Here is a 144179-nt window from a genome sequence, read left to right as displayed (position 1 = left end):
AAGTTCAATGCCATTTGGTTCTTCATCATCCAATAAAGGAGCAGAATCTGATAACCGGTGATGTTGACTTGCAGTAGTCAGCGGAACTTCATCAGCAAAATATAGGGTTACAAGTGTGCATAATGTTAAAAACACCTGCCAATATTGAACCATGAGAGTATAGCTATCAAACAAATTATATGCACATTTAATGCAGTATTTTAGCAGCGTATGATTGAAAAACTTGACAGATCTGCTAGCTAATAACCATGGGAAACTATGGCACTGCCTTACTTTAGTAGTGCTTCTCACTTTGTATCACAGACGTACTAAGGTGTACTAAAATCACGAGAGATGTGGTATTGTATGTCATCAAATTTTCACCTTTACATTAATGAATTTGTCTCTTTCTAAACCAAGACATAAAGCACGTGTTTCCAAAGCTTGTATCCATATCTCTAAATATTCATTTATTTCTTCTCTTGACCCCCCAATAAAAACTAAATCATCTACAAAAAATGTATCATGACTCCATCTTTTTGATAAGTTTATCAAGCATGTCTAGAACCAAGATAGGAAGATAAAGGCTCAAGTCAACAAGACAATCAGATGACAAAAAAGTCACGCATTCTTAAATCAGTTATGTTATGATCTCTGAACTTATAGTAATAGAAAGACAATATGAAGGTCCGGTCAAAAGGATTTTCAGTAGCAACCTACCACAGCAACAAGAAATGCAGCCTTAAGATTGCCACAGGCCTCACAGCAAGCTCTATTTGTCAAGAAAGGGAACCATCTGATAAGGTAAGAAACAAAATATTAATCAGTCATGAAATACTATTTCTATTTCTGCATATCATGAAATACTCGCTTAACGGGTTTCATGACGTAGCAACCAATGTTAACGAGATCGGAAGTTAACTCGCAAGATCGCACTATTTCAGCAAGCTCTTTTTGTCATCGGCTTTTTTTTTGTCCCTCTTTTTCGTTTTTAGCATCTAAGTTTCTTGTATCTATTTTTCGTTTTGGGACAGATCCTAGTTGGGATATTGCTAACCCTTCCCGATCTTAATCATCTCAATCTTGACAAAATAGATAGCAGCAATTACAAGAGAAACCCAAGTACATATCATTGATTTACATAAATCCAATCATCAAAACCACTTCTGAAATATTTTACATGACTGGTTCGGCTTTGACAAATGGAGGCCACGACATGGATACAGCTCCGCACACCTAGCCAACACTGTCATTAGCTTTTCTGGTAGTAGATGGATGGATTGAAGGTGAAAGACAATAAGACATAGTTCAATGCTTCATCATATCATTTTAGAACCTTTTTTTTTTGTAACTAAACAAAGTGTTGAAATTACATAATGATGCTCTAATATTTTTAAGACTTATTAATATAAGGTAAATTTAATACCTAAACAAGTTCATTGGGGGTAATGGTGAATAAATTTAGGTCTTTACTAAATAATGCTCAGTCTCATTTTATTTTAAGTCAATGGAGACTTACTCCTGGAGTCAACGGATCCCTCCTCTAATAATAATATTGTTGTGCTCTATATTTTGGACATTATTGGTCTGTCTGCCATTACTGTTGTCCATACTTGTGGTTTATACCATTATTCCTTTCTAAAGATACATTCTCCCATAATACTACAATATATTTGTAGAACCAATTACTCTCCCTTGTCTTGTTTCTAATTATTGATTTTATACAAAAGCAAATTTCCAAAAATGTTTGTAATAATAATAAAATATTCAAATAAAAAACAATGCCATAGATTTTACATAATTAAAAATGTGCAGAAATATGGAATAAGACCAAAATATTAGCAAATTCTCACTTGTTCCACATTCCACTAGCACCGGAAGAATATCCAAGGATGTTTCCCACTGCCATCCATGAGCAAAAGACAGCATTTGATACATTGCGTTGATCCGGACCTAGGTATGAGCAAAAGTGTTATATCATGATGTCTCCGAACTACCAAACAAGTATTATAATGCAATATGGAAATCAATCACTCCCATTGTGGTCTTTGAGAACTTGAATGATAAACATGTACAGTGAGAAATCTTTACCTGCCAGATCTGCCAAAAGTGCTCTAGCTGGCCCCTATAATTTAAATTTAAAGAAATAAAAGGTTTAGTTTACCATCATTCAACTGTTTCATTAGTATAAAGTTAATATAACAAAAGCACATTTTGGTTCATTTAACAAACTTACCTGCACTGTGTTGTTGGCAAGGTCCAGCATCCAGAACCCAAGAATAAATATAACAGCAGCCCTTGTTCGGGTCCCTTTAAATGTTCTACAATTGTTTTATACAGATGAATTCCATTAATATTTGAGTTCATATAGGTGAAATTCAAAAAGAAGAAGAAATAAAATGAGTAAGAAAAGTACAAAATTATTGAAACAGAAACCTGCAATGCTCATTTGTATCCCCTAATATATATCCAATGTCTGCAGAAAACCCGATCAATATCACCTAAATTACAAGACTTAATTTAGCTTATATATAATCCGATGTCAAAACGTATGTTGGAAAACAATCAGTGTCATAAATGCTTACCGCAAACGAGATCATAAGAGATCCTGCAAGAATGAATGGACGTCTTCTGCCAAACCTTGAAGTACATTTATCACTCCAAATACCAACACAAGGTTGAACCTATAATAACTTACCAATTTAAAACCAACAATAATAAAACCTAAATTTGTTCGAAGCACATTATCAACATTCCAATAAAGTTCTTTGCGATGCAAATATCAGCATTACTAAATAATTATTTGACTTGGATGAAGCAACAACAGGCAGATGCAAACTTACATATAATTAGTCAAACGCACACATGACCATTTTGAACATATTTTAATGAAACACGAGAAAGCAAATTGGTTGCTAGGGAACGCCGAAAGAGTTTTAAGCAAGAGGTCTCGGATTCAATCCCGAAAACTAACATAACCATTAATTACTAATATTTGTCTATCCAAAACAATAGAAAGCAAAGATGCCATGCCATAATAGTAAGGAAAAGTATGAAATAAACATCAAATTTCAAATGTATTGAGAATTGAAATCAAAGATGAAAAGAAAACTTACCACAAGGCCTGTAATGGGGCCACAAAGCCAAATAAATGAAGAAAAAGCATGTCCTATTCCCAACGTCTGCATCAAAAGCAAATGAATAGCATAACTATATAGTAAATTGCAAATCCAAATCCAAACATAATCTAATGGAATTCAATAATAATAAACATAGAAACTTTTTAACTAAATATCAAATGCATCATCATCGCTGAAATGAAGAAATCACAATTTCAACAAAAATTCGGATCTAGTAATACTTTAGAATATAAGTCGGTTAAAAGCATTTGAACCTGAATGTAAGGTGTGAGAAGAGAAAGCTGCAAAGCCCAACCAAACTGAACACCAGCGGCGACGGTGCAACTGAGAACGAGGTGAGTTAACGAGACTTTATTCTTCGTCGGTAATTGATCGGAACGCGGCGAATTAAGGTCGATCCGGTGACGAGGTTCATTGACGCCGACGAGTTCAACCTCAGGGGCGGAAGAATCGTTTCTTAGATTCTTGTAAGGGACATGGATCGATACTGAGCCAGACTTCCCCGTCATTGCGACGGTGTTCTGAACATTCACGGCGATCGAGTTTTCAGAATGATGAAATGGTCAACGATTTCTAGGGTTTGAAGGTTTTGTTTTGAGAGGAAAATGGGAATGGAATCGTGGAAAAGAGGGAAAGTATGAGATGGTCAAAGAATTTGGGCGGGTGATGAAGAAGAAGGAGAAAAGAAAAGCTATGCTACCATGGTTGCAAGCGAGATCTGCTACGTTGCAGCAGCGTCAAGGATGGTACTTTATTTACTACTTTTAATGCCACGTGGTGCCAATTCAACTTTGTGGGTCCATATCTTACTTTCAAAAATCCCTATTTTCTCTTGGTATATGTGCTTCCTTCCTCTTAATATTTAGATGGGTAAATAGTGTCATACCCCCTGTAAAATAAAATAGGCGAGTTTTGCGTTATCCCCCTGCAAAATATTTTTTTGAGATTACCCCCCTGCAATGTCAAGATTCCTTGCGTTACCCCCCTGGCTCAACAAGTGGGCATATGACATGGACGAATCTTGACGTGGCATGACACGTGGAAATTAATTTATTTTTTTTTTATTTTTAATTGCCAACTCATTAATTATTTATTTTTTAATTAAAAAAAAATTTAAAAAACTTATTTTTTTAAAGAAACTTTTTTTTTACGGTAACTTTTTTTTTAAAGAAACTTTTTTTTTAAAAAAAAAACTTTTTTTTAAAGAAACTTTTTTTTAAAGAAACTTTTTTTTTTAAAGAAATTTGTTTATTTAAAGAAACTTTTTTTTTCGTTCCGTTCATATGCAGCGATTGTTCTTCGTTTTCAATTTCAATTTGGGGTTAGGGCAAAGCGATTGTTCTTGCGTTACTATGTGATTGCAGTTTTTTTTTTGTTACTCTATTATTATTAGTTATTATTATTATTATTATTAATATTATTATTAGTTTTTTGGTTACTATTATTATTATTAGTTTTTTTTTCATCTTCGTTTTTTTTTGTTACTCTATTATTAGTTATTATATATATATAAGAATTTTTTTATATATATATAATAACAACTTTTAGTAAAAAAAAAAAACTTTCTTTTAAGTAAGTTCATAAAAATATAACAACTTTTAAGTTTTTTTTTTCATTTTTTTAATTAAAAACCCACATTAATTAATGAGTTGGCAATTAAAAATAAATAAAAAATAAATTAATTTCTATGTGTCATGCCACGTCAAGATTCTTCCATGTCATATGCCCACTTGTTGAGCCAGGGGGGTAACGCAAAGAATCTTAACATTGCAGGGGATAATCTCAAAAAAATATTTTGCAGGGGGGGTAACACAAAACTCGCCTATTTTGCAGGGGGGGTATAACACTATTTACCCTATTTAGATTAACTTTTTTTTTTTTGAACTTATGTAATTTTTATTTATTATTATAAGTTTTTCAAGATAAGTTATTATTAAATAGTTTATAAAAATATAATTTTTAATATTATAAATTTATAAAATAGCATAAAACCTAATTTATATTGCATAAGCTATTTGCATAAGTTCAAAAATAAACTAATCCAAACGGGACCTTAATATGTCATTTTTTTAAATACATTGGATAACTAATGTATTTAGTTAATTCATTTGGATTTATCTGATGGTATTGGCTTGGGACGTGGGAGTGTGCTCCTCTCTTTAAGGTTTCAGGTTCAATTTTCTCTGGTGCCAATTTGAATTATTCACTTTAGCTTCTTCAAAAAAAAAAAACTAATGTATTTAGTCCATTTTTTAGACTAAATACATTAGTTATTCAATGTATTTAAAAAGTGACATTTACTTATAATTAAGGTCTGAGTGGTACTATATTAAGGGAGGAATTTAGTATCTTCTTCATTTTTAATTATTTTCATTTTCTTCATTATTATATAAGTTTTAGAAAAATAAATGTAAAAGTGTATATTAAATGAGGTCTAATTAATTTTTTATATATATTTCAAAATATTTAAAAACTTTGGTAATGAAAAAAATAGAAATATAAATAATTAAAAATAGAGAGAATCTCAACTCTAGGCGGAGGAGGAGCACACACCATGTTTAGAGATTTAAGTCGTCGGACAAAAATGATTAAACCGAAAATTCAAACCAAATCAAATTGGAAAGAAATTGATATTTTTTTTAGTTATGTTCAAAAACTAATTTGAACAAATGAAAATTGAGGTGATTTGGGTTGGTTTTCATTTATAAAATTGTAAAACTGGGATAGCTCAACTGGTTGAATTAGTTCAGCTAAGAGCTAAAGGAGTTGGAAGCAATGTTTTAAGAACCGGACCGGACCGGCCGGTTCAACCGGTTCAACCGGGAACCGGACACAGCAACTGTCCGGGCTAGTGCTGAGAACCGGTAGTCTGCAGAACCGGTAAAAAACCACTTGAAACCGGTACGAACCGTCCGGAACCGTTCGAACTGGTGAACCGGGGGCGGTTTGAAAAAACCAGCCGGTTCGGAATCTTTTGAAAATTAAAAAAAAAAAAAAATCAATTTTTTTTTTCGTTTTCTTTAATTAATATTTTTCTGAAGGAAACAAAGGAGTAGTAAGGATTAATCCATAGCCTATATTGGAAAACCTATATTAAATACAATTTAATGCCTAGCCTATAATTTGAGTTTATTGGAAAACCTATTAAATACAATTGATACAATTTAATATAATTGATATACTTTTCTGATATGCATTGACCAGCATTGTTTACATGTTTACTTTATTGATATGCATTAATATGCATTCATTGATATCTTGATATTTGCCTTAATTGTATAATATATTCTTAATTCTTAATAAACAATTTTAAGTTTATATGATTATGTAAAGTTTATATGATTTTGTCCAATTTAAAGTTTAACAATTTATATGAATTATGAATTTCGAATTTATGTATAATTATTTGGTATAAATTATGCATTTTGGATTTATGATTTCTTTATTTTAAGTTTCTAAATTTTCTATTTTGTTAATGTTACTTTATTAATTTGTTTATTAGTTGTGAAATAAGAAAGTTATATGAACGGTTCAATATAAACGGTTTAATAATGATTGAACCGGTCCTAGGGATGGCAAAAAAACCCAAACCCGAGAGACCCACCCGAACTCAAACCTAAGTCAACGGGCGAAACCCGATTTGACTGGGTTTGGGTTTGGGTTTGGGTTCGGGTGACACCCGATAATATGAGTGTGGGTTTGGTATCAGTCAAACCCACACCCGAAACCCATACACCCACCCGAAATATTTTATAATTACCTAATTACCCCCATAGTCTCCCTCAATTTTCTTGGAAGACCTTAAATTTTAGTTGTAATTTAATTTCTTGAAAGTCTATGTTGTAATTTCTTGAAAGTCTATGTTTGAGTTTCCTTGGAATACCTTAATTTTAGTTGTAATTTAATTCAAAGTCTATGTTGTAATTTAATTTCTTAAATTTGCAAATTATTTTCAAATGTGCTGCGGGTTTGGGTGGAAAAACCCGAACCCAATGGGTGTGGGCGTGGGTGTTGTTTTGCCACCCGAATAGCCTTTGGGTTTGGGTTTGGGTTTGGGTGATGATTTCGGGTGTGGGTTTGGTAAGTGTCAAACCTGCTCCAATGGGCGCCCGTTGCCATCTCTAACCGGTCCGACCGGTTGACCCTTGAACCAGTAGCCACACCGGTTCGACCTCCGGTCCGGTTCTTAAAACATTGGTTGGAAGTTCGGAATTCAAGTCGCAAGGTGTAAAAATAAACTAACATAACAATTAGCATACTAATAATTTGTCATTAAAAAAAAATCAAAAGAAAGGAAGAAAGAAAGAACTAGCGATCAACTAAATTGATGCATATCATTAACCCTCTGTAGCGCAATATTTAACTAGTTGTACACAACATTTTACTTATTACTCCATTGGAGTAAATGTATCAATTGTTTGGAAAATGTATGGACCCGCATGTGTTGTTATTCATTGGAGTATGGTATTCATTGCTTGCAAGTCATTATTCCCTTATTACTCCATCTAATGATTATATGTCCGTAATAAGGGTAAAAGCAACTCTACATATAATTAAAAATAGAAGAAGATGAATTTCCTCTATGTTGAATGCTTTTGATGTGTTGTTGTTGGAAGTGTTTTCATATATGATGAGAGGTATGAATGAAAATAGTGACAAAGCCTATGAATTTGAAAGAGTAGAAGACTCTCTAGAGGAAGAAAATGAAAACTATGAATTGAAAAAAATTGAGATTCTATAAAGTTTGAGAAAATTGCATAGGAAGAAGATGAAAACTATGAATTGGAAAGAGTTGAAGATCAATGGCCTTGATATATGAAGAAGATGAAATAAACTATGACGGAAAAAGTAGAACATTCTCTTGATTTTGAGAGAGTTGAAGATGGAGAAGATGAAGACTAAATGGTGGAACAGGATTTAGAGGCAGTTGCAGACAAAGAAAGTGGAGGAAATGAGTTGCAACCTGATTTTGAAGAAGTTGCAGATGAAGGAAATGAGTTGGAACCAGATTTTGAGAGAGTTGTAGAAGAAGATGAAGGTTTAGAAGGGAAAAAAAAAAGAGAAGTAGTGAAAGAATTTATCTTCCAGAATTTTATTAGTAAAATATTAGTAATCATGAACCTTGTTGAGTTTGATTTACTATTATCATGAACTTAAATTTATCTTTCAGAATTTTAGTTAAATCTTTTACTATTTTAATTAATCTTCCATAATTTTGATTTATTATTATGATGAACGTTGGTTTTTCACAATGAATGTAATGTGCAGGTTTCTTATTTCGTTGTTTGTTACTTGCCCCGTATGCATAAAAGCAAGATGTTTTCTGTTCCGACCCCGCCTTTCTTTTATATCCCAAAAATCTCATTTTGCTCCTTGCGGTTTGAAAAAAATTGGCCAACTTATTTTGGTTTATACAAACCGAAATTTTAAAACATGGAAAAAAAATTTGGTTTATATAAACCGAAATAACATAAATGTTAAGAAAAGAAGAAAGATTTATGTGAAAATTCTTGTAGAACTACCTGTGGTAAATTTAGCATATCTCATTGAATATAAGTCGTATGCTAATGATTTTTAATCTAGTGTAAAGAAGACAAAATTTACTACATGATTGACACTGGAATTGTTAAATTTCATTAAGATAGTATGAGAAAATCTACCTACAAGTTTTCGAAAAGTTTTTGCTTTGTTTCTGTACCAGTACTCATTAGTTGGTCAAACTGAACCAATTGAATAGTTAACCCTCAAAACAAAAATTATATTTGTAATATTGACACCCTAAGCTTTCCAACGAGTGATCGTTTACTCAAATCGGACATCGTTTAGTATTTCAAATAAATTGTGGAAGTTGAGAGTCTGATGCTGAATTTATGCAGGAAATCTGGAAAAAAAATTGGAACACAAAATTTCGGTTTTTATTAACCGAATTTTTTGAGCATGACAAAAAAATTCGGTTCATAAAAACCGAAGTACCCCCAAGGGCAAAAACGAAAATTCAGGGGTAGAGAAGAAAGGCGGGGGGTCAGGAGAGAAAACATCTAAAAACAATCTCACTATGAAGATGACATACAAAGATACGAGGAAGTCTTAGCTAGGCACAAGCATTTAGGCATTTTAATTTAGGTGCACACACAAAAATCAAAATAATTAAAAGAAAAATAATATAGTCACATCAATTAATATTATTTTAATTTTTTTCATTAATTTTTTTTATGTGATGAGTTGGTGTGCTTGTGCCTATATTAGACTTTCTCCAAAGATACAACTAGAACAATCCATAACTGTGAAACCTCGAGACTCCAAAAATGGCAAAGTATCGTGTCCGATACGTACTTGATACCGATACTCGTCCGATACTTTCCGATACACGTATCGGAGAAGTATCAGCAATTAATATTATTTTTTAAAATAAAATATAACCAATACTTGTCGGATACTTCTCTGATACGCGTATCGATCGAAAAAGTATCGGATAATTAATGCCCTTTGACGATTGAGACGTATGAGAGGAGACTGATACAATTTGTATTTTCTCTTAAGTATTGAATGTTAGAGTATGATGTTACCAACTATGTCTTTATTAGTTTTTCTCCTTGTCATGACTTGAACTCTCGACCACCAACTCCTTAACCCTTAGCACAAATAGCTTAACCAGTTAAGTTACTCATCCCACCCTTTTTTGGGTAGTACTTAACTTAATATATGTAATTGTCACTTGTTTTCTTATTTTGAGTAATTTGAATGTTAATTTTTATCATTATCGATTTTAGTTATGTTTGTATATTTTTTGCATTTATATATTTAATTTTAAATTTAATTTTTAAATAACGTATCTCGGGCGTATCGTATCGGGAATTTTGAAAATTTTCTCGTATCTCTGTATCGGTATTGTATCGGTATCGTGTCACGTATGAGGGCTTCATAGATCCATAACATTCAATTGACAAAACTTTAGGGTGGCATTTAGTATCGGGAAGTAATAAACTTTTTACTTCCCCACCATGGTCAATTTAGATTTTAACCATTGGATCAAATGAGGAACACAAATTTATCATAGTATGTCAACACTATATTTGTTTTCTCCTTCTTCTTCTCTCTTCCACCACCTTCCTCCCCACCCCACCGCCATCAACCCACTATCATAAAAAATATTTGCACAATGACTTCCAATACAAACACAAATCAAAATTTCAAGCTTTAATGGGTGTACGTAGTTCCAGTCTAAGAAAAATCATTTTATATTTTTTGATATTTCTTTTTTACATAACATAATCAACTCAAACTGAGTGAAAATCTAATTTTATTTTTCAAAAAAAAAAAAAAAAACTCCCGCATAGATTAACTATCGCCGGAGCTAGAGTTTCGCACCATGGCTTTTAGTATATATGTTTTTCGGTTTCAGATTAGGACTACTATTGAGGTTGTTATGGAACCTAATTTGGTTTTAGTGGTTGCTTAAGATGCCATCAAATGATGTTGTTGTTGGGTCATGGGAAGAATGTACAGTTGAGTTCTTGTCAATATTTCATCTAATCTCCAACAAGATTCTAAGAAGCAAGTCTTGAAACTGATTCTCTTTTAAAGGATGAACAGTTTTGGAAATATTGTATGAGAAAAGACATAGAAGTGGAGGAATTGGTGTTGGTGGTGGAAGAGAGTGTGGGGAAAAAATCAGGTGTTGAGAACCTATGATAAAATTAAGATCTAATGGTCAAAAATCAACTTGGCCATGGTGGGGAAATTTATTACTTCCCTTTTCTAGTTATACACCAACAACAACACCGTAACCAAAACATTTGTTGCATGATCACTAACAAAATCAAGCCTGATGCTAGTATAGGCAAGAACGGTGGCGGATTCAGGACCCTGAGTCGGGTAGTGCAAAAAAAATTGTCTCTAAATAAATAGATAAAAATTGCATGAATCCACACATACATGAAGTCCTTATTAGAAATGCTCAACATCATAATATCGTCATTGCAAATTGACGCTTAGATGTTCTATATAGTACGATACTATTATAAAGGATATACGGACCTTGAGGACGATCGAGCTCAATAATACATATCTATTGATAGCGAATTTTTATTTTAGTTCATAAAAGTAAAAAAATGAATATTTTCATCCTATAATTTTTGTTATTTCAATTTTAGTCTGTAATGGATATTATACATGATCATAATTTAGATAAATCTTTAACATAAGTTGAATGTAACGTTGACATATTGATTATAATTTGACTATTGGGACGAAAAATTATATGAAGATAAAAAATATCTCATTTGTACTAAATTTCAACTCCTAAAACCCATAACAAAACCATAAACCCCTACATAACCTTAATCCAGACTAAACCATTATCCCTTCCCTTGCCTAAACCTTAATCTCCATCGACATCAAGCTTCAAAAATGCATCATTGAAATAAGACAAGTACTATAGTCTTTAACAAAGATATTGAAGATATATATATATATACCAAGCAATGAGACTTGTTATTCAAGCAATCATGTGAAATTTCTTAACCCTCTCTCTTGTGCTTTTTCATTTCCAAACATTGAAGATAATGATCAATTTAAGCATGGGTGGGTTCAAATAAGAAAATTTCTCCTTACTTGAAAATTAACTATTGTGCATGTTGTGGAAAAAAAATAAAGACTTAGAAATCACTATGAAAACCAATTATTATGTCTAAAATTTAATTGACATACCTTATGAACATATCTTATCATAAATCTAACTTCTAATTACTATAAGATTTAGGCCATTATAAAAGGGCACTGTTTGCATAAATCATATATATATATATATATATATATATATATATGATGAATTTTTACTTCAATCATTGAATTTATTTCGTTAGAACTAGCCTTTTAACCATTTTGAAACAAATTTCTACTCGTGATGATTGCTATGATAAAAACTTAGCTAGAACTATATAGGATCTTTCGTGCTGGACTTTTGACTTGTTAATTTTCCAATAGTTTTTCATCATTGAGCCTAAAATTGAAATTTATCTTCTTTGGTCCCATAATGTTTGTATCGTTGTATGAAATCAATCAATTTTTCGTGTCCATCAATTTAAAAAAAAAAATAAATAATTTAACCCTCATCTAAATTCTAAACCAAGAAAAAATGAATTAAAAATCAAAATAATTAAATGACAAGGAAGTAATAAGATAACATGGGCTTGTATGTTGAGACTGACACAAAGAGGTCCCAAGGCAGTTGGGGGAGATACAAGCACACATTTCCCTTGACCCTATGGGGACAGACATATGCATAAAGGACAGTATGGCATATCTCTCCCATTCTTATTTCATTTAATTGTCTCCCTCACACAAATATCCCCTATTTAAGAACTTACCTATAGCCCTATACTATACCTTTCTCAAACACTTTTCCTCTTCAACTTCCAACACCAAACAACTGACACATTCTCTCAACAAACCTAATCTCTCTTTCATGGCTACCCTTTTTTCTATGTCCTCCATCACTTGTCTCAGCTGAGAAAGTAAAAAATAATAATATTTATTTTTTTCATTATTTTAATTGCATTATTTTTTTTTATCCTATAGTATCATTCACTTTATATAAGAGTTTCCTACCTAGCTAGCTAGTTACATTCTAGATATTGTTTGTTTCTTAGCCACACTCTCTATACTAGACTGAGACTCTCTAGCTTTCATTTACATTGAAGAAATTACTAAAACCTAAACAACAAAATATATTTCTGACACACCTACAACTACCTCAAAAACCTTAACAATGTCTAGTAGAAGATCTCGTTCGAGACAATCCGGTGTTTCCACTGAAATTTCTGATGCTCAAATTAATGATTTGGTTACCAAGTTACAACAACTTATCCCTGAACTTGCAAGGCGTTCCAACAAGGTGTAATATTTAATTTTCTTTTCTTCTTAATATTTTCTTTCTCACACATAAATGTGAAACACATAACAGTGTATGTTTGATTTTTGATATGTTTGAATGATATAAATTGAAGTTGGAATTATTTTTGACTTCAAATGTACCGTAATTTTTACATTTAAATATTTTGTTCAATTATTTAGTTTTATGTGAATATATTCACCGGTTGTCCTGGTTTAATAATACATCTTAAATCTATGTTGATAATATATATTAATTATGTTATATCCAACTATTCTAGAATTATTTTCACAAGAAATAATATATCTTAAATTTATGCTAATATAAATATGTATTGAATTTTACGATAGTACGACAACACTTGTTACACTGAGACGTGTGTTCAAACCTACATTATCACTTTTTTTTCTATATTTAGTGTGTGTGAATTGCGCTGCTAGATTTACACTATTTGACAAGAACTAATGTAAATTGGAGTATCTTAAATTTGTTGTGTTCCTAATCCTAAAAAAGATGTTTATGCAAGATTTAATTAAGGGAGTCACATGTATGCACAGGACACACACTTCACACATATTTTATGTGGCTTTGGTTGGCTTTGTTAGATAAGTCATCACACTTGTACCCTTAACTCTTTTACCCACAAACTTATAAGGTTGTGGGACTCGGACATTCCCACTTGCATGCATATATCATTGTCTTATAATATCCATATCCATATAAATATAACAACTGAAAATATATATGTGGAAAACGGAATTAATTAATTAAGTCCAATAACAATAATATATGTTTTTTGCAATGTAGGTTTCAGCTGCTAAAGTGTTACAAGAGACTTGCAATTACATCAAAAACTTGCATAGAGAGGTTGATGATCTAAGCGACCGATTGTCACAACTTTTGGACACCATAGACCCTAACAGTGCTCAAGCAGCTATCATTAGAAGCTTACTTATGTGATAATTAATTAATATATCAAATAAATTAAGTGGTGCACATGCCTTTTAATATGTCTCACTAGCTAGTAGTAGTATTTTATAATTTGTCAACTACTAGCGTAACGTTTTCCATTTTTCTTTAATTAATTTTTATAAGAAACTCCATAGTGAGATTGTGAGTCTTAGCACAACGGTAAGGTTGTTGGTTGTTAGTGTGATATGTAGGTCACGTTTAACTTACAAGGAGAACAAAGCCATATGAGCTATATGTATCATGCATTATTAACCGTCCTTTCCATATTTTGTAGCAACTATCATTATAATTAATTAATTCGTCATTATTATTATGAGTTTTATATGTGAGAATCTATGATCACATGAATGTGTCAAAGTATTTATGATTTGGGAGCTGCAACATGGTAGTATCGATTGATCTTTGCAATTTATAGAAACTCAGTGGTTTTGCGTGGACCCATTAAAGGGTCAAATATGAACCTGGCGTATTACATGTGATATTGCCCCCACACCATTTTGGGTTAATTGTTCTTGCCAAGTGCCAACCCGTGATATACAAGTGTTGGACCACTGTTTACAATTAATAATAACTAATTTTGAACCCTTGTATATTTATTTATTTTTTTTTTTATGTTTTTTTTTGGTTACTTGTATATTTATTTTCCATCTATAGTTTTTTATATATAAAATTCATAAATACCAGACCAAATGTTAGTTGGTTTAGTGGTGATTGGTGCTGAACTTGGTAGGGAGGACCACAGTTCGATCCACGCAATTGCATTTGGGAGGGGACTGAAACCACTTGATGCCAGAACTCCCCCCAAACTCTGGACTACTAGGGCCCCCTTCTCCTATGAACCAGAGGGTGAAAACCAAAAAAAAAATTCATAAATACCATGGTCGTCAAAACTTTGTCTATAGGAAGTGATCATTTTCGGATATGAGATATGCATGATAAGGTTGTTTCGGGTTGTTGAAATTATAGAGTTGATCAAATAACTTTTTTGAGGAATGGATCATACAAGCATATATTCTGAAGATCGAGTGTCAATAAACATCGTATGTGAGAGGTATTAGGATTTAGATATTATAAATCTGGCTTATACCATAAGTTAAGCTTTTATAGAGAGAGAATTAGAGCTTTAGGGACCTAGAATCTTCTTCTGGACACCTGTCATTGGAAAAGGTTTAGGCGGATAGCCTAAAGATATGGCAGTCTGCATGTTCAAATCATATAGTTTAGAATGTCAACGCCTTCACATCTCGGTCCTTCTGTTTGATGATCTAAGATTTATGTTGTATGGCTTCTTAGTTACTACTCCCTCCGCCTCAAAATTATTGTTACAATTTGACTGTGTGCACTATTCATACAAGCTACATTGACCATATTTTTTTACTAATGTATAAAGATAAATATTTGTTGGGTTTTTGTATATTGGCTACATTTTGCAAAAACATATTTTAGCCAAGTGTTGAGACAAGTGTGCTGACCCCAAGTGTTGTGACAAATGTTGTGACACTTTGGAACAACACCTGACTCTGTTCTGCGCGCGCCAGCTGGATGTTATTATTTTCTACTCAACCTTTTGAAGATCTGGTTGAAGAATTATGTCAAGGTTTCTTACAGAGGAAGGCGCACGTGTTTAATGTGTTTCATGAGGCAGCTAAACCCTAGTTTTATTTTCCAAAAGAATTATATTTTTGGAAAATATATTTTTGCGGTTTCAAAAATATAACTATTGTTTTCAAAAATATATCACTGCTGCCGCAATTCTAGAAGCCCTAATTTTTCTTGAAGCCCAAGTCGTTCAACTACTATAAATACGAAGGCAAGCATATGGTTTCAAGCATCTAAAATCGAGTCTTACAAAGCGTGTGTTTTAGGATTTTAGAGTGTTAATTGTGAGCCTATCTTGTGTCTCATTGATGCAAGCTTAGGACCTGAGTGTTATTGAGTTGTAAGTGTGAACTTCTCCTAAGCTTTGAAGTACGGAGATTGTTCTATTGTGTTGTGTGGTTTACTCGCAAGCTTTTAAGCAAGAGTGAATCCTAGTTTGTAGGAGTGTGTCTCCAATCGTTGTAATCGTCTGAGTTGAATAGCAGCGCTGTCTGTGTTGCTAAGGTGGGAATTGGGACGGGGTCTCATATCTAGGAGTTCCTAGGTAGAAGGGTCATTGGGTAGTGATTAAGTGAGAAGTTGTAAACGGGTGAGTTTAGCTTCGAAGTAATACTGCTGATAGTGGACTTCATTCCTGGATTGGTATCCCCCAGAGTAGGCTTTAGGCTGAACTGGGTTAACAACTCTCGTGTGTTATTTACTTTGCTGTTTGTATTGTTTTATGTTATTTGCTCTGTTTATAGACAAGTGTTGGCGCACTAGTAACAACATCTGTCTACAACAGACAAGTGTTGCTACACCTTGAGCAACACCTGTCCACTGTGTGCCAGGAATTTCAATTGGCATCAGAGCAGGCACCCTGTTCTGAATTTTTAGGGTGAGCTCCAGGGAAACTTTTTCTGGCAAGGATGGACAAAGAAGGAGGTTTTGTTACCAGACCACCTCTTCTGGTTGGTGCTTCAAACTATGACTATTGGAAGTCCCGCATGATGGCCTTTCTAAAACAAATTGATAGCAAGACTTGGAAGGCAGTTCTGAGAGGGTGGACTCCACCTGTGAAGATGGACAAAGATGGCAAACCAACTCTTGAGTTGAAATCTGCTGAAGAATGGTCCAAAGAAGAGGATGAGCTTGCTCTTGCAAACTCAAAAGCATTATATGCACTATATAATGGTGTTGACAAACACATATTCAGACTCATCAAAAAGTGTGTTTGTGCTAAGGAAGCTTGGACAATTCTTGAGACTGTTCATGAAGGTACCTCTAAAGTGAAGTTGTCTAAGCTACAACTCCTAACAACTAAGTTTGAGAATCTTAGAATGAATGATGATGAAACCATTCAGGATTTTCACATGACCATACTTGACTTTGACAATCAATTTGATGCCTTGGGTGAAAAGATACCTGAAGAAAAGCTGGTAAGAAAAATGCTCAGGTCTCTACCTAAGAAGTTTGACATGAAAGTCACAGCTATAGAAGAAGCAAAGGATATCACAGATATGAAGCTAGATGAACTGGTTGGTTCACTACAAACCTATGAGGTAGCTGCAAATGAAAAGATGGATAAGAAAAACAAAAGTATTGCCTTTGTTTCAAATGCTGAGGAAGAAGATCAACTGAGTGACACAGAGTCTGAACAAAGCATCTCTGATGCAATGGTTCTTTTGGGAAAACAATTTAATAAAGTACTGAAGAGAATGGACAAACGCCCTAAGACAGGTGCAGCTGACATTGGGCGCAACACTTACAGGAACTTCAGAAAACCTGTAACAGATGAAAAATCAGCTCCAAATAAGGGTGTTCAATGCCATGAATGTGAGGGGTTTGGTCACATTAGAAGTGAATGTGGTACCTTTCTGAAGAAACAAAAGAAGGGGTTAACTGTAACTTGGTCAGATGAAGATTCTGAAGGAGAAACTGATACTGCAAAGGCTATACATGCATTGACAAGTGTTTGCACATCTGACACTGAATCATGTGAAGAAGAACTGACCTTTGATGAACTGGCTGAATCATATAAAAAGCTGTGTCTAAAGAGTGCAGAAGTCTGCAGAGTCTCTGAAGAACAAAAAGAAACAATCACTAAGTTGCAAACTGAGAGAGCTGCTAATATGTCAAGAATCTCTGAATTTAGTACTAAATGGGAAGATAGTTTAAAGATCATTGAGGAACAGAAGGCTACCATCATCAACTTAGAAGCTGACAAGATCAAACAACTGACTGAAATAGCCCATCTAAATGAAGAGGTAACTGAATTAAACTCTCATCTTGAGAATTTAAAGAAACATGTTCTTAGGCTATTCAAAGGAAGTGATCTAGATGAAATCCTGGAAACTCTGCCAGTTCCTAGCAAATCCAAAACTGGTATTGGGTATGAATACAAAAATGTTAATAGGATTATGGATTACAACAAAGAGGGGAAATATATGCCTGAGATAAGGAAACAACCACCTCCAAAAATGCATGACAGGATGTCGCCACACCTGTCTCCTAGACAGCAGAGACAAGTGTTGCCACATGTGGCACCACATCAGCAAAGATGGCAGAGACCTAGGTTTATACCTAGACCAAGAAGCAGGTACCATTCATGGAGATGTCATCACTGTGGAAAAAAGGGGCACATAAGGCCTTATTGCTACAAACTGTATGGTTATCCAAGTGAAACTCCACAAGAACCTGATCAGTCCATCACTAAAACAAAGATGGAATGGAAGCAAAAAGATGATGCAACCAATACCAAGGAGTATACAGCTGAAAGCAGTGGGAAAAGTCTGATTGCCCATACATCTCTCAGAGCATCATCAAAAGAAGATTGGTACTTTGATAGTGGCTGTTCCAGACACATGACTGGTGTTGAAAAATATTTAAAGGAAGTAAAATCTTATGCCACAAGTTTTGTGACATTTGGAGATGGAGCAAAGGGGGAAATCAAAGGTATTGGAAGACTTATTGACCATGGTCTACCAAAACTTGAAAATGTTCTCCTTGTAAAAGGACTAACTGCCAATCTAATCAGTATAAGCCAACTATGTGATCAAGGCATGCAAGTCAACTTTACAAAAAATGAATGTCTTGTTACCAATAATGAAGGTGACATCCTGATGAAGGGTGTTAGATCGAAGGATAATTGTTACTTGTGGGTTCCTCTTGAAGAAGGTAATGTATCTACATGTCTCTTAACTAAAAATGAAGAGGTTAAGCTGTGGCATCAAAAATTAGGACACCTTAACCTGAAGAGCATGAAGAGAGTCATATCAGAAGAAGCTGTCAGAGGACTACCTAGCTTACAGATACAGGAAGGCAATATCTGTGGTGAATGTCAGATTGGAAAGCAAACCAAAGTGTCGCACCAAAAGTTGCAACACTTGTCCACCTCTAGAGTTCTTGAATTACTACATATGGATCTGATGGGGCCCATACAAGTTGAGAGTCTTGGAGGTAAGAAATATGTTCTTGTTATTGTTGATGACTTCTCTAGATATACTTGGGTGAATTTCATTAGGGAAAAATCTGAGACTTTTGAGGAATTCAAAAATCTTTGTGTACAACTTCAAAAGGAGAAAGACTGTGGTATTGTAAGAATCAGAAGTGACCATGGTAAGGAGTTTGAAAACTCTAAATTTGCTGATTTTTGTGCTGCTGAAGGAATAATTCATGAATTCTCTTCACCAATTACACCTCAACAAAATGGTGTGGTTGAAAGAAAGAATAGAACCTTACAAGAATCTGCTAGAGTAATGTTGCATGCCAAAAATGTTCCTTACAAGTTCTGGGCTGAAGCCATGAATACAGCATGTTACATTCACAATAGAGTAACATTAAGGAAAGGTACTGCTACAACGTTGTATGAACTATGGAAGAATAGGAAGCCTACTGTGAAGTACTTCCATGTGTTTGGGTCAAAATGTTATATTCTGGCAGATAGAGAACCTAGGAGAAAATTGGATCCCAAAAGTGATGAGGGGATATTTTTAGGTTACTCAACCAACAGCAGAGCGTACAGGGTTTTTAACTCCAGAACAAGAACGATGATGGAATCAATTAATGTTGTTGTTGATGACAGTGATACAACAAGTGCAGATCCAGCTGAAGAGACAGATGTCATAACACCTGTCCCAACACCTGATGATGATCAAACTGAACCTGAACCTGATCAACATTCTGAGTCTACTACAAAGGTTCCTAGACCAAACAAGGGACCATCTACTAGAACACAGAAGAATCATCCTCTGGAACTTGTCATTGGAAATCCAAATCAAGGAATTGCAACAAGAAGATCAAAAGAAGCAATCTCCAATTCATGTTTCATATCAAAGATTGAACCAAAGAATGTTAAAGAAGCTTTGACTGATGAATACTGGATCAATGCTATGCAGGAGGAACTAACTCAGTTCAAAAGAAGTGAGGTATGGGATCTGGTACCTAGACCAGATGGTATAAATGTTATTGGTACAAAGTGGGTGTACAAGAACAAAACTGATGAAAATGGTGATATTACTAGAAATAAAGCCAGACTTGTAGCACAAGGATACACCCAGATAGAAGGAGTAGATTTTGATGAGACTTTTGCTCCAGTTGCTCGCTTGGAGTCCATAAGATTACTCTTGGCTGTGGCATGCATTTTAAAATTCAAGCTATATCAAATGGATGTAAAAAGTGCATTCCTAAATGGCTATCTAAATGAAGAGGTATATGTTGAGCAACCAAAAGGGTTTGTAGATCCAAGCTTTCCTAACCATGTTTACAAACTAAAGAAAGCACTTTATGGATTGAAACAAGCCCCTAGAGCATGGTATGAAAGGTTGACTGAATTTCTTGTCAGCCATGGATACAAGAAGGGTGGTAATGATAAAACCCTATTTGTAAGAGAAGAGAAAGGGAAGCTAATGATAGCTCAGATATATGTAGATGATATTGTATTTGGTGGAATGTCGCGACAAATGGTGGAACATTTTGTGCATCAAATGCAATCTGAATTTGAAATGAGTCTTGTAGGTGAGCTAACTTATTTTTTAGGTCTTCAGGTCAAACAAATGGAAGACACCATATTTATCTCTCAAGAAAAATATGCAAGAAACATTGTGAAGAAATTTGGTATGGAAGGTGGTAGTCACAAAAGGACACCTGCACCTACACACTTGAAGCTTACCAAAGATGAGAAAGGGGTTGATGTGGATCAAAGTCTCTATAGAAGTATGATTGGAAGCCTACTATATCTCACAGCTAGCAGGCCGGATATCATGTTTGCAGTTGGAGTTTGTGCTAGATACCAATCTGAACCCAAGATGAGTCATCTGACTCAAGTAAAGAGGATCTTCAAATATGTCAATGGCACATGTGGCTATGGAATTCTATACTCTCATGGTAATGATTCTACCTTAATTGGATATTGTGATGCAGATTGGGCTGGAAGTGCTGATGATAGAAAGAGCACCTCCGGTGCATGTTTCTTCTTAGGAAACAATCTAGTATCTTGGTTTAGTAAGAAGCAAAATAGTGTGTCTCTATCAACAGCTGAGGCAGAATATATAGCAGCTGGGAGTAGTTGCTCTCAATTGTTATGGATGAGACAAATGTTGAAGGAATATAGTGTGGAGCAAGATGTCATGACACTTTACTGTGACAATCTTAGTGCTATAAACATTTCTAAAAATCCTATTCAACATAGTAGGACTAAGCACATTGATATACGTCATCATTTTATAAGGGAGCTTGTAGAAGAAAAAATTGTTACACTTGAGCACATTGCATCGGAAGAACAATTAGCAGACATTTTTACTAAAGCGTTGGATGCAAGTCAATTTGAAAATTTAAGAGGCAAACTTGGAATTTGCCTTTTTGAAGACAAATAGCAGTTACAGCAGGCAATGCGTGTAACTACCTCTCATCACTTTAAGTTACACGCAAATCAAGGAAGTTCTCATTCAACTTCCCACAACCTCCTTCAACCACAATCATTACTGCTCATTCATTCTCTCTCTCACGCTCAAAAACTATCCATCTTCCGCATCAACATTTCTCCACCCTTGTCTTTTCTCAGAAAACTTCAATTCCAAATCATGTCGAACTCTGTCAAATCTTCACCAACAAAGTCAGATGCTACTCCATCACTACAAAAGGTGGTAATCGATGCTGTTCCTCTAACCACCATACCTTCCACAAGTCCAACGATGAGGAGAAAATCAGTTGCGAAAAAGGAAAAATTATCACGAACGAGCATAAATCCTTCATCTCCCTCCTCTTCAATTAAGAAAACGAAGAAGAAGGGCAAGAAATCGCGAACTGAATCGAGAAGAAGTTTTACAATGTCTGAACTGCATGTTGATCCACTTCCATCGAGTGGTGTTGCTACTCCTGTCGTAAAAGCTGCAGAGGTTAATGTTGACACATCTGGTAAGAACTCACTTAATCAAAACTCTGATGCTCCAAATTTTGTTGAAAACCTAGGTTTAGAGAAACCTACTGTGTCTGAAAATTTGGGGAAAAGTGTTCCTAACTCCCCTGTTGCTGATGATGATAATATTGGTGCTTCTACTGAGACCAATAATCCTGTTGCTAATGAGTCCATTAAGAAAACTGCTCCTGAGACACATGTTGCGCCGAATGTTGCAACACATGGCGCTGCGCCAAATATGGTGCCAGATGTTACCACATCTTTGGCACAAGAAAACCTTGTGGACTATTCTGAGTCTGATGAGAGTCCCCCACCAAAGGATACTGATAAAGAAGCTGGTTCTGATAAAGTTGTGAATGAAACTCCTGAGGTGATAATTGTTAATGAAAATGAAACTACTGTTAGTGATAAGGCTGTTCCTGCACATTCTGAAGCTAGTGTGGCTAGGAGGACTAGAAGTAGGGCTGGTAAAGCTGTAGAGACTACTAACACACCTGTCCAAACTCCCAAACCCTCTAAGACTGGAAAGGCTACTGGTAAAAAGCCTGTGTATGGACCTCCAAAACCTGTCAGTAAAGTGGTCCCTAGGTCAGAGACCAAGAAAAGAAAAGCTCCTCCAACTAGTGATTCTGATTTTGAACCAGAGACAGATGTTGCTGCATCTGGCAGCACATCTAGGAAAAGTGTAGGAAGGAAGAAGGTTCCTCAATCTGTTCCATCTGCCCCATTAGATAATGTTTCATTTCATCTGGAAAATGGGTCTGCAAGGTGGAAGTTTGTATATCATAGAAGGTTAGCTCTGGAAAGAAATTTGAAGGCTGATATTCTTGAATGTCCTAGTGTTGTAGAAGCTCTTGAGTATGCAGGTTTGATGAAAACTGTGGTTGGTTTGGACAAGTGCTATGACAGGCTTGTGAAGGAATTTTTGATTAATGTGGCTGCAGACTGTAATGATCCAAAAAGCCCTGAATATAGGCAAGTTTTTGTACGAGGAAAGTGTGTTCAATTCTCTCCAACTGTGATCAACCAATATTTGCAAAGGGATTCTGAAGAAGTGGCTCCTCTGAAAGCCACAGATAATGAAATCTGCAAGGTCCTCACTGGAGGAAGAGTTAAAGTATGGCCAAGCAAGGCTAAGTTGTCTGCAACTTCCCTCTCTCCATTTTATGCTGTTTTGAATAGGATAGCTGCACACAACTGGGTCCCTACAACCCATTCAGGTGATGTGGCCAGAGGATTGGGAAAGTTCATATATGCTGTGGGTACAAAGGCAAAATTTGATTATGGGTCATATTTCTTTCAAGAAACTTTAAGTCATGCTTTAACATATGCTGTTGAGAAGCCAGTTGCTCTCCCCACTCTGCTATGCAATATTATACTTGAACAACACCCTGATATACTAAGAAGTTCTGATGTTCCTTGCAAAAGGAAAGGGGTGTTGGTGATTGAGCAGAGGCTGCTGGATGGGACAAATGCTGCAGCAGGTGTTGGCACATCTGTCCAGAGTGGTGTACTTTCAAGGAAACAGATGATTGCAGACTTGACTGAGACCAGCAGAGCTCTTGAGGCCAGGAAGCTGAAAATAGACCGTGTGATTGAGGCACTCAAGGCTGAGGAAGCTGCTGAGATGGCTGAGGGTGAGCCAAATGGACACGAAGAAGAAGAGGCTAGTGAGTCTGAGGATGGTTCTGAGGATGTGATGGAGGACTCTGATGAAAGTTCTTCAATATAATTTCTGATGTTTTCCTTATATTTGTTTCTGATGTACTTTTGTTGTTTTTCTTTTGTTGTTCCTTTATGGGCAAGGCCCTGGATTTCTAGATGGTCTGTAATAACTGCACACTGATGTTTGTCTATGCTCTGGTACACTACTATTTCCTATGCATGATGTTTGTCAAAATTATGGCTAAAAAGGGGGAGTAGTGTGTGTGTGTGACAGTGTGTGTGACAAGTGTGAAGACAGATGTTCACTGTTGACTGTTTTTGCATGAATTGTTCGTATGCTCGTATTGAGGGGGAGTGTGAGTAATATGCATGTACTGAGGGGGAGTAGTAAATATTCTTTCTCTATCTGGTGTGTGTATGCATGAATTCAGGGGGAGTGTGAGTGATATTATCTCTTGATCGCCTGAATATATTTGATGACAAAATGTTGTGCCAAGTGTTATGGCACCTGACTATTGAGTCCACTATCTATTATGACTGAGAATTTATTTTTCTCAGATGTCTATGGGAATTTATTTTTCCCTGTTGTTCTTATGTTGAAGAAATGCGCTTTACACTATTAGGAGTTTATTTCTCCTACTACTTAGCATCTACTATGGGAGTTTATTTCTCCCTTGTGTTGTTCCATGAGGCTAGTTGTGTTTTATTCCGCTGTTGCATTGCCTCTGATGCTACTTGACTATCTTGGAAGTATTGTTTATTATGTGTTACTCGAAGGAAAGGTAATACTGTATCTCTCTATATACTGGTCTAATATTGTTTTAGCCAAAATTTGCCAAAGGGGGAGATTGTTGGGTTTTTGTATATTGGCTACATTTTGCAAAAACATATTTTAGCCAAGTGTTGAGACAAGTGTGCTGACCCCAAGTGTTGTGACAAATGTTGTGACACTTTGGAACAACACCTGACTCTGTTCTGCGCGCGCCAGCTGGATGTTATTATTTTCTACTCAACCTTTTGAAGATCTGGTTGAAGAATTATGTCAAGGTTTCTTACAGAGGAAGGCGCACGTGTTTAATGTGTTTCATGAGGCAGCTAAACCCTAGTTTTATTTTCCAAAAGAATTATATTTTTGGAAAATATATTTTTGCGGTTTCAAAAATATAACTATTGTTTTCAAAAATATATCACTGCTGCCGCAATTCTAGAAGCCCTAATTTTTCTTGAAGCCCAAGTCGTTCAACTACTATAAATACGAAGGCAAGCATATGGTTTCAAGCATCTAAAATCGAGTCTTACAAAGCGTGTGTTTTAGGATTTTAGAGTGTTAATTGTGAGCCTATCTTGTGTCTCATTGATGCAAGCTTAGGACCTGAGTGTTATTGAGTTGTAAGTGTGAACTTCTCCTAAGCTTTGAAGTACGGAGATTGTTCTATTGTGTTGTGTGGTTTACTCGCAAGCTTTTAAGCAAGAGTGAATCCTAGTTTGTAGGAGTGTGTCTCCAATCGTTGTAATCGTCTGAGTTGAATAGCAGCGCTGTCTGTGTTGCTAAGGTGGGAATTGGGACGGGGTCTCATATCTAGGAGTTCCTAGGTAGAAGGGTCATTGGGTAGTGATTAAGTGAGAAGTTGTAAACGGGTGAGTTTAGCTTCGAAGTAATACTGCTGATAGTGGACTTCATTCCTGGATTGGTATCCCCCAGAGTAGGCTTTAGGCTGAACTGGGTTAACAACTCTCGTGTGTTATTTACTTTGCTGTTTGTATTGTTTTATGTTATTTGCTCTGTTTATAGACAAGTGTTGGCGCACTAGTAACAACATCTGTCTACAACAGACAAGTGTTGCTACACCTTGAGCAACACCTGTCCACTGTGTGCCAGGAATTTCAATATTAATTAGCATATGAGATCTTGTTAGATTTGTCTCGATGAGTACTATCAAAATATCAAATTTTCATAATTTTTAATAATATATAACTAAAGATATTAATGATCAAAATTGTGCATCGACAAATGTGCAGTAGTAAAATGTGACAATTATTTTGGGACGGAGGGAGTACCTTTAATCTTCCGAATTGAGTCTCGCCTCGCAATGACTAAGATTGGTAATTATGAGATCATTTTTTCTTTGGCTTAGGGTCCTATTTATAGTCTATATATAGGGTTATCACTTTCATATACTTCAGTAGCTACTACGACATTATTACAAATTAAGTATTTTAAAGCATGACCTGAACAGACGAAAAACGATAATAGAAAATAAACAAAAAACAAGTAATAGTCCTAATAAACTTTGATAATAGCTTAATTTATTTTATTTTTTTAACTGAATTAAAAGCACAATGACATCAAAAAGTATAAAAGAAATTCAAACTAGGCACTCCTTATATATACTCTAATCCTATGCATATGTGGCGCCCCGCGCCACCCTATGGATGGCCACTAATTTAAAGCCATGATTTGGATATTCATCTGCGCCTTAAATTGTTATCTTAGGCGTAGATTTCTTTCTTGGCTGTACTTATAGTTTAAAAATTAGAGTTTTTAAAATAATTTTGTGGCATAAGTGTCTTTGGATCGACCACATCTATCCCAATATCTTATTAAAAAGAATGTGTAATAAACCAAATATTTGAAAAGAGTGAAATAATGATGATAGGCAATGAAATTTAACATATGTGTCTCGCTTAGCGATAGATTTCTGACTTAGTCACGGTGAAAGCATCTAATTTTCTGCACTTTCTGATTGTGTCACTTATGTTATCGTTTTGTCGTTGCTTAGCCAACAACTCAAACCCAAAATCTTTACTCTTCATTCTAAAAACCATTAAATCCAAATCTACCTAAAAAAAAAATGTTGAAAATAGGTAGAAATAGCATAAATGGCTAATTTGTTCATTATAACTAATATTTACAATTAGTTTTGGTTTTTTTTATAGGCAAAATTACACTAAAGATCATTTATCTTATTTTTTTGTAACACTTTGGTCCTTTATCTTTTTTTGGTAACAATTTGGTCCTTTATCTTTTTTTTTGTAACACTTTGGTCTTTGTCTTATTTATTTATAAAAAATAAAGGACCACAATGTTACAAAAAGAAAAAGATAAAAGACCAAACTGTTACAAAAAAGGGACTAAAGTGTTACAAATAAAAAAAATAAAGGACTAAAGTGTTACAAATAAAAGATAAAGGACCAAAGTGTGTTACAAAAAAAAGATAAAGGACCAAAGTGTTACAAAAAAATAAGATAAAAAACCTGTAGTGTAATTTTGTCTTTTTTATATGAAATTACTTGTTTACTAAGTTAATAAGTGCTTCAAAATAAGTATCTAAAATTGTTGTGTTTAGCACTTATCACTCACATCGAGATATATACACATTCAATTCATACAAAGTGGCCTAATGTTTGGCATGCATTTTGTGTTTCAAAAATTTTTAGAATTCAAATTTTTCTGCCTATGAAAATCAAATATTTGAAAGTTTAATATTAGGAAATAAAATATTTTCAATCCAAAAATTCTTTTTGTAAGGATTTGAGAAATTGAAAAACTGAGAGTGGAAGAGATTATTTATTTTAAATATTTCTTAGATTTAGGATTTAAGCTGCAGTTTGAAAAATGTAAGTGTGTACATAGCACTATCCTATACCCATGCAAGATTTCATTTCATGGGTTATTTACCAAATTTTTGCTTTCATAGGCTTTCTAGTTTCCGATGGCTTCTCTTCGGGTTCCTCATGATTCTTTTCTCCCCTCCTTCTGAAAATTCAATTTTATCATTGAAAAAAAATTCGGAACGCAGAAACCGAAGTTTTTCATATCAAATTTAGGAAAAATTTGAGAAATAAAAACCAGCAAAAAAAAAAAACCGATAAGCAGAAACTGAAATTTTTATTAAAGGACGAAAAAGAAAATTCAAGGAAAAAAAGAAACATGCATGGGGCCTGAAGAGAAACGTTTCTATGCTTTCTAGACCCAAATAAAGTAGCTTCCACACTTTGAAAATTTCTCTTTACCCTCCTGGATTTCTTTCGGGACTCTCAAAAGACATTTTTTGCTCTTTAAATTAATTTGGAATCTATTTTTTGAAGTTAAAAAAGTTTTAAAAAACTTCGGTTTTTAGAATATGATTTTTTTTTTTCATTTGTGTTTTATTTATGTTTTTTTATGAATTTAGTTTATATGTACAGCCGGTGTAAAGTTATTTTGCACATGCGTCCAATAATATACCGACACATAATGTATGGTAATTAAAAACACATGATGTGTCACATTCATTAAATGATGTGACAACGCGTCATTAGATGTATGTGTAAAAAAAAATTACACCGACGGTGCACAACAATTAAACTTTTTTTTTATTAGGAACTAATGTTTTCATGTCAATCTTTGTTGTATACTGTTGCATATTTATATTATTTGAAGTTGTTGTTTTTAATATGCTATATTAAGATTTTTGTTGTATTTTCAATTATTTTATAACGCAGAATTCAAACCACATAGGTACATACTACGGATTCTATTTTTCAAATTTTTTTTAAAAAAATTTCGGATTATAGAACCCAAAGTTTTTTTTGTTGTTGTAATTTTGTATGGTTTAACCATGTCTTTTATCTCTGATAGCATATTTTACTCTTTCTCTCAACATGCTCTATTTACCATTTTAGTAACAAAATTATCCTGAATGTACGTGGAGTTCCTTGATGTTTTGATTGTGTGTTGGAAATAAGATTTTCGTGAAAATGGTAGTTTTTGGAAGGGTTTAGTGGAGGAAAAAAAGTTGATGGACAGTTTTTCTTTTTTTGTGTCTGAAGGTCATTGCATAGTTCACTGTTTAAGTAGCGAATTGGCTTAATGGTATACCAATCGTTCACTACTTATGTAGCAAATGGAAAAAAGGTCAAAAATTTCTCAGGGATTTTCTGGGGGCATTAAATCTTTAACACCATTCTTGCTATTAAATATTTTTACTCATTCGCTTCTTTGGTAGCGAAGTTTGTTCAATAGTTAACTGGCGGACCAAAATACTTTTAGAATTTTGCAGGATGCGTGAGAAAATACAGGGGGTGGCAAAATAAATTATTTTTATTATTTTTTGATAAGCAAAAATATATTATAAGAGAGTACAAGGGGTACTCAAACCCTTACAATACAAAACATGTTATTATAAGCTTTCGATACATGTTAGAGGATCAAGACACCAATCAGAAAAAGATAATAACAACTTACGGCCAGAATGACCGCTAAACCAAATCCAAGAAATAGCCTTAACATCATCCAATAATTGGGAGGCATTCGGCAAAACTCCGTTAAAGACCACGTTGTTTCTAAGCTTCCAAATACTCCAAGAAGTAGCTAACCAAATCAAATGCCTTAATCGGCTAGCTTCTTTCGATTTAATCAAATTACCGAAAGATAAAAAATGATTTCATCCTTCCAAATCAGCCGGAATGGTTTGGCCTAACCATTTGTAAATGGCTTCCGATACACCTTTAGCAAAATGGCAATGAAAGAAAAGATGGGAGCAATCTTCACTATGTAGAAAGCAAAAAATGCAAGGAAGATCATGTGGGTTAAACAATATACCTCTATGATTAAGAGCAGCCTGTGTCGTTAGCTTCTCTAGTAGTAATCTCCAACCAAATACATTAACTTTGGACGGAACATCGTTCTTCCAAAGCTTTTTGGCAGCTATTACTACATTTGAATCAAGAACAATGGTGTTGCAAGACTGTAACAACAAGTTATAGCCGAAATTAACAGAAAAGAGACCGGCTGAATTATTATCGGTGGAGGGTATTAGTTTTTACACTTTTTATATTTCAAGAATTTAGTGATATTAATTAGCATTTATTTGAAAAATAAACAATAAATATATTTATGTGCTTATTTAGGCTTAAATGCAATTTTACCCCTCATATTTTGATTGAATTGGATTTTACCTCCTATTTTAAAATCCGGAATTTTAACCCTTCTATTTTGTAATTCTTTAGATTTTGGCCCCTTATAATATTTGACTTATATAAACGCATATGATAAACACGTATTCAATACTTAATCTCCTTCAAGAAGTTTAAGACATATTTACTATGTAAGTGGTTGGAAGTTACATCATAAATCACATTAAATACTTAATCTCAAAATAAGTTTTGATGATTTCACCAAATAGAAACAGTAATTTCACTTGTTAAGTGAACTGAAAATTAAAAAGTATATATGGGTTTGCCATTTGCAAACTCTACTGGTAATACTATGTTAAACATGTATTTGTCACTAGAGTCTCAAATTGGTTAATTACATATAATAAAATATGAGTTAAATATTATAGGGGGCAAAATCCAAAGAATTATCAAATAGGAGGGTTAAAATTCCGAATTTTAAAATAGGAGAGTAAAATTCTGATTTAATCAAAATAGGTGAGGAAAATTGTATTTAAGCCAAATATTTATGGGCTTATATTTAAAGACAATGGGAGTGTAGTTAACAAGATGCATTTTATATCTCATCTCATTCTAATAAAAATAAAGCTTAATTGCACATTTGGCCCCGTATGTTTATTTTAGGTTTCTGATGACAGTCAATTATATGTTGTTTTTAGTAGTAATTTAGGTAGTTTTAATAGCAATTGAAGCCCAAAAGCAAGCAATCCTGGAAAAGTGAAGTTACTTGGCCCAGAAGCAAGAAAACTGGAAAAGACAGCAAAAAAGGGCAAAAATGTAATAAAGCAGCGCAACCATCGTACCCACGATGAATCCTGGTGTGGCGCGATGAGAAGTCGATTAAATTGAAGAAAATCTGCAACAAATCTTTTCCATCGTACCACGATGGCTTGTCATCGTGACACGATAATGTCTTGAAAAACACACAGAAAATCCTGAAGAAATCTTCCATCGTACCACGATATGATCCATTGTGGCCACGAAGAGGCGAAAATACATGTCATCGTGGCCACGATGGGTGCGATGGACGCGCAAAAAAAGTCCAAACTCAGCTGAAAAACTATAAATAGAGCTTTCTTCCTCCATTATTATTCATTCAGAAATCACTCAACAACAGTGATATTCACTCTAGAGTTAAGAGAACTTTAAGGAGGAGGCAAGGAGGCCAAGGAACTCCAAGACCAATAAGGTTCTTTTCTTTCTGTCTTTGTAATTTATTATTCCTAGGTTAGGTGGAGTCGAGGAACTCTCTTACGAATGCTTGGTTTTGTATTTTGTACAATTTGGGTATATATTCAATTGCTTTCTGATTGCAAACTCTTGTATTGTCCGGTTTTATATATATTTTAATACTGATCACATTAGAATAAAATCTAAGGACCTAGTGGATATCGCATAGGAAACGAAACTAGTAATCCCGAACGAATGACGGTATGCTATGGCCAATATGAGACCATTAAATTCAGTATCTGAGGTCTTAGTATAGGATTAGAAAGAACGATAATTTCTACCTGAGGCAGAGTTAAAACTAGCTAGAGGCACACGTGACGGCTTATGACACATGGAGCCACTAAGGTAATGATACCAACGTTTTTAACAAAAAAGTGGAACTTGGGGCGATGATACTTAAATAGAGTAAGTGTAACCACTAACTAGGCTCTGAATAGTTTGTAATTGAAATAGGGAATCGATATTGCCTCTAACCCTATTTTCAATAGTCTAATTCCTGATAGAGGGAAACAAGGGAATAACCACCAAGCAGAGTAAGGGAGGGATCCGACCACACTTAACCACCTCGTGTGGTCACACACACAACATTTATTTTCCTGCAATTTAATTTCTGTTCTTTAATTATTGCAATTTACTTTTACCCGCACAACTACTTTCAAACACCAAAGCGAATGCAATTTATTCATAAGAGAAACTAGTAACTTTGGCACAATCCCTGTGGAGAAAGATAAACTTATCACACTATTACTTGGTAGCGATTCTGTGCACTGGTAAGAACCACCGTCAGTTTCAATTTGGTCCCTTATGTTTAAAAAGTTTCAAGTTGGTTCTTTTCGTCAAATTTTTGTTTAAATCGTCGAATTGTCTAATGAATTTGCGTACGTGAACCACTTAGGAGAGTACTAGCTATGTGAAAGTTTTAGAAGAAATTAACTCAAAAAATTAACAAAAAGTTAGAAAAAATTAACGAAAAGGACCAACTTATGTTGAAATCAATAACATAAGGGACCAACTTGAAACTTTTTAAATTTAAGAGACCAAATTGAAACCTAAAATAAACATAAGGGATTAAATATGCAATTAAGCCTAAAAATAAAATAAACATGTTTTAAATTTTATCTCCCTTAAAGGTAAATTATGTAGGAAAATCTTAGTTTGATTTTTAGAAAAAATACTCCCTTATTAAAAATAAAATAAAAATACTCTCTCTATCATAAATTATAAGAGACCAACTTTAAATCTAAAATAAGAGAAACCTAAAATAAACATAAGAGACCAACTTGAAATCTAAAATTTGACAGGAGGACTAACTATTGCAACGAAAGAAAAGATAAGGGACCAACATGAAACTTTTAAAAGATAAGGTGTCAACTTGAAACCTAAAATAAAGATAAGGGACAAAAGTGTAATTAAGCAAAAAATAAAAATTGCACGTATAATAAAAACCAAAACATAAAAATTACGAATATGTCTTTTTGTATTTATCTTGAAATAAGTTTAATGTGAATATGTAAAAACAATTGTCATTGGTTATTGCTTATTGTAAAAGAAAAGATATAGAAAATTAAATGCAATTTATCTTTAATTGGGTTAAATAAATAAATGATCTCTATAGTTTTTAAGAATTTTGTTTTTAGTTCCTAAAGATTTTTTTCGCACTTTTTGGTCCCTAAATTTTTTTTCTATCACAACTTTTGGTCCGTACTTTTAATCAAATTATTGTATACTTTCACATTTTATAATGATTTTTTGTATCCATGTTTATAATATTATAAGAAAATCTCTGATAAAAATTTGGAATTTTTTAACATAACATGAATAATTTATAAATGTTTATGTGCAAAAAACTAAAAAAAAATTCATATTTTTCATCTGTTGTTAAAAAAATTTTAAACTTTATTCATCTGTTGTTAAAAAAAATTTAAACTAAACATGACTGCAGGAAAAAAAAATTTAATTTCTAATGATATACACGTTTTGATTGAAAAGTATGGACCAAAAGTTGTGATAGAAAATTTTTCAGGACCAAAAAGTGTGAAAAAAATATTTAGGGATTAAAAACAAAATTCTGAAAAACTATAAGGACTATTTACTTATGTTAACCCTATTTAATTTGAAAAAGGTAAATATCAATTTTTTTTGTTTATAATTTGATTTTTTTTATAAACTAAGATGAAAGGAATAATTTTTTTGTCAAAATCTATTTATTTTTCAATCAAATTTTAATTTTTTGTGGAGTTACATACTAGTAAGTAGAAGGATTTAAAAACTGCAAGATTTGATCTAGTGATAAAAAATTTAGACAGTATGTATGAAGTTCTATATTTGATTTTCATCGGCTTCATTATAAACGAAATCAAATAGAAAGATTGAAGAAAAGAATAAAAATTAAAATAAAAACAAACAAAGCAAGATACATTCACTTTTGTTGGACCAAATACATTCATTTTTGTTGATCAATTTTTGCTTATATTTTAGGACGGAGGAAAATATATAACGTGTGGTAACTGAATTTGATGTCCTTTGATTAATTATCATTTCGGCCTTCGTTCATAATGGAAATTGTGTAATAATAATGGATGACGTGTGTGAATTTGCTTAATTTTCTATTCCCAGAAAAATACCTGCCGGCATGATGTACGAATTTCCTATTCTATCCTCGCCGAACAATGAATTCTTTATCTACCTTTTCAAAAGTCCTAATTATGCGTTAAGCATATGATGTCCATAAAAAGAATTTGGTTCTGCAGTCTCCACAATTTAATCAGAATCTTTTATTAAAATAAAAATAAAAATAAAAATGATCTCGTGTTTCAATTGAGAGTGATAGAGCAAACCTGTTTTTCCATGTCCCTCATTTTCAATTTTCATTGGAGTAAATGAACATTTCATTTCTCAAAATTGTCTAAGAGGTCAATTTTATTATTTCTATTTTAATTATGTATTAAACTCAAGGATCGAGTAATCTTAGAGATCAATTTTACCATTTGCTAACAAAAATGCAATTGAAGTCGAAACAAATCAAGTATGAATTGACTCAACATAAAAATTGACACCATAAGAATTCAAATTTGAGAAAATAAGATGTGCCAACTTAATAGCAAGAGTTTACTTGTACTCTAAAAGGAGATAATTCTAATCCCACTTATGATGATAATTTGTATCATTGATATTAATAATAATTTTACCTTCCCTAATTTTTTTTTCTTTAAAAGAAAATTTATAAATGGTAAAAGTAAATTTAGTTTTTTTTCCTCTTTAAAATTCGGTATTCAGCTCTATGATCGACTAATTCGAGGGATCAATCACACCGTCCACTAGAAGGAATCAAATGTGAAACCTTAATATGAGCATACTCCAATGACTCAAACAAACACCACTAGATCAACCCAAGTGGTTTAGACTTTAGAGTAAATTTAGTTTATCACATTAAACTAAAGAACATCAATCAATTTATTCTTCCAAATAAAATACTTTTTTTAGTCTCTTATTAAGTTATTTAATCAAAATATATTTTTTAATCTCTTATTAAGTTATTTATCGTCAAAATATATTTTTTAGTCTCTTATTAAGTTATTTAATAAATACAAACAAAGATCCTTTGAAATTGTGGTGTAAAATTTGGAGGAGGGAATTGAAAATTCCAGGTTATTTCTAATTTTATTTAACTCATTATTTTATTATTATTGAATTTTATATTTTGTAAACATATAATTTTACAAGTTTAATTCACAAATTGCAGATCTACAAATTAGTGAAAATGATTTGAAGAATTTGTGTTTAATAGAGATTGAAAAGCTGCTTATTTTAAATGGAAAAACTCTTGAGAATTACAAGTCTATGCCACAGCCAGATCGTACCGGCATGGCGACCTACAACAATATGTTTATCGTAGATGCCCTTAATTATGACAAGACTGAATTGGCAAAGACACATGATTCTCTATTATCCATGTTGACCAGTGAGCAGAGGGATGCATATGATAAGATTATGGAATCCGTTCTTTCAGGTTATGGTCGTTTCTTTTTCTTATATGGTTATGGGGGTACTGGAAAAACATTTATATGGAAAACATTGTCTGCTGCTGTTAGATCAAAAGGTTTAATTGTATTAAATGCAGCTTCTAGCGGAATTGCATCACTGTTATTACCAGGTGGAAAAACTGCACACTCATCTTTTGGAATCCCTATTGAGATTAATGAGTTGTCTACATCCAACTTTAAAAAGGATAGTCTACAGGCAGAGCTAATTTCTGAAGCCAAGTTAATAATTTGGGATGAGGCACCAATGATGAATAAACTATGTTTTGAATGTGTTGATAGATTTTTGCGAGATATTATGGAAAAGAAACATCCGCTCAACAAATACAAACCGTTTGGTGGTATAACAGTGGTTCTTGGCGGTGATTTCAGACAGATATTACCTGTAATCAGGAGAGGGTCAAGACAAGATATTGTTTCTTCGGCAATTAATTCTTCAAAATTATGGGCTCATTGTACTGTAATGCGACTTAATGTGAATATGAGATTGGGTGCATCATCTATACCGGCTGAACAAAAAGAAATTGCAGATTTTGGTAAATGGATACTATCAATTGGTGACGGTGATGACAATGCAGATGTAGATGGTCAGAGCAATATTAAAATCCCTGAAGACTTGCTTATAACTGATACTACAAATCCGTTGATGTCTTTGGTCGATTTTGTATATCCAAACTTTCTGGATAATATTAACAATCCACAATTTTTTCAAGAAAGAGGAATTCTTGCCCCGACTCTTGAATCAGTTGAGTATGTTAATGATTATCTTATGTCACTGATTCCCGGTGATGAGAGAGAGTTTTTAAGCTCTGACTCCTGTGTTCGATCAGATGAAAATTCCGAGATTCAAGGAGATTGGTTCACAACAGAATTTTTAAATGATATCAAGGTTTCGGGGATTCCTAATCACAAGTTGAAACTAAAAGTGGGATGTCCTGTTATGCTCCTGAGAAATGTTGATCAGGCAAAAGGTTTATGTAATGGTACGAGGTTAACAGTGACCCACCTAGGGAAGAAAAGTATAAGTGCTACGGTCATTACAGGAAAAAATGCGGGGGATAAAATATTTATTCCTAGATTTGATTTGCTACCAAGTGATCCTGGCCTACCATTTAAATTTAAGCGTAGGCAATTTCCAATAACTCTTTGTTTTGCAATGACCATCAATAAAAGTCAAGGCCAGTCTTTATCTCATGTAGGCATTTATCTTCCGAAGCCCGTTTTCACTCACGGACAACTTTATGTTGCTGTCTCTCGCGTTACATCTAGAAAGGGATTGAAGTTGTTGATTTTGGATGAAGATGATAATATTTGTAGTGAGACCACAAATGTTGTCTATCGCGAAGTTTTTCAGAACGTATAAAGATTTCTAAACTTTTCAGGTTATTTCTTAACACTATAATATACTATTAATGTTCCTTAAATTTCATTTATTATTATTTGTGTATTTTTTTTCTAACTTCGTATTTTTTTTTCACATCATTTTTTTTGCAGTTCAGACTATTATGAATAACAGATGACTATTATGAAACACGCTTCAAAATAATATGTTGAAGTTTCAAATAGTGTTGACAATTGTTTTATTTATTTCTCCTGTTGAATCGTTTTTTTTATAAGAAAACATTTATATTTTGTTAAGGTGGATTATGTATAAGTGGTATACACAACCAACTACAGTGATATAAAAATAACTTTCATCGATATTATGCGAAGATGCATCGAGATGTGTGAGCTCATGTAGCACAAATCCGTTATTACTTTAAATGAGATTCACCGTTTGATGATATATTTTTGTTAATGGTGTCAATAAATCGTAAGTTTGATTTCCTAAAATTTGACCATTAGTTTAGATATCACGAAAAGAAATTATATGAGTTATTTGATTTTCTAAAAATCGACCATTATTTTTTATCATGCGTTTTTTGTTACTCTATTCATCATAATTTTTATTTATGTTGTAAACAAAAATAAGTAAATTTTTAAAGTTTTGCCCCGTGCTTGGCACGGGTATCATACTAGTTAATTATCATTTCGGCCTTCGTTCATAATGGAAATTGTGTAATAATAATGGATGACGTGTGTGAATTTGCTTAATTTTCTATTCCCAGAAAAATACCTGCCGGCATGATGTACGAATTTCCTATTCTATCCTCGCCGAACAATGAATTCTTTATCTACCTTTTCAAAAGTCCTAATTATGCGTTAAGCATATGATGTCCATAAAAAGAATTTGGTTCTGCAGTCTCCACAATTTAATCAGAATCTTTTATTAAAATAAAAATAAAAATAAAAATGATCTCGTGTTTCAATTGAGAGTGATAGAGCAAACCTGTTTTTCCATGTCCCTCATTTTCAATTTTCATTGGAGTAAATGAACATTTCATTTCTCAAAATTGTCTAAGAGGTCAATTTTATTATTTCTATTTTAATTATGTATTAAACTCAAGGATCGAGTAATCTTAGAGATCAATTTTACCATTTGCTAACAAAAATGCAATTGAAGTCGAAACAAATCAAGTATGAATTGACTCAACATAAAAATTGACACCATAAGAATTCAAATTTGAGAAAATAAGATGTGCCAACTTAATAGCAAGAGTTTACTTGTACTCTAAAAGGAGATAATTCTAATCCCACTTATGATGATAATTTGTATCATTGATATTAATAATAATTTTACCTTCCCTAATTTTTTTTTCTTTAAAAGAAAATTTATAAATGGTAAAAGTAAATTTAGTTTTTTTTCCTCTTTAAAATTCGGTATTCAGCTCTATGATCGACTAATTCGAGGGATCAATCACACCGTCCACTAGAAGGAATCAAATGTGAAACCTTAATATGAGCATACTCCAATGACTCAAACAAACACCACTAGATCAACCCAAGTGGTTTAGACTTTAGAGTAAATTTAGTTTATCACATTAAACTAAAGAACATCAATCAATTTATTCTTCCAAATAAAATACTTTTTTTAGTCTCTTATTAAGTTATTTAATCAAAATATATTTTTTAATCTCTTATTAAGTTATTTATCGTCAAAATATATTTTTTAGTCTCTTATTAAGTTATTTAATAAATACAAACAAAGATCCTTTGAAATTGTGGTGTAAAATTTGGAAAAGGATTAGATCAACTTGCGTTAAGTTAATTGGACTAAATTGCTATTTTATAAATTTGAAGGACTAAATTAATACACTTACAATTTCAAAGGTTAAAAATAGTTAATTATATTACTCTTTTTCAAAGGAGATCCTATATCTAAATTTATTTTCGTTGTTGTTGCTAAAGATCTCTATGCTATGTTTTTTTTTTTTTTGTTGACAATTTGCGGTGAATCTCAGGTCAACATTACCTATTTACAATTTGCGGATGATACTTTGATTAATGGTGAGAAAAGTTGGGCGAATGTGCAGGCGATTAAAGCTAACTTGATCCTCTTTGAGCTTATATCTGGTTTGCTGGGTGAATTTTTGGTTGAGGTTAATGTGTCAGACTCATGGTTGAGGGATGCAACTTTTTCTCTTAATTGTAAAGTAGGTCCATCAGTTTTCGTTCTTGTATCTAGTAGAAATTCGGTTAATTGCCTATTGGTGGTAACCCTCGCCGACTAGCATTTTGGAGTCCTCTTATTGATAAAATTCGGATAAAGCTTTCTAGTTGGAATAGTAGATATTTATCTATGGGGGGTCGTCCGGTCTTGCTTAACTTTGTCTTGTCGTCAATATCAATTTATTTTCTTTCCACTTTCAAGGCTTCTGCAGGTATTATTTCTTCCATTGAACTTCTTTTAAAATCTTTTTTATGGGGTGGGAGTGAGTGTTGTGGCAAGTGTGAGTTAAGTACCACATTGTTTAGAAAAGTGGAGGCTGAACATTTTATAAGTAAGAGGACCCATAAACCTAACGCCTTAAGGTTTTGGGTTAAAATGTGGTGTCCAACTCACTTGTAGAGTTGTTCTTAAGCTCAATGTGGATGATCCTCAGGCTGCCCGCTGGTGATGACCCAATAGTGAAGAGGCGACAAAAATTTATTTGGTTCATTGGGACAAGATGTGTCTTGATCGCGATAAAGGTGATTTTGGAGTTAAGAGGGTGAAGGAGTTTAATGTTTCTCTGTTGCGGAAATGGTGGTGGATGTCCCTCGTGGACAAAGAGGGGTTATGATATTATAAGGTGTTAGTAGCTAAGTATGGGGAAAGGGAGGGTATGTCTAAGAAGTGTGGTGGGTAAGCGTCAGTATGGTGGAAGAACCTTTGGAGTGCTTGTGAGGGAGATAGGGGAGAGGACGTTCGTTGGTTTGATAATAATGTTATTATGGACGTCAGAAATGGGGAAAAGTTATTCGTTTTGGAAAGATAAATGGTTTCCAAGAGGAGCGTTGAAATCTAGGTTCAGAAGATTGTTTGATCTTGCGGTAGACAAAGATATTTCGATAGCAGAGATTAATAGGTTAGTGTGGATGAGTGGGGTGGGTGGGGGTAGGCTGGAGATGGCGTATGAGGTTGTTTGCTTGGGAGGAGGAGGAGTTGGAGGAGTGTTGTGGGCTTTTGGCTAACATTGTTTTGCAAGTTAATAAGCATGACAAGTGGTGGTGGGTGTTTGATCCATTTGAAGGTTATTCTGTAAAATAGACGTATGCTTTCTTCACATCTTTTTTCAAGAAGATGCAATGCTACATAAGGAAGTGACGTGGAAAAAAACTTTTCCTCTAAAGGTCTCTGTTTTTCTTTGGTGGCTTCTCAACAATAGGTTATCAACAAAAGACAACTTAATTCGGAGATGTGTTTTTTCTTCGGATCTCTCTTTATGTCTGAGAGGGTGTGGGACTCATGAAAGTTCTAATCATCTTTTTTTACTATGTAAAGTTTTTGGCGATATTTGGTATAGGGTGTCTAATTGGTTGAGAATTTATGATGCTATCTCAATCTCTATAACTTCTCATGTTGCTCAATTTGGAGGTTCTTTTATGTTTCAAAAGGTTATCCGCCAGGGGTTCCAAGTGGTGTCGGGGCGTGCTGTTGGGTTATTTGGAAAAAGCGTAATAATCATTTATTTAATAATGTGGAGCGATCGATAGATCAACTTCTTAACCATATTATGTCTTGGTGGTGGTTTAAGGCCAAAAATAAGGGTGTTTTTGTTGTATGCATTGTAAGACTCCTTATTGGTAGGCACTTCTTGTGCTTGCATATATATATATATATATATATATATGAGTCAGGATCCGTTGACACCAACTAGTTTGACACCAAATGTTACACCTCTCAATAACGTTTTATCCGATATAAATTTTATAAAATCCACCGTTGGATTGAAAGTTTACATCATATAGATCATTTGTGTAAAATTTCAAATAAATCCAAAATCATTTGATATGTTATTGAGATACATCAAAATTAACGGTTTTTGTATTTTTTTAAATGCCGTTAATCTTTATGTGTCTCAATAGCATATCAAATGATTTTGGATTTGTCTGAAATTTTACACGAATGATCTATATGATGTAAACTTTCAATCCAACGGTGGATTTTATAAAATTTATATCGGTTAAAACGTTATTGAGAGGTGTAACATTTGGTGTCAAACTAGTTGGTGTCAACGGATCCTGACTCTATATATATATATATATATATATATATATATATATCGCTTTCGCTTCTTAAAAAAAAAAAAAATACTCTTTTCTTCTTTGGCAAATGCAATTGGGTCATAATCAACAATTCAATCATTGGCAATACATTGGGAAGTATATTACTGTCTCTAGTTAGATTTGCATCAAGTAATAAATGTGATGGTTATATAAGTACCTCTCCTACTTTTAAGGGTAGGGGGAATGCTCAAAATAAATATTCAACAAATTCAAATTGTAAATTAATCAAGTAATTAATGAATTTTCTTAAAATGAATTGTTTGAGAGAATCCAATTTTTTTCTTCAGAGAATCAGAGAATTAATAACAAAAAATAATCAAATTGTAAATTGAACTACTACTCAATAATCCAAAATTAACTCGGAAAGGAAATTATTCCATCCTTCAAGGTAAGAAAATTTATGATCATGAAAATCAAATATCTAATTTTGTTCATACAAAAAAATAAAAACTTACAACAAACAACACCAATAACCTACAATTTGTGTTGGAACTTGAATTATTTAACCTATTCCTGTGCTACATGATATCAAGGTTTGAAAATTTTCATGTAAATGGAAATTGGGGAAGATACCAATTTCAATGGAAGAACAAAATAGTAACTGAAAATTGTAAACATAAAAAAAAAAAAAAAAAAAGACCAAATAGCTTCTTCCCCTGAAAACTTTGAGCCAATCTTTGTGAGTATAATCTGAATTTCTTCCCCACATTTTTTGAAAGGAAAATATCATCATAGTAAAAAAAATAAGGAGGAAAGTACCAATTAGCAAGAATCTTTGTGTCAATCAATTTGAGAAGCATCAAAATGTGCAAATTCATCAGCATCCCATCACAGCACAATTATAAACAAAGTTACCAGATTGTTTTCTTGCAAGTAGATTCCATTGTGGAGGTCCTTCACTAGGCACCCATGAATTGAGTTCAATAAAACCCTCACCATGACTCCTTGGTCCACCAATAACAATAAGCCTATTTCCACATGCCCTAAATGCAAGACCCCATCCGTTCATTGACGCCGCTCGCTCCGGTAATCTACCCATTGTGATCCATAATTTGCTATCCTTATTATACTTTTTAACCTCCATGTCAGCATAATCAGCGGCATATAATTCATTATTTACAACGGCAACTAGAGGCGGTGCCTCGGCCGTAGCAGGCATCTCTGATCCCCTGGCACTACGTCCAGGGGACATGTTAGGGATTTCTTTCCATGTTCTAGTTTGTATATTGTACTCCTCACCGCATGTAAGAAGCTTGGATTCGCGCCCACCGATTCCCCCAATAACATAAAATTTTCCATCCATGAACACCCCTGAGCACATCTTCCTCGGCTTGTTCATACTTGGGAGTGTTTCCCATGTTTGATTCTCGGAATTATAGAGCTCAGCCGAGTCGAGGATATGTCCTTCTGAATCACAACCGCCAGCTAGAATTGCAATCTCTCCGAGGCTAGCAGATCCAAACAAGCATCTTGGAAAATTCATCCTCATTCCGGATTCCCATGAGTTTGTCAAAAGACTGTATCTGTATATGACATGCGATTGCAACTCCCTCCCAAACACAAGAAGTTCGGTACCTACTGCTAAGGACTCCTTATCGGAACACATGAAGCATTCATTAGAAGCCATTCTAGGTAAATGCATCCACCGGTTGCGAATCGGATCATAGGCCTCCCATTCGAGGAGGGCACATGAAAAATAAATCCAGTGCTCTATGATACCATTCAGTCTCCTCCATGCATAGAGCTCACCACTCCGAATTATGTTACGGAAGCTCCTATTCAGCGAGGCAAGAGAACCATAATCAGACCTAGAACAGCGGCTTAGACAGGTAATTGAACTGTCCCGATTCATGCGCGGCAAAAGTGAACTGGAATCTGATGAATCCCCTGCATAACGCTCCTTCTGCTCATCCGACGGCTCGTCGTTGGAATTCATCAAATTCCCATCATCAAGTTGCCGCTCCTTCTGTTGTTCATCGCCGAAAATCGACAATGAAAGCTGCAACAATGAAAGCTGCGATTGTTCAGCAGAAAACTGAACAGAAAAAGCAACAGCCTTTTCAACTATTCGGCAATTGTTCAACGGCTCAAAATCCTTCCTCTGATCATCATCCAGATCGATTTGCGGAACAACAGAATCCATCTCACCTTGATAACAAGAATCCAATCTCCTGTTAACCTTCCTCGGCATCCGTTCGTCTTCATCATCAATATCTATATGTCGCTTGCCATTTGTCATGTCCAAATCCGGCATGAATTTCATGAAAGACCAATTGTTGTCTGCCTGGCAAGAACTCGAAAACAACCCGGGAACCACGCAGGATCGACCGTCCAACATAGTCTTTGCAACAACAACAACAAGTATTCAATCCTCAATCAACAGCACAGAGATGAAAAATCTCAGCTCAGAAACAAGAGCCTGTTGAAACAGAATTAATCAAATTAAATTCAAGTCATAAATCCCATATTAAGTTTCTGTCTTAAATAACCCTTCTTCACATAAACATAGATTCTTCTTCAAAACTTAATGACCCAGAAACGCAAATACCACAAAAAAAACAAGATCACAGATCAGAATCAATTCAAAATCACTTTTTTATGAACAGAATCAAAGTGGCTTAACACAGATAAAGGAAAGGAAAAATAATTCACACATACTAATAGAGATCTCAGAAATCAAAACAAAGTAACAAAAATAATACTAAGGTCAATTGAACAAAATGAATCCAATATTCCAATGTAGAAACTAAAAAAAATCAATTTTTTCACAAACCCATTAATCATTATAATCACTATTCAACAAAAAAGCTAAATTTAATTAGATCTCATATAGCAATTAGATCTCAAAAAAATCTAGCATCTTCAGAGCATAGAAAACAAAACATAGAGAGAGAGAGAGGAGAGAGGAGAGAGATAGAGAGAGAGAATGATGTCAGAAACTTACTACGGTAAGATTTGAGAAGCGAAACTGAAAACAAAAAACATGAAAAGTACTTGATGTTGAATTTATGCAAAATTGAACAACAATCTTAAACTCTTTCTTTGTTTCTATATCTCAACAAAGTCACTGTTTTGCATGTATGTGTGTACCCTTTCACACATACGCACACATGGAGAGAGAGTATAAGAGTTTCTCTCTCCACACACACACACAGAGAGAGAGAGAGAAACACAACTCTTAGAAGGTGTGGTTGGTCCTTTCTTGAGTTGGGTTCTGCAAATCAGATGAAAGAATGGTTTGGAGCTAAATCTATTAGAGGACCCCTCACATGGCCTTATCTTAATTTATAATTTTAATAATATTACCTTCATTTCATTTTTTTTCTTCTTCTTATTTAATTCCGTCATTTTAAACCATTAAACTATTTTTTTTTAGTTTAATGGTAAATAATTTAGATAGGATGTATAAAGTCATGATTTTGATTCTCTACTCTATTATAAACCAAAAAAATTAAATAAATTATTTGGTTTTCGCGTAATTCTCACATTACCATATTATTATTTGATAAGAAAGATTTATATAGAAAGAAAAAATTTTAATCAATTTGGTTAATCATACATAAAGTAGAGAATGATTTTAATTTTTTTTTAAGCAAATGATTTTAATTTATAAATGTTAAATTTTTCCGTATAAAAATTTTCTCTTTCACTTTCCTTCTCAAGTTATTAGAAATATTTAGCTTAGTCCCGTGATGGTAACTTAGTTACTATGGACATTTTTCATCAAGAGAGTGGATTGGAAATTCAAATTTCTCAGGATTTCTTCTAATCACTAGGCTATTGGAAAAAATGTTTAATTTAAATTATATTTACCTTAAAAATCATATCATCGATGTTGAGAAATACTTACTTAGACACAAACACAAATGAAAATAGTTTATGCGCACATGCATAGACATAAAAAAAAAAAGAATAAGTTAAATAATGTGTTTTTTTTAACGGTGATAAGTTAAATAATATGTTTTTTCTAAATAAATAAATTATATTTATTTGATGAATGTGTACCTAAATTATTTTTATTTAGGTTGTGTCAAAGTAAGTGTGGATCTATATATTCTGTCTATCACCATTATTAATAAAATTTAGTTTTTTAGGTAGATTAAATTATGAATGTATTTGTTCTATAATATATATTGCATATATTATATGTCTAAAAGAAAGTCTAGAGGAAGTATATAATTAATCGTGATTTAGTAAGATTATAATTTTTTATATTAGGGTGTATTAAAATAAACTTTTATTATTAATTAAAGAGAAAGCTTAGAAGTAGCATGTTTAAATTATTGGCTTGACGGTGATTCTGCAAGTACACAGAATCGCTACTAAGTAATAAAGTGATAAGTTTATCGTTCTCCATAGGGATTGTGCCAAAATTAGTAGTTTTGCTTAGGAATATGGATAGTTGCCTTCACTTTAGTATTTTGAAAGGTATATTTGTGGGTAATAGTAAATGACAGGAAATTAAAGTGCATAAAGTAAATGACAGAAAAATAAATATTGTGTGTGTGACCACACGGGGTGGTTATGTGTGGTCGGATCCCTCCCTTACTCCTGCTTGGTGGTTATTCCATTGTTTCCCTCTATCAGGAATTAGACTATTAAAAATAGGTTTCGGAAACAATCGTTCCCTATTTTTATTACAAACTGCTCAGAGCCTAATTAGTGGTTACCCTTACTCTATTTAAGTATCATCGCCCCAGGTTTCACTTTTTTGTTAAAAACGTTGGTATCATTACCTTAGTGGCTTCATGTGTCATAAGCTGTCATGTGTGCCTCTAACTAGTCCTAACTCTGCCTCAGGTAAAAATTATCGTGCTTTCTAATCATATACTAAGACTTCAGATACTGAATTTAATGGTCTCATATTGGCCATAGCATACCGTCTTTCGTTCGGGATTACTAGCTTCGTTTCCTATGCGATATCCACTATGTCCTTAGATTTTATTCTAATGTGATCAGTATTAAAATAAATATAAAATCGGACGATAAAAGAGTTTGCAATCAGAAACAATTGAATCTATACCCAAAATGTACAAAATACAAAACCAAGCATTCGTAAAGAAGTTCCTCTACTCCACCTAACCTAGGAAAAATAAATTGCAAAGACAGAAAGAAAAGAACTTTGTTGGCCTTGGAGTTCCTTGGCCTCATTGCCTCCTCCTTAGAGTTCTCCTAACTCAGGGTGAATATTGAATAATATTCTCAATATTTTTTTGGAATGAATAATAGTGAAGGAGGAAAGCTCTATTTATAGTTTTTCAGCTGGGTTTTAAGTTTTTCTGCGCGTTCATCACACCCATCGTGGTAGGATGGAAGATTTCTTCAGGATTTTCTGCGTGTTTTTGAAGTCATCATCGTGCCACGATGACAAGTCATCGTGGTACGATGGAAAAGATTTGTTGCAGATTTTCTTCAATTTAACCGCCTTCTCATTGTGTCATGCCAGAATTCATCATGGGTACGATTGTTGCGCTACTTTATTACGTTTTTGCCTTTTTTTGCTGTTTTTTTCACTTTTGTTGCTTCTGGGCCAAGTAATTTCACTTTTTCAAGTATTTGCTTGTTTTTGGGCTGCTATTAAAACTACCTAAATTACTACTAAAAACAACATATAATTGACTGTCATCATGGTTAAACATCAAAAAGGTAATTTTGATCATAAAAATAGTGTATTTTCACTTTTTTTTTAAGAATAATGTATTTTTATATCAACTAATGTTACAAAATTTTCCTTCATAAAAATATTAATTTATTCTTTAATAATAAAATAGTTTTAGAAAAATATTTTACTACCAATATTAGATTTTCCAACTTCAAATAGCTCGATTCCTTCATCAAGTGTTTTTGAGTTTGAAATTTTCAAGGATATGTTTTTGTTAAGAAGTGAGATTTCATTTTGTCAAAAAAAAAAAAGAGGGATTTCATTAATTTGATGATTAGTTAAATTCTCTGTAAATGCAAAATTTTTGGTGAAATTAGTAGACATTATGATCTAATAACAAAAAAAATCAATTAGCCAAATTTCTTTTTTTTTTTCCTTCTTATTTAATTCGGTAATTTTAAACCATTTTGTTTAGTCTAATGATGAGTAATTTCGATAATATATATAAAATCATGATTTTGATCCTCTACTCTATTATAAACCAAAAAATAAATTCAGTCATTATGAAATAAATAAATTATTTGACTTTCACGTAATTCTCACATCAGCATTGTTATTTGATAAGAAAGATTTATATAAAAAGAAAAAATTCATAAAAATAAAAATTTAATCAATTTGGTTAATCAAACATAAAGTAGAGAATGATTTTAATTTATAAATGTTAAATTTGGCCATATAAATTTTTTCTCTGTCACTTTCCTTCTCAAATTATTAGAAATGTTTAACTTAGTCCCGTAATGGTAGCTTTATTCTATAATATATATTGCATACATTATTGAATTATTGACTCAATATGTCTAAAAAGTATAGAGGAAGTCCATAATTAATTGTGATTTGGTAAGATTATAATTTTTTATATTTTTATATTAGGGTTTATTAAAATAAACTTTTGTTATTAATTAATTATTAATTAAAGAGAAAGCTTATAAGTAGCATGTTTAAATTATTGGTTAAACAAAAAGGTAATTTTGTTCATAAAAATAGTGTATTTTCACTTTTTTTAAGAATAATGTATTTTTATATCAACTAATGTTACAAAATTTTCCTTTATTGATTATTTAATAATGTCTCCATTCATTAGTGAGACTTGTAATTATTTAATGGGTACTCCTTCGACCTTATTTATTGCAAATTTTTCTTATTTTACGCATATTAAGAAAATTATTATTTTTACTAAACTACCCCTTACAATATATTAAATTTGCATTGAAATTATAAAACATGTTAAAAGTAGAACAATTAATTAGGGGTATTTTTGGAAGAATAACATTAAATATAGTTATTTTTGGTAACTTTTGCTTATATTTGATGCCATTTTTTTTTGTTGACTTTTGCTTATAAATAAGCTCGGAGGGAGTATTCTGAAAGACTTTTTAAATATTCTATTTAAAAAAACTATTTATTTAAAAGGTGAACATTTCAAATATTTTTTTTTTTGACAGAGGTGAACATTTGAATTCTTAATATGTTGATTTCATACATTTTCATAAAAATTTCACAAAATCTTATTATTTAAGATGTTTAAGGAGTTCCCTAAGAGCACTCGTTGCATTTTCCTTACTAATGAGTCCCGAGACACACTTTAATCATTCCATTTAAAAAAATTATTTATTGAAAAAATAAAACATTTTAATTCTCAATTTATTGACTTCACAAATCTTTATAAAAATTTCACAAAAATTTACTATTTAGAGTACTTGGAAAGCGTCTATGGAGGATTTTTCTTTATTGATTAATTCATTCAACTTTGTTCTAACTTCTTTTTTAAAATTGTGTACTTTATGTTGTGTTATTGGGCTGCGCAAAATTTTATAGAGCTGGTGGCTTTGGGGTCCACAAAAGGTTCGACGATGACCGGTTACGGGTTACCGCCGGTATAGACACGTGTTGACCATTGAGGAGGAGGATCAGTTTTTATTTTTTTTTATGGTTGTGCATGCCTCGCTGACTCAACCTTTTTTGACTTTTTCTTTTTCATTAAATAAAATAGAATAAGTTCCACCAAACACTTTTATAAAAAAATATTAATTTATTCTTTAATAATAAAGTAGTTTTAGAAAAATATTTTGCTACCAATATTAGATTTTCCAACTTCAAATTGCTCGATTCCTTCGTCAAGTGTTTTTGAGTTTGAAATTTTCACGGATATGTTTTTGTTAAGAAGTGAGATTTCACTGTTTCAAAAAAAAAAGAAAAGAAGTGAGATTTCATGTTGTCAAAAATAAAAAAGAGGGATTTCATTAATTTGATGATTAGTTAAATTCTCTACAAATACAAATTTTTTGGTGAAATTAGTAGACATTATGATCTGATAACAAAAAAAAATAACTACCAAATTTTTTTCGTTTTTCTAAAAGGCTTAATTTGATATTTGAATCCCCATGCAGTTTGAAACTAATATAACCGATAATATATTGAAGCATTCGGTTGGATTTGGATCGGGTCTCAGGTTAACAATTGTGAAAAATCAGTCATGTACGGTTGTATACAGGCATATGCGAATCAAATACAAAACATCCTACAAATACAATTGTGAAAGATCACAGATCCTATAAATACAATAGAAACAAAGACAATCTTATAGTTGCATCCTACTAGCTATTTCCTATGCCTATCTATTCTCATTATAACAACAAAACAACCTTGCAAAATGGTCTGCACCATGAAACAACACCACCAATAACAAATGCCAAAATTAAGATCAAGGCCACACACACCATCACCAAAGGTAGATAGACAAGTCCAACCTAAAATTAATGAACAGACATGCAAAAATTCAACAAAAGGTTCTTTTGTGTCCTACTATTACATAGCGGACGATGTTTTTACCTAAAATTTTCATTTTTACTCATCTACTACTTAATTAATGGATGAGTATAAATAGAGCGCACGAAAAAATACATAGGGTAGCAAGATAAACCCTCAAATTCAACAATACTTAAGTTTAAATCAACAATTGGATAAACAACCTTACACTACAAGAAAATGTATGATTTGCAACCAGAATTTTGCTACAACCTGCATTCTAGTTAATACCAATTAAAAATCCCTCTGTTTGACCGATCACTACAACAAAAATGGGATTTAGTAACATTTTTTAAAGGCTAAATTGCACTTTTGGCCCCCTATGTTTTAGAAACTTGCGAATTTGCCCCATATGTTTCAAAATAGCAGTTTTAGCCCCTATCTTTACCCCGTTTTGCAAATGATCAATTTTGACCAAGTCAACACTGATGTGACAAGCACTTAAGTGACCCAGCTGCCACATCAGTTTTTTTTTTTCACTTATAATATTTTTTTTTAAGAAAAAGATGTTAAGAATATAGATAGTTAGTTAATCAACTAGAGTTAGTTGATAGGTTACCAAGTTGGTTAGGAGGTTAGAAAGTTAGTTAGGGAGTTAGTTACTCCAAATAGTCCTACAAATAAGCTACTTCATTGTACATTTTACTCATTCTTTTATCAATCTATATTCATTCAATATGAATCAATATGAATTTCTATGAGTATCTTCCTCATGAATACTCCTATGCACTCTATCTTGCCGACATCTATGATCTTTATCCCTTCGATTCCATGATTCATAACATGGTATCAGAGCGATACCCGAGGGAAGAAGATGAAGTTCAAGAAGCTGGTTCAAGCTCTGGTTTTTCAATCCATATGCAAGATTCAAGTGATTCAATTTCAGAGGCAGCAGGGGAGATTTCATCATCACCTACCTCTGTTCTAGGGATGACAAAAAAATTCAAACCCGAGAGACTCACCCGAACCCAAACTCAAGTCAACGGGCGAAACTCAATTTGACTAGGTTTGAGTTTGGGTTCGGGTGACACCCGATAATATGGGTGTGGGTTTGGTATCAGTCAAACCCACACCCGAAACCCATACACCCACCCGAAATATTTTATAATTACCTAATTACCCCCATAGTCTCCCTCAATTTCCTTGGAAGACCTTAAATTTTAGTTGTAATTTAATTTCTTGAAAGTCTATGTTGTAATTTCTTGAAAGTCTATGTTTGAATTTCCTTGGAAGACCTTAATTTTAGTAGTAATTTAATTCAAAGTCTATGTTGGAATTTAATTTCTTAAATTTGCAAATTATTTTCAAATGTGCTGCGGGTTTGGGTGAAAAAAACCCGAACCCAATGGGTGTGGGCGTGGATGTTGTTTTGCCACCTGAACAGCCTTTGGGTTTGAGTTTGGGTTTGGGTGATGATTTCGGGTGTGGGTTTGGTAAGTGTCAAACCCGCACCCATGGGCGCCTGTTGCCATCCCTACTCTGTTCTTGTTTCATCTACAGCATACAATTCCTGCAATTTCAGTTTCGGTATAATTTTCATTCTTAAATTGCTCTGATCAGATCGATTGAGTTTGTGAAACAAGAGATCAAAGGTTGCACCGTCAAGATTGGACAAATTGAATGTTTCTTGAACAAATTCACACTAGCAGAACATCATGATTTTGTGATTTCACAATCCACCGTTCACGCGTTTTCTTCTCCGATCAAGGTCGAGTGTCAACACGAAGGCAAGGCAAGAATGAACCGAAAGTAGTTTGGTACGATCAACGACGACAACGTCCAATTCTCGCGAGATCAATATCAAAACAGCAAGAAAGGCATCATAGTTTATGATCCCGGAGGAACAAATCTGTTCTGATCCTCTTTGTTTACATCGACTGAGTTTGCAATGCTTCTTTGTCTCCTTTTCCTTGCGATGATGATATTGCTAAGATCTTGTTATTTCAAATCATCGCACTTCGTTTTTGATCCTGGACAAGATGTTCTCCATCATCGTTTATTTGCCGGAATCTGTTGTCAATCTATCCAGAATCAGTGTCATCTGTATTGTCGATTAAAAACACTGCGACGCCATTGAAGAGTTCGCGAGAGAGAAGCAGCGAATCCTGTTTGCAGAAGTGCGTTTGGAGGTTAGAAAAACTGGTTCTGCAAAAGCGCGTTTTGAATAAGCTATTTTGGTTCAGAAGCACGTTTTACATATTTTTGGAGAAGTGAATCGCGTTTGTAATTCAGGAAGAAAGAACAACACCGTGTTTGCCTGCGTTTGTCTATTGTGCTTCGTAACAAGGATCTAGCTTAATCAAATTGGGTTTGGGCTTATCAATTTTGTTGACCTGCAGTCTGGGCTTCCTATCATTTCCTATCAGTTTTATGTTTTGTTTTTGCTAGTTTACCTCATTTCTAAGTTAGTTACTACAGTACAGTTAATCTTTTGTATTTTCATTGTAATTCAAACTCAAATTGGTAATTTTCCAATGTTGAGTTTGAGGGAGGCTGTTAAGAATATAGATAGTTAGTTAATCAACTAGAGTTAGTTGATAGGTTACCAAGTTGGTTAGGAGGTTAGAAAGTTAGTTAGGGAGTTAGTTACTCCAAATAGTCCTATAAATAAGCTACTTCATTGTACATTTTACTCATTCTTTTATCAATCTATATTCATTCAATATGAATTTCTACGAGTATGTTCCTCATAAATACTCTTATGCACTCTATCTTATCGACATCTTTGATCTTTATTCATTCGATTCCTCACGAGATTGTTGTTACAAGTTGTATCCAGGAATTTGTGTTTTGCGTTATTGATTAATCACTATTAGAAGCAATTTCTAGATGACCAATGTTTAGGCTTTTTTTTTTTTAATCAACTAAATTTTATTGGTTGTGAAAATAATAGCCAACACAAAGAGACACAAAAAAGAGATCAACAGTAGGCGATGGTAAAAAGCCAACCACACCAGATGCTCCTGTAACAGAATAGCAAAAACTAGACACAAATTGGGTGAGAAAATTCATACATGATTTCTTCCTTTCCTTATTATTATTTTTTAAAAATTATAAGTGAAAAAAAAATTGTGGGGCAGCCGAGTCACTTAATTGATTTTGCCAAATCAGCATTGACTTGGTCAAAATTAATCATTTGCAAAAGGGGCAAAAGATAGGGGGCTAAAACTGTTATTTTAAAATATAGGAGGCCAAAATCACAAGTTTCTGAAACATAAAGGGTCAAAAATGCAATTTAGCCTTTTTTAAATGATACTAAATTCAAAAAATGTTACTATATAGATTTAGTAACATTTGAACACAAGCCTATGTTACTAAAGATGTTTAGCAACACCTTAGAGTTTTATTTGTAACATTTAAAAAATGTTACCTGTTTAGCAGCTAATTCCTAGCAAACCTGTAGCAAATAAGTTTAGTTAAATGAGGCATTAATTAAGTGGCCAATTGGCTATGAAATAACTTCCTAAATAATTTGTAGTTAATCTTAAAAATTCATAGCTAATTCAAATTGTTCAAATCAATCACGTGTGTTTGATTTGTTAAAGGGTAAGTACTGGACAGAACAGTACAAGACAGAAAACAGCACAACACATGACAGAACAACACAGAACAAACTTTTGGGATATTGAACATTTTTTTGTCTTATACGATATTTTGTTAATAAAATGGTATTTTGACATTTTAGACAACTTGTACTGCGGATAAAAAGTTGTGCTGTGGTTTAGTGAGGTACAAAAAATTCTGTTTTTGTCCTGTCCATTGCTTCCCAGTTTGTCCAGTTCCTGAAACAGTTTTACAATCAAACACAGTACAACTATAGTTGTCCTGTCCAGTCCCTTATTTTTTGGCGAATCAAACGGACCCTAGATCAAATATATAGTAACACTAGTTTTGTAACCAAAAAATATATATAGTAACTCTAGTTTTGTAACCTAGAAAAACAATCCAATGTCAATACATAATCATTTCACCAGACAAGGAAAAAAGAACATTGATAAGCTTTACAAGTTAATGTTAAGTGACAAATAATTTAAAACAAACAAATATTCTAACTAGATTATAGAAAACTTTATAAAAAGATAGCCTACCTCTAGTACTTGAACTCGGAGTTTCAGATCCCCTGCCTCACTATTGTTTCAGATAGCCAAAATGCCTGCAGACTGTTAAATAATGGCCATACTTGTGACGATGCGTGCCACCCTGTATATAATATATACTTGACTATGCCTTTTACACACCAAGTGAGAAACCAACTTGTTCTAGCACAGGACTCTGCTCAATGTGAAGCTGCAGCACATAAGAAACAGGTTAGTAAATTCTAATGATTGGCTTAATTCTATTAACTCTTTTTTGACGCGTTTGACCGATTCACTTAAAAAACTTCTATTAACTTTTTTTTTTTTTTTTTATTGTTCCATCACTTATTTTTCTTACTCCATTACTTATTACTACATTTAACAAATTAAAATTTCCTTTTTAATAACTCAAAATCATCTTCCAAAAGTCAAAATTGAAAGGGTAAATGATCATTTACCCCCTGCAAAATAGTCAAATTTTCGTTTACCCCATATGCAGATTTTTTTTCTGTTTACCCCCTGCAAAAACTAGATTCCCTCATTTTGCCCCCTCGGTGTATGGCAGGACAAGTGACTGTGCAAATTTGCTGACGTGGCTTGTACACGTGGAAAAAAATCATCTATATTTATTTTTTAAATTCCACGCCAGATAATATTTTTTTCCTACAAAATAAAAAAAACGAATTTCCTTATTTATTTTTTTATCCAAAATAAAAAAAATCCTACCAAAAAAAATTAAATTTTGTTTCCTAAAAAATTAAAAAAATGAATTTTCTTATTTATTTTTTTTCGAAAATAAAAAAATCCTACAAATCAAATTTTTTTCCTACAAAATAAAAAAAAATTCCTACAAATAATTTTTTTTTCGTACAAAATTATTATTTTTTCCTAAAATAAAAAAAAACAAATTTTCTTATTTTGCTCCCAAAATAAAGATCTACTCCCAAATAAAGTTTATTTCCAAAATAAAAATTTTAAAGATTTATTTTCAAATCTTTTTGAATTAAAAAAAAACTTCACCAGAATCGTTTGCTTCCACCGTCGTGATCGTATTCGTCGTCAACTTCTTCAATCGCCAGAATCGTCTTCTACTTAGTTATTGTCTTATACTTCTTTCTATTTTTCTAGTTCTAGGGCAAATGGTTTTGGTAGATTAGGAAAACACGAATAAAACTTCTTTTTCTATTTTTTTAATTCAAAGAGATTAACAAAAAAATAAAGTTTTTTTTTAAAAAATAAAGATTATGTTTTTTTTAAATTCAAAAAAATTTGAAAATAAATCTTTAAAATTTTTATTTTGGAAATAAACTTTATTTCAGAGTAAATCTTTATTTTTGGAGCAAAATAAGAAAATTCATTTTTTTTTATTTTGGGGGGAAGTTTTTTTTTATTTTTTTTTGTTGGAAATTTTTTTAAATTTGTTTGTAGGAAATTTGCACAGTCACTTGTCCTGCGGTACACCCAGGGGGCAAAATAAGAGAATTTATTTTTTACAGGGGGTAAACAGAAAAAAAAACCTGCTTAGGGGGGTAAACGAAAATTTGCTTATTTTGCAAGAGGGTAAATGATCATTTACCCAAATTGAAATAACAAAATCATTTATCATTCATCTCTCAAAATCGCACTCTCCCTCATCACTCTAACATCATTTCTCATAATCACTTATTCACAATCGCTTCTTCGCTTCTTCACAATCTATTTCATCACGATCAACACCGAATCCCTTACTCAGTCTCGTTCAAAATCTCCTTCATCACCAACTCCGATTCATCACCATCGTCGATTCATCACTGATGACAGGAATTTATGTAATGTTTTAGTAGTATTTTAGATTAGTTTTTAGTAGTTATTGAAGATAAAATGCAAGCAAAAATCTAAAGATATGAAGTTACTTGACCAAGAAGTAATAAAAGTGGAAAATGCATTAAAAAAATGGCAAAAAAGGAAGAAATACGCTGTTACCATCGCAACACGATGGATTTGTTTTTATTTTGAAGAAAAACTGTTATTTTTATAAAAAACAAATCCAGACGATGGTGATGAATCAAATAATTAGATGAATCAGAGATGGATAGGAGATTGTGAATCGACGATGGATAGGAGATTGTGAATTGACGATGGTGATGAACGACGTTGGTGATGAATTAGAGAATGCGATGAATCAGAGTTGGTGATTAACTGCAGTCTGACAAGTGGACCAGTCTATCGTCGAGTAATAATTCACAGCGATGGATTCGTATCCACAGTGATGTGCCAAAGCTATTAGTTTCGGTTAGGAATTTGTATTCACTTTGTTTGTTTGAAAGGGTTTTGACTATTAAAAGTAAATGGCAATTAAAGTAAAAGGTAAGTTCAGATGAGATGAGTAGGTTAAGTGCTTTCGAATCCCTCCCCTATTCCTGCTTGGTAATCTGGTGTTATATTGCTCATTATTCCTTTATTATCTGGAGGATTAATTTCTAAGCGATAAGTTCAGATGTCTCGTTCCTTACCCTATTGCAACTGAAAACAGTTATTGGCGCTACCTCTCGAATCTGGAACTCACCATTGCACCATCGTCGATTCATTCCTGATTCACCGATCTCACATCAAAAGCGTTCTCCATTTCGCAACCGACGCCACATTTTTCTAATCTATTATTGATTTAAGACGCCACATTTTTCTAATCTATTATTGATTTAAGGTATCTAAAACTATGCTTAACTTCTCTTTTATGATTAATTAACTCAATTTGTTATTCTGAATATTGCAATATTATATTTGAGTGATTGATTATAAAGTAGAATTTAGGTGTTTCAGCTTAGATGGAACATATAGGATTTGTGGACGATTGGTATTTCAGCTTATATGTGTTTGATTTTGGTGTTTTAGATTTTGCAATTACTCCAACCATAGATAAGATGAGAGAAGTGGAATTATTCTAGGTAATAGTACGTTGAGAATAATTTGATTTACTAAAAAAAATGAGAGGGAGGAAGTACTCTGATTTGCAAATATGAGAATTTCGTTAGTGCTCATTGAACCTCGAAGCCTTTTGTGAATTGTTTGTGATATACTTTTACTAAGTCTTGTGATATCCATTAATTGCTCCAAGTACTCTTAAGATGATAGGGATGTCCTATTTCTATAATAATAATAATAAAAAATCTTAATAGCTTGGATGTAGCTGCGAAATCGCTAGGAATATGTAGCTAGAGATTTATTGCCAAATTGTTGTGACATAGCGATTTAGTTAGGAAACATAAACTTTTGAACAATATTTAACTAGGTATTAATTAGGAACTAGCTAAGATATTCTTTATATTATTTGCCAATTAGCTAGGAAATATTTTGATAGATGATTTGCCACCCAATACATGATACGCCCTATACGACAGCTGATTCACAACAAATAGGTAGTAACTCTGTTTTACTAGAGATTAGATACCAATTAGCTACAAACCCCTTCGTAGCTAATCCCATATTTTCCTGTAGTGTAATGGACATTTGAGCCATTCAGAGTAGCCCGCATTAGACTTCCAACCCGTCCTACCAATAAACCAATTCCACGAAACCACTTTAATTTGGGAAAATTGCGAATTGCAATCCTCGACCCACATCGACAAATATAACTCCATTAATTTCGAGCCAACTTTAATTAACACCACACAACGGCTGTCCAAATAACATAGCGGGATCTTTTGAATTTTCTACAACCATGCACCATGCATAAAGAAGTGATAAACTACATCATTGCGTTGAACATCTTGAACACCCAACCCAACCATTGATTAATATATGGTTACTAGATTCAATGTGATTTCAACAAAAAACACATCAAATCAAAGATATGAGAGAGATATGACCCTTCATTTGGCTAATTCATCTCTTGTTGCTGCTAACCTCCCACAAAGTAATTTCCATACCATGACTTGGATCTTCGACGAAACATCTGTCTTCCACACTTTTAAAAGTTTTGATTTAAAAGTAATTTATTTAATTTGTGAAATATTTATTTATTTTTTGATTGAATAGAGGGCCTAAACCCAAAAAAAAAAAAGAAATTACACATAAATTACAAGTATTTTTTTTTAATGACTATGATATATAGTATAAATTTTCACCGTGGTTATTAATTGTTGCTAAAAAATTTCATAAAACACAATGCAAGTTTTCTCCTTCCAATAACCAAATTTTGTTCATAGAAAGAAGGCATAGATCGAATTCATATCCACTTACTTAAAAAGTCTAAATTTATCACCACTTAAACAAATTCATTTTTGGCCAGTTTAATTGTAATAACTATAAAAAATTTAAAAACTAGAATTACTATAAACTAAAATCATGATCAAAATACCAACATATTGTCACCACACAAAAAAATACCAACACACAAGTGGTAGATACTAATTAAATCCTTTAATCATTCGGTTCTGGGTTCGATTCAGTCGGTGCGTATGGAAAAATATTTGTTGGGAGATGTCAACCCCTTAAAATTAGTATCTGCACCTTTGATTTAAAAAAAAAAAATGATCAAAATTAAAATTGCACATGCTCTACACTTGCATCAAAAGTATATCTATTAGTATAGCTAGGCGCACAAAATTCTGGATAACAACTATTTTTTTGACAAAAGGATAACAACTCTTTTGTTATCAAGCCTTTTATAGTGTATTGTGATTACTTTAAATATTATCGGTTCATCAAAAAATTAGTTAAGACAGTTAAACACCTCACTTATCTTTTGGAGATATATCAATATTGTTATCCCTTATCTATTGACAACACCTCATTTGCTACATTTAGTAAATAAAGTAGTTATCATGAATCACGATCATGCTTCATCCAACTATATATGTTCATCCCTTCAGCAGAGTATAATTCTAATTTCCTAGACGGTAAGAGGTTCTTTATCATTTCTTAACTAATTGAGGGAATCAATGTAGTTTGAGTTAGATTTTTATAAATTAAGAACATCTTGGCACACTTAAATACTCTTATCATATACCTATATCTCATATTAATATAAATAAATAAATAAAAAAATGAATACGAGAGGCTAGACCTTACCACCAAAAATAGCAACAAAAAAAAAAAAAGTAGCACAGAACAACCATCCCTACAAAGAAAATTCACAAAGATTTGCCAAAACCTCCCATTTTAAAGAGAATTTAAATATAGTTTTTTTTTTTTATTATTATTCAAGTTTGAGTTCAATATTTTTTTTATAATAAGTTCGAGTTAGCTATTAAATAAGGTCGTGCACAAAATGTATAAATATACTAAAGATTGGAATTATTTAAATTTACATGCACTAAAAAAAAAAGTTTACAAATAAAACAATATGTTTAAAATTAAATATAATAGTTAGAGATGAATATCCAATACAAGAATAAAAATATAATAAATAAATAGACAATAGATATACAAATTGTCTCTTTAAAAAAGTGTACCAATTAAGTGTGAATTTTCGTACTTAACTTTAAAAATATCATTGTACGGTGTGAATTTGAATGCATAAAAAGGAACATTCAAATAACAATCAGTTTTATAGTGTTTATATTTTTTTAAAAATAGTCTCTAATTGAGAAGTTGCTTTATATTTATAGTTGTTCTTAGTAATTGAGATATTTATTATCTCGTAATATAATGTAAAATCATATTAGTTAATTAAAATGGTGTTGGTTTGGGTTCTTAGAATATGCTCCTCTCAAGGTCTCAGATTCGATTTCTCCTGGTGCCAAATTCGGTGGGCTAACTAAGTCTATACAAATCAAAAAACTCTAACTTTAAATGGGGCGCCCCCGCAAGTGGGCGGTGGGATTGGAGCTCCTTGGATTAGTTGGCTCTAAAGTCGGATACCAAGTTTTCAAAAAAAAAAAAAAAACTGATAAAGAAAAAGAAATTTATGCATATTCTTTCATCCATGAAAGTCATATCGATTAAATCAATTTGATCTTGATCTTCGATATTCAGCAAATAAATATCGATTCAAATTTGACAACCTTCAAAAGAAATAAGCAAATAAATATTATTGAAAAAAAATAAAAATGATCATGTGCTTGACGATGAAGCTGGTGTATATTTTCCATAAAGAGACGGTTGATGATGAGTTAGCGGACAATCATCTTTGAGAAGATTTATTGCAATAGAAGAATCATGATATATTTTGATTTTAATTTTAGGGGAATTGAAGCTCCTAAAAAAGGTGAATTCTTCAGTACACTTATTATGTGGATGTGTACCGGTACACTGCTGATGTGGTTAACAAGTGGCAGACATTTAGGGTATGTTTGGTTCGGGGTTTTTGGAGGGGAGGGGAGGGGAGGTGAGGGAATATTTTAAATGTTTTGTGTTTGGTTCAAATTTTATGAGGGGAGAGGAGGGGAGGGGAGGTGAGCAAAATCCCTCCAATGACCAATTTTTGCTTCCCCCCAAATTGGGGGGATTTGGAGGGGAGGGGAGGTGAGGAGAGATGAATTATTATAATCTTAATTACATTGACATAATTATCCTCATATTTATTTGAAAATACCAAAACTTTCCTTTTAAAATTTATATTAAATCATACTAAGTTATTTGCTTGTTGCCATTTTTTTTACGTTGCTAATATCCTGTGTTTATTTTTTACCTGTACTATTTTTTTTTTTGTTTTAATGTACTTTTTTTTACAAGATACTTGTTTTTATTTTTTACCTATCCTACAACATTTTTGGATAAATACTTTTTTTTTTATATATAATAAAATGAACACTTTTTAATTCATTTCACTGTACATATATATATATATATATATATATAAACTTTCAACAAGTTTTTTTAGGAAAATTAACTATCAATAAATTGTTTTATACATATTTTCATATTCTACACATTATATTTTAGAAGTGCTCTAATATTTTTGAACATAAAAATTTTTGTTAGAATTTTGTATTTGATTATTTCTGGAGTTTTCGGTTATTGAATTTTCATATTTAATTGTTTATGTAGTGAATACTGAATAATTTTAAAATGTTGAGATTTTGTAAAGATGACAAGGATAAAAAAGTAAATTAATTTTAGAATCTCTCCCCTCCCCTTGTGAACCAAACACATATTTAATAAAAATCTGTCACCTCCCCTCCCCTCCCCCTCTTTTGAACCAAACATAAATATTATCCTCCCCTCCCCTCACTTCCCCTCCCCTCCATTAAAATTCCTCCCCTTCCCTCCCCTCCCCTCCTTCTATTTCGAACCAAACAGACCCTTAATGCAGATTTTGTTTCTTTATTAAATTTTCTATATTAAACACTACTTTTTAATATTTGCAAATATATCCTTAACATAAATATAACAATCAATTTTGTTCCACAATATAAATCAAACCTTTCAACCAAGATTTTCTCGTTTTTTAAAACAATTTTTTTAACAAGATTAAAATATTTTGATATTATTATAATATCCTATCAAATAATATGATATTAGTATTTTAACAACATGTGGTATAATTTTCTTTTCAAAAAAATGTAAGATTTTAACAACTTATTATTATTATTATTATTATTATTATTATTATTATTATTATTATTATTATTATTATTATTGTTATTGGATCCAACTATGATTTTAATATATTTCAATATTATTAACTTTCAATTTTTGTTTTAATGTTATTGGTTATTAATACATATAATTATTAAAATACATTTATTTATTTTTTTTGCACAAATTTTTTTATAATTTTTAATGTGTATATATTTTATTGTAATACTATTAATATTTAGTGATTCGTAATACTCTATATGGGCATCGGATTAGCAGGTATATAATTATTTTTTGTCTCTGCAAAATTACTAAATTTAATTTTTCTTCTTCATAAATGAATATCATGTTTTTATCCCTACAAAATATTTATGCATGCAATTTTAGTCATGTTGTTAAGTTGATGTATATTTATGATGATTTTGCAAATTTATTATATATAGAGTATTATAAAAAGTTTGTCCAAAAATAAGGAGCTCAAAATTTGATTTTTAGGTCAAATTAAATATTCTTTACTTTTATTTTGATATTTTGATTTAGAAAATTCATATTTAATTCATCTCATTTTGAAAAATACTAAAGTTTTGTAAATGAACTTTTTGCATTATTTCAATTAGGTCAAGTTGAACCACTTACGCAAATAAATAAACTCTTATGTATTATTCATAAGCTTGTCAAAGTATTTATGAAAAAATAACTTATGAAGATACAATTTTTGTTAGGTAAAATTTATAAATTAATATAAAAGTTTACTTATTTGTATAAAATATTTGTTATAAGCTAAAAAATAAAAGCAAAATAAAATTTGGCCCATGAGGTATTCTTAAGTAACGGTTAGTTCAATTAATTGAGATTTGACCATTATTTATTTGTACAAGTTATTTTTTATCTTGTTTCAAAAACAAACAAAAAAAATAGTTACTTTTTATAAGCAAAAAAATAAGTTAATTTAAATAGGCCCTTAAAAGATCGAAATTTTCTAAAGATTAGAAATTTATTAAAAAATAAAAAGTAAAATAAAAATTGGCCCATGAGTGATTAGAAACCATGGCCATACATTAACAAAGCATACATTTTACCAACAATAAAAATGATCATCTTGTTAATCAAATCTGTTTGTCGTTATATTATATTAATGTTTTGTTTTATATTGTTTAAAAAAAACAAAAAACCTAATATTAAAACAGCGTCCTAACTTTATTCCCTAATGTCATTTATGTATGCGCTGTTTTGTTTGAAGCTACTCACGAACTAGACTCATCAAGACCCAATTTGGTCTGATATGCTTGAAAGGATTAGGTACGTAGATACTCCATGTTTGTGGTAGTAGTTGCTGGCAATGTTTTAAAACCCGGACCGGTGATCGACCCGGTCAAGGCACTAGATCACTGGTTCACTGGTCAGACCAATGGGTCAATGGTCAGACCGCATGACTATTGACCCGGCTTATATAAAAAATTTAAATATATTAACTTGAATTTCATAACAATAAAATTTAATAAAAAAAAATATTTCTTCAAACTTTTTCAATAAAATTTCATATATTTAAAAGAAAAAACTCAAAAGCTTTTCATTTCATCATTATTTATATTTTGATTCACATATCTAACCGTATAATATTATAATTTAGTCAATAAAAGTATTATTATATCATAATTTTTAAGTAGAACAACATGATTTATAAGTCCAAAAAAAATAATACATAATTTAATATATTATATTAAAATAAACAGTGAATATATATTAAATTAAAAATAATAAGGAAAAAAATATCAATGTATTTATTAATACATGTCATGGTGTTTTATAACTAATATACTAGTATTAAATATATTTCAGTTATTTAGAATAACACATAAATGTGAGTGGCCTAGTGGTAGTAGTGATGTTGTTGTATCTAAGTGACCTGAGTTCAACTCCCATATGCAACATATTTAGAATTTTTTTTGAAATAATTGATTTCCTCTTCAAACCGGTTCGGTTCACGCGTGCGGGTTAACCCGGTTCCCGGTTCAACCATCAACCCGGCCGGGTCACAGCGGTTTTCGACGGTTTTAAAGCAGAACCGGTTCTGCATGCTAACTGAGCCGGTCACCCCACTGGTTCCCGGTCCGACCTGTCAGACCGGCCGGTCCGGTCCGGTTTTTAAAACTATGGTTGCTGGTGTCTTTGGTTTTTCCTGTGCTCGTGGGGCTCAGCCCCATTGATTGATCATCCCTCGATCCGGCGTTCAATTAGTTATGGGTTACTTTAACAATATTTGATGTGTCAGAGGTTGATACAAAGTTCCCACTTTGTCGGTTCTATCTCAATAATTGTATCATTTCATGATTTCAGACTTTTTATTTTGAAAAAGTCATCATCACTTGTTGCTTGTTGTAGGGAGTAGTGGGTACGTGTGTCGTTCCATGCTGATGGTTGGTTCATCGCCTTAATAGATACTAGGGACTTCTATTTTGTCTTCTAGGATTAGATGAGAGTTTATATGCTTCATTTTTCTACGTTTATTTCCTTAGGGTAAGGCTTAGTCCCCACTTGTAATTATCTTTTTTTTTTTCTTTTTAATAATAAAATGAGCTATAAGTGGAAGACAGAAAATGATAGGGGTGCCAACATTGTTGGGATATCTATTTCTACCTTGATATATAGAAGCTTTTAATTTATAAAATAAAAAAAAAAGAAAAAAAAAAGAAGTTCTTAGTGATTATAAAGATAAAAAAACACACAAGACAAATATTTATCACTGATGCATAAAAAAATTGAATAAATATTTATCATTAATAATTATAATTTATTAACAAAATCAAACACGAGACATATAATTATCAAAAATCAATAAGTTAAATTTATTAACATATTAAAATCATAGTAAACATCAAAAAGTTCATATGAATGCACGAGTTTTTAAACAAGTTAAAATATTAAAATCATATTTTTTTATAGAATATTAAAACCTTAGTTAGATCCAATAATAATAATATTTGACAAAAAAAAATATACGTTATTTTTTTTAAAGAAAATACCATATGTTTTTAAAATACTAAAATCATATTATAATATTGTTATAATATTATATTATTTGAATCTTGTTAAAAAATAGTTGAAAAATCTAGGTTGAAAGATTTGATGCATACTTTGATTTATTGTGAAAGATGATTGATGATTATATTTATGTGAAGGATACATTTGTAAATATTAAAAAGTAGTGTTTAATATAGAAATTTTGTGTAAAAAAAATATATATAGAAAATCTAATAAAGAAATAAAATCTGCAATAAATGATTGCCATTTGTTAACCACCTCAGCGATGTACCAGTACACATCCACATAATATGTGTACCGAAGTGTTCACCTCTAAAAAATCTTAAGGCCATTAAAAATTGGAGCATATTTTCATTTGAGAATAGAAACATTTCATACATATATTTATATTTATATTTATTCTAAAAATAACAGAGTTTATAATCTATCTATCTATTAATATATTATCTGAGAGTTTTTTCTCAAAGTCTCATGTACACGTGACATTATGTAAATGATTCTCTTCTCCTATGATTTTGACAATTAATTCTTATACTCATATATTAAAATAGATCAAATGATTCTCATATTATTAAATCAATTTTAATAAATGTAATTATTCCTCTATGATCAGCATAATTATTAAATCAATTTTTAACAAATGCGTAGTATTTTTTTTTTGTAAACCATTTGACAAATAATTAATAGCAATTGAATGAGAGTTTCCTTATATGAAATCAAAATTCAAAATATGATTCATTTACTTTTAATAGTATATTTCGGAAGGTCTACTATGTAAAAAAATCATCATTGTTTCTCTTCTATTTTTCTGTCTCTCTCAATGCTCGCTATAATTTGTTTTTATCTTATGTCACCTTTTTTTATTTTTTTTCTTTGTTCAATATTTCTGATTTCTTATGTTGCTTTTTTACTATTCAGTTTTTTCTATTTTAAATTTTCTTTCGGTGTTTTTATATTTTTCTATTGGTTTTTTATTCTTGACAGAGAAACTAATTGAGATACAAGAAGTTTATTATTGACAAGGAAGCTAATTGAGATACAACAAGAAATGCACTACTAAATGGATTGAATCAAGAAATAACTCAGAGATCGATGTTTTTAACATGTAATTTTTTTTTTCTTTTAAAATTTTCCTTATAGCATTTTATTAATAACAATAAGTTGGATAGAAGTTGAAATATCAATAAAAATGCAGATATGATGTAAAATATGACTTATTTATGTGTTTATTTGATGAATCTACCAACAAATATTAATCAAACTAGAACTTTAACCCATGCGGTGCATAGGTCTAATTAGGTATAATATGTAACAATAAAAAATAAAATACAAAAATTCTAAGAGCATTTTCAATAAGAGTAGTATAGGGAATTTCATGGACTAATTATTTTATATTTGTTTATGTGCTTATTTTATATTTTATATATTTTTTAAATAATTTTGGAACCCCATCGTTTTGTTTACTTATTAAAAAAAATTGCTGATAACTAAAGGTTAAAAAAAATTAAAGACATAATCAAGAACATAAACTTAAGTAGACATCCATAAATAAATAAAAATTGTGATTAATTCCGCCGTTCAAATTCTAAGAGCATTTTCAATAAGAGTAGTATAGGGAATTTCATGGACTAATTATTTTATATTTGTTTATGTGTTTATTTTATATTTTATATATTTTTTAAATAATTTTGGAACCCCATCATTTTGTTTACTTATTAAAAAATTTGCTGATAACTAAAGGTTAAAAAATTGATGATAATTAAAGGTTAAAAAAAATTTAAAGACATAATCAAGAATATAAACTTAAGTAGACATCCATAAATAAATAAAAATTGTGATTAATTCTGCCGTTCAAATTTATTGAAAACAGGGTTAACATATTAGGATTCCTAAATTCTTTCATAATTGAAGCACATGTTTTAGCGGTTGAAAGGTTTTATTGTAAGTAAGGGATGCAAGTTCGATGACAAATCTGTATTTTTTTTAATATAAAGCTGCAATAAAAAGAAAGAGAAAATGAGAGGGGGAAAAATTTGGTTTAGGGTTAGCTTATGTTGGCAAGCTTATAATATAAGAGATTATCGGTTTTTAATTGTTTAAACTGTGCAATGAAAATTGATGGTGCTTAATTGTCGTATGAAATCTTTCCTATGAAAGTTGATGGAGCTTAACACTTTGTGGACATAATTTAAATCACAATTGGTCTGCTAGTGCATATTGTATCAATTGATCATCGGTTAATATTAAATCTACAATGTTAAAATCAAAATAATGAATGTGATTAGTGACATGACTATGGTTGTGTTTGGTTGTATTGCAAAAAAAAAAATGATTTAGCAGAATTGAGTTTGATAATAACTTTCTAAATTACACGTGATAATAACTTTCCAAATCTCACATGATAATTATTCTCTAAATTTATGATCCGGTAGAAAAAAAATCATTGATCAGGAAAGACATAAAAATATTTCGTGATGAATAATATAGTCAACAATAACTTTGATATGATATACTTTTAAAATTGATGGTGCTTATCAATTATTGCACATAATTTTAATCACAATTGTTATACTTGTCATAATGGTTGGAAATATTGTCTTGCACTAAAGGGTTGCAGGTTCGAATCATAGTCAAGACAAAATTGTATTAATTTTTAATAAAAATTGTAAGATAAAATGGAGGGAAAACAGAAAAAACAAATTAGGGTTTAAAGTTTGTTTTTGTATACAAGCTTATAATATAAAAGATAATGTTTTTTATCCAATAAATAAATAAGTAAAATGAGATAGGAATTCTATATAAAAAATGAGATAGGAATAAATCATTCTTTTGTTTCAAGAATTCATGCTTGATTCTTGGACTCATTATTTTGATTCTTGAATTCATTCTTTTATAGCTGTAAAATTATAGCTGTAAAATTTAATGTGGATGAATGAGCTCCATTATAAGAATTAATTACCGCAGTTATTAGCTATTTTGAATGAGCTTTATTTTAGGAATTAAATTATCACAATTACATTATCCTCTAGTCTACTACTATTTATTTATGGTGTTTGCTTCTTCTTGCCTTTTGTTGTTCTAAAGGCTAAAAGCTAATAATGGATAAAAACATCATATTTTCTTCTTTCTTTTTTTCCGCCGCTCATTTTAACTATATTGGCATGAATTTTAATTTTTAAATATGTTTCTCTTGATTATCCTTTCTTTTGTATGCAGGTTCATTAGCCTTTGAAAATAAATCATAGATCATATATATAAGTTTTTTTTTAAAGGTTTGTGGTCTTTTCTGATCATTTTTATTCTTATTTTTATTCTCTACGTATTCTTATTTTTTTTTTGAAAATTTTACATACATGTGTTTATATGTAATGTGCATTTTTATTCACACATAATCGGACATTGAAAAAAAGTTCTTTGATTTTTTTTTTTTTTTTTTGAGGTTGTAGTTGTTTTCTTTTCCATGTTTCATTGTTTTGGATATATGAATTTGAATTAAGTAACCATTTGTTTTTTGTGATGTTGGAGCTTACGTACTATGTTATCTATCGAAGAGTTCTAATTTCAAATAATGTTCTAATTTGAATTAATGTTTTATTTTTCTAAACAATATATTGAAGTAATAGTGAATGAACTTCATCCAATATTTTGAAAATATATATTTTCTTTGTGTTCTTATTTTTTATTCTCATATATTAATTCTTATTTTTTTATCGGTAATAACTCCCTAATTTTTTTCATTTTTATTATGATTTTGTCAATATTAATATGATATTTTGTATTCGATTTATTAATTTATTATATTTTATTTGCAGATGTGTAGAAAGACTATGAAAAAAATGAATTAAGATCAAGACGGTTGCAATTCAACTTGACGGATCAATGATATTCTGTTGGAACATGATGTGAAATTGAAGGAAGAAACTTGATAGAGTATAAACACAAGCTATGAACTAAGTGAAGTGTGAATTTGAAAAAAATAATTTTAAGTCCCACATTGGAGGGAACACAACCCTTAGTAGTGTTTATATATTGAAAATGCCCTCTTAGGGTGTGCCCCAAGGGGTACCCAGTTTTGTAAACGGGTGACCACGCACATGTTAATTTTCGCACATGTTAATTGTGCGTGAGACCAAGTCATCGATGTTGTGTCAGCGCATATCCACTGCTTAGTCAAATTTTTGTTCCTAAATATCTGGTCATGTTTTTGATCAGTTTTTTTGAAATTCAACTGATTCCTAAAATTTTGAAAAATGCCCTATTGGGGTGTGCCCCAAGGGGTACCCAGTTTTGTAAACGGGTGACCACGCACTTCTTGTCGAATATCGCGCGTTGCCGTCGGGCCGGGCCGGGCCTCTTTAAGTGCGTGAGCTTTAAATTTTCGCACATGTTAATTGTGCGTGAGACCAAGTCATCGATGTTGTGTCAGCGCATATCCACTGCTTAGTCAAATTTTTGTTCCTAAATATCTGGTCATGTTTTTGATCTGTTTTTTAAAATTCAACTGATTCCTAAAATTTAGTAATTTAGTTCCCCACTTCCTCAAATTTAGTTTTGAAATTATACGATAAATAGCAGCATTTTGTTTTGTCATTCATCACTTAATACAAGTTTTTGATAATAATTTTTTCCTTCTCTCTGCTTGCTTTCTTCACGAAAAAAAAAATCTTTCTTTCTTTGTTGTTTCATCGAGTGGCTTTGCAGCCATAGCGAATTGATACTCTTGTATCAATTATCGAATTGATTCATCGAATCAATAGAGAAGGGTGTATCTCTGCCTGAATTCTACAGTGCAGTAGCAATTCGGTATTAAATTGTGAAGACTGTTTTATCTTGGAGACTTCACGGTTGATAGTCTACTTTGCACAATTTTGAGTAGTACCATGAAACGTCTTAAAGAAAGCGTATTTACCCACGACTCAGCCGATAATATTTTTACAGTAGTAGCATTTTCGAAATTTTTCAAAATCAAAAACAAGATATTCTCTTTTTATTTTATAGTTTTTCAATGAGTATAGTTTATTCTTGATCTTAACCGTTGATCCGAACAGGTGGATGGCCCAGCTAGCAGTCCGTTGAGCAAGTGTTTGACGGCGGGCCGAGCAGCTGATCCACGGAGGGGGTTGTACCTCCAGGTGCTCCGATGCCAAAGTTTGAGAGAGAATGAGAGCAAGATAAATACAAGAGAGAGAAAGTAAACCCACTTGGGTTGGTGCATTGGTATTGGCTTGGGATCTGGGAGTGTGCTCCTCTTGAGGTCTGAGGTTCGATTCTCTCTGGCGCCAATTTGAGTGGACTAATTTAGCTTCTTCAAAAAAAAGAGAGAGAAAGTAATTGAGAGATAAGATTATTATATTTCTTATTTTTGTATGTAGGTATTAATTTGAACTTTCAAAACCATTATCATGATTGTAGATTCATTAATTTAAATATTTTGTACTTATTTGGAAAATTGATATTGTACTCTATCATGTGAAAAAATACAAAAAACACAAAATATGCATATTGCTTTTGATCCATATTTCAGTTATAGACATCACACATAAAACCGGTGTTTGTTAAGCTTAGTCACTATTTTTATTTGTAGGTTATATTTCTAGTCGTTTTTTTTTTTTTTTTTTTTAAAATAATTTATAATGTAGTTTATATTTCCACCGATGTTAATACGAAGACCTATTTTTATTTTTTTTATGAGATCTATATTTCTATTGTTACATCAATATGAAGATCTATTTTTTTTTTTTTATTAAAACCGTATATGGGAACATATATTATTACTCACATATTAATACGAATGACTTTTTTTTTGTTGGTAATTTTACGGGAACTTATATTTCTATTAATATATAATAACATGAATATGAATACCCATAATTTTTTTTGTGTTTTTACTAAATCTATATTTTTACTCATATTAATATGTTGACTATTTTTTTTAATTACTACATAAATTTATATTTTTTTTCATATATTAATACGGGATCTATTTTATTTTTGTAGTTTATACGGGAGTTTATATTTCTACTCATATATTATTACGAAAGCTTTTTTTTTTTTTTAATTTCTACGTGGCCTACATTTCAACTCATAAATCAATATGGGAGCATATTTTTTATTATAATTTCTATGTATTTTTTTATTGTAATTTCTACGAGATCATGTGTTTTTACTTATGCATTATTATAGATGCATTTTTTTTTATAATTTCTACTTAGATCTATATTTTTACTCATATATTATTATGAAGACCTATTTAATTTATAATTTTCACATAATCTATATTTTTAGTCATAAACTAATAGGGAACCTATATTACTGCTTAAAAATTAATACGGAAATCGATTTTTTTTTGTTATTTATATTATAGTCTATATTTCTACTCATATATTGATACTCAAATTTTTTTTTATAATTCATATACACCTAAGAAAATCTATGACACTATACATAAATTTTACAATTAGTTTTTATCACAAAGTATTATTTTAATTATTAAATTATATAAGATTGTAAGTATTTATGTAGTTGTCATTAATTATCTCATTAGCAATTAAAATTAAAAAATTTCAATTCAAAGTAAAATATATTAAAATATATTATTTATAAATCAATAAATTTACAAACGCATTTCTACCCGTGCTTGGCACGGGTCTAGATACTAGTTATTTTTTATATTTACAAGGACCTTATATAGTCTAAGAGCATCTCCAATGGTGATACCACTTTGGGTATCATACATTATTAACAAGTGGTTCCTACAATGCCATGTAATATTTATGCAATTCATACATATTTTGCTCCAATGGTGATACCACTTCTTTAGTATCATACATTAATAATAAGTGATCCCTTCTATATTTTTTTTTATTTTGTCTAAATAAAAATAAAAATTATTTAATTTAATAAATATGTAGATAAATAAATTAATAATTAAATATAATGAGAAAAATACTTGGCAATAAATAAAAAATACTGAAAATGCATAAATATGACGAGAAATACATCGTGAAAAATATAATAATTAATTTTTATTATTATACATATTATGATCCATTTGATAGAAAACAAATAATATATGACTTGAGAACAAAACAAATAAAAATTGTGTAATATATAGAAATAACATGAAATATCATCAAATTAACATGCAACTACAAGAAGAAAAAAAATCTTTTATGCACTATTGTTGAAGAAACGAAATTGAATGAAAACTTATGAAATGAAAGGCAACAAACAAATAAAACCTTCCTATAGTAGAAAAAGAAAATTTGGTCATTGAATGTCAACGGTAATATTTTGACATATATGGAAGCTAATAATAACATTAAATTGATGATACGGTACCTTATTTAAGGTGCTGGTGTCATCAATTTTGATACTCTATGTGCCACTTCATGGAACTCCAATGATAAAACAATAAGGTACCGTATCATTAGTCTATGAAACTCTCTTAGATACCCTTACCGAAGATACTCTAAGAGTTTGTTTGGTTCTATGGAAAGAAAGTGAAAAGAAAAGAATATTACGAAAGAACTTGGACCAAACGGACCCTCATAATAGTGTAAAATGGGAAGCAAAAAATACTCTTTATTTGGCGCTACCGTGTAACATCATTAAACTTATATCATATAAAAATTATCTCAATTTTATCGTAAAATCTTAAACTAAATAATTCAAATAATATTTTAAAATGAACAAATAAATAATATTTTAAAAAATAAAATAATTCCATACATAGCACGGGTACTAGTTTTAGTTTAGAACAAGAATTTAATTTATATGCACGCATTTATATGCACGCACTGTCGGTGTAAAGTTATTTTGTACATGCGTCCAATAATATACCGACACATCATGTATGGTAATTAAAAACACATGATGTATCACATTCATTAAATAATATGACAACGCATCATTAAATATATGTGAATACACAACAATTAAACTCTTAAACAAACACGGCTGAATGAAATGATATTCATATTGGCCAAGTCAATAAAGCATATATTGTGCTCTCCGCTTTGAATTTCCGCTTGTTGCGTTTTCGGCTGGCTCTCTTCCTTTTCGTTAGCCTCCTTTTTACGCTGTGTTTGATTTTATTGATGGGATATTTATCTATATATTCTTCAAAATAAAAATAAAAATAGCCATATATTCTTCATTTAACTTTTTATGAATTCGTAAATTAAAAAAACTTCTTTAAGAAATAATATTCTAAAAATTTAAAATATTTATATTTTATGCTATTTACTAGTATTTAATGTCATGTATTATTATGCTATTTTACTATTTAGCAGGTAATGTCATGCATTATTTTTGTTGTGGATCGAGTCTAACTGTCTAAGGCCCTCCCACATAGCTGAGGAGATTCATTTCCTCCGCCGCCGAGCACGGTCCAATTATGGAGTACCCCAAGACATGCAAAGCGGCCAGATACATTATTATCACTCTGTTTTTCTAGACTCAACATTATTTTCACTCTTAAAACCTCGGCTTCACACTCTTACTAACTTGAACGGAGCACTTGCAGGTATAAAACTCATCTCTCATTCACCGGAATGGAAGAGAAGCATCATCGGCGAAGTCGATTCTGATGCAGACATGACCCAATATTTTTGTGTACTGCCAGCTAGATTCAATTTCAAAATATATCACAACATATAACCCTCCATTCTATATTATGAGTACTTCTAACTTTTAACATAAATTTTACTCTTTGATCTTCTAGAATTACTCTTTGTATAGTAATATATGTAACTTCAATTTTTTATATTTTAAGAAGAAATATTAGTATTAATAAGAGATACCTGCATAAAAATAATATTAAAATGCACCTAATTAATAAACCATATAGAGATTTATATTTAAGCACGATTTTTTTTCAAAAGATGTTTATAGTTAGAATAGAGGAAGTAAGATTTGACTAGCCATTATTTGTGTTCCATAAAAAATGACTAAATTTTTCAAAAGATGTTTATAGTTAGAATAGAGGAAGTAAGATTTGACTAGCCATTATTTGTGTTCCATAAAAAATGACTAAATTTAATTTCATAGAGAGACCACATGTTAGCATATAACTAGCATTTGCTTTATTATTATTATTTTTTTTACAAATTCAACTTCGCTAAAAATAAAAAAGGATGAATCTGCGAACAAACTCACAACATCCAAGTTAATAGCATACAACAGCAAAATGCCTACAAGTAATATGATAAATTTAAAGTCACCAGAATGTCCATGCTTCCGGATCTGCAACGTTTACGTCCAAATCATTGATTGAATCTGCATTGATTGAAGTTGATCTTTCAATATGAACTAAACAAACACCGTAACACGACGGATAATCCAAAACGCCGCACCAATTGGACGACGACCAACACACTGCCGCACTTTGACGACTAAAATCACAACAAAAGAAAAAACTAAAAAACTTGGTTATGTGAAAATCACTTATTGAAATTAAATGGGAGGAAAATAAAATGCGGAGGGGGTGATTTTAGGTCAAAAAAGACTTAAAATCACCCCTCACCACTCAAGGAAGAAGGAGGAGGAGACTCGAAGAGAAAATGAATTAGGGCCAGCGCAGAGAACGAGAGAAAAGGAGGTAACTGCTTTATTATTATTATAGAGAATATTTTTTTGGTACAGTTTATTATATATATATATATATATATATATATATATATATATATATATATATATATATATATATATATATATATATATATATATATATATAACACCGCTCAATAATAATTTTGATCGATCTCAATAACATATCAAACGATTTTAGATTTTTATAAAATTTAACATAGACGATCTATATAATATAAACTTTCAATCTAACGGTGGATTTTGTAAAATATATATATTTGTTAAAGTGTTATTGATCGGTGTAACATTACGCAAATGTTATCCCGGTGTAATTTAATCTCTCCCCATATATATATATATATATATATATATATATATATTGCAAAAATAAAATAAAATATCAATATGCTATTAAAATGTGTTGTTGTGCGTCTTCATGATCTTAACTCAATTGATAGCCACATCGCATATATAATATTATGCAGGGGTTCGAACTCTGGAGACTCTACTTATTTCCTTAAATAAAAGTAGGGATGACAACGGGCGCCCGTGGGTGCAGGTTTGACACTTACCAAACCCACACCCGAAATCATCACCCAAACCCAAACCCAAAGGCTGTTCGGGTGGCAAAACAATATTACCCACGCCCACACCCATTGGGTTCGGGTTTTTTCCACCCAAACCCGCAGCACATTTGAAAATAATTTGCAATTTAAGAAATTAAATTACAACATAGACTTTGAATTAAATTACAACTAAAATTAAGGTCTTCCAAGGAAATTCAAACATAGACTTTCAAGAAATTACAACATAGACTTTCAAGAAATTAAATTACAACTAAAATTTAAGGTCTTGCAAGGAAATTGAGGGAGACTGTGGGGATAATTAGGTAATTATAAAATATTTCGAGTGAGTGTATGAGTTTCGGGTGTGGGTTTGACTGATACCAAACTCACACTCATATTATCGGGTGTCACCCGAACCCAAACTCAAACCCAGTCAAATCAGATTTCGCCTGTTGACTTGAATTTGGATTCGGGTGGGTCTCATGAGTTTGAGTTTTTTTGCCATCCCTAAAAGTCAAAATATCATCATGAAAATAAAAATGAAGTGGAGTATTTGAGAAAGATAGTTGGGGACCATTGACAGAGTGTCATCGAAGGGTATTTTGGAATAGCATACATTGTTGAAAGACACGCTTGCACAGCTGACTCCAACGAATTCAAGGGTGGGGCATCGTCGCAGCTCACCTCTTTTGTTTTACTTTCTCTTTTTTATAGGGTTATATTAAACGGTATCTACGACTCCGTTTGATTGAGCGGAAAGAAAGCGAAAGGAAAGAAAATTACGAATTTCAATTAATGAACTTTAACAAAAGTTAGTCCACATTCATCTGTTGAAATCCGTAATTTCTTTTCATTCTTCTTTCTTTTCGCTCAACCAAACGAACCCACGAGTCATTTGTTAAGCATATAAAAAAAAGAAAATAAAATTATTAATAAAATTATTTTTTTACATTTTTAAGATATTAAATATGTTTAGTAATAAAAAGTATTGAATACTAAATTTTAAGACAAAATTTTATATTAATATGCTTAGTATTAGGGCATTGTTTAACTTTTTTTTCTTTTTAATATATATACTTCATTTTATCATCATCAAGTACAATCTGATATGAGCCATGTGATCATTTTGGCGACGACGCCGCATTCAACTTCTTTTCTTCAATTAGTAAAAAGAAAAGAAAAAAAACTTATCTTCTTCAAGTACCGTTATTCATTGATAAGTCTTATCAAGTATTCATATACTTGAATATGCTTATCCTTTTTAGTTTATCAAAATAAATTTTTTTTAACACGGAAAAATGAAATATACATAATCAATTAAATAGTTCCATTAACATAAGATGTGTAAAAAAAAACTACAACAATTTATAAATAGGGCAATCGAAAAGCAACATGAAAAAAAATATTAATCAAGTGCCCAAATAAAAAAACAGATTTGACGACCAATTATAATAGTTTGAAATTAGATTGATATTTGTTGTCTTCAATCACCAATAAAACTAGAATGCATAATATAGTTATCCGATAAACCGGTAATGTCATCAATATGTTACATTACCATTCCCAAAAAAAATCAACATATGTCGTCACATTGCATCTCACTTGAGTAATCAATATCTCTTGTTTGAAAAATCAATATATGTCACATTAAATAGTGAAAAACTTATCTAACTTGCACACCATAAACTTGAGCCAAGTTGCAAGTTATTATTCCAGAATCACATCACAATCCGAACCAGGTTCTCGGCTTAAGTTAAGGAATAGAATTACTTTGTGATTGCGACAAACACGTTGCATATTCTAAATACCAAACATTTAACAAGAATAAACTTTCTAATAAGTGCCATATTTGATGGCCAAAATTTGAACACGAAAACAATATTTCAAACTTGGTATGCCTTTTCAAATAACAGGAAGAATTTTCCATTATATACTTTTAAAGAATATATGATTCATGTTTCGATTTTGCCACTTGAATTGGAATAGTCTAAAGCAATGTATCAATAACTTCGAACGGATAAAAAGGAGTCATCATATGAGAATTGTTTAACGAATAGTTTGGTTGCAATCAACAGTTGAAAAGTTGACATTAATGGATTTAAGGTAGTTCTAGTGTGTTTGGATAATAATTCAAATTCTTTGATGTAATTATATTGTTTTGATGATAAATTCGGAAATTTTTAAAATGAAATTGATTGGAATAGAAGATGTGCACACTTAATCCCCTGTCAAGTGCGTGTGTGTGTTTATATATATATATATATATATATATATATATATATATATATATATATATATATATATATATATATATATATATATATATATATATTATATGAGTCAGGATCCGTTGACACCAACTAGTTTGACACCAAATGTTACACCTCTCAATAACGTTTTAACCGATATAAATTTTATAAAATCCACCGTTGGATTGAAAGTTTACATCATATAGATCATTTGTGTAAAATTTCAGACAAATCCAAAATCATTTGATATGCTATTGAGACACATAAATATTAACGGCATTTAAAAAAATACAAAAACCGTTAATTTTGATGTATCTCAATAACATATCAAATGATTTTGGATTTATTTGAAATTTTACACAAATGATCTATATGATGTAAACTTTCAATCCAACGGTGGATTTTATAAAATTTATATCGGTTAAAACGTTATTGAGAGGTGTAACATTTGGTGTCAAACTAATTGGTGTCAACGGATCCTGACTCTATATATATATATATAGGCGAAAACAACACAACCTCTCCCGATTGCACTTGCGGTGCACCATTTTAGTTAGATGCATAATTACAGTCCTCCTTGTGTTTTAGTTATGCATTACTTTTTTAGCTGAAGAATGCAGAGAATGTGCATGCTAAGTAATTGGATATAGAATGAGCACATTGACGAAAAGAACATTAAGATCAGTTTACTAGGTCCCTAAGAGAAAGTAGCTATACAATAGACAAAAAATAGCTGAACAAAATAATCCCCAATTGCAAGTTAAACATACAGGACTGTTGTAACATGAGGGGGTTGAGAAAAAGACCAAGATGAATAATGAATTGCACAACCCTCGTCGGTGAGTAGTGCGTACAAGAAAGTCCTCTATTCGATTTTGGGGTTGGGGTTAGAACTTTTGCTGGAACTAACAAGTTTTCTTCCTACTCTGGTTATCTGTCTAATTTGGACAAAAGATCCTTCTGAATTTTGGAAGAGGAGAGAAGGAATTCTTTTTACTGTTCCCATGGAATCACAGATAGAATAGAAGGTTTACTTTTTAATTCGAGTAAACAGGTTCTCTTGCATTCTACAAGGCAACTATATTGTGCCGTTCCAATACTTTAGTACCATTTTCGGCCCACCACTTTTCAGCTTCCTCTTCTGTGAAATGCCTTCGACTGTAAAAAAACAATTTTGAAAATGAACAAATGTTCAGGAAATCTGAAAACAAGAATAACGAATAAAGAAAATATAAACATCCAAAATTAATATTATATATTTCAACATATTGCCATATTAAACTTTTTCCTCGAATAGAAAGGTTGTGTCTGCATGTAAGCATAAAGAACTAACACTTTTCACCATTGCAAGGAACTACATAGTTTTCTAATCAGCTAGTTCTTATTATCACTCACTTAGGAATCAAAGGGTTAAATAACACTGACAAATGAAATTTAAAAAATATGCCGTTAGATCGATTCTGCAGCTTCATACTTCATCAACAGTAGATGGGTAAGGGGTTTTAATTATCCCACCGGTTGACAAAACTACTTGGTGATATCTAAGTTTTAATAGCCAATATTTTCCGAAACATTTGTTTTAGGATAATTGTAAAAGTTTTAATTGTAAGTATCCTAAAACATTTGTTTTAGGATACTTGGTGATATCAACAGTCTTCTTATGAATCTTCTATTTTAGCATGAATTATCAATTAATTTATAAATTACCATTTACCAGAGGTCTAACCAAAATAACAAATTGAATGAGGCAAAAGTTAAAAGAAAAAGGTTAATTTGGCTTGAATGAACATTTTCATCTTATATATATATATATATATATATATATATATGATTTTCCTCGTCTCTTTCTACCTATAACTATTCGACTATCATTGTTTGATTTACCTTCCCTACTAGTGCTACTAAGAGTCTTCAATATAAAAGTATTAAATAATTCCATCGTAACATTATTACAAGAACAACAACTAAGCCTTATCCCACTAAGTGGGATCAGCTACATGGATCAAATGACGATAAATTCTCTTACCACCCCATGTTTCTTTTTCACCCCTTGGATTTCTGTTTTTGCTCTTCTATAGAAAATTCGGTTTCTGTTTATCGAATTTTTTTTGCCTTGAAAAAAAAATTGGGTTCTGTTTACCAAATTTTTCCTGAATTTTCCTTACAAAAAATTTGGTTTCTGCGTACCGAATTTTTCAGCAAGGGCAAAATTGGAATTTTGGGGGTTAAAAAGAATCACGGGTGGTTGGAAGAGAATTTATCTCAAATGACACCATAATGTACTATCATATATCATATCCATATCAAACTCATTAATCTCCAAATTTTTCTTAATAGTTTCTCTTATACTCCCTCCCATCTCATTATAACTGTCCTCTTTGTAAATTTGCAATGTCTCAATATTTTCCCCTTTATTATATCAATGCAGCATTTATTAATTTTTTCCACCAACATACCCTTATTTATTGCATTTCAACACATCTAACTATTTCACTAACTACTCCCTCCGTGACACTTTATAAGTAAAAATACACTTTTCTAGGTTCATTGTATATTTAATGTATCTGGTCAATATTATGGACCAGATACATTAAATATACAATGAACCTAAAAAATCCATTTTTGCTTATAAAGTGTAATGGAGGGAGTACTACTAAAAAGGGTATTTAAGTAAAATTAAACTTATTTTATCATTGATATCAACACAATCATTATCTTAAGAAGTGTGCAAAACTCAAATAGGACCTAATATGATACGGAGGGAGTAGTTTTTCTAGGCCTTCTTCATTTGCCTTTAGTGATTTGACTACCCTCCATCTGATCTACTTTCCTTACTACAAATCTACAGGTTTTCTCTCTACATGCCCAAACCACCTAAGCCGAGTTTCCACCATCTTTTCTACGATAGGTGCTACTCCAAATCATCTAATATTGTCATTTCTAATTCTGTCATGTCTACTCTTACCATAGATCTAATAGAACATCCTCATCTCCTCGATGTTGATTTTATATTCGTGTTGGTTCTTTACTGCCCAACACTCCGACTCCGTCCCATACAACATTGCCGGTCTTATGGCTGTACAATAACATCATAACAATATTACAGTAAAAAAAGGCAAGCTCAGGCTACTCTAATGATAGAGTGTTGACAACTTGTCTTGTTATGTTTAAAATGAACTAAAATGGGCAAGCTCCGGCTACTCCAGTAATAAAGACAGTGTTGACGCTTGTCTTGTTACGTTTAAAATTTTTATTGGAACAACGTGCCAAATTTTTGAGATAACCATGCAAGTTTCACAGTCTTCTTATGAATCTTCGTAATTGAATATTATGTGACCTCAGCTCTATCTAGCCCAACGTAGAGCATTCCCCCACGTCAACCTGCTCTGATTGTATTTCAACATGTTTTCCGGGAGTGACAAGTTTAAGAGGGAAATATATGAAATTCAGGTCTGCTAATCTATTCTATATTAACATAAGCAATTTTAGATTCGGTAAGGCATTAATAACAGATAAAAATGGTTTAAAGAGAATGGCATGAGATACGTGGAGGTTGGAACTTGGAAGTAATATGAAAAATTTGATCGCCATCCCAATATAAATTGTCATGGACCAACTGTACAAAACAGAAAAGCCTATTTGTTTCTCAATTTACAGTTTGGAGGAATGAAACCCTCTGACAAAAGTTCCTCGGCACATGCAATCAGGTAACATTAATCTAAAATCAAAAGGCTCTAAGTTACACATGAATAATTGTGTATTGTATTTTTAACACGCCCTTCACGCAAGAACCATTTAGGCTTGAGTGAGAACAATGCACAAGCCAACCTACCTTGTACTAAAAGTAAATTTTTTATTAGAATAACGAGGTGGCGACAAACAAACCCTGGACCACTAAGTCATGGAGGTTCAAATACCATGTCATGAATCAATTATCCTACAAGCACTAATAATTAAGTAAAAACACACTAATGGTTTTATATTATATTTCAAGTAGTGCTTGTAGTTGAAGGTAGTGGTAAAATTTTAAATTTCAAAAAAAGGAAACCCTTCTCGTCAAAGTGGAGATTCTGTCAAAAACTATTCTGCAATAGTTTTTATGCTTTGATGACAAGGAGTAAATTATATTGTCGTAAATCTATTGTCAGAAAGAATGTGATAAATTTTTGACATATTAAACAAATTAGAGGGTAGCAAAGGATAAATACCTGAAGCGAACACGCTTAAGTTCATTACCACCACCTGGAAGGGAGGACAAACTTACGTACACACCTGGTTCATCTTGCACCACCAATTCTGCCTTTCCACTTTGTGTTGTGGTACCATTAGGAAATACCATATTTTCTGTGTCGCTACTGCGTTCATTTTTGGCAGTGATAATGTTTGTTAAATGACTCTCATCTAAGGATTGATCAACAATCCTATTACTGGTTTCAACATAGGAATCTGTGCTTGAGTCGGCATTATGTCCTTCTGGTAATCTTTGCATCATTTCTTTCAACTGTAACACAATTTAGCAATTATCTAGACCAGGATCCCTTCATAGCGACATCTTAAAAGCAATATAATTATAGATACATAATATCACAGTTACAAAGCATTAAAAACTTTTATTTAGTAGGCAAAATCAATTCTGTTAATGCTTTAACAAGTAAACATAATGTTTTTAACAATTATTATTATTACACATTTGTTAGCAATGACAACACTAAACTCGAGTTTTGGTGGTGTATTTCGATTTGTATGGGGGGAAATAAAAAAATGAAGGTAGGAAATTTTGGAACATGACAAGGAGAAAAAAATAAATAATAACGGCAAACTTAACAGCAGGGACCAAACTGACTAACGAAATGCAGATTCAGGGACTATTCAATAGTGGTTCCTCAGTGAGGGACCAAAATGACAGCAAATTGCACATTGAGGGACTAAAATGACTATTTCCCCTAATAATAATAATTTGAATTCCTTGATGTTTCAGTCTTAGAAAATGTTTATTTGGTGTAAACCAGGCCCGTTTCAGCAAACCCCCTTACGCAGAGGTTGGCACAGCACCTGCATGCACAATCCCACTTAGAACTTCACCTGCAAGCACATTTTACCGGATGAACGAGGATTACCGCTACTTATAAACCCTTAACACAAAAAACCGGCTTCTAAAGCGGCTTAACTCAACCCTATAAAATCGGCTTCTAAAGTGACGATTACCCCTACTTATATACATATCTCCAAGCCATCTCTCATCCAATGTGGAACTCTTAACAAACCCCCTCAAACCCAACAATATTGGGCTTGGTGGATGGATATAAATGGTGGGTGTCCTGATAGCAGAAACTTGACAGTCAGTAGCCCAACGGATCTTGAAGGAAGCTTTAATACCATCTTAAACAAAAATCTGATGTTAGTTCTATGTTTCTCCAATTTTTCTTCAATATTTTTTTTTTTTGAATGCCAAATTGTTAGTTGTTAGTATATTACAATGTTAGTTTTTCTCCTTGCCAGAACTTAAACCCTGGACCTCCATCCAACTCATTAACCCTTAGCTCAACTAGCTTAACCAGTTGAGCTACCCATCCAACCCATTAAGCGGATCAGATCTGATAATGTCAAATATTACTTTAATCACGGTCTTAATTCGTTCAGTCAAAAAGAACATGTATTAACAATCCACTTTACCCTCTATGCAACTACCTACGCTTTGAACACTTATCACCTACCCATAATGCCTTTCTCACAAGTCTAAACACTACCACAATACCTACATCCTTATGAGGCATTGTTTGACAGGAAATTGAAACAAGCCATGGATTTGGAAATGCAGGCACTTGATAAAAACAAAACTTGAAAATTGGTTTCTCTACCAAATGGAAAGAAACTTGTAGGATGCAAATGGGTATACACCGTAAAATAGAAGGTTGATCGATCTATTGAGAGGTACAAGGCAAGATTGGTAGCCAAAGGGTTCACTCAGCCTATGAAGTAGATTACTCAGAGACATTTTCTACAGTTGAAAAATGAATACCGTCAGGGTGATATTATCTTCAAGGAGAACTTGAAAAAGAGATCTACATGGATGTACACCCTGAATACCGTGAAGATATTGTTGCCAACATTGTGTGAAAGTTAAAAAAAGGCTTTATATGGGCTAAAACAATCACCAAGAGTTTGGTTTGGAAAATTGATTTTAAGTTATGGTAGGCTTGAGCTTCAAACGAAATGGAAGTGTGGGACTTGAAGCATATACGGATGTTGACAATGCAAGGTCAATTGTGGATAGTAGATCAACTACAAGATATTGCCCTTTCTTAGGTGGGAACCAATAAGACTCTATTGTGATAATAAATCTACTATTAGCATAGCTCATAATCCAATGCAGCATAATACTCCCTCCGGTCCTTAATATAAGATGGACTTTACTTTTTAGATTCATTAAGAATCTAATGTATCTAATCTATAATATGGACCAGATACATTAGATTCTCAATGAATCTAAAAAGTAAAAATCTCAATTATATTAAGGACCGGAGGGAGTAGGATCAAACATATAGAAGTTGACAGTCACTTCATCAAAGAAACATTAGATAGTAATCTAATTTGCACTTCATATGTCTCTTCCCAAGGCAACCTAGCAAATCTTCTAACTAAAGGGCTGAACAGCAATAACATTGAAAGAATTGCTTCCAAGTTGGGAATGATAGATATTCATTCACCAGCTTGAGGGGGATTATTGTAAATAAATAGTGAATCTTTTATTATTAGGAGTAATCTTTTGTTATTAGAAGCAATGTTTTATTTTAATTAGTTGTCTGTATTCGGCCCATTAATCCATATATACACATTAGTAGTTGTATATTATTCATAACCTATGAAGCACGGACACCTATATGATTAGATGTGTCAAAGTCAATTTTGATCGGTGTTCGATACCTGTAAGACACTGACATGACACATGTCGGACAAGTGTCCAAAAAAAATTGTTTTTTTTTCTTTACTTATACTCTCTTTATGCACATATCAGACATATCTACAAGAGTTAAAGATGTGTCAAAATAACAATATTGATCAATCAGGGATTAAAGACATTACATTTTGATTACAATATTTTTAGTTTTTTCGATAGTATATGAATAAATAAATGTAAAATATTATTATAACTTGTTTTAAAACTTTTTTTAAGAAATAACTTGCTCAACTTAGATTTACATGTATATATTTTGATTCACAATTTATATCTTTTATAAATATGTAGCGGTGTCGGTGTCCTATATTTTTTACATTAGCGGTGTCGTCGTGTCTGTGTCGGAGTTCGTGCTTCATAGTTCATAACCATTAACCTCTAAGTCTTTCTTAATAGTTTTTCCTATAATGTTTCCATTGGGACTAGCCGTTGGGCTACCTGTTGTGGCAAGTGTGAGCTAAGTCCCACATTGTTTAGAAAAGTGGAGGTTGAACACTTTATAAGTGAGAGAACCCATAAACCTAACACCTTAAGGTTTTGGGTAAGAGTGTGGTGTCCAACTCTCTCGTGACCCAACAGTGGTATCAAAGTCGATGGTTCGACGAAGGGTTCGACCGGCTCCTTGTATTGAAAGTCTTCCTGACAAAGGTGGTCAGGCGGTGACAAGGTAGTTAGAACCGAGATCCTATGCAAGATCGGGAAGGTGTCACAAGATCGTAAATCGGAGGATCGTAGCACGGATCGTAAGATCCTACCAATTTCACAAACATATATATATATATATATATATATATATATATATATATATATATATATATATATATAGGGACGAATCCAGAAACTTATCATACCGGGGGCCGAAAAATAGGAAAATAATAAAATTAACGAATTTATACAGATTATTTTTATTTACATCATCGATATGATTTTTTTTTGTTACCATAGTATAAATATGAATTTTCCACCGCCATTTAACAACGATTAATCTCTGTCAAAAAATATTTGAAGTATACAAAGTTAGTTCTTTCCTCTCAGCCGAATTTTTTAATTTATAATATACTAATACCAAATATTTGTAGTATTAGAGTTGAGATTCAATTGAATACATATAACATATATATGTATGTAAGAAAGGATGAGGGGGGGGGGCCTTGGCCACTGCTTGCCACCCCTAGATCCGTCCCTATATATATATTGTAGATAGAGCTGTAAAAAGGGCCTTAAGGGGCCGGCCCTTTAAGGGGCGGACCCACTTATTCCTGATTATTAATTTTATTTAAATTTTAAACAATTTTTCTAGTGTCGTGAACTTATTCTCGTTTTCTTCAATCAGCACTGTCCACGATCGGCACCCTAAAAAAACTGTGTTTAAAATTTAAATAAAATTAATAATCAGGAATAAGTGGGTCCGCCCCTTAAAGGGCCGGCCCCTTAAGGCCCTTTTTACAGCTCTAATTGTAGACAAGATAAATAAGTAAAAAAAAAAAAAAAACTAATAACATCCTAAATACTCAAATTCACAACATAAAGAAAATGGTAGAATAAATGGAATGGGTCTCTCATAATAGGATATGTTCACGTTTTTAATGTCTGTGTTCCTTTCACGAAAAATATATTAATGGGCAATTAATTAGTATTAATCAATATCAATTGGTAGTGAATGTGAGAATAGAAAAGGTCTCCTGTGAAAAGTAAAAAACGGAACAGTAAAGTCCTTTTTTACGCCTTTCGTTAATATTTTAGGTTTTTTTTTTACCCAAATTCAATGTTTTTCCAAAACCGGGTCATGTACCCGACCCGAGTGCCCAGTTAATGTCGTCTTCTTCGCAACTTGCTGGAGGCGCACAGGAGCGACGATCTCACCCGATTTCACGGTTTTGCACTCCGATTCCGCCGCATCCACCCATTTCCGATTCTTCCCATGCACGAACTCGCCCATGCCTATCAAGATCGCAAACTCGCACGATCTCACGAGTCGGATCGCGATTTTGACTACCATGGGCGGCGAGTCCCGTTGAGTAGTGTGGCTAACGGCGGTACAAGTGTAGGATGAAAAGAAAATTTCCGCTTGAGGGGGAGCATGAATTGAAGGACTCACACTTGAGGGGGAGATTGTTGTGGCAAGTGTGAGTTAAGTCCCACATTGCTTAGAAAAGTGGAGGTTGAACGCTATAAGTGAGAGGACCCATAAACCTAACACCTTAGGGTTTTGGGTAAGAGCGTGGTGTCCAACTCACTTGTAGAGTTGTTCTTAAACCCAATGTGGATGATCGCCCGGCTGCCCCTCGTGACCCAACACTACCAACCATCTAATTTACTCTCCTTACTATGAAATCTACAAGACTGCTCCACACATGCCCAAACCATCCAAGTCGAGCTTCGACATCTTTTCTACAATAGGAGTTATCCCCCTTGTTTTAAAAACCAGGCCGGCCGGTTCGAGTGGGAACCAGACCTAGCACTGGTCCGGACAACTTAGAAAAACAGGCAGTCTGTAGAACTGGGGAAAAACAAGGAAAACTGGTCAAACCCGGGGACGGTTTTCAAAAACCGATTGAAACTTATTTTCCTGCATTTCTGGTGCGATTCCATCCTCTTCCCTGCATTTTCTTCTTTGGATCTTTTCTTTTTCGGAATTGCTTCTCATGATGTGATGAAAATTAACTCTCTCATAACTAGTAACATCATAACAACAAAGCATATGTGATGAAAATTAAAAAAGTTTAGAAAGAAGAGGAAAAGGCAAACACAATGAAGAATAAGTAGAAATTAAAGTTGCAATGGAGTGATGGGCTGGCGGCTGGATTTGCAGAATGAAGTAGAAATTGAAGATGTAGGCACAACGGGTTAACATAAAAAAATATATTGGGCTCTAAATGAATTGAAGTATTGGACTCTAAGTCCATATCTCAGCCCAAAAGGACATATTGGGCTCTAAATAAATTGATAAAAAAAAAAGGGATTGAGCCCATAAAAGCATGGTAAAATAATGGTATTTGGTTAGAATATATACTTAATAAAATGTATAATTTATTTAGTATCCAGTTCAATAGCGGTTAAACTGGTCCAACCGGTTGAACCATGACCCGGAGGTCACACCGTTTCAACTTCTGGTCCGGTTTTTAAAACATTGGTTATCCCAATACTCTCATGTCATCATTCCTAATCCTATATTGTCTAGCATTTCTACACATCAAGCACAATTTCTCATGTGTCACATTAACTTTATTCTCGTACTGCCCAGCACTCTGTCCTTTACAACATCACCAATCTTATAGTCGCACGATAAAATTATCTTTTAGTTCGAAAGTTAGAAATGGAAAGAAAAAAAATCATATCAATAGAAGAATACGCAACCTGAGCTGTCAATGACTTTATAACTTCTTTTGCAGATTTACACTTTCCAGCTTCATCTGCAGCTACTGCAGTCACTTCCTTCAATTGCTTTGATGTTCTCTCCAGTTCAGACTCAAGACTTTTTGACTTCCGAGTAAGATCCTCAACCTACTACCATGTATGTTTGATCAATTTGAGATGAAATACTTGAAGCCTTTTCAACATATAGAGTTCATAAATAAATAAATAACCCAAATGATATTAGAAAGTTGAAATCCATATTAATGTTAACTCAACGATTTGATAGTTGTCTAGTTCAATTATTATACAAGACTATACTCAAGCCTGAGATTTGAATACAAGCTAGTAGGTCAATATGCAAGCAAATGATGCAAACGGCGCCAATAACAAAGTTATAAATAGATTAGATAGTGGCTATTCATGGTGGCATGTAAAAACTATGCATTATAAATTATTTTGCAGCCTATGGCAGAAGTATAGCGTCTCGAATAAAAATCTAATACATCTCCAAAATGTATACCCAAAAGACTGCATAATATACATGTTTCTAGAATAGAGTCCCACTTAAGTTATTTTTGTTCCACTCAAGTCCCTTAACTATGTCTCCGTCAGCCATTCAAAAAAAAAAAAAAACTATGTCTCTGTCAGTCAAAATAGTCCCTTCCGTTAATTTTTTAACCCAAAATGTGTCAGGTGAAACAACATTGTAAATGGTCCACCATAGACCTCAATAATTTTTTAAATTTAAACCATTTGATCTTTTTGTCAAAATATAAACCATTGGATCTTGTAATGAACCGCAAACATCTAATTTTATTACTTTTCTTCATCTTCTTTCCTCCCCTTCTTCATCTTCATCATCATATTCATAAATTCATCCACAAAATCCAGAATTTCACCTAAACCCAGAAAATTAAATCAAATCCAGAATTTCTTCTAAACCCAAACCCATAAAACACTTTAACCCAAAAAGGTCAGGTAGGAAAGAACAGATCAATAATGACCATCTAGAGTACATGCACATGGCATGAAAATCCCCCTTCAAACAGTTCAGCTGGGAAAGAACATCACCATGAAGCAGAAATACCAAATTCATCATTAGAAGACAAGGTTGGTCGCTAAGACAGAACATAGGTATCATAGTATAAGGATTAATTAATCAGTTATATCTATACCGAAAAATAAAAAAAAAAAAAAAAAATAATCAGTTATATAGAAGGATATGCATAAAAAATAATAAATTAGATAAATTTGATCAGGCTTACCTGTGCTTTTAAACTTATAACTTCATGACTTAGAATATCATTTCTGTGTTTTAAATCATCATGTATAATATCTTCACAAGATTGCCGTGGGCTTGACTTTGATGAAACTGGAGAGGTTGACTGACAAGAAATTCTTGTAGCAAGCTCAGAAACAGACACATATTTCCTCGATTCCCCAGAAAGAGAGTTTGATGATTTTGAAATAACAAAACCCCCCAGCTGTAGTTTTCCATTAAAAGCTGGAAAAATATGGCTATCGTGAGAATCTGGAAGCTTTGAATGACTGCTTTCTGATTGAACAACAGAACCAAACGATGAAAGTCTTAATAGTGATCCCTGTATTTTAGCGGCCTTATTGTCATGCAAACTGACACTTCTCCAGCTAGGTGTTTGCGAGGATACTGATTCAGCAGCTTTCCTAAGTCTATAATAACAGTCATCACAAACACGATATGTCTTGTTGGAACTTGGAGCAAGGGAAGCCTTCATAGATTTCTTGCTAGTGCATGATTTGCAAAAAACAAGTCCACAGTTGTAACAATTATGACGTTTTCTTCTGAAATTAAAAGGATTATGACAGCCTGAACATGCTGAATGATTAATACTCGGTATCCATTTATGAAGGCAAACAACAGCAGTAAAGTTTGAACCACAAAACACACTCTTCACTTGCTTATCTTTTAAAAACTCGACAAGTGTGGGTTTATTCCTGTGACCGTTGTCACCATGACCTAATTGCCCATTTAAACCTTTTCCCCATGTGTAAACCTCTGACTTGGAAGTCAGGACTGCAACATGATACGAACCACAGGCAATATCTTCTATGAAACTGTCAGCAATTTTATCTTCAACACGTGTAGGGACCTTCCCACTTGCTGCAGGACAACCAAGTTGTCCGTAAGCTGTACTGCCCATTGTATATACATGTCCCGACATTGACAATGCAGCTGTAAGACTGTGGCCACAAGCTACACGACAAATGTCTTCATTAGCCAGTGCAATTACACACAAAGGAACCAGTCTAGGTTTCATATCAACATATCCAAGTTGGCCTTTATCCCCATCACCCCAGGTGAACAGTCTTCCAATAGATGACTGCGTAGAAGAATCCACGGATTCATTTATCACCTCAACAACTGCAGCAGTGTGCCAAACACCACATGAAACCCTAGTTGTTCTCAACCCTTTCAAAGTTTCTACTTCCCGGGGAATATTTGAGCTGCTATGATCTCCATGGCCTAAGGCACCAAAAGTTCCATCACCAAAGGTAAACAACTGCCCGGCTGATGTAACAATAGCTGTGTGCCAAGGTCCGCAGGACACATATGATACACGTAATCCTTCCAATGCACCACTTACTTTCTTAGGAATCCATTGACTAACTTCATTTCCATGCCCAAGTAACCCAGAATTGTGCATACCATCACCCCAGGTATAAAGATCCCCAGAACAAGTAACAGCGCAAGTATGATATTCTCCACATGCTACTAACTCAATGTTCGTGCCATTAAGACTATCAATGTGCTTAGGGTGAAAAACATCCACTTCTGCACCATGTCCAAGCCTGCCTCCTGACTCCTCGCCCCAGCTAAATATTTCTCCCTGCTTGGTAACTAGAACAGCATGTTTATAGCCACAACCAATACTATGAACATCTAGAACCACTTTTGATTCCAGTGCCTTGGGAAGGAATGCATCCATCTCTGAAATAGATAAGTTTCCAACCCTATGCAGGCCACCACCAAGAATTCCATCATTGATACCTTCTCCCCAAATAAAAACATCTCCTAAAGCATCAATATCTTCATGACAAGAACCCTGGCTGGATGAACTTACAGCACTGGATAAACTGATTCGAATTGCCTCAGATGCAGAATTTCGATTGCTCGAGTTATCCACAGACCCGGAGGAGGAAATAGAGGAATTGGTAATTGATTCGGCTTGACTGGAGCTCTTGCTAGGTGCAGTGTATGAAATTATTTCAGAGAAAGCCTTTACCCATTTATTTGGCGAAGAATTTTGAAAAGAAACTCTGTCAATATCTCCAGGATCCTGTTTTTTAAAAAATAAAGAGTGAAAATATAGTAACATTTCAATGTATAATAGTTTATGTGAGCTGTATGAAACAAAAGAAGATTAAGTTATTGTCACAGACAAATGGTGGAAATGATGGAGTGGATCTTCTGCTAGACTTTGGACTATCAGAACACAGAGTTTCAGGTCTTGGTTCGAATCGCCACTTGCGATAGTTACCTCGGGTAACTAATGATCTCAGACCGGCAAACCAGATCTCAGCTTCTTCTTTGTCCTTGCATATCTATACATAGATTAGTAGTGGAGTTAGATCATGAAGCTTAAAAGTTGCAAAATCTACTATCTAACTCGTCCACAATTTAAAAACTGACAGACTTAGCTTTTTACCACGATGACCATGAGTGAACAAAAAATTAAGACAATATTCAATAAAGGACTGGTGGGTTTAATTGGCAAAGCAACTAAGCAGAAAGTGTACGCACCAAATCCAGGGACCTATCATTGTTGTATATAAGAGAAAATGACTGATACTCCTTTTCAGGTCGAGGATACCGCTGAAATGTTGCCTGGATGATTATAACAAATCAAAATAATGAGTACGGAGCAGTAAGCTAATGGGGAAAAATAGCACCAAGGATCATTATACAATAAAGGCAAATAGTATTAGCCTGAAAAACTGTGTCCGGGGTTCTTACAAACTTACAGTTCGCTGCCCAGGAATGATCTTTGAAACAGTACTGAGCTTAATTTGTTTTTCTTCCTTGTCAGAGTACCATATGAGTAGCGACTCATCCTGAACACATGACCAAAAAGTATTGAATAGAACAGCACATAATATGCCCATATTTCTCATTCAAGTGGATTTTAAATTAATTCAAAAAACATGAAGTTTCATATATGTAGAACTGACAAGTGAATGGTTTGTCTCAAATCAGAAACAATTACATAAACACATTTAAGTGTTCCTAGCACAACTTAAATTTTACCACTCAAGAAATAAATATATAAGATCTTTACATTACCTATAAGTATAACATATAATACCAGACATATGGCACTAAAGAAAATGGTTTTGATAATTTCCTCTTCCGAAGCATGATTTTGCGTGCCTTTGGCCATTTGCACCTAAGAATATTGTACTATTTATCTTGAAACAAAATTTAATTGTTCTAGAATCCGTTGTTCACTACTTGATTATATATTTAACTACAATTCTAGTCTATTATCATGTTTTTATTGTCACCATTTCTATTATAGTTTATGTTAAGAGTCCCACATTGGATGAGATAAGGCGTAAACATTTGTTTATAAATGGGGAAATTTTCACCATACAAGCCGGTTTTGTAAGGGTTGAATTAGACCCAAATTCTAATATGGTTCAAAGCCTATCCAAGATCCGTAGGAGCACCTGCTATCAGGTCACCACTAACAGGCCACTCGGGTCATGCTCCAGATGTCTAGTCTTGGGCGTGAGAGTGATGTGTTAAGAATTAAGAGTCCCGGATGAGATAAGGCCTAAACACGTGTTCATAAGAGGGTACAATCCTCGCCTTACAAGTTGGTTTTGTAAGGGTTCAGTTAGTCCCAATCCAAATTTAAATAGTTTCCTAAGATAAGGAAGGATTTAGAATGCAAGTAAGCACCTGTTTTTATGCTTAGTCAAATCATCAATGTGGTAGTTAAAAGTCTACCTATATTTATGATGATAAGATAGTAAGCTACTAACTGTATGAAACTTTCAAACTGCAACTATTGGTCAATGACTTTGGCGTCTAATTTCAGGCTTCTAAGAAAAGGGATAGCAAAACAATTAAATGATTCATATCTTGCATGAAGTGGGAACACACGTGATGGGACTAGAAAATGAAGAAACTAATTGTTGTTGTGTGTACATCATTTTCCATTCCGTTAATGTTGTCAATATCTTATCAAATATGTTTCAAAAAATCAAGGGATTAGATAAAAAAAATCATCAAAAAAGGAAAAGGTAGCTTCGTATCATTTGATAGGCTAGCTAATACAAAGTTTTAGGAGAAGAAACAACCCAGAACCTTACATTGGAAAGCTTAAAAGGACAAAACTTTGGCCTCCCTCTTCGTCCATACTTTAGTAGATAAGAACCTTTCTTAAGAGATGTAATTGCCTGTAAGGGAAGATAAAAAGTTGAGTACTTTGCATAAGATGATTCTATGAGTACAAAACCACAAAGCATGGGGGAAGACCTATCGTTCATATTAAATCAAAGTATATTAATTAAACAATGAAAATAGCATATGACATATTTGTAAGTTGTTTCCAACTTATTTACGACTTATCTCATCTCATAACCATTTGTTTAAGTATTTGAAAAGGCTTATGACATATTAATGAGTTGTTTTTGTTCAAAAAATATTAATGAGTTGTTTTCAACTTATTTCAATAAGTAGATAACTTATGGGAACACCTTACAACTTAGTATAAAATAACAATTTGATCAAAGAACTGAAGTAAACAACTTAATTAAGAAGCACTCTTAGAGAAATAGCTAATACATAAGCATTTATTTAAGAAGCACTTAATTAAGTTGTTTATCCAAATGCAGCTAAAAAGAGAACGCAAATGTCACATTTTCTATCTTTACATTAAACTAGAAAAGAAATAAAGAAAGCAAAATTAGTCGAACCTGCTCGATATCCCTACTGTCGCCGACACCAGTTTTGTGAAGATCAGCCATTCAAGTTGCAATAAAAAATGCTTGACGTAAATGGACCCAACACCCATTTGAACAACAAACCATAACAAAACAGATACCATAAAGCAATGTCAAACCCTTCCCCATAAAAAAAAACTCACAAAACCAATTCAGCACTCGCAAATTGATCAAAACAAAAGCTCCACTATCTACCCCATAGCTAAGAAAAACACATTACACAGAAAGAAAAAAATTGCCTCAGAAAAACACATTCAGCTCAACAAAACCTCTAGCTTAATAAAACCGCAGAGAAAATTTCTTCAACGAAACACATTCAGCTCAAAACAAACCCTAGAAACGCGCGTGTACCTCCAACTCTACAAGAATCTTCAAATTCTCTTAACTGAAACGCCTCAAACGCTGCAAATGTGGGTTACAACAATACAGAAGGAATCAGAATCTCCGACATTGAAACAAATCAACAGAAATTGTGAAAATGTTAACCATTTTTGAAGAAATTAGGGTCGTTGAAACCGCGTTGAAGGGAATTTGTAGAAATGAGAGGTTGCGTTTGCAAGATTTTGTTGTTGAGAGAGACAATGCCTTTGGTTTTGATTTTGATTTTTTTTTTTTTTTAGCATGAATTGGAAGAGTTTTTGTGGAGAATGTTGACACGAGGCTCTGTTCTGAGAGGGAGGAAAGCGAAAGAGCAAGCTACGTAACTGATTTTTTTTTTTTTGTTCTGCCGGTAATGACACGTCAACAACTGAAATCTGTGAGATGGAGAGGGCTAGTTTTGTCGTTTTGTGTACATTTGGAGGGACAAATGAGTCCAATTTCGGGATTTGAAACAGACATGCGAGCTGATGTCGCTCTCTCTTCTCAGGTGTCGGGATCCTATGTGGCTCGGATTACGGTAAACTTTTTGTTTTTTTTTTTTTGGTTCTAAAGGTGAACTATTTGTTGTCGGTTTTTTTATTTTTTAATAAAATTATGAGTTTTTAAGTTTAGTTATTTGAAGGGTCAAAAATGTTTAGTTATTTGAAGAAAAAAAATTGGCAAATAGTTTAATGGTTAAAATTAGAAATTTCACCAATAAGGTAACAAGCGAGATGATCGAGTTCGAACCTCGGCTCCCTACATATAATGCAATGTCTTTACTAACTGAGTTAAATTTACGGGACAAAAAAAAATTAGTAAGAGGTTTGTTTTTGTTCATCTGTTCAATGATTTTTAAAATTAAAAATTGAGAACCAAACTATATCAATTAATTTTCAGTTTCATTTGGTTTGATCGGGTTTTTCTGAACTGCTTACGACCTTATATATTGGCATGCTATTATAATTGACGCACACAAGGTCAAAGATTTCTCATGTACTGTAGTAAGCAAACTCAGACAATTCTTAGGTTCTCCCATAAATGAACACATGCTAGCATGAGTCCATGTTCTTGATAGCAACAAGCAATCAACGACTCTTTCAAGCCAATCAGTCCGATGTCAAACCAAAGAATGATGATGATAGTAAAATACAAAGTACTATTAAAAATATATATAAAAGACAAATTACTTTCTTTTTTTCTTTGAACAAAGTACTTAAAATATATTTTAAATTGAAAAAAATAACAACGTTCTGCCTAAAATACACTAAGTTGAAAATTATAATAAGATGTCAGGATGGCCGAGTGGTCTAAGGCGCCAGACTCAAGTTCTGGTCTTCGAGAGAGGGCGTGGGTTCAAATCCCACTTCTGACATTTATTTTGTTTTTTCTCATTTTTTATGTTGAACAATTTCAAGGCTTGGTTGGGCTAAACTTGGCCATAAATTCCAAATAATTTACTTGTAACTTTTGGATCCTTTTGTCACCAACAATGTTAACCGTACCCCTCAATTTTTTCGATATATTCTTTTCACAATGATCATACTACCACTCAAACTAAATTTGACCCAATTCATTCAATTATAATTTTAAATTTCAACACAACTCTTAAGCCAAGATTCAAGAACAATTCCCATCTGATTCAAGCCTATTAGAACTTTGTTTGCTTCTTTTTTTTTTACATTAAATTAAACCTTTAACACCTACTCAAATCTCACATTATACCCCTTATTTTGTTTGTTTTTATTTTAAGTACACTCAAAATCATGAAGCCATGTGATCCAATCCAACTTTCCCTCAAATTCGATATTGTAAATCTTTCTCCTTGTATGTGTCAAAACAATATAGGATGTGTTTGTTTTACCCTTTTTTAATGAAAGAATCTATTTTTTTCATTTTAATAGTGTTCGTCATGGATTTTTTAGAAAATCATTTTGTGAAAAATTTCATTTTTAACTCTTGTTCGTCATGGATTTTTTAGAAAATCATTTTGTGAAAATTTTCATTTTTAACTCTAAAATGAAAAGCTAATCCCAATAGCTTTTTTAGAATCTATTTTTTTTTAAAAAATAATAATTAAGGAACCTAAGTGTAGGAGCTTCACATTTAAAAAGCAAAGATTTTTATTATAGTAAACCAACAGAAAGTAACTTTAATTTTCTTTAAAAATCTCTAAAAAAAAAATATTTAAATTTATCAAAACAAAATCATTTTTTTAAAGCTTAAACAAACTCACCCATAATTTCCTATATAAATGTCTTTTACTTTTTGGCATGTTGAATTCTTTAGACTATTATCATAATTAAAATTACATTTCTTTAGACTCTATAGACTAACATAATTCAAATTTCTTAAGACTATCTCTGTGAACAGAATTAAATAACAAACCATAATACTGAGTTCAATCTTACATCAACTTAAAATCTCAAAGTATAAGTATAGGCCTTACATTGTTGTAAAGTAAAACTTTTCCTAGAAAAACTTGTTGAAGAATAAGCCTTACATTGCTTTGAACAAAGAGAAAAGTGTATGTAATATGAAGATAAGAATGCAAAGCTTCTACACAGTACATGTAAGTTTAAGAGTGCAACCTAATAGGGTGGATGAATTAGGTTTTAAGACTTTTTGGTTATTTTAGAGATGTTTTGGATTCCTTTTATTTTTCTTGAAAGTTATGATGAAGATAATAACAATATGCTGAAAAATAAAAGAGAAAAGGGAAAGAGAAAAGCGACACAGGAGAATTATAGTGGTTCCCCTATCGGTACGTCCACTCCCTTCACACCCGCGAAGGAATTTACTATGTTAGAATCTTTGTTACAAGCAATCTTACCCCAAGACCCCCTAACAATCTTTCTAACATACACAAGATAGCACCCCACTACCTTTAACCACAAGAATCTTCACCAAACCCTATGGTGAAATTCTCATACAACACAAGATAGCACCCCACTATCTTAAACAACACTTGTTTCCACAACCTTGGAAAACAAGCAACAATACAAAGTTACAATGAAGAAAACTATGTATGGCTGTTATCAAATCAATATCACTTTAATAATGTATATATCTTAGTGCTCAGAAACCTTTTTGGATATGAAAATATAATCAAGGTTTCACAAGATATGTGTATGAAAGTTTATGAGAAAAAGTGATATTAATAACTTAAAAATATAGTGAATATGAAAGTTGTTCTTGATTGTAATGACCACAAATATATTTATAGAGGCTTTAGAAAATATCCATGAAGCAAGACAACTTTTAGAAAAAACTTATAATAAAAAGTTATGTTTAAAAAACGCAATGGTTCATAAAATATGCATTCTGTCCAGGACATATTAAGACTGTTGTTACGAACAGGCGATGTAAAAGGAACTGGTTTCAAAATTCAAACGTTGCACTGCTTTGAATTACCAACAGCAACAGATCATTTTAAAACGGTTAACGACCGAACAGATTTAAAAGGTCCTGACACCTATTTTTCAAAATCAGCTTTTTATAATTTTAAAAGCTTGCTTCATAGGACTTTTATATTCAACTTAGAAATTTATGTGTAATTAATTTTAAAATAATTTCTGAGCATTCTAAGTTATATATTTATTAAAAGTAATAAATCAAAGATAAGGACCATACTTACAAATAATTTAAATACTAAGTCTAATACTTTGGTCTTGATGTTGTTTCCTCATGTTGAGCCTCCATAAGCTTTCTTCTTTTATGATGTGAGTTTGTTATCATCAAAACCCAGCCAAGTTCAAGAAGGAAATCTTCTTCACAATCTCCCCCTTTTTGATGATGACAAACCATATCTTTTTGACATTGTTGCTCAATGAATCTCCCCCTATCTTGTATGTCTCCCCCTTTGTTTTGCAAATGAATATCCTGAAAAATTTTAACCACAAAACACAAGCATACAAGTATATACTCCTTCTCCCCCTTCTGACATCATCAAAAAGAAGAAAGAGTAGAATTTAAAGAATAATAATATAAGGGAAATTATATACAATATATATGAAGAAAAAGATTATTCACAATGATTTGATGTCAATGTTGATATCAAAGTGTCAATCTTTCTCAAATCATTTTTTTATTAATCAATGAAGCTTTAACGCTATCATACCATATGATCTTGTATCTTGAAGAAACCAATCTTAGTATGACAATTTTAGCATATGATCTTCAAGTACCTACAAAACAATTAATAATATTTTCTAGGTACCCATTTTTCTTTGGGTCCTCTTGGATTAGTTCCTTTCTTTATCCATATATACTCCCCATTAGGAACACCAATGTTCCTTACATAGCAAACATTAGGTGTATGGCCATTTATACCACAATAAAAACAAGTAGGAACAAAATTACTTCTATATCTAGGAATATAGGATTTCTTTTTAGAAAATCTTTTCTTAGGATAATGATGAACTTTTGGTGCTTTATTCACTTTCTCTTTGGTGGATTGATCAATTACCTTAACAAAGATAGTTTTACTTGTACTTGGTTTGTCAAAATTAGAATAACCAAGTCCACTTTTATCATTAGAAAATCTTTGTTGACTAAGGATATTGTCCAATCCAACTTGTCCTTTTTCATATCTTTCAAGAACTCTTTTCAATTGGACAATTTGGAAGGAAAGTGAATCACACTCTTTGCATGTAAAATTCTGTTTTTCTCTTTCAATATAACTTTGTTTTTCATTTTCAAAATTCTTTTCCATGGTGTCAATCTTTTCTTCAAGAGATAAAATTTGTTTCTTTTGTGTTGACACCGTTTTATATAGAATTTTACATTCATTAAGTAATTCATTAATAGCACCTTGATAATCATTATTATAAGAAGAAGATTTACTACTAATCTCTTCACTTTCATCATCAGAATGATGTGATGCCATTAGTGCAAGATTTGCATATTCTTCGCTCTCTGATTCAGATGATGAACTTATGTCATTATCATCCCATGCAATATAGGCTCTTTTGGGCTTTGACTCCTTTCTTCTTTTGAAAGTACTTTTCTTTGCAAGATTTGGACAATCCGTCTTTATGTGTCCTTGTTGCCCACATTCATAACAAATGATATTTTGTGTGGATGTAGATGCTTCATTCTTGTCAAAAAATTTCTTTTTTTTCACAAAGTTAGAATTATCATTATTAATAAGAAATTTACCTACCCGTTTTACAAGATGCATGAAGTCCTTGTCTTCCTCCAGATTATCTTTTCCATCTTCCATGGAATCAACCTTTAATGCAATCCCTTTATATTTTTTTTCTTGATTCTCATGCTTTTCAAGTCTTCTAAGTTCTGTCTCATATTCTTGAAGTTTTCCGAACAGCGTTGCGGAAGTCATTGTGGATAGACTTTTCTTCTCGGATATTGCCGTCACTTTTGGTTGCCATTCCCTGGTTAAAGATCTAAGCACTTTAAGATTAAGTTCATCGTTAGTAAGAGTCTTACCAAGTGCTTTTAAATGATTTGTCAAATGCACGAATCTTTTTTGCAAGTTGAGGATTGATTCTCCAGGCTGCATTGTGAATAATTCGTATTCTTGACTCAAGGTGTTCAATCTAGATCTTTTAACTTCAACGGTTCCTTCATGAGTTTCCACCAATGTATCCCATATTTCCTTTGCTGTTTCACATGTTGAAATACGGAAAAATTCATCCATGCTAAGTGCACTTTGAAGTATATTGATTGCCTTTTTGTCGTTGAGTGCTTTTTTCTTATCATCCTCATCCCATGAACTTTGGATTTTGGGTGTGCCTACACCATTTACAACACTCATAGGAACAAATGGTCCTTCAGCAACGGCTTTCCATATACCATCTCCTTGTGCTTCTAAATGTGCCTTCATACGAATTTTCCAAAAATCAAAATATTCACCACTGAACAATGGGGGCTTGTTACTGCTACCACCATCTCTAAAAACTGGTTGTGAATTTGCGGAAGCCATTCTGGATCTTTTAGGAACAGGTTACCTATAACCCGCTCTGATGCCAATTGTCAGTTTAAGAGTGCAACCTAATAGGGTGGATGAATTAGGTTTTAAGACTTTTTGGTTATTTTAGAGATGTTTTGGATTCCTTTTATTTTTCTTGAAAGTTATGATGAAGATAATAACAATATGCTGAAAAATAAAAGAGAAAAGGGAAAGAGAAAAGCGACACAGGAGAATTATAGTGGTTCCCCTATCGGTACGTCCACTCCCTTCACACCCGCGAAGGAATTTACTATGTTAGAATCTTTGTTACAAGCAATCTTACCCCAAGACCCCCTAACAATCTTTCTAACATACACAAGATAGCACCCCACTATCTTTAACCACAAGAATCTTCATCAAACCCTATGGTGAAATTCTCATACAACACAAGATAGCACCCCACTATCTTAAACAACACTTGTTTCCACAACCTTGGAAAACAAGCAACAATACAAAGTTACAATGAAGAAAACTATGTATGGTTGTTATCAAATCAATATCACTTTAATAATGTATATATCTTAGTGCTCAGAAACCTTTTTGGATATGAAAATATAATCAAGGTTTCACAAGATATGTGTATGAAAGTTTATGAGAAAAAGTGATATTAATAACTTAAAAATATAGTGAATATTAAAGTTGTTCTTGATTGTAATGACCACAAATATATTTATAGAGGCTTTAGAAAATATCCATGAAGCAAGACAACTTTTAGAAAAAACTTATAATAAAAAGTTATGTTTAAAAAACGCAATGGTTCATAAAATACGCATTCTGTCCAGGACATATTAAGACTGTTGTTACGAACAGGCGATGTAAAAGGAACTGGTTTCAAAATTCAAACGTTGCACTGCTTTGAATTACCAACAGCAACAGATCATTTTAAAACGGTTAACGACCGAACAGATTTAAAAGGTCCTGGCACCTATTTTTCAAAATCAGCTTTTTATAATTTTAAAAGCTTGCTTCATAGGACTTTTATATTCAACTTAGAAATTTATGTGTAATTAATTTTAAAATAATTTCTGAGCATTCTAAGTTATATATTTATTAAAAGTAATAAATCAAAGATAAGGACCATACTTACAAATAATTTAAATACTAAGTCTAATACTTTGGTCTTGATGTTGTTTCCTCATGTTGAGCCTCCATAAGCTTTCTTCTTTTATGATGTGAGTTTGTTATCATCAAAACCCAGCCAAGTTCAAGAAGGAAATCTTCTTCACAGTACATTCAAGTAAACTAAATTTCCTTCATAAATTATATGAACAAAGAAGAATATGTGATGACCCTTTTCAACGCAAAGCTTCCACTTAGTACATTAATCTAAAGTGAATTTCCTTCATAAATAAATATTAGGCTACTACTTAGTTGCTGCTATTGTTAGTTGTCTAGGCACAGCCAGAATATATACCAAAAGGTTAGTACATACTACATAGTATACATGAAGTCAGCATCAACTAGCAAATGATTCAAATGCAGGAAATTTTGTGAACTAATTAATGAGGGAAACCTTAGCTGAGACTTGTGCCACAAGAAACTATGAATATCTTAATAAACGTCTTGTGCCACAAGAAACTATGAATATCTTAATAAACGTAGCAGACCATTGTGACCCTCATAACAATGGCTGCATTGACATGACCTCAGACATTAAGTTTTGTCAATCCAAAGGTATCAAAGTATTGTTATCTTTAAGAGGATACAAATTTCTTGTCCAGGTGTTCTCGACGGAATAGATTTTAATATCGAAGGAGGCTCATCAAACCAACATTGGGGCAATCTTCCCACATTCCTTAAAGGGCATAACGGGAAAATATTTACATAACCGCAGCTCATCAGTGTCCTGTTCCGGATTCATTTTCTCTTACAACAGGCCAATAAAAAGAGAGTATAATTAAGAAAATGTATTTTCTCTTTCCCAGTTGAATGGCAAGGGAGAAAACAAAATTTCTTTTGTAATAGTAATAGCTGACAGTAATGAAGGATAAGGAGAAATATTGGGCGCAAATAGAGAAGCTTTATATTAGGTTTGTGACACCTAAAGAGTTTACATAGAAATTTCAGTCATCAAGTTGGAGAAGACTTGATTGTAATAATGAACTTGTTACATCAATGAATGGAACTTAGAAAATAAATCTGCATATCAACAAGGCATAAACTCATAATCATGATACTAGTGCTTAGCAGTATATAACTTGCATTATGATGTTAAACTAAATTTGACGCATGGAATTCGCACGTGTAGAGCAGTGAAGAATCCCGAGTTCAACTCCAAGTCTCTGAATATCAACGTCTTTGCAACTACCAAGTGAGTTGTGCTTATAGGACAACAAAAATATATTTTTTATTAGCATCAAATATTACTACCTCTGTCATCCATAAATATAATTGATGTGAGCACTTCAAAGTTTGTTGGAGCCTGATGCAGTCTAATGATGTCCTATGCAGCCGTTGCACTCACTATGTTGTGACATATTGATGCAGATTACTTTGATTTACAATCTCAGAGAAGTTGCGGACACCACCACAACCGCAAATATTGTGTCCACATCCACATGGGTGTTTTCTGTTCTTCTAAACAAGTTTCTAGGCTCAAATACAAAAAAAAATGTTGTGAGGATCTGGGAGGTTACTGGTTATGTTCTTGTTGATGCTATTAATGATCAAAGTTGTGCATTGACATATATGCAGAAATCTAAAACGACAAATAAAAATGAACGGAGGGGGTGACTATTTTGAGACAAGGAAAAAGTGCAAATGAAACATTTTTTATGAGACAAAAGTAAGTAGTACCATATATATACTTGTTGCAACTCTAATCACAAATAAATAAAAGTTTACTTGTCCCCGTGAACTTAGCTCAGTTGGTAAAGACATTACATTATATACGTAGTGGTCGGAGTTCGAACATCGGATATCCCACTTATTCACTAAAGGGTGGAATTTCTAACCATTAGACTATTTGACTAAAATATAAAAAATAAAATAAAAGCTTATTCTATGTTAGATAAAAAGTAACATATGATCAATAAGCAAGTTGATAAGATCAGTTTATACACAAACTCAAAAGATTAGAGAAATATTTTGGGTTTTTCTTTCTTTTAACTTGTGTGTGAGATCCACTTGAAAAAGGACCCTTCCAACGTAGAGCTTGGCATATGGCAGTAGAAATAGTGATTTTTTTAAGGTTCAATTTCTCTAATTTTATTTTTTTAACAGCAAAAATATGTATGTATGTGCAAACCATTTTCCTCTAATTCTTAATGGTGCAGCAAAAGAGACAAAAAAAGGATCAGAAAATTGGAAAGAAATTCAGCTACTGCATAGTACATAATGTGTCATAGTTCAGTGATAAATTTAATTGCACATCAACATTTGTTGCCTATCTAGATACAAGAGATTCCATTTTTACATTTTTCGCAATATCTCCAAACATTTTTCGTCAAGCCAAGGCTGAAATCGTCCTGGGTGGTTGATTTGCTGCAAAATTGGACAGACAAAAGTATATAAAGACAACTTCCATCGCAGGCAACCGTAAAAAAAAACAAGACAAAAAACTTCCATCGCAAGCAATTAACAACAGTTAGCAGAAGATGTATAAGAAACTCACATATTCACCCGTGTTAGAAACAAAAAAATCAAAACTGAATTATGAAACAGTGAACCAAATAAAACTCTACAATAATCTAGTGAATTGAATGCAAGGCTCTTTCTAATATGCACAAGTGAACTAGGTCTTGTATGGTACACTATTATGATTGGTGGACCTTTTTGTCTAATGATGATAAATGGTGTTGTACAGTGCAAGACTCATACTTGTGCACCAGTACCGTAGAAATGTCTGCATGCAAAGTTTATGTGAAAAATATACCCTAGAGGTTCATCGTTTAAGAAGAACGATCATACCCCATTAAGGATCTAATACTGGAGATTATGTGAACATAAATTTATTGGCTTACTTTCATGTAGAAAAAAAATCCACGCAAGAGAAACAAAACCCTATGCTTTTCCTTGGACACCTCAGCAATAGTTTTGGCTATATCTGCACAATTATGAAACAAATATTTGATAGAGGCCAGAAGATTATAAAAGAGTTGAGCATAATGAGAATAGAAGTTGAAAATCCGAAAAACAAACTACAAATTGGAATATAGACTGAAATGACACTCTTTCAGCAAAATCTAAACCAAGTATACCGACCGGTGATTAGAAATCAGTACTAGCTAGTCACAGAATGAGCCAATGCTTAAAAGGTAATCTACCTTGACTAAAGAGAAATCAAAGATTCCTCTACTGTTATGTATTAAGTTCAATAATAAATTAACTCACAAGTTCATCAGCAAATTATATTATTACAATACGATGAAAATGAGAGTTTTGTAATGCTAGCGGTGAGGATTGAATCGAGAGCAATGAATCTTGATTGCATAGTTAGGATCAAACTTTATGCTACCATTTTTATTCATAAATGAACGAAGAAATCTAAGAAGTCGGAAGAATACTTGAGAAAATATGAACCTACCAGGGTACTGATCAAGATAAGATTTGCAAACACCTTTAGAGAGATATGATTTAACCACCCCCTGCCGTGTTTCTACATGGCGTTCTTTCAAACGTCGCTTAGATATGTCGAGCTTAAGGAGATCATACTCTTCTTGGTCATAAGGCTTGTCAAGACATTCCATAAGACTTCTCCTAAATTGAGAATCATAACATGCAGATATTTGCATGTTGTTGTGCATGTTGTCGGGGTTCATTTCTTCTCCAAAACACTAAACACAAAGAGCATAAAACGTTAGGAAAAACGATAAAAATTAACTCGTTGCTAATTATGACTAATACAGATACACTGTATAAATTTTTTTTTGAACAAGCTACACTGTATAAAGTTGAAGATACTTACAGATAAATCATATGCTTTTGAAGAAATGAACGGAGTGTTTTCACAAACTGGAATAGAATCCATAACAATTAGATCAGAATCATAGGAATTACTCCTATCCTCCACATTGGGCGTGTTTGTGGGATTCTTAACACGAAAATACTCCTCCTCATCATCAACATTATCCTCCACTTTAGGAGTATCAAACGCCTGATCAGAAACTAGTGAGGTTCGCCTAACACTTGACCTTTTTCGTAGTAACTGATCATCTTCATCTTCTTCTATTTCCTCATTGACATTGTCATTGCCAAAGTCGGCGTCAATGTTTGAACCATCATTATGATTACTAGCACAATCAATTTCAAAATCAGGATTAAGTGTAGCCAGATAGGATGCGTAATCTGGATCCACTTCATCGCTATCACCACTCTGATTACTAGTAGCACTATCGGCTTCGACATCAGGATTATATGTAGCTAGATAGGTTCCGTAATCTGGATCCACTTCATCACTGTCACAACTCTGATTACTAGCACGATCAGCTCCAATATCAAGGTTACTATTAGCCAGATAGGCTCCATAATCCGGATCCACTTCATTGTCACCACTTTGATTACTAGCACTATCAGCTTCAATATCATCATTATATGTAGCCAAATAGGCTTCGTAGTCTGAATCCACTTCATCATCGTCATCACCAGTATATGTAGCCAAATATTTTGCCCAATCTTCATCTATTTCATCATCTATCGCGTCATCTATCATATGATCCTTTTTATCGATTGAAACAGATGTATTTCCACAAATATTTGTAGTTGTCCTTGTAGCACTAGCAACATGGTTGTTCTTCAAACTATCATTTCTGGCCTCCCGTCTCCTCCATCGCCTTTCTAACCTTGTTATTTTATCGTCAGGATGACAACTTTTTGAATTCTCACTAATATGAGAATCATCAAGGTTAAGTTTGATTAAAGCATGCTTCATTTTTCTTGAATGGGAACAATATCCTCCTTTGAAAGGGGAAAGAAAAACTCACTGTAAAACTCACTGTAAACGTTAGTAAAAAACAGAGAAACAATCAATTTTCGGGTTACAATTGATATCTTAAGGAAAATATTTATCTACAAATTTAAAGCACTCGTTGCCATTGACAGAATTCATATACAGTCCTATAAAATAAAGGTAAGTTGTTTGTGTTCAAGTTATTATACATTGCTTTCACAAGCTATCTTGAAACATTATGAAAATAAGCTGAAAATAACTTATGAACATGTCATAAACTATTTTAACAAGTTCTCCAAACCGTCTGACAGACAAAGTGCTCATATATACCATTAAATAAGCTCACATAAGTCAATCCAAACATACCATATTTCTATATACAAAAAATGAAATAGAAAGAAACTATTTTCATATAAGCTACAAGACATTGTCATAAATTATCCTAGATAGCAGTGGATACATGTTATAAGCTGTTTTCATAAGCTCAAATAATTTGATCCAAACAATACTTAAATCAAGTATGCTCCCCTTCTGTAATATTTTTTTTTCAAATAATAATAATAATAATGTGATTGACAAAAAACACCTACTATTTTTTTTGTTAGGTAGTCTAGTGACTAGAATTCCACATTTTAAAAAGTAAATAATTGGAATGTCCGAGGTTCGAACCCCATCCCCTGCATATAAATATGATATCCTACAAACTGAGTTAACCGGGGGGACAAAACACATGCTATTTTTTTAAGTATTTTAAATTAAAAAACTATGTATTTTTATTTTAAATAAACAATTGCAATAGTTTAATTGAGCAAGAAATACAAGACAACATTGTTGTTTCATGATAATAGAAAAGGAAGAAGTGAAGAGTAACGCAGTTACCGAGGAATGTATTTGTTGGTGGTTGAGCTCACATTACAGAGAATTGGAGTGAAACTGAAACGAGGGTTTGGTTTTGGATGGTGAAAAAGAAATCAATGACTGAGGTAAGAGAAGAGTAAGAGACAAAAACAAAATTGATTTATTAGGAAAAAAAACAGTTCTTTCTTTCTTTCTAAATTGTAACCTTTGCTTACCCAGACAGAGATAGGGTTTTTAAGGCGTTAGATTTTGTGGGCTCTCACATCAGTTTTTTCACGGTGGGCCCATGCTTGTTTGCGATTTTTTTTTTTTTTTTTTCTCTTTTTATAATTATTTATAGATATATGTCTTTTGTTTTTTTAGAGAAAATATTGATTGGGTTCTACAAAAAAAAAACAAAAAAAGGAAAATGTTTTTTGCTTTTTATTTTCTGATGTATCAAAAAAAAGAGTATCAATTAAGGGTATCTAAGAGAATTTCATAAATTAATGATACGGTATTTTTTTTTTTTTTTTTATCATTGGAGTTCCATAAGGTGGCACATTGAGTATCAAAATTGATGATATCGGTAACTTAAATAAAGTACCGTATTATCAATTTAATGTTATTATTAGCTTCCATATATGTCAAAATATTACTGTTGACATTCAATGACCAGATCTTCTTTTTCTTTTTTTACTATAGGAAGGTTTTATTTCTTTATTGCATTTGATTTCATAATTTTTCATTCAATTTCGTTTATTCAGCAACAATACATAAAAGATTTTTTTTCTTCTTGTAGTTGTATGTTAATTTGATGATATTTCATATTATTCTTTTTTTTTTTGAACAAGCCAAAATAATATATATATATATAGAGACAGGATCCGTTGACACCAGGTGTCAACGAATTCGTTGACACCAAATCCCGACCGTCCAGATCTCTTAATCATGCGGTTCACAATGTTTAATTCTAAAAAGGAAACTTATGTATTAAAAAATTTCACGTGACATTTTTTCACTGTCTTTTCTCCTCGTTGTCATGAGGTTTTGATAGAAAATATAGCAAGTCCCCGTTGCCGCCGAGGAGAAAGTTCTGCACCTTCGTCACTGTGAGTTTTCTATAACACAATTCTTTTTCCCTTAAGATTTTATTGACAATGACAAAGCATCCTTTTCCCCTAAGATCAATTGAGTACACCGTCAAAAACAATTGGCACCGCCATATGCTTGTCTTTCACGTGTTAATAGGGATTGGCACCACCATGTTCTTTTATTTGTCTTTACATTTTCACTAATACCATGTTTCTCCCATAATTAAATACTTTCATTGTTCATTGAGGCAATTATATCCACGCCATATTATTTTCTGTTTTTTTTTTGTTGCTAATGTCATGTTTCTCTCATGATCATGATCATGAATACTCATTATTCATGGCTTCTTTTATTTTTTTTATATCCTATAGGTACATGGATAATGAGTGTGTGGAAAATTCCACTGTGGAGTGTTTAGAAGACCATGAGATAGTTGATGATGTGTCTAATGATTTAGAACCAAATTCAGAAAATTCCAAGTCGCCTGAAGCTAATATTTGTCCTATTGTTGATATGGAATTTGCCTCCATTGCGGATGTAAAAGAATTCTACACATCATTTGCCAAGAAAGAAGGTTTTGGAGTTCGTGTTCGATCTACTAAGCAAAATTTTTGCATGTTTGTATGCGCTAATGAAGGTACACATATAGTGAAGGGTGAAAATGAAGAAGGGAAGAGAAAGCGTTCAACCTCAAGAACTGATTGTAAAGCATCACTTACTGTTTCAAAAGCAGGGAAGAGAAGTAAATGGGTTATAAAAAGCATAAACAATGTTCACAATCATGGAATGGTTAGTCCTAAGAGTGTGGCCTATCTGCGGTCTCATAAGAAAATGACTGCAGCAACTAAAAGCCTCGTTGAGAAGTTTGATGAAGAAGGAGTACCTACAGGGAAAGTTGCTACAATGTTTCAGGGTGAAGATAATGCTTTTTCTAGTCGGGATTGCTGGAATCATCTTAGAAATCTCAGAAGAAGAAATCTTGATGTTGGAGATGCTCAAGCTGTCTTTAAATTTTGCAAGAAAAAACAAGTTGAGAATCCCAATTTTTTTTATGCAATACAATGTGATGATGAAGATAGAATGATAAATTTCTTCTGGGTGGATGGAAGAGCAAGATTGGCATATCAATTTTTTGGTGATGTTATTACATTTGATACAACATATAAAACCAACAAGTATGATATGCCATTTGCACCCTTCACCGGATTGAATCATCATTTTCAATCTATCTTATTTGGATGTGCTTTGTTGCAAGATGAGACTCAGAGGTCGTTTGAGTGGTTGTTTAGAACATGGCTAGATGCAATGGGTGGTAAATATCCAGTGTCAATAATAACAGATCAAGACTTGGCAATGAAGGCTGCCATAGCCAATGTTTTCCCACATACTCGTCACCGGTTATGTTTATGGCACATAAAAAAAAAATTTGCTGAGAAGCTTTCCCACATATACCACAAAAATTCAACTTTCAAGCGTAAATTGAAATCTTGTATTCGTGATTCGCCATCTATAAAATACTTTGAAGAAGAATGGGAACGTATAATGATTGATTATAATTTGAAGGAGAATGAATGGCTTAAAGGGTTGTACGATATAAGAAAATCTTGGATTCCTGTTTTCAACAGAAGCACTTTTTTTGCCGGCATGAACACTACACAAAGGAGTGAGAGTATTAATGCCTTTTTTGATTCTTTTGTTAATTCTTCAACAACACTACAAGGTTTTGTAGTTAAATTTGACAAGGCAATGGATAGTCGCTATGAAAAACAAAGAAGAGAGGATTTTGAATCAAGGCATCGATTGCGACTCGTAGTTGTTAAGTCAAAAATTGAGGAGCATGCAGCATCAATATATACAAGAAACATTTTTGGGAAGTTTCACGATGAGTTTATAAAGATTATTCAATTTAGGAGGGAAAAACTTGAAAAAGAAGGGTCTCAGAATAGATATAAGGTATCTAATGATTATGATTCGAAAGACACATTCATAGTTTGTGTGGATCTGGAGACAAAGGTTGCTACTTGTGAATGCCAGCTTTTTCAATTTATGGGATTGCTATGTAGGCATATCTTGGTGATTTTTCATTCAAAAAATGTTGTAGAAATTCCAGCATGTATATTTTAAAGCGTTGGACAAAGGATGCTAACAAAGGTGCTGTGTTTATTGAAGATGGACCAGAGTCTTCCTCTACAGGAAACTCATCAACTTTGCGAAGTTTACATGTACACAAACAAGCAAGTTTGTTACCTGATCTTGCAGCAAAATCTGAGAAAATATATAAGCTGATATCATCTGATTTGGAGGAAACATACAAAAAAGCTTTGATAATGGAAGCTGAATTAGACAATGAGAGCGACATAATTCCTCCAGATGCAAGTTGTCAAAATCTGATACATGAGCAACCAAGTGAGTCTTCAGAACCAATTATCAGAGATCCACTCCCATCACAAACTAAAGGAAGAAAAAAAGATTCAATCAAAGAGACTCAAAATGGAAGGATCAAAAGCAGTCTAGAGTTATCGGTAAACCGAACAACAGTCAAAAGAAGATGCCAAGTTTGTGGTCTACACGGTCACAATAAGCGAAGTTGTAAGGAAAAAGATAAAAGGTATGATTTTGACATTATGTTCATGTTCATGATTTATATCACAACTGTATTTTTGCTGAAATGTTGTACATATGGTTGATTGAGTGTAGATCATGATGCATTGAAGATTTTTCTGCAAAAGATAAGCAAAGGAGGATATTTGATTACATTGGACCCTCATTCAACTCTGGTGCTTAATTTGTGTGCAGAAAAGAAGGATATCAAACACAACATCTATTTTATTACCTTTTGTATTTTTTTCTTTTGAACAATTGTATTGCCTTGTTTACTTTTATTTTGGAGACAATGTTTATGTTGCTTAAATATTGATACAACAACTGCCCATTCAGCCAACATTTTTGATGCAGCAGCTCATTCAGCCAATATTGGTACTGAATTTTGGCGATAATACTAAATTTGATTTTGGCGATCAAATTCTTTACTATAATATGAGCATAGCTATATGATTGAGACACATTAAGTCCCACATTTTCCTTCAACCATATAAATCAATCATCATCATCTTATCATGTGACAAACCAATTAAACTACTTTACTATTCCCTCCCTCAAATTCTGCTACAGAGATTAAAAACAATGAAACTTCAATTTGAAGTAAAGAGTCCCACGTTGTTGTAGTATGATCAGTTTCCACCAATAAAGAAAAAAGAAAAAAATTCAGATTCAGACACCTATCTATCTGAGAATTCATCTGCTAAATTACAATGTTCCATGATTTTAGTCAGCAATATAATACACTCTGCCAGCAACCACCGAGTACATACATCAACAACTTCAATTGGACTTAAATTTGAACATCATTTATAAGAAAACAAGCAGTATTTGCTGCAGGTTTATTTAATTTCAATCTCAAAATTTAGAGTCTCTTTATATGGTAGACAATGTAATAAAAAGCATATAGATTAGGAATCATTATACAACAGATCAAAACCTACTTACTACCATCTCCAATGGTTTTATTATCTACTACAATTTTAACTTTCCTATACTCAACATCTAAAAGTTGCATAGAACATCCTTCTGGAACCACTGCACAACGTTTATTGGCAAATATTGTCCACAAATAAAGTAGAGTAAATGCTGTCAATGCTCCACAAACAGTATCAAATATCATTGCAGCAAGAACTCTTAAGACACAATCATTCTTCTTTGCCCTTTCCTTTGGTTTAACAACCATTGGAGTCTTACTGTTTTTAACATAAACATTAGGATCAAGTGGCTCTGAATGCATTGAATGTGGTGGAAAATGCCTCATAACAAAGCTCCATGAATACAAAAAAGCATTGTTCCCCTTCACATGATTTTAAGTAACCAATATGGCCTTAAAAGAAAGTTTATCTCAAAGGTAATGACAGAGTGTTAGTAATACTCTAATTGCACTTGTTCTTTTGGGCATAAATGATTCCTTTACAAATCCAAAATAACCGGATTGAAATTGAGTTTTTCAAGTGGGTCGATGACGATGGCAGTGCGATGATCGATGACGATTGCGGCGCCGCGATGACGGTTGTTCGTTGTTGAGAAACGAAGACGGTGGTGCAAAACGATCTATCAAAACGATGTACAGTGTCTTGATGTACAATTACGGTTGATGGGTGTGGGAGTCATTACGGTGGTGAAATTCCAGAAAAAAGGGGAAAGAAATTGGTACTCCCCTTTTATTTTTCATAATTTTTGTTGTTGTACGGTGGTTTTCTCGAACAAATCGATCAACCGTCGCGTTCTCTTCAAATTGATGCTCGCCGGAGACTTTTTCCGGCTGCAGCTATGTACATGATCGGTCAACGTCCTAGTTCCGATCATACTTTCCGACCATCTTCTATCAGAAGAAATCGTCGTAACGGTGGTGAATGGTGAAAGTTCTCCTTTCAATCCGGTTATTGTTCTCCGCAGCGGTGGAACAACGACAGAGGTAACAGAAGCTGGAGCTGGTGGAGAGAGTCGTGGATTTGAGCTTCAGAAAAAAGGGGAAAGAAAGTGTAACAACGGTGGTGGAATTTTAGAAGAAAAGGAGAAAAGAAAAAGCGTAAAAAGAGTGTAACAACGGTGGTGGAATTTTAGAAGAAAAGGAGACCTTTAGATTAATTAGATCTGGACGGTCGGGATTTGGTGTCAACGAATTCGTTGACACCTGGTGTCAACGGATCCTGTCTCTCTCTATATATATATATGAGACAGGATCCGTTGACACCAGGTGTCAACGAATTCGTTGACACCAAATCCCGACCGTCCAGATCTAATTAATCTAAAGGTCTCCTTTTCTTCTAAAATTCCACCACCGTTGTTACACTCTTTTTACGCTTTTTCTTTTCTCCTTTTCTTCTAAAATTCCACCACCGTTGTTACACTTTCTTTCCCCTTTTTTCTGAAGCTCAAATCCACGACTCTCTCCACCAGCTCCAGCTTCTGTTACCTCTGTCGTTGTTCCACCGCTGCGGAGAACAATAACCGGATTGAAAGGAGAACTTTCACCATTCACCACCGTTACGACGATTTCTTCTGATAGAAGATGGTCGGAAAGTATGATCGGAACTAGGACGTTGACCGATCATGTACATAGCTGCAGCCGGAAAAAGTCTCCGGCGAGCATCAATTTGAAGAGAACGCGACGGTTGATCGATTTGTTCGAGAAAACCACCGTACAACAACAAAAATTATGAAAAATAAAAGGGGAGTACCAATTTCTTTCCCCTTTTTTCTGGAATTTCACCACCGTAATGACTCCCACACCCATCAACCGTAATTGTACATCAAGACACTGTACATCGTTTTGATAGATCGTTTTGCACCACCGTCTTCGTTTCTCAACAACGAACAACCGTCATCGCGGCGCCGCAATCGTCATCGATCATCGCACTGCCATCGTCATCGACCCACTTGAAAAACTCAATTTCAATCCGGTTATTTTGGATTTGTAAAGGAATCATTTATGCCCAAAAGAACAAGTGCAATTAGAGTATTACTAACACTCTGTCATTACCTTTGAGATAAACTTTCTTTTAAGGCCATATTGGTTACTTAAAATCATGTGAAGGGGAACAATGCTTTTTTGTATTCATGGAGCTTTGTTATGAGGCATTTTCCACCACATTCAATGCATTCAGAGCCACTTGATCCTAATGTTTATGTTAAAAACAGTAAGACTCCAATGGTTGTTAAACCAAAGGAAAGGGCAAAGAAGAATGATTGTGTCTTAAGAGTTCTTGCTGCAATGATATTTGATACTGTTTGTGGAGCATTGACAGCATTTACTCTACTTTATTTGTGGACAATATTTGCCAATAAACGTTGTGCAGTGGTTCCAGAAGGATGTTCTATGCAACTTTTAGATGTTGAGTATAGGAAAGTTAAAATTGTAGTAGATAATAAAACCATTGGAGATGGTAGTAAGTAGGTTTTGATCTGTTGTATAATGATTCCTAATCTATATGCTTTTTATTACATTGTCTACCATATAAAGAGACTCTAAATTTTGAGATTGAAATTAAATAAACCTGCAGCAAATACTGCTTGTTTTCTTATAAATGATGTTCAAATTTAAGTCCAATTGAAGTTGTTGATGTATGTACTCGGTGGTTGCTGGCAGAGTGTATTATATTGCTGACTAAAATCATGGAACATTGTAATTTAGCAGATGAATTCTCAGATAGATAGGTGTCTGAATCTGAATTTTTTTCTTTTTTCTTTATTGGTGGAAACTGATCATACTACAACAACGTGGGACTCTTTACTTCAAATTGAAGTTTCATTGTTTTTAATCTCTGTAGCAGAATTTGAGGGAGGGAATAGTAAAGTAGTTTAATTGGTTTGTCACATGATAAGATGATGATGATTGATTTATATGGTTGAAGGAAAATGTGGGACTTAATGTGTCTCAATCATATAGCTATGCTCATATTATAGTAAAGAATTTGATCGCCAAAATCAAATTTAGTATTATCGCCAAAATTCAGTACCAATATTGGCTGAATGAGCTGCTGCATCAAAAATGTTGGCTGAATGGGCAGTTGTTGTATCAATATTTAAGCAACATAAACATTGTCTCCAAAATAAAAGTAAACAAGGCAATACAATTGTTCAAAAGAAAAAAATACAAAAGGTAATAAAATAGATGTTGTGTTTGATATCCTTCTTTTCTGCACACAAATTAAGCACCAGAGTTGAATGAGGGTCCAATGTAATCAAATATCCTCCTTTGCTTATCTTTTGCAGAAAAATCTTCAATGCATCATGATCTACACTCAATCAACCATATGTACAACATTTCAGCAAAAATACAGTTGTGATATAAATCATGAACATGAACATAATGTCAAAATCATACCTTTTATCTTTTTCCTTACAACTTCGCTTATTGTGACCGTGTAGACCACAAACTTGGCATCTTCTTTTGACTGTTGTTCGGTTTACCGATAACTCTAGACTGCTTTTGATCCTTCCATTTTGAGTCTCTTTGATTGAATCTTTTTTTCTTCCTTTAGTTTGTGATGGGAGTGGATCTCTGATAATTGGTTCTGAAGACTCACTTGGTTGCTCATGTATCAGATTTTGACAACTTGCATCTGGAGGAATTATGTCGCTCTCATTGTCTAATTCAGCTTCCATTATCAAAGCTTTTTTGTATGTTTCCTCCAAATCAGATGATATCAGCTTATATATTTTCTCAGATTTTGCTGCAAGATCAGGTAACAAACTTGCTTGTTTGTGTACATGTAAACTTCGCAAAGTTGATGAGTTTCCTGTAGAGGAAGACTCTGGTCCATCTTCAATAAACACAGCACCTTTGTTAGCATCCTTTGTCCAACGCTTTAAAATATACATGCTGGAATTTCTACAACATTTTTTGAATGAAAAATCACCAAGATATGCCTACATAGCAATCCCATAAATTGAAAAAGCTGGCATTCACAAGTAGCAACCTTTGTCTCCAGATCCACACAAACTATGAATGTGTCTTTCGAATCATAATCATTAGATACCTTATATCTATTCTGAGACCCTTCTTTTTCAAGTTTTTCCCTCCTAAATTGAATAATCTTTATAAACTCATCGTGAAACTTCCCAAAAATGTTTCTTGTATATATTGATGCTGCATGCTCCTCAATTTTTGACTTAACAACTACGAGTCGCAATCGATGCCTTGATTCAAAATCCTCTCTTCTTTGTTTTTCATAGCGACTATCCATTGCCTTGTCAAATTTAACTACAAAACCTTGTAGTGTTGTTGAAGAATTAACAAAAGAATCAAAAAAGGCATTAATACTCTCACTCCTTTGTGTAGTGTTCATGCCGGCAAAAAAAGTGCTTCTGTTGAAAACAGGAATCCAAGATTTTCTTATATCGTACAACCCTTTAAGCCATTCATTCTCCTTCAAATTATAATCAATCATTATACGTTCCCATTCTTCTTCAAAGTATTTTATAGATGGCGAATCACGAATACAAGATTTCAATTTACGCTTGAAAGTTGAATTTTTGTGGTATATGTGGGAAAGCTTCTCAGCAAATTTTTTTTTTATGTGCCATAAACATAACCGGTGACGAGTATGTGGGAAAACATTGGCTATGGCAGCCTTCATTGCCAAGTCTTGATCTGTTATTATTGACACTGGATATTTACCACCCATTGCATCTAGCCATGTTCTAAACAACCACTCAAACGACCTCTGAGTCTCATCTTGCAACAAAGCACATCCAAATAAGATAGATTGAAAATGATGATTCAATCCGGTGAAGGGTGCAAATGGCATATCATACTTGTTGGTTTTATATGTTGTATCAAATGTAATAACATCACCAAAAAATTGATATGCCAATCTTGCTCTTCCATCCACCCAGAAGAAATTTATCATTCTATCTTCATCATCACATTGTATTGCATAAAAAAAATTGGGATTCTCAACTTGTTTTTTCTTGCAAAATTTAAAGACAGCTTGAGCATCTCCAACATCAAGATTTCTTCTTCTGAGATTTCTAAGATGATTCCAGCAATCCCGACTAGAAAAAGCATTATCTTCACCCTGAAACATTGTAGCAACTTTCCCTGTAGGTACTCCTTCTTCATCAAACTTCTCAACGAGGCTTTTAGTTGCTGCAGTCATTTTCTTATGAGACCGCAGATAGGCCACACTCTTAGGACTAACCATTCCATGATTGTGAACATTGTTTATGCTTTTTATAACCCATTTACTTCTCTTCCCTGCTTTTGAAACAGTAAGTGATGCTTTACAATCAGTTCTTGAGGTTGAACGCTTTCTCTTCCCTTCTTCATTTTCACCCTTCACTATATGTGTACCTTCATTAGCGCATACAAACATGCAAAAATTTTGCTTAGTAGATCGAACACGAACTCCAAAACCTTCTTTCTTGGCAAATGATGTGTAGAATTCTTTTACATCCGCAATGGAGGCAAATTCCATATCAACAATAGGACAAATATTAGCTTCAGGCGACTTGGAATTTTCTGAATTTGGTTCTAAATCATTAGACACATCATCAACTATCTCATGGTCTTCTAAACACTCCACAGTGGAATTTTCCACACACTCATTATCCATGTACCTATAGGATATAAAAAAAATAAAAGAAGCCATGAATAATGAGTATTCATGATCATGATCATGAGAGAAACATGACATTAGCAACAAAAAAAAAACAGAAAATAATATGGCGTGGATATAATTGCCTCAATGAACAATGAAAGTATTTAATTATGGGAGAAACATGGTATTAGTGAAAATGTAAAGACAAATAAAAGAACATGGTGGTGCCAATCCCTATTAACACGTGAAAGACAAGCATATGGCGGTGCCAATTGTTTTTGACGGTGTACTCAATTGATCTTAGGGGAAAAGGATGCTTTGTCATTGTCAATAAAATCTTAAGGGAAAAAGAATTGTGTTATAGAAAACTCACAGTGACGAAGGTGCAGAACTTTCTCCTCGGCGGCAACGGGGACTTGCTATATTTTCTATCAAAACCTCATGACAACGAGGAGAAAAGACAGTGAAAAAATGTCACGTGAAATTTTTTAATACATAAGTTTCCTTTTTAGAATTAAACATTGTGAACCGCATGATTAAGAGATCTGGACGGTCGGGATTTGGTGTCAACGAATTCGTTGACACCTGGTGTCAACGGATCCTGTCTCATATATATATATATATTAATAAAAAAATTTGCCAACACAAGACGTGCCAAGAGAAACTAAGTAAGGATACAATAGAGTCAAAATACAAAACCAAAAGAAACTATACAAGACCCAAGCAAAGCATAAGACTAAACCACCAACTATGGCAGTTCAAAGCTAAAGTACTACTCGTCGCTTTCAACTACCTATAAGAAAAAATCTTGATCTTGTCCAACATAGAATGTAATGAGTTTGCCGAGCCTTTGAATAACCTATAGTTTCTTTCGGTCCACACAACCCACACACAAGCAAGCCATATGAGTTGCATGAAGGAACGTCGAGCTCGAAGACCACCTGCTGAAACAGTAAACTGAACAAAATGCTCTGAAGGAACCTGAACAGTCAACAATGAAGAGCCAATCCAAGAGCTGACAAGAGACCAAAGAGCACCAAAAATGCTGCAAAAGAAGAACAAATGCGGAGTCGACTCAACCTCTCCACAGCCAGAAACACAATGATGGGCCGTCGCAGATAAAATCTCTCTAGAGACCAGATTGCCTTTGGTAGGTAACCTATCCCACATGAGTCGCCAAGCGAAAATAGACACCTTCAAAGGAACATGAGGATGCCAAATAAGACCCAACGCAACATCCAAAATAACTGTATCACGTGTCGTCAACAGCTGATATGCACCACGAACAATTACATAATTTTTATTTGTTTTGTTCTCAAGTCATATTTTATTTGTTTTCTATCACATGGATCCTAATATGTATAATAATAAAATTAATTATTATATTTTTCATTATATATTTCCCGTCATATTTATGCATTTTTCATCATTTTTTATTTATTGTCATGTATTTCTCATTATATTTAATTATTAATTTATTTATCTACATATTTATTAAATTAAATAATTTTTATTTTTATTTAGACAAAAAAAATATAGAACGGACCACTTGTTATTAATATATGATACTCAAAAAGTGATATCACCATTGGAGCAAAATATGTATGCGTTGCATAAATATTACGTGGCATTGTAGAGACCACTTGTTATTAATGTATGATACTCAAAGTCTATGTTGCATAGGTGCGGGTACGGTACGGGTACGTAGTACGACATTTTTAAAAAAACTAAGGTACGGGTACGCTCGTATATATATTTTTTAATATAGTTATATAGTTAAAATAATAAAATTATATTCTTAAAGCAAATAATTAAACATAAAAAATAACAAACTTTAAAAGTAGTTATATTGTGGTTTACACGTTTAAGAAATTAGGAGGAGTAGTAAGACTATGCAGCTCTACTTTTAAAAATAAATAAAAAGGGAAGGAGACTGAATCGATTCTAATTTTAAACTAAAGTGGATCTTTATTAAAAAAATAAACAAATAAAAAAAGAATGAGATTGAAAAGTGTTGCAAAAAAAAATGAGAATAATTTTTGATGAAATATGCACCACGTGTGTACCCTGAGAGTACCACGTGCATACCCCGGAAGTACCACGCGTGTACCCGCATGAAAAAACAAAAAAAAAATCTGTACTTTGAGGGTACGTACCATACGCGTATCAGTATCCGGTACGTACCCGGTACCGGTACTCTGTCTAAAATGGAGTACCCGTACAACATAGCTCAAAGTTGTATCATCGTTGGAGATGCTCTAAGGATAAATGTTAAACAAGTAAATGTTGAAGTATTATTTTGGAACTTGTGCATTCAATGTTTTAAACATTAAGTATTCTATCTTATTATATTTTTTTTTAATATTTTAACATGTTATTAAAGCACGTGTTAACATGACCCAATAAATAAAATAGAGATTTTGTATGATTTTAGTTAGTGTATATATTAATTTTCTATATTAAATACTATTTGTTAAAGAATCACTATCTTCCACTCAAACCGTCGATAAATATATGTCAACAAAATATGTGTATCGGTTTAAATATTATTTATGTGTTTGTTTAAAAATTATTTAAGTTATTTGCTTATATATGATAATTTTATTGTTGTTTCATTTTTCATTCAAAAGTTAAATGAGAAATTTATCTATTCTATATATATTCTATATCTATACTATATATAAAGAGGATACATGAGTTTTTGTGTGGACTTTTCATAATACCAATAATACCCTTGATTAACAAACTCACCATAATATAAGGCACATATTTTCTTTTTTAGCAGCAAAAATCTTTTATTAACAAACTGACCATAAAATAAGGCATATCTGTTTTTTTTAACACAAGTTAGACACATGCAGGCGCGAAACGCGCTTGCCTGACCCGCTAGTAGATATAAAATAAATTCTGGATTCTTTTGTATAAGTTTATTTCAAAAAAAAAAAAAAGTATGCATTAGGTTATAGTAAGTTTATTAATAAATTTTTTTTGCTTTTGTGACACTTACTAGTAGGATACCACCGATCATCCCCTCGAACAAGCCCAACAATGGTTGCGGCAACAACAAACGTCTCATCATCCACCAACAAGTTCAAATCCGAAACTGACATAACAAGATAGGAATGAAGAAAAACTTCCTCAATAGAAGGCCTAACACCATGTAGAGCAAGCCTTGAGGCAACAAACAAAGAAAACAAATCAACAAACGAATGAGAGACAAAAAAAATAAAATAAAAACACACACCCATCCTTAAAGGCAGCAGCCTCAGGATCAACCAACACCCTGGTGGCATTGACAACATTCTGGATGGACACACTATCTGAAAAACACAAAAAATAACAAATCTCTTCAATGTTTGTAAGCTTTTCCCCATTTGTAAGGTTTTTGGCAGAAAGGATTTCTCTCGTATCCAATTCGTTTTGCTTTCTTCTTAAAGAAGACGACGGAGATTGGCTTTTGTTCATGTTCTCATTTACCCCTTTTTGCCCTTCTCTTTCATTTGTTTCCACTATATATGTATATGCTTGCTTCACCGTTTTTCAAAGGGTGTCTATTAGCTTATCGTTTAATGGTGTGATGATTTCAAATTCAATTGAATGCTTCAGGTTGCTGCTGGGGTTGCTGTCCAATACTTGGTTATAATCCTAGGATTTTTATTGTATGGCTCTTTGGTATCCTCAATTGATACTCATACAGTCATACTACATAAAAAGAAAAACAAATCTTAGAATTTGGGATGAGTCTAATTCAACCTTTAAGGTGAAGATTGACCCTTGGACATATAAAGTGTGATTCGAGTGACCCAATAGCAAGTGGTCCAACGAATCTCAGAGAGCTCTGATACGATGGAGAAAAAGGTTCAAATATATTTCAACAATAATGTGAATATTGAATAGCATAACTTAATACAAAAGACTAAATATTAATTGCTATGTATAGGAATGCATACTCCATCATAAATCAAGAACAAATCATAATAAAAACAAACAATATAACATATAATCCTAAGAGATACTTCAAATTACTCAAATATAAAGATACTAAAAGTATTTTCTAATATTCTAAAAACAAATATAATATATGCAATTGGTAACCAAAAATCTTCTTCCAATCGGTGTGAACCAGTTGATTGATTGCCTTGTTTCCACCCAAAGATGAGAAACCATTAAGTAAAATGAATCCCGTACCAACAAAAATGCAATCCCAATAAGGATTATTATTTGGTGATAGTGAGAAGCTTAATGATAAAGCATTGAGTACTTGAAAATACAGAAGTACTTAGTTGAAACTCTGGAGATGGCGTCTCAAGCATAGCAGAAAGGTGCATACTCAAGATTCATGCGCCTTCACCAGAGCACTATATACTATTAAAATTCATCTTTTTTTTTTTTGGTTTTCACCACCAGTTTAATCTGGTTCGGGAGTTAGTTCTGGCATCAAGTGGTTCCAGCCCCCTCTCAATCGTAGTTGCGGGAATCGAACCATGGTTCAAATTCATCTTTTGTCATATGAGAAATTCCTCTTAATATTTGAAATTTCAAATGATATTAAAATTCAAGAGTAATATCACACCGGTGTCCGATGTTTTAGATTTACTACTACATAATATTTGCTTCTATCACAAAAGCCTAGACACAAACTCTTGTTTTTGTGAAAACAATATGACATGTTAAAAAAGAGACAGAAAAGAGGGAATGAATGTCGATTAATCCAAGTATAAGTTGTTTAACTTAATTAGCTTTCTTTACTTTTGACTCTAAAATCTAATTGAAATTCATCATCTTTTTTCCGAAGAATAAATTTCCTTTCTTACCTAATGAGCTTTAAAAGCACAAGTAGATTGATATTCAAACTCATTTTTACAAATGCAAATAAAGTGCATAGACATTGCAAGAAGAATGTATTGAAGTTCAAACTGATTCTTTTTACATCAGTTCACCAAAGGTTTCCTACAGCTGAAATAGAAACCAGAATAATAAGCCATATAAAGCAATGAAACAAAACTGGTAGAGCAAGGCTTCTACCTCTTGACAAGCCAATTCACATATAAATAACTTGATAAAGTACTAGATACAAACCTCAAGTGCGAAAATTTCACGCATATGCTGAAAAAGAAATTAGTTGTTTATTTCTCCAATCGGATGAAGATTTCTCTTGTAAATTAACATCTGACACCAAAACTCATCTCCTCTAAAACCAATATCCTCAATCAACCCAGTAGTTAAATCAAAACAAGCTAGTTCATTATCTATGTTACTGAAGAATATATTTCCCTTCTCCCCTGCTCCGATAGGACTATCAATGCAAGACAAGAGTTCAACATCTAAGAGTTTAATCCATGATTCCTTAACACCAAATTCACCCAAAATTGATATTTGAAAAGACGCGATCCTTTTAGGATTAGTTACAACAGCAACAAACCCATTTAACACCGTAAGTTTAACTTCAAAACCATCATTATCTTCTAAAGGTAAAGGCGTGTTAAAGTAAACCTCATCACACAAGTTAAATGACACCAAATTATTTGTTTCCTCTCCCAACCAATGACACACCCCATTAAAGTACACATCATTATAAATATTGTAATAAATTGGCATATCAAAATCAATTTTCCTCCATGAGTTACTTTTTAGACTATATATCTCCCAGAAGCCGTTAGGCGGATTTTCAATAGATGCAGTATAACACACTAGTTGGATGACTTTATAGTCGTCACCAACATGGTCATAGCCAAATCCATGAGGAAAAACTTCGGTGATAAACTCGGGATCAAATTCAGCAAGACTAGGAGGAATGACAATTGTTTGCTCAATGGCAGGGTTCCATAATAGAGCAGTTCCACGATCATCAGTGTCATAGATACAAAAAATGCCATTAATAGCGGAACCAAGAACACGAATAGGAGTAAAACCAAAGCCTGGAATGTGAAATGAATGTGGTAAATCCAATTTTACTTTATTCTCAAACTTATCTCCAGAAAGCAAATAAACGTTCCAATCGTAAGGACCTAGAAACTGGTTTAAAACGAGACATGCATCGTCGTAGAGTGGATGGGATTTGGATATAAGATTGTTGCGAAACATATTCATAAAATTAGGGTTTTCAAATATAAGAGACCATGATTTGTGAACGCAAGAAAAACGCTTAAGAGATTTAATAGGAAGTTTAGAGAGAATAGAGAAGGAAATGTCATGGGGTATATAGCTACTACTAACCTTCTTTCTCGTGTTGTCATTTGTTGTTGAAGTAGCAGCCATTGACAGAATGCAAATGCAAATGCAAAAACGAGAGATTGAGTTTTGATAAATGGAGTGTTGAAATGAAACTGGGTTTTAGGCTTCTTTTTTGGTTAAGTAGTCTACTGAATGTGAAATTCACTAAGTAGAGTGTCCGGAGTTCGAATCCCGACTCTTGTACATATAATGTGATGGTCCAATTATTTAATATATTTTTAAAACCCTTTACAACTATGGAGAGGAAAAATGGAGAAAATAATGGAGAGGATCCTAACTCCTTTTAGCTACTCCATGCAACTCTTCATTTTATCTAACTCTTCGTTTTGTTAAGCGAAAAGTACAATAAAGTAGCTTATAGTTTATCACTTATAAGCTCGTCCGACAAAAAGACCTGTTTGGTAAGGTAAGTCATTTCATCAAGAGCTTATAATTTATTACTTTATTTCATGATCTTATAGTTTATTTTTCAGATACTATTTCAAATAGTTTTAAAGCTAATAATAGCGTGAATCTATTATATTGTCTAGAATCAATAGTTGTGTTAATTAGCATGGTTATTCTTGTGAAGATTAATCCTTTTGTTTTTAGTGATTTAAATTTGTGTTGTATCGATATTCTTTATTAATTTGAATGAAAAGTGTTTATTTAGTAAAAATAACTCTACTTGTGAGTTGGTGTTCCTTACTTTGATTTTCTTTTTTGACAATTTTTTGTGGATATTGATTAAAAACAATACATTATAGTGAGCACAGCGTATATCTTGAATTGTTTTTATTCAGCTGTTTAATTTTTTCATGGCTTAAAATAATCTTCTTTGAAATTCTTATCTGTAAAATTAATTGACATTTAAAAAGAGAAAAAGAGACAAATTTGTTTGTATTTGAATATGAATAACATAGTCTGTTATGTAATTCTAATTTATATAAAAATGATGAAGCCATGAGATCCAATCCAATGTTTTCATAATCTTGAAAGCTTTCTCTATGTGTGACATGTTGACTTGATAGTTTCTGAGAAAAAATACTTGTTGGAGAATAAGTCTTACATTCAAGTAAACTGATATATGAAGAAGAATATGTGATGGATCTTTTCAATGCAAAGCTTTCACTAAGTTTAGAAGGGGTTTGTAACATATGATATCAAACTTTATATGACATTGCCCTTTCCAATGCAAACACTGATTGGCATATAAAACCAGCTTAAAACTAATTCCTTGGTTATTTTCCAAATCATAAATCTCAATCTTAAGCCTCTCCTTAGTCTTGTTAGCACTACAAATGGTTCAATTGATGCAAAAAATGTGAACTACTGGGGCCAAAATGGTAATGAGGGAACCTTATGTAAGACTTGTGCCACAAGAAACTATGAATATCTTACCATAAGTAGCAGGTCATTGTGACCCTCATAACAATGGCTGCATTTGCATGACCCCGCACATTAAATTCTGTCGATCCAAAAGTATCAAAGTTTTGTTATGTTTAAGAGGATACAAATTTCTCAATCGGAAACTTGTTGTGAGACCTTTCGGTCTTGCTGTTCTCGATGGAATAGATTTTGATATCGAAGGAGGTTCTTCAAACCGACGATTTTGCCAGGTTCCTTAAAGGGTAAAATAGGAAAATTATTACATAACTGCAGCTCATGAGTGTCATGTTCCTGATGCATTTTCTCTTTCACCAGCACATCAGTGAAAGGAACTTATTAAATAAATCAGTAGATCAGTAAGGCATAAACTCAAGATCATGAAACTAGTGTCTGGCAGCACGGAGGATAGAGATTAATCACACCTTTTCTATATGCCTAAACAAATCAAATCAAACTATGTTTGCATATATGAACAAGATTCATATGCCTAGACATGCAAAACCAATACTTTGACCCACATGCCTAGTGCCTATAGATGATGCAGAACAGGGTTTCAACTTTTCTCGTGGCTTCTAAATCTATTAAATGACATTACAAAATCATTGCAACCTCAAAGTTTTGGGGCTATCCACGATGCCGCTATCCCAGTTTTGGGGCTAGAGGCTTCGCTCCGCGATCCGGGATTAACTACTAAGATATGCAACCTCAAAGATTACATAATTTATAAAACAACAAAACCATCTTTAAAACTCAAAACAAATATTTACTAACAATCATATCCAGTGATGATACCAGAAACAAATGGAGATTCTTAATTCACATGATTTATCTAAACTTGAAATCATCATATTATCAAGACAAACAACCGTTACGAATCAATGATAGACAACAACTAACATGTATCTGACAAAATTCTACCCTCGCGCAGGCTGAAAAAGGAATTACATGTTTATTTCTCTAATCTGACAAAGTTTTTCTTGTAAATTACCATCTGACAAGAATTTACTCCTTTAATACCAATCTCCGCATTCACCGTAGTATTTAAATCAAAATAAGCTACCTCACCATCTTTTTTTCTGAAAAATATATTACCATTCATCCCTGCTCCGGTAGGCTGCCCAATGCCAGACAATAGTTCAAAATCGAAGAGTCTAATCTATGATTCTTTGACACCGAATTCTCCCAAAATTGACATTTGGAAAGATATAGTCTTTTTACAATTAGATATCATAGCAACATACCTATATTTAACACCACTAGATCAACATCACCTTCGTACACATTTTCTATGGGGGGAGGTGTAATAATGCACACCTCGTTGCACAAGTTATAACTTTTTGCAATTCCAACTATGTAATGTGAATTTAGCATCATAACATCCTTGTCAGCCTTCTTAAATTTGACAAGACCTTAATCAATTTGAACCACTTATGGACCTCATACCAAACTTTTCAAGCAAACAGACACAACAGAAAAAATATTATCCTCCTATTCGAGGGCAACAGTGCAACACAGACAAAATGTTTGATCTCCATTTAGAATTACACCCCGCTTCGCCAAATTTACTCTAGCTGGAAGGCGACAAAGTAAGGCTTGCCAAGAGAAACCCACAACCTTTTCTGGAGCCCAACTCTCGTAAATACCCTCCAACACCCCTCGTTGAACATGACCCAAGGTAGAAGATGAATATGAAGCAAGCCTTTGACATAAGTATAAATAATTGGCCTTTGACATAAGTATAAATAATTGGCCTTAACCGTATACATACCTCCACCGTCGATCTGGTACACCCAAGAATCCTCCTCGGCGATTATCTTGAAGATGCCAATGCTACCAATAAGTTGCTATGTAACTCTTCCTCCCATTAAAAGAAAGGTCTACGCCACTTTAATTGCCAAATCCAAACAACCATTCTCCCAACTGCCCATTCAATTCAATCTTCCCTAAAGGTAGTTCATTTCATTACTCTCTCTGGCCAAATTGCAGTGCTACTGCCAGAGTAACATCTTGAGTTCCCAAGCCAAGCTCCTCTCATAGATAGAGTTCCATCCATGATAGAGTTCAATCTCCTATTTAGCTGATTTGGCCACAATCTCATTATGAATAAAAATTTATGAGTGGTTTCTCATTTTTCCCTCAACTTAGATAGTTGAGTGATTTGGAAATGTGTTTTGAATTTTTGAAATAAGTGGTTGACTGATTTGGACATGTGTTAAGACGTTTAGACTGGGATTGAAGGTTTAAAATGTCTTAATACACTAGAAGACATGCATATTCATTCAACATTCAAACACTGATTTTGCATTTGATCCAGCCAATATAGCTGTCTGGAACTGCTAGACTTCTTGAATATGTATTTAAGAAGCTTTGATATATGGTTCACATGTGTGTTGCTAAGAGTTATGTGATTATCAACAATTTATCAGACATGACAGATTTTGTACTTCGATTTGACAGATTCTGACTTTGAGCATATGGCAATTTTGGAATGCATCTGTAGTAAATCACTATCTGTCTGTAACAATACTACTTTATTATAATTGTGTTTCACTTTCATTTCAAAGCTACAATACTATACTGCACCAACACATCAAAGAAAGGAACATGGAAAATAAACCAGCATAGCAATAAAGCACCAAATATTAAGAGTGAACACATCATGGTACTAGACAAAATCAAAGGAAGAGTCATGGCCCAAAGGCAGCATCATTACTTTAAGAGCAGCAATGTTAACTCAGATTTCACAATGATCACACTTCACAACATAACCCCTCAAACAATATTTGGCTCAATTCCTTCAATCATAAATTACCCATTCCTATAACCTACAAATATAAATTTCAACACAGCTCCAACCCAAGAACAATTCCCACTGTTTTTAATTTTACAGTAAATGAAACCATCAACTACTCAAATCTCATATTACCCAATACCCCTTATGCTCAACACGTTAACACAATATGCCTAAGTGGTTAAGTCATGAGTGAGATAAACAACTAACTAAAAAGAAAGTCACGGAGGTTTCAACTTCTTGAAATTTAGGCATAAAAAGGAAGTCATGGATGTTTCAACCTGTTACTTCATTTTCAGCATAAGGCACAAACTACCAAAAAAACGAAGACATGGTACAAGTGCTTAGCAGGAGCTCCCACGTAATAGTGCTTAGACAACTTGAAATGAATAGATATGAGATACAAATACGTAAAAGAGAGAATACAGGTGCACACAAACAAAGCCATTCAAACACAGAAATGAAAATAAATTATTCCGTAGAGATTAATCACCTTTTCCATATGCCTAACAAAATCAAAGGCAGCATCATCATTTTAACATATGTAGTATGTAAAATTTATCTAAACTCCTTACTTGGAATCACCATATTGTTATCAAGACAAAAAAAACTGCTACAAAACATACAATGCAAGTCCATGTATATTTTAGTACCTATTTCCAATCAATGATAGATAACAAGCTAACAACATCTATCTAACAGCAAACTTTTATTTCTTTAAGAGTGAAAACTTGTATCTAAAACCATGTATCCAAAACCATGTATCTGACATCTCATATACATAATAATACATATAATATTGACAATTGACAAGCCGATTTGCATATAAAAACAAGACTCATAAACCTCGAGTATGAAAACTTCACGCATTGGCTGAAAAATAAATTACATGTATATGTCTCCGATCAAACGAAGGTTTTTCTTGTAAATTGCAATTTGACACCAATTATTTTCTCCCTGGATACCAATATCCTCAATCAACCCAGTAGCTAAATCAAAACAAGCTAGCTCACCATCTTCTTTTATAAAGAATATATTTCCATTCTTCCCTGCTCCAATAGGTTGCTCAATGCAGGACATGAGTTCAACATCGAAAAGTCTAATCCATGATTCTTCAACACCAAATTCACCCAAAATTAACACTTGGAAGGACGTAGTATTTTTACAATTAGTAATAATCGCAACAGACTCGTTTAACACTGTCAGATTAACTTCAAATTCTTTATCATGTGTATCTTCTTCTAAAGGACAAGGTGTAATAAAGTACACCTCATTGCACAACTGAAATGACACCACCATATTTGTTTCCCCCAACCAATGACACACTCCATCGAAGTATACAATACTATTAAAAATCCAGGAAATAATTGGCATATCAAAATCAATTTTTCTCCATGAGTTACTTTTTAAACTATATATCTCCCAGAAAGGGTCGGGAATCATGACATCTTCCAAATCTTCCAAGGGATTTTCATTAGCCGTAGTATAATCCACATGTTGAATGATTTTATAGTCATCTCCAACATCGTCATAGCCAAATCCATGCGGAAAAATATAAGTGGTAAACTCAGGTTTAAACTCAGCATGACTAGGAGGAATCACAATTTTTTCCTCAGTAAAAGGGTTCCATAATAAAAAAGTTGTTGCATGAGCTCCTTGACAACGGCCATAGATACAAAGAATGCCATTAATAGCAGAACCAAGAACACGAATAGGAGTAACACCAATGTTTGGAATTTGAAATATAGGTGGCAAATCCAATTTCACTTTATTCTCAAACTTATCTCCAGAAATCAAATAAATGTTCCAATCATATGGACCCATAAACTGGTTTAAAACAAGACCGGAATCACGGTAGTGCGCATGAGATTTGGATAAGAGATTGTTACGAAAGAAATTCATGAAATTAGGGTTTTGAATTAAAAGAGACCACGATTTACTAACGCAAGAAAAACGTTTAAGAGATTTAACAGGGAGCTTAGAGAGAATAGAAAAGGAAAGGTCATCAGGTATATAGTTACTACTAACCTTCTTCTTCTTCTCAATTGTAGTTGGAGCAGCCATTGATAGAGTTCTCGATAGAGTGGAAATAACAGAAGTGGCTGGCATTGGCAAAGGGTTTTCTCCTTCATATGTCCATCGAAATTTATGAAAAAAATTCGTTTTATAATGTTTTTTTTTTCTTTTGTGAATTTAGTTATTTAATTAATTATTTTAATGTCAATATAAAAAATTTCAAAACAATAGTCATCTTAACTTAAATCGATACTTTTTTTAACCTTTTGGTTTCTAGAGGAAGAAGTCCTAGGTAGTCAGAGTTCAGTCGCGAAGTAAGTAAAATGCTATAAATAAACTGTTTCATCAATCAAACTCAGATTCTCCTGAAATCTGTTTTTTTTTGTGAATTTAGTGGTCTGGATTCAAATTTTACACTCCATTTATTCATGTGTAATTTCTAGCCATTATGCTAATTGACAATAAAAAAACAAATAATTAAATTGATAGTTCTTGCAACTGGAATTATTATAGAAACTAAGACCTACGTTGCCTATGTGTGGGTACGGTATTGGTACCCGATACGGGTACCGGTACGAGGTACAACATTTTTGGAAAAATTAATGTATGTGTATGGGCATAAATTAAGGTACGAGTATGTATCTTGTACTGGTACTCTCCCTCAAATGGATTACTTGTGCATCATAGACTAAGACACTAAGTTTGGTGTAATGGTGAGGGGTTTGAATAGTATATTAAAGTTCCTGAGTTTGATCTAGCTCCATTGTAAAAAATATTATCGTAGAAAGTTTTTTTAGTGGTAAAAGATTTCTCTAAGTAAATTTGATGACCTAATTTTTTTTTTGGGTTAATAGCTCTTTACCCCATGCAATGTTGGTGATTTTTGTTTTACCCCCTATAAATTTTTTTTTTTTTTACCCCCCTGCAATTCAAAGATTTTTTGTTTTTAGACCTTCACCGCACATGTAAGCATCTGACTGGACATTTAGATGACATGGCTTGCCTACATGTCAAATTATTTTATTTTTGATTTTTTTAATGCTAGTTGGATATTCCCTTTTTTATTAAAACAAAAAATAATATTAAATCTTTAAAAAAAAAACTGAAATACAAAATAAAAAATTGATACGTTCATCTTTCTCCTTGTTCTATAGAAACCCAGAACAACTTGCTCCTTCATATAACAACATTCCCCCTGAAGTAAAAACTCATACAATGAAAATTTATTCTGCATCTAACAACAAAAAACATTAAAAACGACAACCACCAAGAGCAAAGATCGATAGTTGTAGCAAGAGGAACAATTGAATCATTCCCTTGAGGCAAATCCAAAACACCAAATGGAACATTTCTCTACAAAATCCTTAACGAACAGATTTGCAAAACTGAAAATCATAACACACATACATCAATCGAACTCTAAAACACCAAAAACAACACAAATCGAAATTAATGAACAGATTATGATGTAGAAGATCTGCCGTCGATTTCATTTTCGCCATCGTCGCTGTCGATTTCGTGGTATGGATTTGGGTTAGTGGTATGGGTCTCTGTTTTTATGGTGAAAGGAACATCACAAATCGAAATTAAACCCAGAAAATGGTGGTGGTGCATGGTGCGAACGCTTGCGAGAAACAGAAGGAACATGTGTGTGAGAGAGAGAGAGAGAGAAGAAGGTAAATCAAAGAAGATGGAGAAGATGTGACAAGATGAAAAGGTAGGTTCGAGGAATGTTGTTGTTAGATGAAGGAGCAAGTTGTTTCAATTTTAAACAGAGGGAATGCTCTAGGTTTCTATGGAACAAGGAGAAAGATGAATGTTTTAATTTTAGGCTTAAATGCAGTTTTGCCCCCCCTGTTTTGATTAAATCGGAATTTTACCCCCCCTGTTTTAAAACGCGGACTTTTACCCCCCCTGTTTTATAATTTGTTGGATTTTGCCCCCCCTAAAATTCTGCTTTCGAGTCACAACTTTAAAGCTTCGCACACAACTCAATTTTGATCAATAATTTACCAAAAGGATACCGAAATGACCGTAATCGAGTTATCTTTCCACATAATCAAACCCCACTGAATTTGGAGTTACAAAGAGAGATTAATTACCGTTTTAGTGAAGGTATGTCCCCCAAAATTCTGCAAAAAATCTGCTTTCGTGTTACAACTTCAAAGCTTCGCATACAACTCAATTTGGATCCATAATTCACCAAAAGGCTACCGAAATGACCGTAATCGAGTTATCTTTCCACATAATCAAACTCCACTGAATTTGGAGTTACAAAAAGAGATTAATTACCGTTTTAGTGAAGGTATGTTCCCAAAATTCTGCAAAAAATCTGCTTTCGAGTCACAACTTCAAAGCTTCGCATACAACTCAATTTGGATCCATAATTCACCAAATGGCTACCGAAATGACCGTAATCGAGTTAGCTTTCCACAGAATCAAACCCCACTAAATTTGGAGTTACAGAGAGAGATTAATTACCGTTTTAGTGAAGGTCTGTCCAATTACTAATTCTGCAGAAATCTACTTGTGATCTTCAAATTCAACATCGTCTACCGAACACATCGTAACTCCAAATTCGACGAAATTGAAATGCCAACAAGGTTAATTTCGTTAGATTTCCATACATGTAAATAGTATTAAAAAATGAGCTACAGGGTGAGAGGAATGACGAGAATACCAGTAGTAGTTTCATACGATAATTAATTTGAACAGACCTTCACTAAAACAGTAATTAATCTCTCTCTGTAACTCCAAATTTAGTGGAGTTTGATTCTGTGGAAAACTAACTCGATTACGGTCGTTTCGGTACCAGTTTGGTGAATTATTGATCCAAATTGAGTTCTGTGCGTAGCTTTAAACTTGAGGCTCAGAAGCAGATTTTGTGCAAAATTTTGGTGGGGGGGCAAAATCCAACAAATTATAAAATAGGGGGGGTAAAATTCCGCATTTTAAAATAGGGGGGGTAAAATTCCGCATTTTTCAAAATAGGGGGGGTAAAACTGCATTTAAGCCTTAATTTTATTTTGTATATTTCAATATTTTTTTGATTTGTTGAAAAAGGAAATTTAATATTTTTTTGTGTTAATGAAAGAGGGAATATTCAGCTAGCATTAGAAAAATATTAAAAATAAAATAATTTGACATGTAGGCAAGTCATGTCATCTAAATGTCCAGTCAGATGCTTACATGTCATCTTTGAATTGCAGGAGGTAAAAGCAAATATTTTTTTACAGATGTGTAAAGCAAAAATCACCAACATTACGGGGGGTAAAGAGCTATTAACCCCTTTTTTTTTTACAAAAGCAAACTTAATTCATTTCATTAATCAAATAAGTCTCGAGGAATTGACTCAAAAATATGGCAACTAGACATAGAATGGGCTGCTCTTGCTAATGAATGAGCAACCATTGCTTAACAAACTTCACCCCAAACATAGAATGGGACCGCTAGTATCATGTTTGCAGGCCATCTGCAAATAACGATTTAATTTTCTCAGCATCTCATTGTTTTAAGTTAGGAAGCATTAGTTATTGGATAGTTAGATTGTACACCCATTGGCTTTGTGGAGCTTTCATCCACCCCCCCTCTTCTACATTAACCACGGTTCATCCATAACATCAATGTTACTACCGTCACATATGCGCCACCTACAAGGCTAGAGGAAAATACCTAGCCTTGAAGATTCTCAGTCATATATAAAACCAGCCTAAAACTAATTCCTTGGTTATTTTCCAAATCATCAACCTCAATCTTAACCCTCTCCTTAGTCTTGTTAGTATTACAAATGGTTCAAATTTGCATGACCTCACACATTAAATTCTGTCAATCCAAATGTATATTATCTTTAAGAGGATATACAAATTTCTCAGTCGGAAACTCCCCTCTCTTTAAGAGGATTCTGATATCGAAGGAAGTTCATCAAACCGGCAATCTTGCCAGGTTCCTTACAATGTCAAATGGGAAAAATATTACATAACTGCTGCTCATGAGTGTCCTGTTCCTGATGCATTTTCTCTTTCATCAGCACATCAGTGAAAGGAACTTGGAAAATAAATCAGCATATCAGTAAGGCGCAAATACATGATCATGATAATAATGTTCCAACTTTTCTATCTTAATACATTTTGTCTGTTAAATCTATTTCAGGGGACTTAACATCATGATCATGTAGAGATGAACAAGATATGCAAACTCAAAGATTACATTAATTTTTTATTTTCTTTTTTTGACAAAAGATTACATTAATTTCTAAAACAACAAAACTATCTTCAAAACTCAACATATATTAATACTAGCAATCATTATCATATCATATTTAGCTTTGATACCAGAAACAAATGGAGATTCTTAATTCACATGATTTATCTAAACTCTTAACATGGAATCATCATATTGTTATGAGGACAAACAGCTGTTACAAATCAATGATAGATAACAAGCTAACAACATGTATCTAACATCAAAGTTATATTCCTTCAAGTGTGAAAACTTGCATCTAACAACATGTATCTGACAAAATTCCACCCGCGCATAGGCTGAAAAAGAAATTACATGTTTATTTCTCCAATTGGACAAAGTTTTTCTTGAAAATCACCATCTGACAAGAACCTACTCCTTTAATACCAATCTCCTCAATCAAAATTCCGTAAGGTTATGCGATCGGGAGGAGGCTGGAAACACTTGATGCCAGAACTGACCCCCGAACCAGATTAAACTGGTGGTGAAAGCAAAAAAAAAAATTCCGTCAGGTTATCATCAAAATCATCATCCACATTTTCATATGGTGGAGGTGTAATAAAGTACACCTCATTGGACAAGTTAAACGACACCAAATATATTTTATTGTTTGTTTTCCCCAACCACTGGCACACCCCATTTTAAGCATATCGAAGCTCAAAAAATTTACTAAGAGGAATGACCATAACTTCCTCGGTAGCAAGGTTCCATAATACAGCTTTTGTATAATTAGCATGGTTGTAAATACAAAGAATGCCATTAATAACAAAACCTAAAATATGAATAATAGAAGCAAATGGAATATGAAATAGAGATGGAAAATCCAATTTGAATTTATTCTCAAACTTGCCACCAGAAAGCAAATAAAAATTCCAATGAAAAGGTTCTAGAATCTGGTTTAGAATGAGAGAAACACCATCATAGAGTGAATGGGATTTGGATAAGAGATTGTTAAGAACAAAATCTTAAGGCCACCCTACAAACAAATCTTATGACCACCCAACAAATCAAAGAAAGGAACATGGAAAATAAACCAGCCTAGCTTAGCAATAAGGCGCAAAATAGTTAGAGTGAACACATCATGGTACTAGACTACTGGTGCTTACTGTTTAACAAAATCATTAGACCACTTGAAATGAATAGATATATGTGATGCAAATATGCATAGGAGAAAATACAGGTGCACGCAGACAATAATGTTTCTAGACAAAGCCATTAACACACTGGATGAGAGGATATTAATACTATACTTGAGAGATTAACCACACTTTTTCAATATGCCTAAACAAATTCAAAGGAAGAGTCATGGCTCAATTCCTTCACAATGATCACACTTCACACTACCACTGAAACCACATTTGGCTCAATTCCTTCAATCATAAATTGCCCATCCCTATAACCGACAAATATAAATTTCAACACAGCTCCAACCCAAGAACAATTCCCACAGTTTTTATTTTTACAGTAAATGAAACCATCAATTACTCAAATCTCACATTACCCAATACCCCTTATGCTCAACACGTTAACACAATATGCCTAAGTGGTAAAGTCATGATGAGTGAGACAAACAACTAACTAAAAAGAAAGTCATGGTGGTTTCAACTTCCGGAAATTTGAGCATAAAAAGGAAGTCATGGATGTTTCAACTTGTTACTTCATTTTCAGCATAAGGCACAAACTACCAAAAGAATGAAGACATGGTACAAGTGCTTAGCAGAACCTCCCAAGTAATAGTGCTTAGACAACTTGAAATTAATAGATATCTGATACAAATATGTAAAAGAGAGAATACAGGTGCACTGTGCACACAAACAAAGCCATTCAAACACAAATGAAACAATAGAGATTAATCACCTTTTCCATATGCCTAGCAAAATCAAAGGAAGAGCCATGGCAGCATCATCATTTTAACATATGTAGTATGTAAAATTTATCTAAACTCCACGCATTGGCTGACAAAGAAATTACATGTTTATGTCTCAGATCAAACAAAGGTTTTTCTTGTAAATTGCAATCTGACACCAATTCTTTTCTCCTTGAATGCCAATATCCTCAATCAACCCAGTAGTTAAATCAAAACAAGCTAGCTCACCATCTTCTTTTATAAAGAATATATTTCCCTTCTTCCCTGCACCAATAGGTTGCTCCATGCAAGACATGAGTTCAACATCGAAAAGTCTAATCCATGATTCTTCAACACCAAATTCACCCAAAATGAACACTTGGAAAAACGTAGTATTGTTACAATTAGTAATAATCGCAACAGACTCGTTTAACACTGTCAGATTAACTTCAAATTCTTTATCATGTGTATCTTCTTCTAAAGGACAAGGTGTAATAAAGTACACCTCATTGCACAACTGAAATGACACCACCATATTTGTTTCCCCCAACCAATGACACACTCCATCGAAGTATACAATACTATTAAAAATCCAGGAAATAATTGGCATATCAAAATCAATTTTTCTCCATGAGTTACTTTTTAAACTATATATCTCCCAGAAAGGGTCGGGAATCATGACATCTTCTAAATCTTCCAAAGGATTTTCATTAGCCATAATATAATCCACATGTTGAATGATTTTATAGTCATCTCCAACATCATCATAGCCAAATCCATGCGGAAAAACAAGAGTGGTAAACTCAGGTTTAATCTCAGCATGACCAATAGGTATCTCAATTATTTCCTCAGTGGCAGGGTTCCATAATACAGTTGTTTTTGGAAATGTTCCATAATCATCATAGATACAGAGAATGCCATTAATAGCAGAACCAAGAACACGTATAGGAGTAACACCAATATTTGGAATTTGAAATATAGGTGGCGAATTCAATTTCACTTTATTCTCAAACTTATCTCCAGAAATCAAATAAATGTTCCAATCATGTAGACCCATAAACTGGTTTAAAACCAGACCAGAATCGTGGTAGTGCGGATGAGATTTGGATAAGAGATTGTTGCGGAACAAATTCATGAAATTAGGGTTTTGAATTAAAAGAGACCATGATTTACGAACGCAAGAAAAACGCTTAAGAGATTTAATAGGAAGTTTAGAGAGAATAGAAAAGGAAAGGTCATCAGGTATATAGTTACTACTACTAACCTTCTTCTTCTCAATTGTAGTTGCAGCAGCCATTGATAGAGTTCTCGATAGAGCGCAAATAACAGAAGTGGCTGGCAGTGGCAAAGGGTTTTTCTACTTCATATGTGTCCATCGAAAATTATGAAGAAAAAAAATCATTTTTTAATGCTCTTTTTTTCTTTTGTATTTTAATGTCAATATGATAATCCTTATATAAATAAAAGTGAATATTTAATTATTTTTGTGAATAACCGTTTTTTTTCTTTTGTATCTTAATGTCAATATGATAATCCTTATATAAATAAAAGTGAATATTTAATTATTTTTGTGAATAACCGTTAATTGGTTTCCTGGTGATTGATGTTAGAATTTTAGATAACGGTTTGATGTCCTGCAACTATGACTAAGAGGGGGTTGAAACCACTTAGTATTGACTCCCGAACTAAATTACACCATCCAATGTGGTGAAGAAAAAAAATTCAATATAATAATCATCTTATCTATACTTTTTCTTTTTTATCTTATATAGGTAGTGGTCTTTTTTTTTTATCTTATATACATAGTGGTCCGGGAAGAAATGATATTAAAGTAAAAAAGTAAGTTTAATTACTTTTTACAAAAGTAAATTTAATTTATTTCATTAATCAAATAAGTTTCGATAGAACGAGAAATATACTCGAAAATATGGCGACTAGATATAGAATAAACCGCTATTGCTAATGAATGAGCAACCATATTCATCTGTCACTTGAGAAACTTGACCTCAAAAATAGAATTCATAAACAATAATGTTTTAATGTGGGAAACTAACATACTAAAGTGCAATATTCCTGCATGTCTGGAATTAATAGCATCGACTACAATTTTTGAATGACTCTCAAAAATAACATGGGAGATGCTTCTTTGTATCATTTACTCTATTACTTCTTGATAGTCATTGCTTCACCTTCCAATATGGTCTTGATCGTGTAGACCAGAATGATGCGACTTCGCCGGCGTTTGCGGTGGTTGAGAGCGTTGAGACCCCTGTTGAAGCGGAGGGGGGTTGTGTACCTGCAGGCACTCCGACGCTCAAGTCAGTTTGTGTTTGTAGAGGTTTTCTTAGCTAAATAATGCGTACCTTGCAAATGAAGTGGAGATGCATATATATAGCCCCCAGCGCTGGGCTAAGGCCCTTGATGGCATTAATGGCCATCAAGTGGCTGCCGGAAAACGGCTTGGAGGCCTTGATGTGCAGTAAATGCTCATCATTCCGGTTTTCGGCCGTTACAATACGTAAGAGTATCAGACCGTTGGAGTCTTGCTCGGATCGCGTATGTTCGACACCTTCTGATGCTCGAGCTCGATGCTCGGCCCAGAACAGGAGCCCCCCAAGTTGTTATGCTCGTAGACGAGGATAATAACTTTGAAGTTCTTTCGATTTATTTCGATTTGTCGAACATAACTGCTTCGAGTTGGATGGACGAATTTTCGCGGTTTCCTTTGGTCAAAGTCAAGCTTTGGAAAAAGGAGTAGCGTTTTTTCCAAGTGGTCAATCCTAGGTTTCTGCAGCCGCCTCTCGCATTTATGGGATGTCAGGTGTGGTGACTGGTCCTTTGGGCGGCAAGTTTTGCTATAAATACTTGCTTATCCTTTGGCTTCCCATATCCTGAGTTTGAAGGCTAGCGATGGATAATAGGGATTCCAAGAAGGTTGTTGCTGATGGCTCTGAGTCTCGAAGAGGAAAAAAGAGAGCGGAGGTTCCTAAGCCTGCGCCGGCTCGTTCTCAAAAGGGGAAAGAAGCTAAGGTGATGTTCTCTTCCTCGGATACTTCTGATACCTCAAGTTCCGACGAATCGGCGGATTTTATTGGGGCAATCGAGGAGTTCCTGAGGGCTCGTCAATCTCCCCACCTCTATCCTCCTGGCCCTGCCTCTGGTGAAGGAGGGTCCCAGGTCGGGAAGGAGGCTAAGATATGGCCAGAGGAGGTGCTGTGGACTGATTCGGATTCCGCAATTAGCTCAGGTTCCGAGCACGAGGATTAGGTGCTCGGTTCCCCTTGTAATCATCTTCCCTTTGTAATGGACTATCATTAATAAAATAATTCTCCTTTGAATTTTCCGAGCATAATTTATTTGCACTCACGCTTTATGTATGCTCTTAATTTAATAATGTCGTGGATTTTCCGAACGATTCCGAGCGGACTTTCCGATCGAAAACCGTACTCCTTTTTCGAGCATGTTTTCGACTTTACGAATTTGTCGAGGAGCGCGGTGCTCTTATTCGGTTGCTGCGGCCTTCCCCGTATTTTTAGCAAAGAAATAAGGGGAATGGATTCCGAGGATCTTGCATTACCTTTTTTGGTTGCGATTTTCTCGGGATGTGGTGTCTTGGATTCCGCGAGATTTGCGCGAGCAGACGGATGTGACTTGAAAGGACGAGTCGCTTTGTTTCCTCTCGCCACGTGTAAAGACTATTAAATAGTACTTGAGTGGCTATTAACTGAGATTTGAATCTCGAGGTCGTCCTGAGCCGTTGGATTTTCGCGCCTTTTCGTTTCTCCTGAGATCAAATCTGAGCCACTTGATCGTGATTGATCCAGACCGTTGGATCGATCCTGTGGTTCAGATGGAAGCGGCGCGGATTTTCCTGTACGGACGCGTTGGCCTATATATAGGAGGGAGGTTTTTTTGTTTGAAACTTTACAGTTTCTTACTCACTTTCTACATCGTTTGGCCTTTCCGTTTCAAGCTTCTTCTGGTGGTTTTGCTCCTCTTCCGTTCTTCTACTACAAACTCCTTACTCTATCTTCATTTAATCAACAGCAAGTAAGTGTTTTATCCCTTTTGATCTTTGCAGATTTTGTTTGGATTTTACTTGGATTGTGTAGTTAGTTACGCGGTGTAGGGCTGTAGTATGTTTTTTCGTGTAGCTTGGGTAATCCTTTTGAAGGTTGTAGGTGGTGATTAGCACCCTTCCCCCCAGAATAAGGGTTTTTCGCGGTTTTCAGGCGAGAAATCGCTGTTTTTACCAACTGACGGTTGGGTTTTGGCTTAGAACAGTGTCGAGCATCACATGCGTTTCGTGCTCGGTTGTTTGATGAACTTAGCGCTCGGAGAAATTGTTTTGTCACCTTTAGTTTCCGCGTAATCTTTTGTTTGAGATCCTCGCCCTTTCGCTTGATTTGGCGGTGGAAGGGTGGATTTGAATGTCGAATTCATTTTTCCTTCCTCTGCTTTTTCAGGTTTTCTAGATGGCTGAGGGATCTCAAAGTCAATTCACGTTCATAGATCAACAGCCTTCCTCATCAATTCGCATCCGAGCCGACGTTTCGTGGGTGGCGGATGAACCTCGAGAGACGGAGTCAGTTTATCAGGATTGCGAGAGTGACATCCCAGAGACGATGTGCACGGATATACAGACTCCTCCTACCGAAGATTTCGAGGTGCGGATTCCCACTGCTCGCCACAGGATCTGTGGCAATTGGGCTTGGGGGACGATTCCCATGTATGAGATTGCTTTTAAGCATCTGGGAATTCGGCTGCCCTTCACCGATCTGGAAGTGTCCATCTTTCGGCATCTTCGGTTAGCCCCTTCTCAACTGCACCCGAACTCGTTGGCCTTTATCAAGGCTTTCGAAAAGACTGCTGAGTATTTGGGTCTGGGCCCCACCTTGCCTTTATTTTTCTATCATTTTGGCCTTCAACGGAGCTGTCCTCGGGGGGAACAGGCGAAAGGGAAGCTCGCGAAGGGAGCCCCAGTACCGGGCACCAAGCATGGATGGGTTTCTTTGAGGCAACGGAAACGCCTCTTTGATATGTTTGACGAGTCGGTACGGGGGTTCAAGTCCGTGTTCTATGGAGTTAGGCCAATAACGACGAAAGGTTGGAACAATTTCGTTCGTAGGGGGCATCGAATTGATGAGCTTGGACAGGAAGTGCTTGATGAGCAGGGTCTCCCTATAGAGGAGGATTTTGCTAGATTCCCGTTCTATTGGCGCAGGGATCATTATTCCATGTCGACCAAAGAATTTGTGTTTACGCTGGGAGCGTTATCAGCTGAGGAGAGAGCTGACTACAAAAAATTATTGGAGTTCGTGGAGGGCTTGCCTCCTTACCTTCTGAGTGACCCTGGGGGCGAGCCTTTGTTCGGGGTAGATGGTCGAAGGTTAACCTGCCCGAAGGTGATCGCTACGAAAGAGTTGCTCGCTTGCGACACCTCGGAAAAACTGACCGCTTTTTGGAGTATGCTCGCAGCTTTCTTTTATTTACTTTTTTATCAACTGTTTTTGCTTCTTTTATTTGCTCGCCTTCTGTTTTGCTAACTGTTGCTCTGATTTGTGTAGGTACAATGACCAGTGGATCTGCCGCTCTCCGCAAAGCTCGTGCTGCTAAAAACAAGAGGGAGGCGAGCAGTGCTGCTACAACTTCTTCTGCCCCTTAGTCTCCCACAGCTTCTAACGTGGACTGCTCGAAGAGGACTCGACTGGAGGAGGAAACCTCTTCTCGTCAGGAGCATGTGGTTGTGGATCTTTCTGGCCAAGATGATCCCCCTCTTCCCGGTCCCCACAGGTTGTCTGCCGGTGTTCCTGCCGATGATTTTGTCCTTCCTCCACTCTATGCTCATAGCGAGCTACTGACCGGAGTTACCAAAGTGAAGATTAACCCAGCTGACGAAGCCATCCTATCGGATATGGGTCCTGAGGCTCTCCGTGCCGAGATAGCCGCCCAATCCATGGTTCTGCTCAAATTAGTCGAGGTGGCGACTTTTTTGAATGGTCGGGAGTGCAAGTACTTGGAGGAGAGGGACGAAGCTCGCAAGGAGTTGCCTTTGTTGCAACGGAGGCTGGCAGAATCCGAGGCCTCCTGCGAGGTGTTCAGGGAGGAGCGCAAGACCCTCTCGGCCAATCTCAAGGAAGCGGAGGATAGGCTCAAGACGGTGTCCGAGGAGAGGGATAGTGCTGTGCAGAAGGCTGATGAGCAGAAGGTTTTGATTGGCGAGCTGGAAGGGAAGTTGGAGAGGCTCCAAGTCACCGGGGTTGTTGAAGATCGGGAGAAGGAGCTCGATCCTCAAGGGGAGTATGCTTCCTCCTCTCGTGCTGATTTGATCGCCAAGATCCAGGAGCTTGAGTCCAACATGGTGGCTGCTGCAGCTTTTAGTTTCAACAACGCAGTGGCTCAGCTCAGGATTCTCAACCCTAGCTTGATCGAGGAGGGTTTAGATGAGGAGAAGGAGGTGCGGGATGGAGCTATTGTTACTCCTGATGATGATGAAGTGTAAATTTGTTTTTCTTTCTTTATTTTGTCCGGGCGTTTGCCCTTCTGATGTAACCGACAATTATGGCCCTTCGGGGTCTTTAAATATCAGTACTTTAATTTATTCTCCTGCCTTTTCGCCTTTATCTCATATAGATTTAGGGTTTGTATGGCGATGTTTTTAATTTCCTCTGAATGTCGAATCGTTTGTATGCTCGACGCTTTTAAGCTTATGCTTTGATTGTCTTTACATTATGACGACCTGGACGCTTGCTGTATTTTTGTTTGCGCTCGACCAATTTTGAGGTTTTTAACTTGATAATTTTCCAAACATTCTATACGCCGAACTACTCGTTTCTTCGCGCTAGTGTATGCATGGATGGTGGTCACCGTTGCGGTAGCTGGTACCGTTTGATGCCGGGCTTAGAAGGTGCGGGGAACCATTCTAAGTGTTTGGAGATGTTAATCCAAACTAACAACGAGGAGAGGGGCTGTTGTTAAGCTTTCCTCCTCGGGGTGTGAACATCCCATCGCGAGCTGGGGTTCTACCGGGCGTGTACTATGACGATGGTGCTCCGTGGTCTAGAGCTTTCCTCGCCAACATCATCGAGCTCCAACGTCTCGACTTTGTTTTATATTTTAAGATTCATGCCCGTACCTAAGCACTTCTCCGTTGTATAGGCGTGCTTCTCATGGGCGAAGACACAGCCTTCGTTGAGGGACGGTTTTGAACTTCTCTCAACTGTAGTATTGTTTGAGCTTTTCGGCATTCCAAGGTCGAGGAATTTCTTTTCCGTAAAGATCTTCCAAATAATAGGCACCGTTTTCGGTTTTGGCTTGAACACGATAAGGTCCCTCCCAATTTGCCGCGAGTTTACCCTCGCGAGAATCTTTTTGGTTGCGTCGGAGTACTAGTGTCCCAACATCAAATTCTCGCTTGATGACCTTTTTGTCATGCCGTTTTGCTATTTTTTGCTTCAAAGTAGCTTCTCGGAGGGCTGCGCCGTCTCGGAGTTCTTCCAAGAGGTCGAGCTCCTCTCTGAGCATTTCGTGGTTGTCTTCCCCTTCGAGGGGTACTTCCGTTCGGAAGGAGGATGCTCCGGTTTCTACTGGAATTACGGCCTCTGTTTCGTACGTCAGTCGGAAAGGCGTTTCTCCCGTTGTAGAATGTGGAGTGGTTCGGTAGGACCAGAGTACGCTATGTAGTTCTTCTGTCCATTTTCCCTTTGCTTCATCCAACCTTCGTTTGAGTCCTCGTAATATAACCCTGTTCGCAGCTTCGGCTTGACCGTTCGTTTGAGGGTGTTCAACAGAGGTGAAGTGTTGGGTTGTACCTATCTTTGCCATAAACTCTCGCACTTTCTTGTCCGTGAATTGAGTCCCGTTATCTGTAACGACGACTTGAGGGATCCCAAATCTCGCAAGTATATTGCGTTTGAAGAATCGCAACACGTTGAATGTTGTGATGTGGGCGAGAGGCTCGGCTTCGATCCATTTTGTGAAGTAGTCGACAGCTACTATTAAGTATTTATTTTGTCCTGCTGCCGTTGGAAATGGTCCTAAGAGATCCATCCCCCACCAAGAAAACGGCCACGGGGACGATAGCGTTTTTAGCTCGTTTGGAGGGGCCAAGTGCATATCCCCGTGACGTTGGCATTTGTCGCATTTTTTGACATGCTCTTTTGCGTCTGCTTGCATGGTAGGCCAATAGAATCCCGCTCGCAAGGCTTTTCTGGCCAAGGAGCGTCCACCAATGTGCTGACCGTTTACTCCTTCGTGGATCTCGCCGAGGATCGAGGCTACCTCGCTTTCTTCGACACACCTTAGTAGAGGGATGGAAAATCCTCGGCGGTACATTTTTCCATTTAGGATTACGTATGCGCAGGCTCTTCTTTTAACCTTAGCTGCCTCCTTCTTATCAAGTGGGAGGTTTCCATTGTTCAGAAATTCGAACACAGGTGTCATCCAGCTGTCGGCGTTGATTTCGCATATCAGGAATACCTCGGTGGGTTTCACTATGCTTGGTTTGGATAGCGTTTCCTGAATAAGCGATTGATTTCCGCCCTTCTTTTTCTTAGTGCTCGCGAGCTTTGATAAAATATCTGCTCTTGCATTGTGTTCGCGAGGAACGTGCTTGACTTCGGTTTGTCTGAATTTGGTTAATTTTTCTTTGATCAAGTTTAAGTATTCCGTGAGTCGCTCGTCTTTTGTTTGGTATTCTCCGTTTATTTGTGATGCGACGAGTTGTGAGTCCGTGAATATCTTAATTTCCTCGGCTTCCATATCCTGAGCCAGCCTTAATCCTGCCAGGAAGGCTTCGTATTCGGCTTGGTTGTTTGTGGTTGGAAAGGCGAGTTCGAGTGAAACTTCTATGAGCGCTCCTTCACCGCTTTCGAGTATGATACCTGCACCACTCCCTTGTGGATTCGAGGATCCATCTACGAAGATGGTCCATTTGTTTTTGTCCGGGGTAGATGGTGTGGTCATCTCGGCTATGAAGTCTGCTAGCACTTGGGCTTTTAAAGCCTTTCTGCTTTCGAAAAAGATTTCGAATTCGGACAACTCGAGCGACCATTTTAGCATTCGTCCTGTCATATCCGGCCTCGCAAGGAGTTGCTTAATCGGTTGATCAGTTCGAACCACGATGGAGTGAGCTAAGAAATAATGTCTTAGCTTCCTCGCGGCCATGACTACTGCTAAGGCCGTTTTTTCAATCTGTAAGTATCGGAGTTCTGGTCCTTGCAGAGCCTTACTCACGAAATAAACGGGTTTTTGCCCTTGCTCGGTTTCTCTTATGAGAACGGCGCTGATGGCCTCCGATGCTACGGCGAGGTAGAGGTATAGGGTTTCCCCTTCGTTTGGTCGCGTTAGGACTGGAGGTTCGGATAGTGCTCGTTTTAAGTGTTGTAGCGCATCCTCGCATTCCTTTGTCCATTCGAATGCGGATTCTTTTCTAAGTAATTTGAATAAAGGTAGCGCGTGTTGAGCGGATTTTGCGACAAAACGAGATAAGGCTGTGAACATCCCATTTAATGATTGTATTGATTTCTTTGAGTCCGGCGTGGGAAATTCAAAGAATGCTCTGCATTTATCGGGGTTAGCTTCGATTCCTCTTTCGGTTAAGTAAAACCCGAGGAATTTCCCAGCTTTTACGCCGAACGTGCATTTTTCAGGATTGAATCTCATGTTATACTTTCTCGCTTGGTCGAATACTCTTTTTAGATGGGCTGTATGATCGACTTCCTCTTCGGATTTGACGATCATATCATCCATGTAGACTTCGAGCATGTCACCGATTTCATTATTGAAGACTTTGTTCATCATCCTTTGGTATGTGGCGCCTGCGTTTTTAAGCCCGAAAGGCATTACGTTGTAATAATAATTACCGGATTCGGTCATAAACGCTGTTTTCTTTTTATCGATTTCAGCCATTTTTATTTGATTATAACCCGAGTACGCATCCATAAACGATAGTAATTTAAATCCTGATGAATTATCTACTAATTTGTCTATGTTAGGTAAAGGGTAAGCGTCTTTAGGGCAAGCCCTATTAAGATCGGTATAATCAACACACATGCGCCATTTTCCATTTGATTTCTTAACAAGTACAACATTGGATAG

The 144179-nt window shown here is 33.6% G+C and overlaps 15 protein-coding genes and 1 non-coding gene across 23 annotated transcripts in view; 5 read left to right on the top strand and 11 right to left on the bottom strand.

Moving 5' to 3' along the window:
- The window catches only part of LOC123897057 (sucrose transport protein SUC3), an 8026-nt gene extending 4163 nt beyond the window's left edge, over positions 1-3863 (bottom strand). For 2 of the 3 annotated variants that reach the window (XR_006804769.1, XM_045947556.1), the window contains exons 1-9: positions 3374-3863; positions 3096-3161; positions 2565-2663; positions 2416-2480; positions 2216-2300; positions 2071-2104; positions 1833-1932; positions 700-775; positions 1-135 (exon numbers count right to left, since the gene is read on the bottom strand). The exon at positions 1-135 is cut by the window's left edge and continues 210 nt beyond it. Coding sequence is in view for 2 of the 3 variants with exons in the window: in XM_045947556.1 (XP_045803512.1) it covers positions 1-135; positions 700-775; positions 1833-1932; positions 2071-2104; positions 2216-2300; positions 2416-2480; positions 2565-2663; positions 3096-3161; positions 3374-3628 (915 nt within the window). In the remaining variant the exon portion in view is untranslated. Of the gene's footprint in view, positions 136-699; positions 776-1832; positions 1933-2070; positions 2105-2215; positions 2301-2415; positions 2481-2564; positions 2664-3095; positions 3162-3373 lie in introns of those variants that run through there. The other variant, XM_045947557.1, reaches the window with a different exon arrangement.
- An 8606-nt stretch (positions 3864-12469) lies between these two features.
- LOC123897056 (transcription factor PRE6-like) lies at positions 12470-14290 on the top strand. The gene is made up of 2 exons (XM_045947555.1): positions 12470-13014; positions 13819-14290. The coding sequence occupies exons 1-2, from the start codon at positions 12889-12891 to the stop codon at positions 13969-13971; spliced, it is 279 nt and encodes a 92-aa protein (XP_045803511.1). The 5' UTR covers positions 12470-12888; the 3' UTR covers positions 13972-14290.
- A 20392-nt stretch (positions 14291-34682) lies between these two features.
- On the top strand, positions 34683-36634 carry LOC123897055 (ATP-dependent DNA helicase PIF1-like). Of its 2 annotated transcripts, none has more exons than XM_045947554.1 (2): positions 34683-36230; positions 36348-36634. In XM_045947554.1, the coding sequence occupies exon 1, from the start codon at positions 34691-34693 to the stop codon at positions 36209-36211; it is 1521 nt and encodes a 506-aa protein (XP_045803510.1). In that variant the 5' UTR covers positions 34683-34690; the 3' UTR covers positions 36212-36230; positions 36348-36634. The 2 variants fall into 2 exon arrangements, with proteins under 2 accessions (XP_045803510.1, XP_045803509.1); XM_045947553.1 differs by having other exon boundaries at positions 36343-36634.
- A 4217-nt stretch (positions 36635-40851) lies between these two features.
- Positions 40852-43805, bottom strand: LOC123897054 (F-box/kelch-repeat protein At1g26930-like). Its single transcript, XM_045947552.1, has 2 exons — positions 43442-43805; positions 40852-42916 (listed from the first exon to the last, which is right to left on the bottom strand). The coding sequence occupies exon 2, from the start codon at positions 42833-42835 to the stop codon at positions 41315-41317; it is 1521 nt and encodes a 506-aa protein (XP_045803508.1). The 5' UTR covers positions 42836-42916; positions 43442-43805; the 3' UTR covers positions 40852-41314.
- A 32772-nt stretch (positions 43806-76577) lies between these two features.
- On the bottom strand, positions 76578-93061 carry LOC123897053 (PH, RCC1 and FYVE domains-containing protein 1-like). 3 transcript variants are annotated; one of them, XM_045947550.1, is made up of 9 exons: positions 92262-93061; positions 91656-91742; positions 90303-90392; positions 90082-90165; positions 89693-89882; positions 87566-89595; positions 86301-86447; positions 80197-80489; positions 76578-77146 (listed from the first exon to the last, which is right to left on the bottom strand). In XM_045947550.1, exons 1-9 carry the CDS (start codon positions 92310-92312, stop codon positions 77056-77058), a joined length of 3063 nt encoding a protein of 1020 aa, XP_045803506.1. In that variant the 5' UTR covers positions 92313-93061; the 3' UTR covers positions 76578-77055. The 3 variants fall into 3 exon arrangements, with proteins under 3 accessions (XP_045803506.1, XP_045803504.1, XP_045803505.1); XM_045947548.1 differs by having other exon boundaries at positions 76593-77146; positions 87566-89617; positions 89721-89882; positions 92262-93033; XM_045947549.1 differs by lacking the exons at positions 76578-77146; positions 80197-80489 and having other exon boundaries at positions 86433-86450; positions 87566-89617; positions 89721-89882; positions 92262-93026.
- An 878-nt stretch (positions 93062-93939) lies between these two features.
- Positions 93940-94023, top strand: TRNAL-CAA. Its single transcript has one exon. It is a non-coding gene; the product is annotated as a tRNA-Leu (tRNA).
- Positions 94024-96846: 2823 nt separating this feature from the next.
- On the bottom strand, positions 96847-98592 carry LOC123895866. Its single transcript, XM_045946340.1, has one exon. It carries the CDS (start codon positions 98590-98592, stop codon positions 96847-96849), a length of 1746 nt encoding a protein of 581 aa, XP_045802296.1.
- Positions 98593-101857: 3265 nt separating this feature from the next.
- LOC123897051 (protein PFC0760c-like) lies at positions 101858-105573 on the bottom strand. Of its 2 annotated transcripts, none has more exons than XM_045947547.1 (5): positions 105386-105573; positions 103526-104551; positions 103145-103394; positions 102582-102664; positions 101858-102102 (listed from the first exon to the last, which is right to left on the bottom strand). In XM_045947547.1, the coding sequence occupies exons 2-5, from the start codon at positions 104486-104488 to the stop codon at positions 102031-102033; spliced, it is 1368 nt and encodes a 455-aa protein (XP_045803503.1). In that variant the 5' UTR covers positions 104489-104551; positions 105386-105573; the 3' UTR covers positions 101858-102030. The 2 variants fall into 2 exon arrangements, with proteins under 2 accessions (XP_045803503.1, XP_045803502.1); XM_045947546.1 differs by having other exon boundaries at positions 103526-104539; positions 105386-105567.
- Positions 105574-106289: 716 nt separating this feature from the next.
- On the top strand, positions 106290-108515 carry LOC123895865 (protein FAR1-RELATED SEQUENCE 5-like). The gene is made up of 3 exons (XM_045946339.1): positions 106290-106455; positions 106810-108431; positions 108502-108515. The coding sequence occupies exons 2-3, from the start codon at positions 106814-106816 to the stop codon at positions 108513-108515; spliced, it is 1632 nt and encodes a 543-aa protein (XP_045802295.1). The 5' UTR covers positions 106290-106455; positions 106810-106813.
- On the top strand, positions 108174-109395 carry LOC123897050. The gene is made up of 2 exons (XM_045947545.1): positions 108174-109046; positions 109136-109395. The coding sequence occupies exons 1-2, from the start codon at positions 108550-108552 to the stop codon at positions 109140-109142; spliced, it is 504 nt and encodes a 167-aa protein (XP_045803501.1). The 5' UTR covers positions 108174-108549; the 3' UTR covers positions 109143-109395.
- A 3625-nt stretch (positions 109396-113020) lies between these two features.
- Positions 113021-114242, bottom strand: LOC123897049. Its single transcript, XM_045947544.1, has 2 exons — positions 113370-114242; positions 113021-113280 (listed from the first exon to the last, which is right to left on the bottom strand). Exons 1-2 carry the CDS (start codon positions 113864-113866, stop codon positions 113274-113276), a joined length of 504 nt encoding a protein of 167 aa, XP_045803500.1. The 5' UTR covers positions 113867-114242; the 3' UTR covers positions 113021-113273.
- LOC123895864 (protein FAR1-RELATED SEQUENCE 5-like) lies at positions 113901-116203 on the bottom strand. The gene is made up of 3 exons (XM_045946338.1): positions 115961-116203; positions 113985-115606; positions 113901-113914 (listed from the first exon to the last, which is right to left on the bottom strand). The coding sequence occupies exons 2-3, from the start codon at positions 115600-115602 to the stop codon at positions 113901-113903; spliced, it is 1632 nt and encodes a 543-aa protein (XP_045802294.1). The 5' UTR covers positions 115603-115606; positions 115961-116203.
- A 173-nt stretch (positions 116204-116376) lies between these two features.
- LOC123895863 lies at positions 116377-119052 on the bottom strand. The gene is made up of 3 exons (XM_045946337.1): positions 118832-119052; positions 118595-118758; positions 116377-116834 (listed from the first exon to the last, which is right to left on the bottom strand). Exons 1-3 carry the CDS (start codon positions 119050-119052, stop codon positions 116377-116379), a joined length of 843 nt encoding a protein of 280 aa, XP_045802293.1.
- Positions 119053-120659: 1607 nt separating this feature from the next.
- Positions 120660-121871, bottom strand: LOC123897048 (F-box/kelch-repeat protein At3g06240-like). Its single transcript, XM_045947543.1, has one exon. The coding sequence runs from the start codon at positions 121843-121845 to the stop codon at positions 120706-120708; it is 1140 nt and encodes a 379-aa protein (XP_045803499.1). The 5' UTR covers positions 121846-121871; the 3' UTR covers positions 120660-120705.
- Positions 121872-126670: 4799 nt separating this feature from the next.
- On the bottom strand, positions 126671-128115 carry LOC123897046 (F-box/kelch-repeat protein At3g06240-like). The gene has a single exon (XM_045947540.1). It carries the CDS (start codon positions 128087-128089, stop codon positions 126866-126868), a length of 1224 nt encoding a protein of 407 aa, XP_045803496.1. The 5' UTR covers positions 128090-128115; the 3' UTR covers positions 126671-126865.
- Positions 128116-132263: 4148 nt separating this feature from the next.
- On the bottom strand, positions 132264-135476 carry LOC123897047 (F-box/kelch-repeat protein At3g06240-like). Of its 2 annotated transcripts, XM_045947542.1 has the most exons (3): positions 134093-135472; positions 132612-132713; positions 132264-132534 (listed from the first exon to the last, which is right to left on the bottom strand). In XM_045947542.1, the coding sequence occupies exon 1, from the start codon at positions 135376-135378 to the stop codon at positions 134218-134220; it is 1161 nt and encodes a 386-aa protein (XP_045803498.1). In that variant the 5' UTR covers positions 135379-135472; the 3' UTR covers positions 132264-132534; positions 132612-132713; positions 134093-134217. The 2 variants fall into 2 exon arrangements, with proteins under 2 accessions (XP_045803498.1, XP_045803497.1); XM_045947541.1 differs by having other exon boundaries at positions 132264-132713; positions 134093-135476.
- Between the last annotated feature and the right edge of the window lie 8703 nt (positions 135477-144179).

Source organism: Trifolium pratense, linkage group LG7 (assembly GCF_020283565.1).
Source record: "Trifolium pratense cultivar HEN17-A07 linkage group LG7, ARS_RC_1.1, whole genome shotgun sequence".
Lineage (NCBI taxonomy): Eukaryota > Viridiplantae > Streptophyta > Magnoliopsida > Fabales > Fabaceae > Trifolium > Trifolium pratense.
This window is presented reverse-complemented; position numbering and strand designations above follow the sequence as displayed.

What these genes read in the sequence shown, in the direction of transcription:
- LOC123897050 (XM_045947545.1), top strand. Translation starts at nt 108,550, where the DNA reads ATGTATATTTTAAAGCGTTGGACAAAGGATGCTAACAAAGGTGCTGTG.
- LOC123897056 (XM_045947555.1), top strand. Translation starts at nt 12,889, where the DNA reads ATGTCTAGTAGAAGATCTCGTTCGAGACAATCCGGTGTTTCCACTGAA. An exon ending in TTGCAAGGCGTTCCAACAAG is followed by an intron (nt 13,015 to 13,818) that starts GTGTAATATTTA and finishes TTTGCAATGTAG; the next exon opens with GTTTCAGCTGCTAAAGTGTT.
- LOC123897055 (XM_045947554.1), top strand. Translation starts at nt 34,691, where the DNA reads ATGTTTATCGTAGATGCCCTTAATTATGACAAGACTGAATTGGCAAAG.
- LOC123897053 (XM_045947550.1), bottom strand. Translation starts at nt 92,312, where the DNA reads ATGGCTGATCTTCACAAAACTGGTGTCGGCGACAGTAGGGATATCGAG. An exon ending in ATGATAGGTCCCTGGATTTG is followed by an intron (nt 89,883 to 90,081) that starts GTGCGTACACTT and finishes ATCTATGTATAG; the next exon opens with ATATGCAAGGACAAAGAAGA. An exon ending in CAATAACTTAATCTTCTTTT is followed by an intron (nt 89,596 to 89,692) that starts GTTTCATACAGC and finishes ATATTGACAGAG; the next exon opens with TTTCTTTTCAAAATTCTTCG.
- LOC123897049 (XM_045947544.1), bottom strand. Translation starts at nt 113,866, where the DNA reads ATGTATATTTTAAAGCGTTGGACAAAGGATGCTAACAAAGGTGCTGTG.
- LOC123895865 (XM_045946339.1), top strand. Translation starts at nt 106,814, where the DNA reads ATGGATAATGAGTGTGTGGAAAATTCCACTGTGGAGTGTTTAGAAGAC.
- LOC123897046 (XM_045947540.1), bottom strand. Translation starts at nt 128,089, where the DNA reads ATGCCAGCCACTTCTGTTATTTCCACTCTATCGAGAACTCTATCAATG.
- LOC123897047 (XM_045947541.1), bottom strand. Translation starts at nt 135,378, where the DNA reads ATGGCTGCTGCAACTACAATTGAGAAGAAGAAGGTTAGTAGTAGTAAC.
- LOC123895863 (XM_045946337.1), bottom strand. Translation starts at nt 119,052, where the DNA reads ATGAACAAAAGCCAATCTCCGTCGTCTTCTTTAAGAAGAAAGCAAAAC. An exon ending in GCTGCTGCCTTTAAGGATGG is followed by an intron (nt 118,759 to 118,831) that starts GTGTGTGTTTTT and finishes TGTTGCCTCAAG; the next exon opens with GCTTGCTCTACATGGTGTTA. An exon ending in TGATCGGTGGTATCCTACTA is followed by an intron (nt 116,835 to 118,594) that starts GTAAGTGTCACA and finishes CACGTGATACAG; the next exon opens with TTATTTTGGATGTTGCGTTG.
- LOC123895866 (XM_045946340.1), bottom strand. Translation starts at nt 98,592, where the DNA reads ATGGCTTCCGCAAATTCACAACCAGTTTTTAGAGATGGTGGTAGCAGT.
- LOC123897051 (XM_045947547.1), bottom strand. Translation starts at nt 104,488, where the DNA reads ATGAAGCATGCTTTAATCAAACTTAACCTTGATGATTCTCATATTAGT. An exon ending in CAAAAGCATATGATTTATCT is followed by an intron (nt 103,395 to 103,525) that starts GTAAGTATCTTC and finishes CTTTGTGTTTAG; the next exon opens with TGTTTTGGAGAAGAAATGAA. An exon ending in GATTTTTTTTCTACATGAAA is followed by an intron (nt 102,103 to 102,581) that starts GTAAGCCAATAA and finishes CCAATTTTGCAG; the next exon opens with CAAATCAACCACCCAGGACG.
- LOC123897054 (XM_045947552.1), bottom strand. Translation starts at nt 42,835, where the DNA reads ATGTTGGACGGTCGATCCTGCGTGGTTCCCGGGTTGTTTTCGAGTTCT.
- LOC123895864 (XM_045946338.1), bottom strand. Translation starts at nt 115,602, where the DNA reads ATGGATAATGAGTGTGTGGAAAATTCCACTGTGGAGTGTTTAGAAGAC.
- LOC123897048 (XM_045947543.1), bottom strand. Translation starts at nt 121,845, where the DNA reads ATGGCTGCTACTTCAACAACAAATGACAACACGAGAAAGAAGGTTAGT.